The sequence below is a fragment of the Ctenopharyngodon idella genome, chromosome 1, assembly GCF_019924925.1.
Source record: "Ctenopharyngodon idella isolate HZGC_01 chromosome 1, HZGC01, whole genome shotgun sequence".
Taxonomy (NCBI): domain Eukaryota; kingdom Metazoa; phylum Chordata; class Actinopteri; order Cypriniformes; family Xenocyprididae; genus Ctenopharyngodon; species Ctenopharyngodon idella.
In genome coordinates this window covers 31,425,734-31,569,912 of record NC_067220.1, presented here as the reverse complement: position 1 = coordinate 31,569,912, position 144,179 = coordinate 31,425,734, and the positions used below count along the sequence as shown (strand labels likewise).

Here is a 144,179-nt window from a genome sequence, read left to right as displayed (position 1 = left end):
CATTTACAACTCTTAAAAGATATTTATCAAAGATATGAGTCCTTACTTGTCCTCACATTTAAAAATTAATATGAAAAAGGAAAAAGGTCTAAAACATGTTGATTATGGTGAATAAACTTGCTAACCCAAACAAAATGCAGTACTATTCTAAATGCTGATAGCATATTATGTTTTCTCAGAAACCGCATTTCTGTACCACATACATGTATTTTTACATACATGTATGTGGTATTAACAGGAAATATATTTAGGCTATGCTATTGAATGTGATTATTCTCCGCATCAAAAACACTCTGCATATTTCTTTCTGCTGACATTCACACTACAGGTATAAAACTTTCCCACATGGGTGAATAATTTCAGCAGATGCTACACTGTAATCCTCTCTAGAGCAATCCAGATATCTGCCGTGGTTGTTCTGTATTGTATATCAGATCCTTCTGTCACTGTCAACATTTCAGGATTTATTACAGACTAAGCTCTTTTGGGCTTTCATTCAGAAACCAATTTATTTCAACCTTCTATAAACCTGGTAAAACTGGCCAGCTAGTAATGGGTAGAGAACAGAATCATGGGTAAAATTTGAGAATGAAACCTAGATTTACAAGACACTACAGGTAAATAGGGTAAAAATGTTAACTAATAGATATCACCATACTTTCACCACTTTATTAATCACAGTACATAAAGAGAATAGTTTAATATTACAAGTTTTCTGAAAATGTACATATAAATATGCAAATGATACATTATCTAATTAAATATTCAATAATAAATTAATAAATAAGTAATACATTTCCAGAACAGAACTCTGAAAATTAGATAAAGCCAGGTTCAAAATTTTTGTTTTCTGTTGTTGACATTTTAAACAAACAGTTTAAAAATTTTTTGCGTGCTATACTGAAGTGGAGGTTTCTGGATCAGTGTATGAGAAAAAAAAAATGTCTCAGGTTACATATGTTACCATTTGCCTGATAGGGGAACGCAATGGGGACGCTTTGTGTGAGCTAGTGTCTGAAGCACATGTTTACACACGGCAATCTGTGATTGGCTGAAGGTGACAACATAGTGTATTACATCGCTGAAACCATAAATAGACACTATGCCAGCATTTTGCCGGATTGTAATTGTCTGAAGAAGACGTGCAGGCGTGGCTTGGGGCGTGGCAGCGCGACGCAGCATCTTGTTCCCCTCTCAGGGAACTGGGTTACATATATAACCTGAGACGTTCCCTTTCTAATGGAACTCAACATGGCTTGACGCTATGGGAACTTTATTACCAATGTCGCGACGCCACAAGACAACACAGGACAATGTGTATGCACAGACAATTGTTGAGCACAGGCTGAGACCGATCAGCCCTGAAGGACTTGAGACCCTATGGGGTGTTTCTGTTATTCAAATTCCAAGTCCTTTTTCAGGTTAGCCTGGTAGGCCTGCGAGACCACCATGTAGTGCAGGGATGCACCAGCCTGACCTTCTTCCATATAAGCCTTACCTACAAGGGTGGATGTTACCCTACAAGGCTTGGTGGGTAAGGCTGGTTTCCTCCACAACAATGCACTCGAGGGGGAAAGATAACCCGCAAGTGTCTCTTCCACCCTCGGCACCACCCCGTACCTGTATACCGTGCATACCGACCACTATAAAGTATGTGGAGGCGGCCTGAGTATGTACATGAGCTGAGTACAGATTCCTCCAAGAACTCGACACCTTGGTGTGGAGGTCAGGGAAGAACGGGAGATGGCGGCGGAGAGGTTGCTCTCAGCCAGGTGTTAAATATTGATTGTCGAGTTCAGATAGAGTGACATTTTTCAACTCTTCAGGCAACTCTAAACTCAACTTGGCAACAGCACGAGTAACCTCGAGCAGTTCCTCAAACGTGACATTTGAATGAGAGGACTGCTCTGCTGACGCACCTTCCTGTCTGTCTGCATCCAACTCCTCAGAATCAGATGCAGACAGCATGAGTTCCTCATTCTTGTCTGAAAAAATTGTGGGGCGGTTTTGAGTTACACTTGAAAGGGAAATCATTTTAAGAAAACAGCCTTTAAAGATCAAGTATTATAAATTAAATCTATAGACACAAACTGATAAACTATAATAGATTAAGATTAACACATGTACATTTTGGATGTTTTCTTTTGCCTAATCTAAAAGAAAATATGTTATGGATGCAAAATACACCAAAGCCCAAAATCTTTAAATTGACCAAAAAAACTGCCTGAAAAAACAATGGTTTCCTGTAGTGTCTTCTTCCTTAAAGATAACATCAAAGTTTTGTGTCCATGTCTGTTAACTTTAAGATTCTCTACATGCTAGTGTACCTTTAAGCCAGGGGTGTCCAATCCTTCTCCTGGAGGGCCACTGTCCTGCAAAGCTTAGCCCCAACCCCAATTAAACACACCTGAACCAGCTAATCAAGATTTTTAGGCATACAGGAAACTTTCAGGCAGGTGTGTTTTGGTAAATTGGAGCTAAACTCTGCAGAACAGTGGCCCTCCAGGACCAAGTTTGGACACCCCTGCTTTAAGCAGATAAACATTTAAAACATACAGTCTTTCTCTACCAGAAAAATTGATCAAAATTGACTCACATAGAACTACAAGTGTTACGGACTGCTCAGAGACATTGGTTTAAGGTCCAAATGCAGCTTTATTTAGACATTCCTGAAAAGTAATCTATTTAACAAGCAAAGGGTCACACACACAGGCAAGCAATCCAAATAAGCAACAGGGCAGAAAAAACAAGGAAATCCAGAATACGGGCAGTTAATCAAAAAACCAAGACACAGGAACAGTGTTGCCAACTGCTTTCAATTAAAATGAGCTAAAACTGGTAGCTAAATGTCATTAGATGACATCATAATGGCAAATTCATTGATCTATATAAATATAAATATAGATCAGTGAGCAAAATAAGAATCTAGATAAGGTTTGTCCAAAAATTTGTTAGATTTGCCCCTAAACTTTTGAAAAAAGTCTCAAAAGGGGCAGGTAAGTCACAAAATCTGGTGACAAAATCGCTAAATTGGCAACACTGCACAGGAAACCAGGATAACTCTCAGGAATGCAGTGTAACAACATACAAGACTTTGCAAAGAGTGAGAGAAAACACAGGGCTTATATACACCTTATATACACAGACATTAACAAGCTAATGACACACAGGTGGAAGTAATCATATGATAATAAGTCCAGGCAAAGGTTTATAGGAAATGTAGTTCATGATGGAATGGCAAAGGACTAGGGGGGAGTGCCTTCTGGTGGCTATCAGAGGCACCAGAAGGCATTTCTGGTGCCTATTTCATAATCATCGATTATTATACTGGTTAATCAATATGCTTTGTTCGATTATTCCACTAGCAATTAGTTAAAATACTGAGTTATATTTTAACTAATAATTAAAACAAGGAAATCACTTCAGCTTTTAAAAGTGTATTTTTAATGAATTTGTTAAAAATACTGTTAAAATGACGTACTGTGTTTTTATTAAGTCTGGGAATTGTAATAACTTTTGAATAAGAGTAAAAATATGAATATGTAATACTGTGCAAAAATTTCTGAAAAAAGCTCTTTTTTAAAAAAAAAAAAAAAATCTTTTTACTAACTATCGAGTTTATGGTCACTGAATGGCTTTCCTGAGGTAAATGTAACATTTTGTGACATATTTGTTTGCAAGCTGTTTTATTGCGGTCTTTCTGCGGTTGAAACTCTGATTAAGTGATTACATTACAGCTGGATTCATTTCAGTAAATTGTATTGTATCTTTCAACATACTTTTTAATATTAATTCATGTTTATTTCGTGCTGTAATAGCAGAAAAGAGGAAGAGATAATAGGTTCACGTGCCGCTTGACCTGAGGCGCTACAGCGATCTGTCACTCCACATTAAAGAGCGCCAAAACCACATGTATTGTTTGAATCCCGTAGTAAAACTGACAGAATTTAAAAGTTAAGACTTTGTTTTATATCAAAAGTAACCTGATCTGTCTTATCTGTCGGCGCGCTGTCTGTGTCCTCTATGCTCTGCTATGTATCTTTCACCGCATGGGAAAATGGACGTGTGGCGAACAGTGAGTTTGAATGAGAGTTGGTGGCCCTGCATGACAGCATTTTTTGTAGTTATGCTAAATGTTATGTTTTATGCTATGGTAAACTCCCACACTTTACGGGTTCGACTTCGTTTGCACTATGCACTCCGAAGCACCGTGTCTTCTTCTATTGGATTCAATCCAGGAGGGCTGCATTACAGTATTGCGCTACAGCGCCCCACTGGTCAAACCACGTTATTGCAGGCCCTTCAAATAGATCGTATGAGATCAAAAGACTATTCGACAACAAAAATATTTGTCAACAGTTTTTTATTGTCGACGTTGTCGATAATGCCGACTAATCATTTCAGCCCTATTAAGAATTGTCATGTAGCCAGCACTAGTCAGTAGACTAAGGAAGATTAGTGGATGCAGATACATAATAAGTACTCTGTGTTGACAAACAATAAAAGTAGACGTTGCATAGGGCTAAATACATAACATTTTAAAATGAACGCTATGTAAACATACTAGTTTTATATCATTTAAACTGCAACGGCAGCGGGAAAGAATGCAGGTGCAATAATTTGCATTATTTAAATGTTATGTTTTTTTTTGTTTTGTTTTTTTTAGGCCTAGCCTAGCTACTTAAAATCTACACCATTGAGATGATGATATGGAGATGCCAGCATTACAGTTTACCCTTTTACTGCAGATTTGGGTCACAAACAACTGACAGTTGTGACCTAAAGATAAGTTTAATTTACAATAATCAAGCCTAAAATTCATCATTTGTAACTTACTTTTCACATGCACTCAAGGTCTGAAAATCTCCCGGTTCTTGGCTCATTTTGAGTCAGGCTTGTAAATTCAGGCTTGTAACTAGAGACTCGCTCCAAACAGATCATTGAATCAGTGAGTTGTAGAGAACAGCGGCAATTGTATTAGTACAAATCACAAATGAATCATTTGGTGCGATTTGCAAACCCGGTTTAACAGGTTCATTGGAAAAAAAATAAAATAAATAAATAAATAAATTAAAAAATCAGTTCGTTCACGAATCACTATTGCGTCTCGGAGCATGTGACGATTTCTTTAGTCCAAAATAACAAGTAATGATATGTTTTTAAGAAATGTAATGGAGTAAAAAAAGTATGATATTATGGTTTGGCACGTAGTGAAGTAAAAATAAAAGTTTCTCAAAATAAAAACACTCCAGTAAAGTATAGGTACTGGAAAAATGTACTTAAGTAGATTAACAAAGTAAAAATACGTCATTATCTAAGACTTTGTCATTTTGTGGCATTGTAACCACCATGCCCATACTGTCCAAACTACACCAAGTAAAGCCCATGCCACCAACCTCACCTTCAGTTTACTACATCCGAGTGAATCAGTCTGAAGCCGGCATGTTCAGTCAGACTGTTCCAAAATGTGATGGAGACCTGAGAGAACCTGAAAGGATATAGAGCTTCCCAAGAGGAACAACAGACCTTTTAGCCCACGGCTGTAAGCAGCCGCACGCGCTTGTACACGCTATCAAATACACAGCTCACCCCGTTTCAACCGATACTATGCTGAGAAAAGATACAGAGTCAGACAAATGGAAAGACCAAAAAGCTAAACTACCATATGGAGTCACTGTTTGTCAAATTCTGCTTCATAACACTGAATAAATGCAGCTTTCACCTACCCCTCTATCTTTATAATAGGGAGCTTGGTGGAAAATGCTAAATTAATAAGGTTGCCAGGTGTGTCTGGAAGATTTAGTGCAAAATATGTTAAGCCATTTCAAGGACTGTCAGCTAGATCTCCATTGCATGCCTATCCTGTGAAATCACATTAAAAACCTTTTCGCTGATATTATGGCATGAAAGATCTCTGAACTTTCAATTACTGCCCTTTGTGCTCCTGTCACCTCTGTGATTTCACAACCCACTCCCTTTTTCTCCTGCAGCCCAGCTGATCTGGATGCAGGTGGGGTTGAGATTGATTGAGCTACTGGTGGGAGCCATAATGAGTTGGGTGGCAGATGCTGGTGATCAGTCGGGGCAGTAAATTGCCCTGACAGATTTGGATGGCTGCAATGACCTTAGGTAACTGGCTGCTGAGAGATGGTCCATTTTGATGCTGTTGTCCCCTAGTGGCAAAGAACCAACACTTACTGGTCTTCTGCGAGTATTTGTTTAAATCCCTTTTAGCCTCCATCCCAGCATGACAGAACTCTAAGAGCACAGCAATTCATTTTTTTCAAGCTTCATCTCAGTTTAGCCATCTGCACGGCTTTGTTATCATTAGTAGATTTATCCATAGCAAACAACTGCCTGCAATCTCTCACCTATCTGCTTTCCTCTCTAACTGCTTCTTTTTGAAGCCTCAGAGGGCACAGTTGGTTGCTAATCTTGTTTCAGAGGGCTGACAAAAGCTATTGTTTCTTGCACAGACGCCTGCATGAGCCAAGATGTTTCCCTTTTTCACACAGCACTGAAAGGAGCAATCTGTTCAGGAAGAAATGCCACAGCAATATGTCAGAACGCTAAAGAGATTGGTACAAAAAAAAAAAAAAAAAGAAAGAAAGAAAGAAAAAAAATCAAATATCACTAAATAGCTTATAGTGAGAACCTCCAAATTCACAGAAGATGAAATAATTTAAAAGCATGAACACAAGCTGGGTCTGTTCGATTTCAATCACACATGATGATCACAAAGGCGTCGATTTACTAAAAGTAAGGGTATGGCAAGTGCAGATGACATCATCCAGTCTAACAATATCACATGACCTAATTAATTCAATTAAGTGTAGAATGACAGAGAAGAGAGACAAAACTGCAGTTTAACATTAACCAACAAAATAAATAATCACATAGTGTTTCAAAACCATAAAGTAAGCAAACACCCCTGTAAGATTATGCATACGTCACAATTATTGGCAAACACAGTTTATTTACCCCTTCAACGCTTATTTTTATGTGACTGTCTAAGGAATAGTCCACATAAAAAATATGAAAATTCAGTAATTATTTACTCACCTTGATGTCCTTCTAAAACTGTATTACCTTATTTTTTGAAATACAAAAGGAGAAATAATAAATGGTGACCTTCTTCAAGCTTTAAAAAATGATGCAAATATGCAATAAAATAATAATGTAAGACTCCTCCTGCAGTGACTCTCCAAGCCACTAGGGAGTGCTGTCTGCTCCCTCGTGCAATGACTCTCCCAGCCATTGGTGGGTACCCCCTGCCCTTTACTGTGAGGACTCTCCGAGCCACTAGGTGGCACCACCTGCTGTGAACTCTCTAGTTAAGACTACTCATCAAGTTAATTTGTTCCACCTGTATTTTGTCCTATTTAAATTTGGTAGTTTCATTAAGCTGTGTTCAGTCTTGGGGTCAACCCAGTACGGATTACCTGAGTTCTAGAAAAGTTAAGTGATGTTTCTCTGTTGCCATTTGGCCTAATTTATGTTTTGTTTTGTAAAGCTATCACTGCTCTTTTGTTTGTATTTGAAAACAGACTTAAAGTAAGGACTGCCTGAGTTATCTGAGCCTCCTAGTTTGCCTTTCCTTCTGCACATATTTCCTTCTGTTTTTTTTTTTTTTTTTTTTGGAAAAAAAAAAAAAAAAAACTTCTCCAGTAGACCAGAGGTAGAGAAGAAGCTTTCCCTGACTGGGAGACCCAGGTTCGAGACCCACCTCAGTCCATCCAGTAGAGGAACAGACTTCTCCCTCCAACGTGGAACGCATTCTATCTGAGCTCTCTAGCCAAGCTGTGGCCATTCACAAGCATGAACAGATTCTAACTGAGATTCTCCAGCGTTTAAGACATCAGTCCATATCTCAAGCCTCTCCAGACCCACCAACCCAGTCCATATCTCAAGTTGCTCCAGTCCTACCAGCACAGTCTCAAGGTATCCAGCTGGTCTCCTGCTTGAGCCTAGGCTTCCAGCCCCTGAGAGGTATGATGGGAACCCAGAAAGGTGTCGAGGATTTATTACACAGTGTACTCTTGCTTTCCAATTGCAACCTAACAGTTTCCCTACAGAGAGCAGCAGAGTGGCATATGACATCCCTTCTTGTAGGAAAAGCGCTGGACTGGGACAGCTCTCTGGGAGCAGCAGTCTCCGCTCACGTCCAGCAGTGACCTCTTCATAGCAGAGATGGTCTTCCACCACCATGTTAGTGGAGCAGAGGTTGATCATCGACTGCTTCAACTCACACAAGGAACACGCAGTGTTGCAGAGTTTGCTATTGAGTTCCGCACCCTGGCTGCAGAAAGTGAGTGGGATCAGCGAGCCTTGAAAGCTGCAATCCATCGTGCCCTATCATATGAGTAAAAGGATAAGCTGGCCTACAGAGACCCGGCCCCTGATTTGGAGTTTCTGATCGATGTTGCCATCAGACTGGACAACCACATTCGAGATCGTCAAGGTGAACGTCGTCGTGAGACTCGACTGCCTGAGATCCACACCTCCACTGGTTCTATGGAAGCTTCCTCACTGATTGGGTGTTCTGAGGAGCCAATGCAACTGGGGAGAACCCAGTTATCACAGGCCGAGAGGGAGAGACGCATGAGAGATAAGCGCTGCCTGTGGATTCATCCGCCCTTCAACTTCACTGGCAGGAGCTGGGTTTTTCTTCGTGGGGAACAAGGATGGCAGTCTCCGACCATGTATTGACTACCTTGGTCTAAATCGTAACACTGTGAAAAGTCGCTACTCGCTGCCATTGATGACTACAGCCTTTGAACTCCAACAAGGTGCAACTATATTCACCAAACTGGATCTTCAGAATGCCTACCACCTGGTTAGGATCCATGCCGGGGATGAGTGGAAGACGGCATTCAACACCCCGACTGGCCATAATGAATATCAGGTAATGCCCTTTGGGCTAGTCAATGCCCCAGCTGTCTTCCAGGCATTCATTAATGATGTTCTATGAGAGATGCTTAACCAGTTTGTGTTTATCTTGATGACATCTTAATCTTCTCCTGTTGTTACCAAGATCATGTCCAGCATGTCCGGCAGGTTTTGTCTCAACTGTTAAGGAACAACCTCTTTGTGAAGCTGAAGAAAAGTGAGTTTCATGTATCAACTGTCTCCTTCCTTGGGTTCATTGTCTCCAATGGCAGCATTCAGATGGATCCTGGCAAGACCCATGCAGTTCTGAACTGGCCTCAGCCTGGCTCTGTCAAACAGGTACAGCGTTTTCTTGGTTTTGCAAATTTTTATAGGATATTTATAAAAGATTTCAGCTCCATTGCAGAACCCCTTACAACCCTTACCAAAAAGACCTCAAGGCCATTCCAATGGACAGAGAGAGCTAATCAAGCATTTGAGCTGCTCAAGCGCCGATTCACCTCTGCAACCATCCTGTCCCTCACCGATCCCGATTTGACTTTTGTAGAAGTGGATGTGTCAGATGTTGGAGTGGGAGCTGTTTTGTCTCAAAGGGCCAAAAGGGACAATAAGCTTCATCTTTGTGCCTTTTTTCACGTTGACTCACCCAAGCCAAAAAGAACTATGATATTGGTAACCGGGAGTTGCTGGCGGTGAAGCTGGCACTCCAGGAATGGAGACACTGGCTAGAAGGGGCCAAACACCCATTTGTCATTTGGACAGACCACAAGAACCTCACATACATCCAGGAGGCTAAAAGGCTGAATCCACGCCAGGCCCGATGGGCTCTCTTTTTTTTTTTAACCGCTTTGAGTTCATTCTCTCTTATCGACCAGGCTCTAAGAACTCCAAGCCTGATGCCCTTTCGAGACAGTTTGACACTCCAGAGGTGGACGACAGACCTGAGCCTATCATTCCCAGCTCCAAGGTGGTGGCAGGGGTTCAGTGGGGAATAGAAATGGCAGTAAAGAAGGCTCAACGACAATAGCCCGACCCAGGTAATGGCCCCCCAGGTCATCTTTTTGTTCCTAATGTTGTACGATCTGATGTGTTGCAGTGGGGACATGCATCTCTTCTTTCAGGTCACCCTGGAGTTACAAGAACTTTGAAGTATATCCAGACACGGTCCTGGTGGCCCAGTATGCAGGCGGATGTCTGAGAATTTGTGTCTGACTGTTTTGTATGCGCCCAAAATAAAGAACCTAAAGCCCACCCTCAAGGTCTACTTTATCCTTTACCCATCCCGAGACGTCCATCGAAGGGTCCAATAGCTAGTGGAGTGGGAGGGTTATGGCCCAGAGGAGCGGTCCTGGGTGCCAGCTGGGGAAATCTTAGATCCAGATCTTATCAGAGAGTTCCACCGTCTGGACTCCAATCGTAGCCAAAGGAACGTCAGGAGCCGTTCCTTTGAGAGGGGCTCCTGTAAGACTCCTCCTGCAGTGACTCTCAAAGCCACTATGGAGCACTGTCTGCTCCCTTGAGCAATGACTCTCCGAGCCACTAGGTGGCACCACCTGCTGTGAACTCTCTAGTTAAGACTGCTCATCAAGTTAATTTGTTCCACCTGTATTTTGTCCTATTTCAGTTTGGTAGTTTCATTGAGCTGTGTTCAGTCTTGGGGTCAACCCAGTACGGATTACCTGAGTTCTAGAAATGTTAAGTGATGTTTCTCTGTTGCCATTTGGCCTAATTTATGCTTTATTTTGTAAAGCTATCACTGCTCTTTTGTTTGTATTTGAAAACTGACTTCAAGTAAAGACTGCCTGCTGTTGAGTTATCTGAGCCTCCTAGTTTGCCTTTCCTTCTGCACATGGTAGACCAGAGGTAGAGAAGTAGCTTTCCCTGACTGGGAGACCCGGGTTCGAGACCCACCTCAGACACTTTATGTCAGTCCATTGTGACAAATCCAATGCAACTCCTACCATATATTCCAAGTGTAGGGTATACGGTAGGGTTTGTCGAGAAACAAAATGAAAATGTAATTATTAAGTGAAAATCTTAACCGCGGCCACTGAGTAATTTTGAGAAATAAAAATTTATATAAAATAAAAATTTAATATAAAAATTAATAATTAAACACGAGTGCTAAACATCTCAGTAAAGTATGTGTATACTTTCTTCTCAGAGGTCAGTATCTCTGTTGTGCTATATTATATATATATATATATATATATATATATATATATATATATATATATATATATATATATATATATTATATATATATACACACAAACAGGTGCTGGTCATATAATTAGAATATCATCAAAAAGTTGATTTATTTCACTAATTCCATTCAAAAAAGTGAAACTTGTATATTATATTCATTCATTACACACAGACTGATATATTTCAAATGTTTATTTCTTTTAATTTTGATGATTATAACTGACAACTAAGGAAAATCCCAAATTCAGTATCTCAGAAAATTACAATATTGTGAAAAGGTTCAATATTGAAGACATCTGGTGCCACACTCTAATCAGCTAATTAACTCAAAACACCTGCAAAGGCCTTTGAATGGTCTCTCAGTCTAGTTCTGTAGGCTACACAATCATGGGGAAGACTGCTGACTTGACAGTTGTCCAAAAGACGACCATTGACACCTTGCACAAGGACGGCAAGACACAAAAGGTCATGGCAAAAGAGGCTGGCTGTTCACAGAGCTCTGTGTCCAAGCACATTAATAGAGAGGCGAAGGGAAGGAAAAGATGTGGTAGAAAAAAAAGTGTACAAGTAATAGGGATAACCGCACCCTGGAGAGGATTGTGAAACAAAACCCATTCAAAAATGTGGGGGAGATTCACAAAGAGTGGACTGCAGCTGGAGTCAGTGCTTCAAGAACCACTACGCACAGACGTATGCAAGACATGGGTTTCAGCTGTCGCATTCCTTGTGTCAAGCCACTCTTGAACAACAGACAGCGTCAGAAGCGTCTCGCCTGGGCTAAAAACAAAAAGGACTGGACTGCTGCTGAGTGGTCCAAAGTTATGTTCTCTGATGAAAGTAAATTTTGCATTTCCTTTGGAAATCAGGGTCCCAGAGTCTGGAGGAAGAGAGGAGAGGCACACAATCCACGTTGCTTGAGGTCCAGTGTAAAGTTTCCACAGTCAGTGATGGTTTGGGGTGCCAATGCAGAAGAGCTGAAGGCCACTATCAAAGCATCCTGGGCTCTTATAACACCTGAGCAGTGCCACAGACTGATCGACTCCATACCACGCCGCATTGCTGCAGTAATTCAGGCAAAAGGAGCCCCAACTAAGTATTGAGTGCTGTACATGCTCATACTTTTCATGTTCATAGTTTTTAGTTGGCCAAGATTTCTAAAAATCATTATTTATTTATTTTTTTTTTTTTTTGTTAATTAAATTAATTACAGCTAATTTAATAATTTAAAGCTAAAAAATGTAAAATCTTTTTTTTTTTTTGGTATGAATTCTTTGGCATTTACCAGGCAACCAAGGTATGGCAGCTACCATACGTAATTGATGACCAGTGTTTGAGTCTTGATTCAGATTTGGCCATTTTTATGCAGCCAGGCTTCCCTAATAAGCAAAGTCACAAGCACGTGTTTGAGTCTGTGTGCACAGATGTTTGCATGCTCATATGCATGTGCATTTCTGTCATTACATGAGAGGATTTCTGATTTAATATTTAACACACACATGTGAAAACACACAAATGTGATTAGCCAAAGAGGCAGCCAGTGTTTGACTTTACCTGATTTCACCATGGTTGAGAGATTCAGAAACAGCCTTTGTGCAACCTCCTGTTCTGTCTCAAACTACTGTATAAACCAATGAGTCTTTGCAGAAACCTTGCTATTATATTAAATAAAACCAATGAAATAAATGCAAATAGAGAAACAGAGAAATCCAATAACATTAAATGATTAGAGTGCGAGAGTGTTAAAGTAAAGCTGCTTAAGTTTTTATTTTCGTTGCATAAGCAAAAGCAAAAAAGGTTTTCAGTCTGCTGCAACTTGACAAAGTACACTTGTCTTTCACATGCAATTGCCAATGGCAGTCACAAGTGCATTAAATACTTAATAATGAAACATTCTTTAACTTCTTCCTGTCATAAAAGATGGCAATGACTGAAGATGAACATCAAAAAGTCATGCAAAATTTGGAATCCAGTTGCTTAAAATATACAGTAAATTATGTCTATGGTATAATACCTGCTCAAATAATCATGCCAAACTGTGATTAAACAAACAAACAAACAAATGTCTCAAATAATATTTCTGCAACTTTAATTTAGAAGCCACAAAGAGAGTAAAACTTTTTTTCCCCTCCATGCCTTTTATCAGACAACACTCCACAGTCGGTTGAACACTAGGATAGTTCAAAATCAAAATGGAACTTACACCAAAAACCATCCCCTCACCCACCGCTATTTCATATGCCTCAGAGTCAGGTAATTGAAAGAAAAGTAGCCTGAGAAAATTAGATTTATCTCTGAGGAGAAGGGGAGGCAGAGGTGGAAGAGGGAGAATGGGGGATGTACAAAGGTGTGTTGTAGTCTCACATAGCCAGACCTTCAGACTGGCTGCAGAAGGTCTGGACTCCATAGCAGCTTTCATTGGCCAAGGACCGACCATAAGCCATCTGACTGACATGTAATGCAACCAGTCACATTTCGTTACAGCATCATGTTTAAGCATGTGAAAGTGTAAAGTCAATGTCCCTACAATAACAGACTAGCATGTAAAACTCTTGGACGAGTCTTCATATACTTTTGAAAATCCAGTGTTTAGTTGATCATGATAAGCACTCAATTTCACAGTTGAAAACACAACAGCTTTCTTCTTCCATGGTGTCACGACGGCAGACCATTAAATAACGTGACACATACATCTCCTGGAAAACCTGTACAATTCGACCAATCAGATGACGACTTTGAAACTCCTGAAGTGTTTCCAATTTTGTGTGCCATATGCATCAGACTTTCAGCCAGCGGTCCCTGGGTGTGACGCCTGAGGCTAAGACTAGGGCTGCATCTGAAATCGCACCCTTCCCTACTATATAGTAGGTGAAAAACAGTATGTGACAAAAGAAGTATATCCGAACTCACAGTACTCACAAAGAGTAGGAAAAAAGTACCTGGATGACCTAATACTTCCGGCGAGATTCTGAAGTGTGCATACGGACACTTTACTATCCCATGAGGCCATCGGAGAAGATTTGTGAATGGCACTGAAGTGACGTAACTGACCCTAGTAGGTCACATGATAATGACAGCATGGCGGATATAGTATGTCATTCATACAACACACATTCATACTATATAGAACATACTTTTTAGCAGTCATGAAGTAATTACCGGTGGTGGATAAAGTACTCGAAAGCCATACTTGAGTAAAAGTATTGATATCTTACCAGAAAATGACTTTGGTATAAGTTAAAGGTGCAGTAAGTGGTATTTGAACTACACTGTTGGACATTGTTGATATCTGAAATTAACCCAAACAAACACACCCCTCCCTTCATTGCTCCGCCTCCAAAACTCACACTCCAATCCTAACCACCCTGCTCTGAATCGGTCTCGAACCGCTGCTGGCAGGCGAGGCGAGTGCACTACCAATGAAGCTAAACACCTCATTCTCTAGCGGCCGTCAGTGCGCAATGGTTTACCTGCACAACTCTCACTATCTGGCCACTGCAATGCGAGTGGATGTCTGTTTATCACAGCTTACGTGCAACAAAATGCTTCACGAAAAATAAAGCGCAGTTGATGAACGAACGACAAGGAAGCACAAAAAAAGAATATACAGTACACACGAGTAAATACAAAGTAAACAGCACAGCGGCTCCAGACAATCAAAACCCAGTGTACTCACATGAGAAGCGGGATCAAAGCAGTTTTCAGGCCTTCCCTCCTGGCTCTCTCCAGCGCTGGAAAGCTTTTCTAATATAAACCGGGTCCTAAAGCGCTTGCCCAGCCATAAACCTTCATTGCAGTGATATTCTTTTGAGCTGTTTTGTATTGTGTCCCATTTCTCGTTCTGCAGTGTCTTTTTTCTTTTCCTTATTTTTAAATCTCCCTCCTCGAAAGTCATACGCCCCCTGATGCTGATTGGTTATACGTTTGTTGTTGGCCTCGGCCCGACTAACTTCCAAACAGTGAATTTGAAATATCAAATAGCCCCCCTTTAAAGGAGTGGTTCGGTGGTTTTTTCTAGGCTTGATTGTGTTTTTGGGGCATAGTTTAACATGTTTTAATGCTTTGTTTTTTTTTGAAAACGCTGTATTTTTCATATATTTTACCTTTATTTCACTGTCATATGAACGGCTCGTTTGACTGCCTGCTTCTATGATACCACTCCCTCCGAAATACGCAATGGGCTCAGATTGGTTAGCTGGCCCAGTGTATGTTGATTCGCTGAACCGTCCGGAAACGCCACGCCCCTTACCATTCGTTGTTACGCGCTTAGGTGGAAATGTAAATAATGGCGTCTATATTGCTGTATCAAATTGAGCCAGAATCAGACCCAGATGAAGAGGGTCAGGCAGAACCTCTGCAATTGTGGCTTTTAAAGGACGTTTATGAATGGTATTTCATTTTGTATTTGTGTCAAAGTGTTTAGATATGCTGTCACTGCTGTTTGTTAGCTTTCAATATACAGTTTTATCCTGATTAAAGCTTGTCTGTAGCCAAATACATGACTGAGTAGTAGCATTTTTGTAAAGGTAGCGTTTAATTTATAGCATTAACAACTACTGTTTGTCTATGAACATAGAAGTTTGTTGGCGTTTGTTGGAGAAGTATGGATTTGAATTTCCAGCCTTGAACTCGTGTAGATTCTGGAAGCTGTCTTCAGTGCCGCATCCAGTGTAGAAAATATCACAGATTATAACGTGTTCTATTATCTTTTGACGCGTCTCATCGCTCGCGTCCGGTGTACATAACTCTTCCGCTTCCATTATGCTGCGCGACATGGCCTCGCCCACTTTGTTGCGTGTTCCCGGGGGCGTGTTTTGCAGGGTTTATGATGTCACCAACCCGGGAAGAAGCTCGTTGTAGTCCAAACCGGTCGTTTTTGTAGGCATTGAACTGCCATAACTTTAAAAGACAATATCTCCGTTTGCATTAAACTTTCAGCGCTGTAACTTTGCAGACACTGTTTATGCTCAAGCAGCAACATTACACACTAACTAAAGTTAAAAAAAAAGTGAAATCGCATTGAACCACCCCTTTAAAGTCACTGTTTAGAATATTACTTGAGTAAAAGTTTTAAAGTATGTGATATTTTTTGTACTTAAGTATGAAAAGTATTATATATATATATATATATATATATATATATATATATATTAAACATACTTAAGTATTGAAAGTAAAAGTAGCCTACAAGTAAATGTAAAATACAAAAGGAGCAAAAAAAAAATATATATATATATTAAAAAATTTTCTATACACAGTTTGAGCAGCAAGATTGTGTTCAGTTTTAACTTTCTTACATTTTGTTTTCTTTGAATTAAAAAAATGGCAAAATGTTTATTGTAAGTTTTAAATATAAACAATACTAATATTAATTAGGCTATACATTGATCACTCAGGTTAATTCATAGTGCATTATAACTAATGTAAGAGACAACTTTAAAATGTAAATGTTAAAATTAACAATGAACAATACTTTTATTAACCTTATTTAATGTTACAAGACTCTGATTGTAAAGTGTTACCATTTCATATAAATCCAAACAGACATGCCAAAATTGCCACACAAAGGCATATCATAGGTCTACTATATATGTATACTTTCACACATTATTTGGCTCTATTTTAGAAAACTTGATGAATATCTAATCAAAATATGTGTTACAGTGCCGCTAAAAAAATTAAAAAAAGAAATGAAATCGAATACATTTCTGATTTGTTAGGTTTCTGTCGCTGCATGATGAGGATACAGTTTAAATGCAACTTCGCTGGATAACGAATGCATAAACACGAACAAATGGATATAAACTAATGCAAATGAATGGTAACAATCGTGACATTAAACAGTTGGTGTTTTTGTCACATTGTTATAACCGCTTGAGGTACTACCAATGTTAGCATCCTCTCAGCCTCGACGGCAAACATACTACTGTTTTCCACTAATGCACGAACCCCGGCCCGATCGCTGCTGGCAGGCGAGCAGCAACAATAACACTTTTCTAACGGTCGTCAGTGCGTAGTGTTTTACCTACACAGCTCTCACTAGCTGGCCACAGTTACACACGTGGGACTCCAACAGGTCCTACAGAACTCTTCTCCTCAAGCTACACAGTAATGAACTCCACTTACTGCTCGAAGTGGGGTAGTTATTTCAGATACTAAGTGCAATTGCCTAGACATTGGAGAGTCTGTGGGAATACAGCTGGTCAGTCACGGCATGTCACTGTCAACAACGGAATGGACTAAACGAGGGAAGATGCTCGAAGACAGAGGCCACCTTTATATTTACATAATTTGTGTGACAACAGGACCAGATGATTTAGCAAAAGTTACTGTATACACAATGTTTCAAAATGCTAATATTAACATCACAATACCTCTACAATGAGCCATTGATATGGCAGTTGATCACCAGTTTATCATAACAAAGAGAGGACAAGGTATGATTTTCTGTCCTTTTTATCATGCTATTTTCACTCTAGCTGCAATTCTGCAGATCAGAATGGATGTGTTTAATTTTTATAAGTGGTTTATTTTCATTTAAAGCTACGGTCAGCGTGCTGTCTGTTTGGATACATTACACATAAAATGCCTCTACTACCTGATAGATATCACTGAAATGGGTGTCCTGAGATATCACACATCTCTCTGTGACAGCCTTAGGCTCTGTAAAGAGAGAGAGAGAAAAAGTGTCTTTATCAGAAATGCTCTAAGCCTGTCGATTATTGTGCATTTTTGGGTTTGTGCAGGTTTTTGGTAAAAAGGACATATAATTAAGCTATGGGGCACTTTTGTATATGTTGCAAGTGATCTTGCGAACTTATGCAGTGTGGATCTGTATTTAGAAACTGGCTCCTTTTTTATCATGTAGTGCAGTAAATACTATTTTATTCAAATAGCAGCTTCATGCTGCCTAGGAATACATAGCATGTTAATAGCATTTCAGATTATGCATATTTCATCACCAGAGTATAATCTAGTAAAGGCTGTTAGAATGAGTATGCTAAAACCTTTTACACAAAAAGTATGCTTGAAATGGGTCTACAGTGTGTTTATGCTAACAAATTTAACTCACATTTTAACCCACACGGTCCCAGATTTGTGGGAGAAACAAAAAAAAATCTCTTAAACCACCTTTTCACAGCTTATAACAAACAAGAGACATCAGAGCGAAAGTCATTAATTTCCAATGGAGAGTTGTATCGAGTTCCAACCCTCTGTGGATCTCATTTGAGCTTCAGTTAATACCATAACATTGTGATGTTCATTACGGCAAGTCCACTTAGTCTTTTGTCAGTCATTGTATCTCTGAAATAAGTCTCCAGGCAATGTAAACAGCTGAACAAGTGTTTCCAATTTGCCATGGAAAAGCTTGTGTGAAATTACGTGACCACACAATGACTTTTAGGTGGTTAAGTGGTTTACCATGACTGGCTGTTCTTTTAAAAGGGTACTTTTTTGTTGTGTGTATATAAATCAGTGTGATTGTAATACTTTATGTGAAATTTTAAAATAAACGGGGGGAGGACAACATTTGTCAGTGTCTAGGTAAGGTACAGAATGCTATATTGTATGTTTTGCATGTTTTTTTAAAGTGTTTGTAATCATATAGTGATGATTTCTGTATCAAGTCACTGTGAGTAGAATGTGATCACATTGTTTACATTTACACTTACACAAGCTTGATTAGAATCTCCCCATTCTGATTACATCTGCAATCAGATTTGCTAGTTGTCTTCTCCCGAAGGATATACAAATAAACTGAACTCACAGCGTCTCCCAACTTAATTGGTTGTACTCCTGGCGTTCAGAAGAATTTGTTGCAGCTGATGAAATCCCTTTGCTGGATAAGTGATGTGGCAATGTGCCTTGAATGCATGAGATATTGGGAACGGTAGCGAAAAGCCGGACTGGAGTTTGGAGCAGGAGTCTTAGTAGAGTTAGTTGTTATTTTGAATATTTGAAATTTTATCAATCAATCAATCAGTTGTGTTTATATCCTACATTGCATTTTGACATATTTTCTTATTTACATAATCCCTTATCATTTCCTGCAAATCCAATAACCAAAAATCTTTACTACTGTTTTTTTTTACTCTCACATTACCTTCTCAGATAATGTTTTCCTTTCCTGTTTATTTCTCTAAATTACCCAGCTTTCCAAAGTTATAAGTTTCTCTGTTTCCCAAAGAAGAAGAACTAAAAGACTGAACAAATACTAATACAGCGAGGCATTCTGATTTTCATCTAGTATTTTTTTAAGTAGTTTATTTTTTTTCTCCTAAAAATCTGTAGGGGCATCTGTTTATTTATTCCCCTTTTTGACTTTTTAATTTCTAGCTCTTTTTGTATCATCTCATTTGGCAAAAAATACATTTTGAACTCCTGTTTTTGGATGAAATAGCCAGGGGTGATCCATGTTTAATTCATTTCTTCATTATTTTTGACACCTTTCCTAATTTGACTTAATTTGTGCAGTCTTTAAAAGCCAAACATTAGCAAACTGGGCAGATGTGTACTTTAGACTAAGCCATTTCTTATTCATGGGAGGAGCTTTTGGAACAGCATGAATAATGGATACAGAAGCCTTTAAATGATACTTTAAATGAGAATGATAGGCTACTTCAAAGTGCTACCTCACGCACTTTAAGTTTTTGTAGACACTGAGAACATTGAGATGTTGTCAATGTATTCTAAATAATTCCTCAATAACTGCATATTTAATCATTTTTTACTATCCTACAACAGATTACATCTAATGTCTAACCAAAAGTTTATAATAGCGACTTTCAAAGACACAGCCCTTTCCGAGAGAGAGAGAAAAAAAAAAAAAAAATACTGGTAAATTACAGTTTAGAGACCCCGTGTACAGGACCTTTTGAGAAATACGATTAAAAGATATAAAGATAAGATAAAGAAAATGGTGCAGATTTTAAAGGGTTTTCCAATTAGTGGCATCAAATAGTTTATAGTATTTTGGTGCTGATCTATGAATGCAATCTTAACAGTAAAATGATGGAAAACTGTTACTTGTTTTGTGTGAACAGCATATATATTTACCAGAAAAATACAACCTGGTCTCACAGGAAAATGTAACTACTTTACTTACGAGGTGACGATTTTGTATGAATTAGTAAGATTAAAAAAAAAAAAAAAATATATATATATATATATATATATATATAATATATTAGTTACAAATTGCCATCAGATTTTGTTGATTGTGGGAAAAAAAAGTTATAGGCCAAATGCTACTTTTAATCAATCCATACAGATGATAAAGAACACGCACAAAAGAAAAAAGGCAGACATTTTCATTAAAGCACTCTAAATCCTATCATTAAAGTTTTATATAGTGAAATAGAAGTTGTTGTTTTTTTGTTTTGTTTTTTTCAGGGCAATAGCAGAAGTGTATGAGTGTGTGGATTGTTCATGTGTCTTCTAATCTGGACATCACATGTGTGCAGCAGTGCATGCAAGTTTGCATGAGAACAGCCTACATGAGCAATACTACACATCCTTTCATATGGAAAAAAAAAAAAAAAAATCAGATCATATTAGCCATAGTAGGAGGTGAGATTAGTGCTGCTGGACAAATGCACGATTAAATTGAAAACCACTCACCAAAGAATTGCCTCTAATCTAATATCATTGCCATATCCCATTGTTGAACTGTGTGTATGGCAGAGTGTTGGCCCTTATATATATATATATATATATATATATATATATAGTTCATACTCAAAGCTTTGATATTGAAACGTGGAGATACTTATATCATTATGCTCAGTATATTAGGGGTTAAGTGCTGATCTGCTGATAAGTCAGCACTTTTATGCTTCTATATATCCATCAGGGATCTTCATTAGTGTGAATTATAAATGTGGTTAATTGATATCAGGCCATAACAGGCATGAGGAGCTGGTAATTAATTTATCTCTGCAGCATGATGGAGTGTAAGAAAGGAACAATTATGTTTGTAGGTTTGTGGCTGCTCTGTGGAATTCCAGCTATCCTTTTTTTTAATAACATTACATAATAGTACTCACAGTCCCATGCTGTATCTAACTATACTCACATGTACGCATCAACAAATTAAACAGAAACAGAAATAACCTATGTGACATCATAATGTGTGTAATCAAGTGTTTTGCTAACTCTGCACTCCAAGGAATCCAACTCTATTCTAACTGAAAACAAACAGCAGGGTTTTAAAACAATAGACTTTATTTGTATCATAGAATTAAAAAGATACAGTTCTTAGTCACTTAAAAAAAAAGCACTTGGTAAACGTGAATTTGCACATACTGTGTAAATTCCACTGAACATATGGTTTGTTAGACTTTGCACCATTTTATTCCTCCCCTTTGAGAAACAGATGTTGCTTGAATGACGTTTCTCTTATTCCTTGTTGTTTGTGCATCATTAGACATGCTTACAAGTTCCACATATTCATCCTGGTGATCATGCAAAATACAACTTTTAATAACTGTGGCTGTGTCAGGGTGTTAGAAAAGCTATGCCGTCCAGGGAAATATTTACATGAATAGAGAATAAAGGGATTAACATCCAGTGGGAGACAGCTGCTCTCTGGGTTGCATCATTAATTTGCCATCATTTTGGTGCAACATCTCCACCACTAGAACTACCTCATATTTTAGCAAGCATCAACGATATGAGTCAGTGCCTTGCCTGGACATATGTTATTCAAGAATTCTGTGACCATCGTAAACCTCAATGGAGCTCGGGCAGCTGAGTGAAGCGTAAAGACTTTCTCAACTGGAAGGAAATGTTCTATGTGCCGTTAGGCCCCATAATGCACACAGGAAAGCACAAAATCACAAAAGTTTAATAATTCTCAAGAAAGTGAAAAAAATATTGGTAGTGAAAGCACACAAATTAAAATTTTCTCCCAGTTTTAGCATCAGTTTATGGCATTTAATAAGGTCACATTTCAAAGCAAAGCTTTGAAGCTTGTAGTGTGTAGTTCAGTGTGCTTACCTTCCCACCCATATTCCTCTTGACCAAACAAATGTAAGATTAACAGCTTTCGACATGAACTTGTCACCATTTAACAGCAAAAGAAGGCAGTAATACTTTGAGATTGAGTCAGAACGCAGCTCTCTTCAATCCTGATTACTAAGGCTTTGTTAATGTCTAAATGTGCCATAGCAGAGTGCATTTCTAATTATCTGCTCAGAACTATTAGTGCAGTCGTGGCTAAAGTCCCTTTTGATGGATCTGCCAGACAGATTGGAACATTTCATTGCTGGTGTGACCCATTTGGCAAGTGATGTGCAGCCCATTGGCTGAAAATAACTAAACCATTAGCTCTGAGAAGATACTTAATTTAGCATTCACTCATAAGGTTTAATATGGCACCAAATATAAGGAGTGTGGTGCGCCTGGGTCGTGGTCTGTTCTCACGTGAGCAAGTTAGATATAGAAGGTAGATGTGAGCAATGCAGGTGCACAGAGATGGCGTCCCACATTCATTGTAATTTTTTTTTTTTTTTACATTCTGGTTAGAACGATGCAGATTAACCACATTTTTTATTGAAATGGGTGCACTAGTAATGAATCATTTGGCTTAGACATTAAACTAAAGTAACTTATAGTACACTTATTAAGGGGGACAGTCTCCTTGAGGAACATGGGTTTAAAGGTATAATTCACCCAAAAATGAAAATTATCCCATGATTTACTTAGCCTTAAGCCATCCTAGGTGTATATGACTCTATATCTCCAATTGTGTTAGTCTGAAAGAAGATCAATTCAGACTAACACAATCAGAGATATATTTAAAAATATCCTGGCTCTTCCAAGCTTTATAATGATAGTGAACAGGGGGCGTGTTTTGAAGCCCATAATAAAAGCATCCATCCATCATAAAAAATAATCCATACGGCTCCAGGGTGTTAATAAAGGCCTTCTGAAGCGAAGCGATGGGTTTTTTAAGAAAAATTTTTACATTTAAAACTTTATAAAGTAAAATAACTAGCTTCTGGCAGACTGTCGTACGCATTGATTTGCGGCAGAAGAGTGAACTCTGACCCGACACATGGCACTATGACAATCGCGGAAGCTCAGAGGATGAAGCAAAACAAAATGTCGTTAAACATCATGAATTAGTTTAAAATTTGAAGTCTTGAGAAATTTTAAAAAGAAATGTCAGGGGATTTCGATAAGAGAAGAGGAGCTTGAGTTTGTTGCACAGCCCTATTTGTTTGAAGGCGTCTAAGCTTATGCTACTCCTACTCATTTGGCACAGTATGCGTACAGTCATCTGGCGGAAGCTAGTTATTTTACTTTATAAAGTTTTACATATGGATATATTTCTTACAAACCCCATTGCTTCGCTTCAGAAGGCCTTTATTAACCCCCTGGAGTAATATGAATTTTATTTATGATGGATGGATGCATTGTTTTGGGGGGCTTCAAAACACTCCCCCTGTTCACTACTATTATCAAGCTTGGAAGAGCCAGGATATTTTTAAATCTTCAAATCTTAAATCATTATATCTCTGATTGTGTTCATCTGAAAGAAGATAGTCATATACATCTAGGATGTCTTGATGGTAAGTAAATCATGGGATAATTTTCATTTTTGGGTGAACTATCCCTTTAAGCATCTTGCACAAGAGCACAAGAGTGACAGCTCATGAATTGCTCCTTGCATTTTGAGCTTGCAGATAATTAAAGTAGATCCCCCACTAAAATATTTATAAAAAAAATATTTCAAAACTAAGTTCAATCCTAATGTGATTTAATCTAAATCATTTTTTACTCATAGATACTTTTATAATGAGAAGTTATTAGATCTTTTTTCTGGCAACAGCCTTCCTTTGAGACTAAACTGTCCACCCAAGTCTCTATGTCTTCCAAACAAGGCCCTTTAATATGCAGCGTGCCGGGTCGAGATTTATAACAACTCGCCACACACCAGTAATTGAGCAATTTGTCTTTTTCCCAGCCAATAGAGTGCAATAATCTCTCCATATAGAACTGATTCAGTAAATGCCACGCGTCTCTTTGGCTGCCGAGTAAATGCATTTGCATTATAATGTGATGAGCACCTACAGAGCGGGTGTTGAAATATGCCACACTACTCATTGCTTGTGGTACGGTTCATTGCCAGAGTAACAAAGTGAGCCTGTTGATTGCGAATATCTTTTTATCCACGCATTTACTTTATGTTTTCTGAGACAAACTAGTTAAGTGAAGCATAATGAGGTTTGATCCTTATAGTATTGATTAGGCAGACTCTTTTATGCATAAAACAGAAGGTTTCGGTGAAGGGGAGGATAGAGGCAAAGCTGGCGATGAAACTATACTCTGCGAATGCAGCATACCATGAAATGCCATCAGAATTAAAATCATTATTGGTTACTTTCTGATATGAAATAAGCACAGATTATCTCAGAATGCCTATGCATTGATTCAAGGCATTGCCACAGACTCAGTCTCAGGTTTAGATTACTGGCTTCCTTGTTCTGAAATCTGACATATATCCACTTAGAATGAAGCTGTCCACAAGATGAGCTGAGTTAAAGGTGTCATGCTTGTCTAAGAAAATGTGCTTCTTTAAAATACAACCAGGATAACACATCCTGACAGACAGAAAATACTAGAGGCAGAATATACTACTATGTAATAAATAAGATAAACAATTTCATTCAGAAGGGCAAACACAACATAAACTCTAACTGTAGCAGAGCATACTTTTGTACACAGTATGCATAAACTAAATTTCATAAACCAAATTTGCAAATAACTTTTTTGTGTGTGTCTTGGGTGAGCGTTCAAACACTACAGGCTACTTTCAGGCCGACAGTGATTGCTCTACAAAACAGTTCTAACTCTAACAGTTCTTTTAAGTGACAGAAGTGTTCATTCAACAAGGGCAGGGGAAATTATCTGAGGGCTAAACACGGTGGCCTTTATAATTGACAGAGTACACATTAGGCTTTTATCAGTACTCTTTCCATCCATCTGCCCTTCACCCACCCACACACAGTGCCTGCCTGCTCACACTTCAGCTGTAAACAAGCAATGGCCTCACCTGCCAGTAATAAATTATGTGTTCAAAATCTATAACTAAAAAGTACTAACACGTAGTAACAGTTCTATTTAGAACCGTATCGTCTTGAAGAACCCTTTATATGCTAAAATGGTTCTTTGTCTTAGAGTTTAGGGTTCTTTTTTCCCACTTTTTGTTTTTCAAATCTGTAACTGTCAAAGCCACATCATTACTGATTTGCTGGAGCTCAGCAGCCATCCAATTACAGATACAGATAAAGATTACAGATAAATTATTTCTTTCTTAAAATGTCTATAAATTTTAACTTTCAACTTGTTACTGGTTTCCTACCAGTCATGTATTTTTCCTACCAGAACATGTAAGTGTGAGCAGCTCTATTCAGTTAATGATACTTATCTTCTCTTCTTGCACTAAGTAACAGAGATATTGAATTTATGATTCATATTGTTAGATTTTTAAATTATTACTTAATTGCGTAAACATACGCAGTCACAAAAAAAAAAAACAAACATTAAAGCTATCCCATGACTTTATATCACTTTTTCACTCACATCCATTTTTGCTATTTTTAGCCTTCATAAACATAATTGTTTTCACATAAACAAAATAGAAGAGACACACTGTAACTGTAAATATACAGATATTAATAAAAATAAACTATTAATAAAAATGTTATTTATAACATCATTAAGGTCCTATATAGCACTTTCAAAGCATGATTCTTTATGGAACCTAATAAAAAGGGTTCTATTTAGCACCCAAAATGTGTTCTGCTATTATTACAAGCAGAAGAACTCTAATTTGGTACCATTTAGAGCCATTCTTCTTAAGAGTGTAGTATGCAGTTGTATCCACAGTATCCAGTAGTATCCATAAAAATGAGTACACCCCTAAGTGAAAATGTCCAAATTGGGCCCAAAGTGTCAATATTTTGTGTGGCCACCATTATTTTCCAGCACTGCCTTAACCCTCTTGGGCATGGAGTTCCCAGGTTGCCACTGGAGTCCTCTTCCACTCCTCCATGACGACATCACGGAGCTGGTGGATGTTAGAGACCTTGCACTCCTCCAATAGGATTTAGGTCTGGAGACATGCTTGGCCAGTCCATCACCTTTACCCTCAGCTTCTTTAGCAAGGCAGTGGTCATCTTGGAGGTGTGTTTGGGGTCGTTATCATGTTGGAATACTGCCCTGCAGCCCAGTCTCTGAAGGGAGGGAATCATGCTCTGCTTCAGTATGTCACAGTACATGTTGGCATTCATGGTTCCCTCAATGAACTGTAGCTCCCCAGTGCCGGCAGCACTCATGCAGCCCCAGACCATGACACTCCCACCACCATGCTTGTCTGTAGGCAAGACGCATTTGTCTTTGTACTCCTCACCTGGTTGCCGCCACACACGCTTGACACCATCTGAACCAAATAAGTTTATCTTGGTCTCATCAGACCACAGGACATGGTTCCAGTAATCCATGTCCTTAGTCTGCTTGTCTTCAGCAAACTGTTTGCGGGCTTTCTTGTGCATCATCTTTAGAAAAGGCTTCCTTCTGGGACGACAGTCATGCAGACCAATTTGATGCAGTGTGCGGCGTATGGTCTGAGCACTGACAGGCTGACCCCCCACCCCTTCAACCTCTGCAGCAATGCTGGCAGCACTCATACGTCTATTTCCCAAACACAACCTCTGGATATGACGCTGAGCACGTGCACTTAACTTCTTTGGTCGACCATGGCGAGGCCTGTTCTGAGTGGAACCTGTCCTGTTAAACCACTGTATGGTCTTGGCCACCGTGCTGCAGCTCAGTTTCAGGGTCTTGACAATTCTTTTTTTCAGATCCTCAGAGAGTTCTTTGCCATGAGGAGCCATGCTGAACTTCCAGTGACCAGTATGAGAGAGAGAGCATAACACCAAATTTAACACACCTGCTCCCCATTCACACCTGAGACCTTGTAACACTAACGAGTCACATGACACCGGGGAGAGAAAATAGGCTAATTGGGCCCAGTTTGGACATTTTCACTTAGGGGTGTACTCACTTTTGTGGCCAGCGGTTTAGACATCAATTGCTGTGTGTTGAGTTATTTTGAGGGGACAGCAAATTTACACTGTTATACAAGCTGTACACTCACTACTTTACATTGTAGCAAAGTGCCATTTCTTCAGTGTTGTCACATGAAAAGATATAATAAAATATTTACAAAAAAGTGAGGGGTGTGCTCACTTTTGTGAGATACTGTATGTAGGCAAGTTAAGTTTAAGAATGTCTGCATACCCAAATCTGGAGAGTTTCTGCGGCATCAGGAAAACAGCTTATTTATTTGGTATTCAATAAAGGGTTTGAAAACAAGCACTGGTTTAGTCACATAAACAATAAGGGTAACACTTTTTATTATAAAGCTTTTGGCGGATAACATCTGTCATTTATAATAAATCAAGAGACACTTATATGCAAGAATGGACATAATTTCTAGATTCAAGTCTTTGTTGTCTTTTAAAGCACAAAAGTAACTTTTAAAGAAGAGGATGAATGAATGAAAAGTGAAAAGGCAGACGCAAGCTCCCTAATGCCAAACTTTGGCAGCAGAGAGCGTTTGAGCTTATCGCCCAATTCCAGAGCAATGGCATAAAGCTGTGAACAGGGTCAGCATGGCACAATAAACAGGAGTGGGCGCACACATGCACACACATGCTGCGCAGATGCACCCGGTCTCAGCTGTGCCATACTCGCTGCCTACGGCAGCCCATGCCAGACACTGTCACTCACTGTAACACAACGATGATTTCATGGGGAAATAAAAAAAAAGGTTTATAAGCTCAGTGCATTAGGCCTATATACCTAAATACAACATAGGGCCCCCCTGCCAGATTGGACCGGGTACGTTCCAGCACCGAGGGAATCAGCATGTGCTCTAACATGTGCCATCATGTATGACTCACGAGTTACATTGCACTTAGTTTCGTCATTGCTTACTGATACAGTCAGCCTGCAAGGAGTGTATTATTACCCACAAAGATTAAATATAACTCCATGTCATGATATACTGAATATTAGCCATAATCAAACCTGAAATGGGTTATCATTTATTAGAAACAGATCATTACTCTACGTAGTTGGAGCTACAATATCATTATTTGGCTTTTTTCAATTTTAAATGTAATTATGAAGACAGCTATCAAGCATTACAAAATAGGTGCCTTTTCCATTTTGAAATGTGTGGTTTTTTTTTTTTTTTTAAATGAGTAAAATGTTACAACAGCCTTTTAAACAATAACATGGCTGATGGCATATACTTCATTTAGCCATAGCCTTGTGCTTAAGGTCATGACACTGTAAGGTGTTTATTAGAAAGAATTAATGCTGATATTTCTATAAATATCTAATTTTCATCCATCATCTGTTCACTGTTACAGTAATAATAATAATAATAATAATAATAATAAAAACAGTCCATCCTGAAAGGGTAATGTATTTTTTTTTTTTCCTAGATTTTTTTAAAGCGGAGTTATGGTAAAAACGCTGACATATCTCCTAGAGACATAACTTCCAGTCTTTTTAATAAACTATGTGCACGAAATGTGCATATTTGCTAATACAGCAAGTTGGAATCACATGGATGGAGATTGGCCAAAAGGGAATCCTCATGGAAAAGGGCAGGCAGGAAGGAAGGAGTGAGTGAATAAATAAATAAATAAATAAATAAATAAATAAATAAATAAACAAACTCATTGAGTATATACACATCCATATACAATAACTATTAAATAGAATATAATAACATATTTTGTAAAATGCTATAAATATAAACATATATCACTAATAATAATACTACAAAGACAATAATGTTATAATCTGGCATCCTGTTTTATTCAGTGGTGGGCTATTAATCACGTGAGCAGCTTTCATAGTCAAACGGTTGGCATGAGTAATGGGAAGTATTCAGATTCAGTTCTCTCTAATTGTAAGTAAGCGTTGCACATGCATGTGTACAGTGAGAGTGGAGAAGCGCACTGTCAGTCAAGCGCGCTGTGTGGGGCGGTCTCTGCTCAGAGATGTCTGAATATGTCAAGAATCACTTCAGCTGCCGCAACCTTTTAAACAGCACTCCATCTCCTCCAGTGACGCTACGAGGGAAGAGTTTCATATATGCTGTTTAGCTTCATAAGATTATGAGGGATTCCTTTGCGATTGCCGTGCGCAACGAGCCTACAGTGCATTGGAGTGAAGGAAGAACAGCTGGAGCGCTGTCCAGCGTCCTGAAGTCAAGAAGCCAGAAGTGCTGAAGAGAGCACAGGCATTCACAGAGGACTGTATGTCTATGCCGATCAAGTCTTGAGATGACTCGGAAAAGGCTGCGTTCTGTGGCTGTCTGGGGATTCATTGTGTGGGAAATAGGAATTCTGTTGAGGTAAGAGCAAATATTTTCCTTGCTGGAGAATAGAGTAAACACAGGTTTTTCTTTCTTTTCCTTTTTTTTTTTCTTCCCAACAGTTTTGTCTCGGGATTCAGCATCACATGAATACTCCATGTTTAGCCGATAGTCACGTGCTGTGGAGGATGAAAGTATCAAAACGCATAAAATGTGCACTTTCACCCTTTACAGAGCTACAGTGCGGAGGCATCCTCGTAGTATAAACACGATTTTGGAGTCATTTGATCACTATATTCTTTTGCTTTATGTGAATCTTTTACTTCAAGATAATTTACCAGTAGCCTACAATAAGCTATACTGCTATGAATATATCTCATCACCACCGCATTCATGATGGCTATTGAAGGCACTGACAAAGTTTTAAGCAGCTTGTTCTCAGTGTAACAGGTGATATCTTGTAATTTTCACAGATAGAGTAACTTAGAGCTCAGGGATCCTAATGAAAAGTGTTGTTCTTCTTAAAAAAAATAACTTTTAATTATTTCTATCATTCTGAATGATGCTATTTAGCATGTTGATGATGCTTTTGTGCAAGGATAGTAGAAATTTGAAAATATTAAAGGAAATAGAAAACAAAATAGAAAATGAGGCCCAGTAAAGAAAAGGAAATAGGTATTTGTTCCATAATTCTCTCTTGCGTCATGTAGAAATAATTAGTTTGAAAGGAGTAAATTGATATTTCAAAGCGATTTAACAAGTTCTGGTAATTTATTTTTGTACTCCTGATACTACATCCCAGGAACTTTACCTTCTTATGAGTTCCAAATGATATTCATTCAAGCCCGTCATACATCTCTTAGTTTGGGTGATTATTTTTACTCTGCCATACTCCTTTTTTTTTTCAGCACTGTTTCTCTCTGGTCTTGCAAGTAGCTGCAAAATATTAAATTGCCTTTCTGGGTCCCTTTGAACAGTACTGAATCTTCACAATTCTTTTGGCTGATGATGCTATGAATTTTTAATGTTTCATTTGTCTACGATCCTTGGGCTCACGCAAGCGTAAAGTCTTGCATTATTGATACGTTGGCACTTGCAGTGTCTATGTCACCTTTGTATTGGCTGCCATTCTGTTTACCCTGAGGGAGAGTTTTTACTTAAAGCCATCTCAGAGGAAGTTGTTTTCAAAGAAAAGCTGGATGTGCCCCATTCCAAACTCAGAATTAATTACAGTGTACAAGAACTATTCATTCTTGCTACCATGTCTCACTTTAGAATGTGTTATGCACAAATGTTCAGAATAACTTTTTGCAAGAGCTACTCAACAATGAGATTGATGTTCAGAGGTGTCAAAGGCTCTATGGATAGTGAATAGCTTGAAAGAAGGTGGAAGAGGATCATCTCTTTTTGATATCATTCAACAATGGCTCAGAATCACTCCACAACATGTACATTCTCAGTAAGGAGCTGAGAAGTAGTGGTCTCATTGTGCTTACATCTTAGCCAAGATCTTTGTGCAAAGATTGAATCTGCAGGCTCTGCAGACTGTGTAAAGCCTCTCTTCAACTCTTTCAGATTTTCACAGATGATAGAATCTTGTTCAGTCTTATTAATGTGTTAATAGTGATGTCCTGGCATAGCACACTTGTCATTTTCTTTGATGATTCTTTTCTTTGATCTACTTGAATGAAAAAAAAAAAAAAAATCACTGTTATATGCAATGAATTATATACAGATTTTGTTGTACCATAAATCCTCTCAGCACACAATAACTCATTACGATCTTCTTCAAAATTCAGATAATTTAATGGGGGATATTTTGATACATTATCAGTCAACACCAGCTGTGTGACAGTGACAGTTTCCTATTAAACAATACAGCTGAAAAGCATCAAAATTAGCCAGATTAAGAAAACTCCAGTCCATAATTAATTTTATTCTTTACATTGGTCTACCGTCCTTACGCATTACTTTCACTATGTCCTGAAATTTAATCTGACCTTTTTTGGGTTAAAAGGTATGGCATAGTATAAATGAAACTGAATATATAATTTATAGGAATCAGGAATGCATCCTATTACTGTTTTAAAATATACTTTGCATATTTTTGTAGTTATATTGCTGAGTTGTTGTCACAGTCACCAGCACCGGCACTACGTTTCCCAGCATCCCTCCTGTTCATCACCTGCACATGATCATCAATCACCCGCACCTGAAGACCATCACCATCATTACCACTCATCAGCACTCCCTTCTTAAGCAGTCACCATCCTCACCACATTGTCCGGTCTCGTACATTTCATGTGTTGTGTGTATACCTGTTCCTGTATTATCTCCTGTTGGATTACTAAGTAAAGACTTGTTTGAAAATTATCTTCTTTGTTGTGTGTTCCTGCGCAAGCAGCACGTTACAGAAGACCAGACCTCCCAAATGGATAAATGGGAAAAATTCATCAACGTGGCTCAGGAGAGCCACAATTTCCTGACGTTTTCGTCTGTGTTTTTTCACCTTGCCGTCACCAGCCTGCTGGATGATGAAACCCTGAAGACCTTGTTCTGGATTGGGGCAAACTTCCACGGCCCCAGCAACCTCTCAGACACCACCGGCTTGAACTGGAGGGAAACCTTGTTGAAGTGTCTGGAGAGCAAATGGCCCCGATCCAGAATCCTGCCAAGCCCAGTGCCCAGTCAGAGAAACCCACCGCAGATGGAGTGTACGACTCCGCCGCAATGTCAGAGCCCGCGTGAGGAGGAGTGACCGAGCATGACATCACTTTGGAGCCTGAGGGGTATCCATCTGAGGAGAGGTCCGAGTCGGCAGTCCCATCCTACGCTGAGGGAGTAGGTGTTGGAGTCTATGGGTTGGTCAGAAGCCCCGCCCACCCGCCCGTCACTGAGAGTGAGCCTCAGAACACCAACATCGACTCAACCCTTCATCTGCCTACCCATTCTATACTGGACTCACTGGTCCCACCAAGCCTCCCTCTCCCACCTCCTCTCCTAAATGTTTTGGTCAGCTCGTCGTCCCAGTCTTCTCCCCAGACCCCAGCCACGTCTGCTGTCCTGCCCGAGCTGTCCCCCATCAGTCCCGCTGCACCACCGTTGTCTCCTCTCAGTGACGTGGTTACATCGCGGGGCTACTGTGAGCCACCTCCATCTGGGCGTGAGGATCCCGTGGCTCCGCCTCCAGCTTCTGTCCATGTCACTCCACCTCGACCCGTCACCTGACTCCTCCACCTGCGCTCCTCCCTCCCTCAACATCTGCTGGGACCTTTGAGCTTTCGGCTTCGTGGAGCTTCCTCGAACCGCCGGCTTCACCCAGGTCGGACGTCACGTCACCTGCGCCACGGACTTGCGGGCCGTCTGTTGCTCTCCGGCCCTTCACCCCTACAGCTCCGGCTGGCTCCGCCCTCCCTCAGGCGCTGCCTCCGTCCTCCCTCAGGCGCTGCCTCCGTCCTCCCTCAGGCTCTGCCTCCGTCCTCCCTCAGGCTCTGCCTCCGTCCTCCCTCAGGCTCTGCCTCCGTCCTCCCTCAGGCTCTGCCTCCGTCCTCCCTCAGGCTCTGCCTCCGTCCTCCCTCAGGCTCTGCCTCCGTCCTCCCTCAGGCTCCGCCTCCGTCCTCTGTCTCTCCAGCTAAACCTCGGCCCTCCGGATCCCTGCATCCATCTCGGGGGGTCGTCGCTGCGGCTCCAGAACCTCCAGAACCCCCTCCGGCCCTCCCCTTTGGATGTTTCATTACGGCGTGAGGACGCGCCTTGCCGGAGGGGGATGTACTGTCACAGTCACCAGCACCAGCACTACGTTTCCCAGCTTCCCTCCTGTTCATCACCTGCACACGATCATCAATCACCCACACCTGAAGACCATCACCATCATTACCACTCATTAGCACTCCCTTCTTAAGCAGTCACCATCCTCACCACAGTGTCCGGTCTCGTATGTTCCATGTGTTGTGTTGCGTGTATACCTGTTCCTATATTATCTCCCGTTGGATTATAAAGGCTTGTTTGAAAATTATCTTCTTCATTGTGTGTTCCTGCGCAAGCAGCACGTTACAGTTGTCAGTTATATATATTAAACAACCTAATATTTTGACAACCAAATGTCTTCTATGTGTTAGAAAACATGTATGTATATAACAAACACAAAATTTGTAATTTATATACATTTTCAGATTATATTTTAGCGCATGAGAAACGCCAGAATACAGATGAACTATATATAGGCATAAACCAGAGATGATATTGACAAAACAACAACGGAGAGAATTGGCTATGCATTTACATGTGGACTACATATTTTGATTTTCATGACCACTTCCCACAAATTTCTAAAAAAAAAAAAAAAAAAAAGAGAAGAAAATCACATTCAAACTCCCAAAGCCACATAGCATATACTCACCAGATTGCCAGAGATGACAACACACATACATCAACAACTACAATCAACAAACGGCCCCCAGCATGCACGCGCTCAGGCATTCACACACTGTGAACGGGTACAGACAGATATTACAGCTGTCAGTCTATTATACTTAGAGAGGATAGTGGAATATGGCACAGTACATCACTCAGCACAGGTTTATATGCCTCTGCTTCATACTAGCTAGTCATTATGTGCCTCTGGGCTGACATGGATTTGAATGTGTTGTTTTCTTCAAGAACATAAATGATCAAAATTGCCTGTTTAGTGCCCCAGAGTCTTTCTATTGTACCTTGTTTTGTTGGACGTTGAATATTGTCACAGTTTCTAACTTGTTGGTGGCTTTACGGATGACTAATCTGATTTCTCAATAGCTTTAGGAACCCACATAAGGGTCATGGGGGTTGGCTGTCACATGGAGAAGTTGTCACAAGAGCTATATTTCAGGTTTTGAGTAAAAGTTTAATTATCCAAATGCTTTTTATGCACATGTTGGTTTCAAACACATCTATTTAATACTGAATATTAACCTAAAATCTCATTTTTGATATAGTTGTTGGGTAAACAAGTGGATACAATAAAAATTACATTGGCATACATTTAGGCAAAGGTCAACTGTTTAATAAAGGAACATTACAAGAGTTATTTTAGTGTTTGTCAGATCAAATCAAATCTGCTTTTATTGGCCAAGTATGCAAACCATACAAGGAATTTTTCAACAGTATAAGGTGTCCCACATGTACAGTATATGCACTGTATTATAATACTTGCAGATACCTAATGCTTTACAAAACAACAACAACAAAGATTATTAAATCATCATATTGCACTTAATTATGGTATTACAAAAGAGAAAAAACAGGGGTAACATGATTTGCAGCATTTTAATTTTTACTTCACATTTCTGAAAAGCCTATGTGAGGCTTTTAAATAGCAACTACTCATTGTGACAACTTACCCCATGCAGTGTGACAACTGACATTGGGTCATGTTGTCACAAAAGGTCAGCATGTGATTTTTTCCCCCTAAGCAAACACTGTGAAAATGTTTGGTAGCTTTTTTCTGCAGGCTAGACTTTTTAAGGTATGTGCCTTTAAAAAAAAAATAAATAAAAAAAAAAAAACTTTCAAAAATAAACTCTTGGTCACACTTTATTTCAATAGTTCGCTTTAGACATTCTATTAACTACAAGTAACTTTGCAATTGCATGTTAAATAGCAGTCATTAGAGTATTAGTAGACTGCCTGCTTAATATCTGCTAACACTTTATTTTGATGCTCCCCCAACAGACATTCTACTGACTATAAGTAACTTTTCCAACTACATGTCAACTTATTCTACTAACCCTAACCCAACAGTCTACTAATACTCTTATGAGAGTTAGTTGACATGTAGTTGCAAATTAATGAGAGTTAGTTGTAAAGTTATAGCTACAAAATTATGTATATTTAGTAGAATGTCTAAAATGGACTATCGAAAAAAAAAAAAAGTGCAAACTTTATCTGAGAAGAATTTAAGGTGTGAAAAGTGAAAACTGCCCCAATCTCCCCTACTTGATTGCGAATATTAACTTTGATTTGAATTTGGTATAGAGAGAACACTTAATCAGTCAGAACTTGATATAGAAACACAGGACAGAAGTAATTAGCATTTAGACTGACAATTTGCAGTAATCTGCACTGACAATTCACAAAGACTGACTGTTGGAAGGATTGAAATGTGTGTTATATTAAAACTGACATTTCCATTACAGGTTCATTGTTTGAAGACTTGGATTTAATTATGTACAGCTATGTAAGAGAGAAAAAAAGATGTTTCCTGTGGTATGTCTTTGTGTCTATGATCAGTATTCATAATTACTAATTAGAGTGGGGAAATACTGCATGCGTAATGAATTAGAGAAAGACAGAGTTTGTCACTTTGTCAACGCTGTCTGTTTATTTAGGGACTTTTTTTTTTTGTGGCAGCAGTTCTGCCAGTGCCAATTCAAATAACTTGACTAGACAAGGACAGACTAATATCAGCACTGGACCAAAGACAGCGTAGGTCACCGTGCATCATTGTGTCATCTGCTCCAAGAGAAAGACATGTCTCACACTTCACCCACCAAAAATTTACAGACGTATACTATTCTTTTTAAAGTGTTATATGCCTAGAAATACAGATTTCAAATACCTATAATATTCTGTCACTAACAATGCAGGGAATCAGATGCATCCATAAAAACTGATACTACATTATATGATCTTTATTGCATGTGTCTGATTTTCTCTCAATGATAGGCAGTTAGAGGTGTTAAAAAGGAGTGACGTAAAACTACATAAATAATAACACTTTACAATAAAGTCCCATCAGTCAACATTAGTTAATGCACTAATTAACATTACCTAACAATGAGAAATACATTTGTTACATTAATAAAGAATGTTCATTGTTAGTTCATGTTAGCTCAGGTACATTAAATAAAATGAACAGATACAACTTTTAATTTTAATAAAACATAAAAAAAAAAAAAATCACTTTCTGTGACATGACACATTAATAAGAGAGTCTCTTGATAACTGAAGATAATACAAACACACACACACACACACACACACACACACACACACACACACGCACAATGCAAAGCCAGATGTTTGTTCATATTTGCACTGCTCTCGCTTTCATTGTCATCTGCTGAAACGCTCATTGGAGCGGAATGTTCCAATAGATGAGAGCGGCTCACCCCCAAGCGGGAAGAGCACCTCATCATTTCTGTTTTCTGCCCGTGTACCTTTCACCGTGTGCATTAGGACCAACCGGCTCAATTCTTTAACAAACCATTTGGCTTCCAAAAGCACTAATGCTCTCTTTTTCTCTGCCTTCAAGGGGTATTTTAGTCTTTTCTTTGAGCCTGTTTCACTCCTCTGCCTCCTGTGCCAGTTTACGTATTGTAAAAGGCAGATTAGGTAGCTCCTGTTGCATTATTGATAAGATTTTGTCACAAAGCATTGATTGCGCTTTGAGTTATTCTGCCAGCCCTGTTTCTCTTGAATACTTTCGTCAGAGTTTTTGAAAGCTGTAGAAAGACTCAGAACAGAGGGAGGCCTCTGTAAGCAGCTTAAAATGTTTAAGTTTTCATAAAGCTTTTATGTATGAGGAAAATGTCAAGGAGTAAGATCTAAGTAAATGCCAGGTTAAAACCAAAAGAACAAATTTTGACATAAAAAATGATTAAAAATATATATTGAATGCTTATTCAAATAAAACATCTGACACTTCATTCTCTGAAAGGCAAGAGGGAACACTAAGTCAAACACGAGAGTACTCAACAAACTGTAATGTTTATATGATATAAGCATTTGAAAAAGAATTTAAATTTGCATGATGTTTCATCATAGTTTGGTGCCCTAAAAAAATCTTCATAACGTGAAAGTTTCACACCAAATACACTATAGTGTTCAAAAGTTTGGGGTTAGTAAGTTTTTATTTTTATTTTATTTTTTTATGTCTCATGCTCACCATGGCTTTTCTTTATTTGATCAAAAATACACTGTAAACCCTAACGCTCAAAATACTTAATTGGTTTGAGTAGGACAAACTTAAATTGAACAAATTAGTTCAGTTAAATTAACTGTTATGAGTATTTAGAGGTTTTTTTTTCTTCTTAGTTGACAGCACTGACATATTTCAAGTAAACTGAACTGTTTCATTGTTTTTAGTTGTATTATCTAATTTCTTTTAATTTAGACTAACTTAAGTTTAACTGAAACTGGGCTGGGATTTCTATTTCCCAGCATGCTTTGCCCATGGCACTCGAAAGGGAGAGTAAATGCTAAAATTAAGTGTTATATAATGTTATTTTGCGCAAGATTAATGGTAAGGGAGATTTAGTAGTGATTGTTTTGTTATGCTAATTTAGAAGTGTTTTTTGGAGCATTACCATCATGGTGACAAGTGGCGCATGCTGCTTGGTTTGAGAGCAAGTAAGTTACATGTTTTAAGTAGCTGTACTCATTCAGTAAGTGCTATACCATGCTATTGTTAACATGTTAACAAACTAACAAGTTGGCATTTTCTGAATTTTCTTATTAGGGTTTACAGTGAAGTAAATAACTCATTTGATTTGCAAGAACTCAAAATAAAAAGTTAATTAACTAAATATTTTAAGTTAATTGCTATCAAAATGTATAAGTTAGCTAACTATACTTTGAATTAGGAGCAATTAACATGCATGAGTACTACAAACTCAAAACTTGATAGTTCTGCTTACTTAAAATTGGGAATCATAACTCAAAAAAATTGATGTAACTGATTACCTCAAATTTTTTGAGTTAGCCCAACTTATTCGGGTTTACATTGTACAGTAAAAACAGTGATATTGGGAAATATTTAAACTGCAATAAATTAAATTGTTTTTCATTTTAATGTGTTTTAAAATGTAATTTAATCCTGTGATAGCAACACTGAATTTTCAGCAGTCATTACTCCAGTCTTCAGTGTCACATGATCCTTCAGAAATCATTCTAATAGGATGATTTTTTGCTCTAGAAGCATTTCTTATTATCACAGTTGTGCTGCTATTATAATATTATGTATGAATTTAATGCATCCTTGCTGAGTAAAATTAATTTCTTTAAATTATACCCCAAAGTTTTGAACAGTAATATACAGTATGTTTTTTGTACAAAAAGCTCTTAAAATCCCTATGTGATTCCTCATAAACGTCACAACAAACACCATTAATATTATCTCTCAGCAGTTATGCCACTTAGCAAGTGATGAAGTATTGGTGTGGTGGTGACGTACAGCAAAAAAGAGCTCCAAGGATGGGAGCTGTTACCTGAGTTATGTATGCTGGTCACAGTTTGCATACAGTATAGTGACGAAAATAAGCTATAACTGTGACATTTAAGTTGCCAGCTGATGCGTGAAGCGCAAACCTCTGTCACACATCAGTGTCACTACTGTCACATACTGTGGAGTGTAAGTTCCTGTTTTTCTCAGCTCATGCTTAGTAAAGCTGCATCTACTCCATCAATAAAAATACCTCTCGGCTGGGCTTGCGGGAGAGCTCTTCCCTGTCCACTTAACTTGTTTCCTGTTTCCACTTGACTTGACAATAAACACTAACAGACTAACCAGGGTGAAGTGTACATCTTGTAAGATGGTACAAAAACTAGAAGTACGGAACTGTGTTAATTTGATAAGAGCTATTCTTGGCTTGGGAATATGCTGTAGGTTTGAAGACCACTGTGAAATTTCAGGGACATGCTTTTTTAAATCTTGTGTTGCAGTGATGCAACAACTAAAGCCAAATTCACAAATAGTGAATTGTGCATGTATCTACACCAGCCTGAGCAGATTACAGCTTGAGCCACTGTCGCTGTCCCGACAAATAGAAAATCAAAACAGCCTTTATTTAAATCCACAAACTAAAAACTCAGAAAGTCGCTGGGGAGAAACATAACACAACCACTTAATTTAGACGAGAACTGACAAAAAAAAAAAAAAAAAAAAAAAAAAACTGAACAAAACAATGAGTACAAATACACAAGCTGTGTTCGAAATCACCCCCTTATTTACTATTCCCTATATTAGTCCACTAATATAGTTGACTTGGAGGAGTGAATGAAAATGAGTGAGTGAATTCGGACAGGGCTGCCACTTTTACATTTGTGCTTGCTGTTTAATAATCATTTGAAACTTAGCAAACTGACGGCTCCAGTAGTGATGAAAAAATGTATCTTGAGCTCTGTCATGAAAACTAGCATGTATACACCTTAATTAAACAATTTAATAATCAAGTAAACATAAATTTATACCTGTATGACATTATGCTAAAGCCACAATAGGAAGTGGATGGATGGAAGATTCAGCTGCGGGCACAATCTTCTGGTCAGATGCGGGAATTAATTCGCCTCGCGGCACGACTCTCACAGTGCATTATGGGTATTCTCTAGCCGTTGAGTGTACATCGGTTGTACACTGGTTATTGCGGTGCATTGTGGGATTGAATGAGTGCACTTGGTAACGTCCACTATGGTTTCGGGTGCCACTACAAATGGCTGTCCCCTCAAATAGAGCCCAATTTAAGGGTATAGGGGGCGATTTCAGGACAGCCAAAGACTGTCAAATGAGATGATTAATTGACAGGTGAACAGAATCATGATTCAAGCACACTGGGAAACTAGGTCACAGAAAAAAAGAACAAAAACAATAAAACTAAGCCAAAACAAAACATATGTGACACATTCCCCTTCAAAACACAAACAGAGATATTTTTCAATAAAATCTATGAGATTTGTATTCCTCAATTGAAAGTCTATTCACTCAAAATGCTAGATTAATATATATTTTTTTATGATCTCTTTATAAATATACTTTTCAGTGGAGGGAGAGAAATCTATATTTCACTGCTTTTGTGATCAAACATTTTTCAGGGGAACAAAATAGAACTCCAATGTATGGAGATGACATACAATATATATTATATATATATATATATATATATACAGTGGGTACAGAAAGTATTCAGACCCCCTTAAATTTTTCACTCTTTGTTATATTGCAGCCATTTGCTAAAATCATTTAAGTTCATTTTTTTCCCTCATTAATGTACACACAGCACCCCATATTGACAGAAAAACACAGAATTGTTGACATTTTTGCAGATTTATTAAAAAAGAAAAACTGAAATATCACATGGTCCTAAGTATTCAGACCCTTTGCTGTGACACTCATATATTTAACTCAGGTGCTGTCCATTTCTTCTGATCATCCTTGAGATGGTTCTACACCTTCATTTGAGTCCAGCTGTGTTTGATTATACTGATTGGACTTGATTAGGAAAGCCACACACCTGTCTATATAAGACCTTACAGCTCACAGTGCATGTCAGAGCAAATGAGAATCATGAGGTCAAAGGAACTGCCTGAAGAGCTCAGAGACAGAATTGTGGCAAGGCACAGATCTGGCCAAGGTTACAAAAAAAATTCTGCTGCACTTAAGGTTCCTAAGAGCACAGTGGCCTCCATAATCCTTAAATGGAAAGCGTTTGGGACGACCAGAACCCTTCCTAGAGCTGGCCGTCCGGGCAAACTTAGCTATCGGGGGAGAAGAGCCTTGGTGAGAGAGGTAAAGAAGAACCCAAAGATCACTGTGGCTGAGCTCCAGAGATGCAGTCGGGAGATGGGAGAAAATTGTAGAAAGTCAACCATCACTGCAGCCCTCCACCAGTCGGGGCTTTATGGCAGAGTGGCCCGACGGAAGCCTCTCCTCAGTGCAAGACACAAGATTCTCTGGTCTGATGAGACCAAGATAGAACTTTTTGGCCTTAATTCTAAGCGGTATGTGTGGAGAAAACCAGGCACTGCTCATCACCCGTCCAATACAGTCCCAACAGTGAAGCATGGTGGTGGCAGCATTTTGCTGTGGGGGTGTTTTTCAGCTGCAGGGACAGGACGACTGGTTGCAATCGAGGGAAAGATGAATGCGGCCAAGTACAGGGATATCCTGGACGAAAACCTTCTCCAGAGTGCTCAGGACCTCAGACTGGGCCGAAGGTTTACCTTCCAACAAGACAATGACCCTAAGCACACAGCTAAAATAATGAAGGAGTGGCTTCACAACAACTCCGTTCTTGAATGGCCCAGCCAGAGCCCTGACTTAAACCCAATTGAGCATCTCTGGAGAGACCTAAAAATGGCTGTCCACCAATGTTTACCATCCAACCTGACAGAACTGGAGAGGATCTGCAAGGAGGAATGGCAGAGGATCCCCAAATCCAGGTGTGAAAAACTTGTTGCATCTTTCCCAAAAAGACTCATGACTGTATTAGATCAAAAGGGTGCTTCTACTAAATACTAAGCAAAGGGTCTGAATACTTAGGACCATGTGATATTTCAGTTTTTCTTTTTTAATAAATCTGCAAAAATGTCAACAATTCTGTGTTTTTCTGTCAATATGGGGTGCTGTGTGTACATTAATGAGGAGAAAAAAAAATGAACTTAAATGATTTTAGCAAATGGCGGCAATATAACAAAGAGTGAAAAATTTAAGGGGGTCTGAATACTTTCCGTACCCACTGTATATATGTGTATATATATATATATATATATATATCATTACCACCACAAATTAATCATTCGTTCAGTTTAATAAATACATTTTTTGCGAACGAACGCAAAAGCATTCAAATAAGTTTTTTCCTATAATCTAATTATTTTTTCATTATCATGCCCCTTTAAGAGGTCTGTACATATTTTTTTTAAAAAAGCTTGCTGCTTACAAAAATTTCTTTTTGCCCAATAGCACTACTTTTTCTTCTAGTGGACATAGAGGCTTTATAAGTTTTGCTGAAATTATATCTCTGCATTGTGTGTGTGTGTCTGTCTGTGTATGTGCACAAAAAAGATGTAACATTAGAAGATGGAGATGAAAGGTGCAGATCTTAGCAGAGCTCAAGGTCTGTGGTTGCATTGATCCGAGTATTGATGCAGTGTATCCTCAGTCCAGCTTTGAGCTACAGACAATCGGTCTATTGTTAGTGATGGAAACAGAATGTTAAGTACTGTATGTGTGTGTGTTCAATGTAATATAAGTTCATGTAGGCTATGAGACCATGCAGACAAAAGAGCTCAGTTCCAGAACGGAGTTTACTTCCTTCAACACAATCTCATGGCAATTTGTAACTATTTTACGTTTTGGCAAATTGGTGGCTAATTCGTATAAATTTGTACAATCTCATTAATGTTTTCATATGATCTGCTTATGCCCCAGTAATGGTTATATTTGGGATGGACTTTCATTCATTCTTTTTTTTCTGAAAAAACATGCATTTTCATACGATTCACATTGTATTAATTCATACAAAATCGTCACCTCATAAAATTCCCATGTTTTCCCATGAGATCGGCTTGGAATCCTCCTTCAGTGGAGAAGAACTGTGCTGCAATACATAAATAAGCATAATATATGGTCAATTTTTGTAAAATAGTTTCAAATTAGTTTTCGCACTGAATCAAAATTCTGAGATTTTTTTGGTAGCTGCCTTCATGTCAGGAGCACACATACAGTATGATGACTACAGAGGCAGCAGGTATACCTGAACTCCTCTTTCTCTTTGTTCTCAGCGCATCTTATAAATCTCATTAGCAGTCTTTCAAGATCTCCAGTCCGTGGTCTGCATTCCACAACACTAGAAGAACACTGTTGGAAGTGCAGCTAAGGGCAAAGATCTGGAGGTTGGGTCACAGAGAAACTACATAGATTTTGTCAGTATAGTGACTGTTAGCTGCAGTGTTTATCAGACACACCTCAAACATCTGGCAAAGGACAGTTCAGTGTTCTACAGAATGAGAGATTCATGCAGTTGGCGTATTAGCTGAGTGAAATAAGGTCCTTACATGAAATATGGAGAATGAGACAGAGAATCCCAGGGGACTCTGGTCATTTCAGTTAGTGGTGTAAAACTAAAGTACATCGAGAAGTGGTGAGCACATGCAATTACTCAGAAACAGTGTTTAAATTTTAATAGAAGCTGTGTATGGACTTCTCTTTACTCAACGACAAAGTCTCCTGTTATTATTCAAAATAGGCACAAGTGCTAAAGATTGAGTGCATGTAGAAAATCACCATGTGGAACACAAATTATTTCTGTACATTAGCACTTGTCACATAATGATAAGCTATACAAATGGTTTGGACAGAGACAATAACCTGGAGGTAAAGAAATCAGATTTACAAGCACAGTAAACCTTCATTGTCAAAATAAACTCTTCTCATTGGCATGAGTTGTGGTGCATCTTACAATTGTCCTGTATGTGTTAGGTAAAGAAGAGAAAAAGCGTAATCAGACATGTAACATATTTTGGTTCTGACTGATAGCATAATACAGTACTGTAGATATCGCCTGCCGAGGAGCTCCCAGAGGACAAACACGGAAGGGAGTTTTCACACCTGTTTAGCACTAAAACCAGGTTTTTTCGCATTTCAATAAACCCAGACTCCACAGGGTGGCTCTAGGAAAAATAGGACAGTCTTCTAAATTTGGCAGCTGCTTTGAAACTGTAGCGTGCCAAGCTACAAGCTACTCATCATAATTTAAAGCAGCAAACTGTGTTGAAGCTATTTGAGGAGACAATTTCTTTTAAGTATATAACTATATGATAATTTAAAATGTAATTAAAAATTTGATTACAACCTCTGTTTTATGACACAAATTCAAAACAATGAGGGTTTTTGAATGAGCAAACAATAGTAATTACTTTGATAAAGAATGAATGAATGAATGAATGAACAAATTAATGAATGAATGCATACATAAATAGTCTTATTTATATGATTGAGCTGATGAACAGCAGAATTTTTGGAGTTTGAGGAGAACCCAGGTGCAGTTTATTAAAATAATCCAAAGTCCCGTCCGAATGTGCCATCTCAGTAATCATTACGGACAATGTCAGTAAAGATTACGGCGACTTTTACCTTCTGTAAAAAGGTCCGGAAAAATTACCTCAGGTAATACTAATCCCGTTCGAATAGACCCGCTGTAAATATGTACGGTAGAATTCCGTCATTTCCTGTTTAAAATTAGTTTTCCGCGTGTTTTTCAAGCATGGAAGCCCTTGAAGAAACATTCAGTTGTGTTATAGGTGGTGGGACAAGTCTGTGGCAAACCTCAAGTATTTTCCACATACCATTCAGAGCAAAAAGAAGATCGAAAGCACTTGTCAGAGGCACAAAACTAATTTTAGCTTTAGCTAAGTGCCTATTACCATCAGAATCCAATCAGAATTTAATTGATAAATCGTTTGACTGGACCTAACTGTTATATATAGTTTATATATTTAGATTATATGTGTTTGCGCACATGGTATCAGGAAGCAACGTATACCCACATGACGATGGGGAGGTGACGGCGGTGTTACCCCTCCCACTTCTGCTAGTTTTACTGAAATGTCTTATCCCGTGCGAATTGGCCATTAATATTACAGACGTCCTGTGGTAAAATTACATTACTCCACTTCCCCATGTAAAACTAATCCCGTCCGAATAGGGCTCAACACTGACAGTTATAGCAAACTGACCTTTTTCCTACCTGCTTAGACTGGAGAGCACGTTCTGCCTGGCTGGAATTACATTTAGTGTTTCTGATAGACACCATCCAGAGAATCATCTGGTGTCTATCTGATCTCTGATTAAATTGATAATCTCTGCCCTCACATGCTTCTCTGCACTTACTCCAGGGGAGTGTCTTGGAAGCACCTTCATGTTACATTCATTGTAGTTGGAAAGCCAACGTGGGGGAGGATGAAATAATGCTTTCTGTGTATTGCTAGAAGAAAGGCTTTTTCTTTTCTTTTTTTTCTTTTTACTATCAAACTACATATAAAGACCACGAATAAAATGAAATTCAAAATCAGAATCATTAAGGTTTATTGTCCATGTGTGCACAAACACACACGGAAATGTGGTTTCCAAGAGCTCCGTGTTCATACATACACAGATTTATTATGCATTATACTGTTCATAGGTTTGGGTCAGTAATATTTTTTTTATTACTATTAAATAAATTAATACTTTTATTCTGCAAGGATGCATTCAAGTAATTAAAAGTGACAGTAAAGACATTTATAATGTCAAAAGATTTTTATTTCAAATAAATGAAAGAATCCTAATATAAATGTATCATGAAAATATTAAGCAAAACAACTGTTTACAACATTGATAATAATAGGAGATGTTTCTTGAGCATCGAATCAGCATATTAGAATTTCTGAAGGATCATGTGACACTGAAAACTGGAGTAATGGCTGCTAAAAAAAAATCCAGGGCCTATATTAATATAGAAAACAGCTGTTATAATATAATATAAACAGCTGTGTAATAATTTTTCAAATATGACTATTTTTGATCAAATAAATTGTGCCTTGGTAAGCATGGCCTTCTTTCAAAACATAAACAAAACAAAACAAAACAAAAAAACTTACCAACCACAAACTTTTGAAAAGTAGTGTATAATTCAAGATAATAGAAATAAAAATCTAGTATTACAATAGACAACACAATAGTTTGAGTGTACAGCTTCATTGACCTGGGTCTGAAATAAGTACAGAAATTAGTAAGATAGCTAAACAAACTAGAAGTATTCTTAATTTTAGAAATAAAGGCTTCATATATTCATTTGAACTTCCATCTGCTCCAATTACTGCTGGAAACCCTCAGGCGACCATGTCTTCATCATTGTTTGAATCCATGTGCTCTGGATTTCTGCTTCATTTTTATTTACCCATTTATTTACTCAGTTTATTTGTTTGTTTATTTGTATCTACAGATCTACTGAATTTAAGAGATTTTGTAAGGCTTTATAATGTTGAAAAGTAGCAAGGCTGCATTTCTATTTCAGGTTTTTATCTGGCTTACAGTTAGATGAATGCAGTCTATACGGGAGACAACAAATTACTCATTTCATATGCAGAACCTGCACTGTAAAATAATCTGGTTTCATATGAATATAGATGAGAATAAAGACCACTGTGATTGTGCATGAAAATTATTGTTACAATTGACAGTTATGTTGACATGAAGCATGGTGGTTTCTTGTTTGTGTTTGCTAGAATTTTAATTTTGTTAAGCGACTATAATGACACAATGATTGTTCAGATGTGCCACCGCCTTCAAGCAATGGAAGCCATTTCACCCAAACTGCTGTTATCTTTACTACCAATTTTGTGGTTGACCACACATAGACACACATGAGCACACCCTGTTCATTATTTTGGTAAGGGTGTGCATGCTTAGTATCAGAGAGCAATGGGGGAGGAGAGGGTCTCTGACCGCTTCCAGTCTTGATCCAATTTAGCAGAAAAGTCAACCAATCAGTTGACAAAGCACAAGGTGCTTGTATCTCTAGAGAAATTCTCTAAGGAAATCAGTTACCAATGGTAGACTAGGTGTTTCTAGTTTTCAAAAAAAAAAAAAAAAAAAAAAAGAGAATGTTAGATGAGTTGCTTATTTCGCACCATTTCTCATTTGTATATTCCTTTGGATTAAAGAATCTTCTACATAATTAAATGTAAGTGCAACTTTTAATTTCACTCAAGAAAAAAAGGAATCAGATGAAACAGGATGGACAAAGCCTTTTCAGTCAATCACAATGACAGTATTCCTAGAAGGACCCACCAGAAAATCAATACAAAACATCCACAACAACACAATTCATTTATGAATGGTGATGCATGACACAAAAGCTAATGAATACTTGGGGATTATCCTCACATCCTGACTCACTGACAACAGTGAGTATCCAAACATGCTCTGAGAATGTGCTTCCATTGTTGTTGCTGTTTTTTCTTCTTCCCATGACCATGAAATAGAATACAATGCAATACATTTCTTCTAATAATTTGTATGAAAGCGTAAAAATCACATCCCTGGAATCAGTCAGTCGTAACACTCTCTGAGTGAGGTATTATTTTGGCTGGCTGATGTCAATGGATTTTTAATTTAGATAAATAGCAGCTGTCACAGTAATACTCATACAGACTGAAATTGTGTGGGACAGGGTGGCAACACATTCCTGTACACATTAACTCATTACTCACTGACTATAAAAAACTAACTAGCACCTTAATAAGGAAAGACACATTAGGTAGTCCAGCACACTTCAGGCTGATGGCCAGTCTATGCCCGTCAGCTAAACAACACAAGTTCAATCAGTATCTCACAAAGTATGCAACACAACAGTGACAGTGGGCAACATTCAGAGGAGGTGAACCACTAGAAAACAAAGGAGCCAAATTGTGTCCAGCCTCCTCGCATTAGCAAAGCAAGACAACACAGTGAACACCATGCTGACAGGACAGGTCACACCGATCCAGCAGTTTAGCTGTGGATTCACGTTAAGGGAAGCAGACGAGGGGTGGGGGAGCGGGTTGTTTGTCCCACAGCAATGACATCCCAATGAGAGTGAAGCCTACAGGGGGTGACAACAAAACTGCAGCCATACTCTCCTCATACTAACTGGACGCATTTCACAGACTTGTTAGGCGTAATGAGATGGAAGATATGCTCTATATGGTTGCATATAGTTATTGTGAAACAAGTTGATAAAAGCAGCTGATTATTTGAAATGAAAAATCACCAGATGTATAAGGCAATCCTACAAAATATTATTCATTCATTCCCTATTTAAAGACATATTAATGCTTAACAAAGAAGTCCTTCTTTCAAAATTTTAATTCAATTATACACATATGCATGACTGTTCAAAAGTTTGGGGTCAATAAGACTTTTTTTATTTACAGAAATTTATACTTTTATTTGCAATGACTGATTTAATTGAGCAAAAGTGACAGTAATGTTACGAAAGATTTCTATTTCAAATAAATGTTGTTCTTTTGAACTTTCTATTCATTAAAGAATTCTGAAAAAGTACATCACAGTTTCCACAAAACTATCAAGCAGCACAACTATTTTCAACATTGATAATAACAAGAAATGCACCAAATTAACATATTAGAATGATTTCTGAAGGATCATGTGACACTGGAAACTAAGGAGTAACAGCTGCTGAAAATTCAGCTTTGTCATTACAGGAATTTCAGAATAGGGCTATATTAAAATAGAAAACAGTTATTTTAAATTGTAATAATATTTCACAATATATTTTTGATGAAATAAATGCTGCCTTGGAAAGCATAAGAGAAAAAATCTTACCAACTTTTAAAAAGTAGTATACATATAGTACAGTACATAATTAAACACATGCCATATAAATATAAGTCTATAATTAATAATATATACCTATATAATATTAATCATTGTATTTTGGTTATTCATATTAAGTACAGTAAAGTATAGATGCTGATGCTGGTGTGTGGTGCCAGTCAAAAAGCAGAGCGCAACCAATAATAATAAATGTGTGCAGCACATGAAAGCAATTTTATAATTCTGCTGTAATCTGTGTAAGTGAACAAAACAAAACCATTAAATATATTATCAATAAGCAACTGACATTTTTCAGATACAATCTATGTGGATGAATGTCGCGTGTGAATTTGAGCATAGGGTGTCTGCTGGCATTTATTCTTGCCTGGGACTGAATGTGAAGTGAACCATGTGTGAATTGTAAGTGCTTTTGATTCAGTCAGAGCTGTCACAGTGGAAAGGTGAAGCTATAACTCTTCTTTTATAATGACTGAACTGTGAGCTGGTGTTTTCAGTTAATTATCTTAGCCATCCTGTTTCTTTCTATCATTGATATGCTCCGTCAATCTGTCTCTTTCATTCTTTCTATCTCTTCAAATATCTCTTGTCTTCCCCTTCATCTCCCAATCCTTCATGTGGCCATGTGAAGACTTTGAAGTACTGCCCTGTCCTTCTCTCGACTTATCTGTCATTCTGACCCTTTCTTTTATCATTTTTATCTTTTTTTAACCAGTTAAAGTTTTTCAAAGGTCATTTTCTGATGCTATGATATTAGCCATTGGGCTCATCCTTGATGAGAGTTTGAACCAAAGCAATGTTGTCAGCAATAAATACAACATTCTCACACACAGTCAAGTCTATTTTGTGAAAAATATATGAACTTACGATAAAAACAGTAGCTGTCATATTCAAAAATTCACTGTAAAAAATACAGTGACAGTTTCAGGTACTACGGCATATTTGTGCCTGTATATTTACAACTTATAACCATATATTTAATTAAAAATTTATATTTTTAATAATATACATATTGTTTATAACAAAACTGAGAAGAAACTAAGCAATTTAAATAAAATATAATTATATGTGATCATGCAAGGACTTCTGAGAATGTCCTTTTACAACCCGAATTCCGGAAAAGTTGGGACGTTTTTTAAATTTGAATAAAATGAAAACTAGAAGACTTTCAAATCACACGAGCCAATATGTTTAAACTGAGAAATTTTACAATTTTATGCACAAAATGAGCTCATTTAAAATTTGATGCCTGCTACAGGTCTCAAAAAAGTTGGCACGGGGGCAACAAATGGCTGAAAAAGCAATAAATTTTGAAAAGATTTAGCTGGGAGAACATCTAGCAACTAATTAAGTTAATTGATATCAGGTCTGTAACATGATTAGCTATAAAAGGGATGTAAGGCAGAGTCTCTCAGAAGTAAAGATGGGCAGAGGCTCTCCAATCTGTGAAAGAGTGCGTAAAAAGATTGTGGAATACTTTAAAAACAATGTTCCTCAATGTCAAATTGCAAAGGCTTTGCAAATCTCATCATCTACAGTGCATAACATCATCAAAAGATTCAGAGAAACTGGAGAAATCTCTGTGCGTAAGGGACAAGGCCGAAGACCTTTATTGGATGCCCGTGGTCTTCGGGCCCTCAGACAACACTGCATCACTCATCGGCATGATTGTGTCAATGACATTACTAAATGGGCCCAGGAATACTTCCAGAAACCACTGTCGGCAAAAACAATCCGCCGTGCCATCTGCAGATGCCAACTAAAGCTCTATCATACAAAAAGGATGCCATATGTGAACATGGTCCAGAAGCGCCATTGTGTCCTGTGGGCCAAGGCTCATTTAAAATTGACTGTTTCAAAATGGAAGAGTGTTCTATAGTCAGATGAGTCCAAATTGGACATTCTTGTTGGAAATCACGGACGTCGTGTCCTCCAGGCTAAAGAGGAGGGAGATCTTCCAGCGTGTTATCAGCGTTCAGTTCAAAAGCCAGCATCTCTGATGGTATGGGGGTGCATAAGTGCATACGGTATGGGCAGCTTACATGTTTTGGAAGGCACTATGAATGCTAAAAGGTATATAAAGGTTTTAGAGCAACATTAAATGAAAAATACGTCAAAGACAACCACGAACTCTTCAGCAGCTGGAAACCTATATCAGGTAAGAATGGGACCAAATTTCAACACCAAAACTCCAGAAACTCATAACCTCATTACCCAGACGTCTTTACACTGTTTTGAAAAGAAGAGGAGATGCTACACCATTGTAAACATGCCTCCGTCCCAACTATTTTGAGACCTGTAACAGGCATCAAATTTGAAATGAGCTCATTTTGTGCAAAAAATTGTAACATTTCTTAGTTTAAACATTTGTTATATCATCTATGTTCTATTGTGAATAAAATATTGGCTCATGTGATTTGAAAGTCTTTTAGTTTTCATTTTATTCAAATTTAAAAACGTCCCAACTTTTCCGGAATTTGGGTTGTACTGTTTTCACTGTAAATTATATGATTTTCATAGTTTTTACTTGGAAAAACAATGCGTTTAACAGTAATAATATATAAAATGTAATGTTAAACCATATACATTTTTTCACTGTATATGGTTAGGTAAATTACAATTACCAATTATCATATAGTGTAGCATTTTTACAGTATTTTTTTTCTGTAAAATATTACAAACATTGCAGTACAGTATATACAGTATAATTACTTTGTATAATAATTACATTAAACTTTAACTTGTTTTATCACTTTAGACTTAAACAAGTACAACAGAAGCCAGAATAGAGGCAGGTTATGTCTCTGTGTAAGAGAGAGTAGGCCCTAACTTTAACCAAATGTAATTTCTGTCACAGAATCAGTGCACTGAGATAGAATGCAATCTACAGATGTCGGTATTCTCTCTTCTGTATTCTCTAACATTCACGCCATCTACTCAATCCCCTTCGATCGGCTCCAACATGAGCATCCTCTGTGACTGCTTCGCTCTGTTGACCACCATTGATGCTTCATTGGCCTGTGGTTTCCATGGTAACTGTCTCAAGGCCTCTTTTGGTATTGGTGGGAGGGAATGGGAGAGTGTCAAGGACAATATATCCGGGATTGTAGGAAACCAGTAAGACATTTGGACCCAGAGGTGACTCCTCCTAGGGGGTGCAAGAGCAAATCCATGGCTTATGGCTTTCTCTGGTAGGGATGTTTCTGCCTAGACCAGGGTTTCAACGAAGAGAGGGAGAGAAAGAGAGAGAGAGAGAGAGAGAGAGAGAGAGAGAGAGAGAGATGTTGCTGGAAGCTTGGCTCTTTCTGCTGAGAAGGAGCTTGGTAATTGGAGGTTTGCACTTTACTTACTGCTCCTGGGAGCAAAGGTGGGATGTGCACTGTTGACTTCACAATTCTGCATAGTCAGGAAAGTCCACCAACAAGACACAATGCTCATAGCCAGAGGCTTTTACACAGATGCAGAAGTTTCTGTCAGCTTCACAAGCAACATCAGTGCTGGTTAAGTATGTGACAAACCAAGACAATATAAAAAAAAAAGCCAGCAAAATCACTTAAACACCACAAAAACACAGCCTATGGCCTACTAGCACATATGGTCTGCGTGTGAGGAAGTACCTTTCCATACCTGCAGGTAGCAGTAGTTCAAAAACAGAACTAGGACTGTGGCTATACAAACCCTAAACAAAGCAGCACTTACTTACTATTTTGAATATGAATCATGCTGATCAGTTTTGACTTTCTTCATTCCAGACAGCCATGCCATTAGAAAAATATTTGCTTGTTAGAATGCGCAGATAAAACGAAGTTGTAAAATTAGAGTCTTCTGTGTTTACCCTCTTGACTTTGTCATTTGCTTGCTTTCATCACTTTTTATCACAGTTTTTCTACTCATACAGTGGTTCGCTAAGATAAAAAGCCAATCAGGGTGATCTCTCTCACTGATGGCTCTGATGCCAACATTGGATATGATGACAACATTCCACATGCTAATTTGGTCTTGTTTTTTTTGTTTGTTTTTTTAAATATGTAAACATTCACACTTAAATTGTATGCCTAATACGATTAATGTTTCAGTAGTTCAGTAGTACTTTGTAAAGAAACATTACACGCCTATAGACTGAACACGTAATACACATGCACATTGACTTCTGTCACATTGGTTTGGGTCTTGTTTATGTTCATGTCTTTTATTCTGAAATTCTAAACATGAAACACGTGATTGTTGTCATGCGGTGAATCCGGCCAATCGGGGAACAGGTGTGTCTGGAGAAGCTGCACTGACTGACTCAGCCGACTGCTCACGAATCGCTCTTGTGGTACTTTGATGCCATACGTCACAGTCACATGGCGTCAGCGCTGTCTCGAGTCAGACAATATTTCTAACCAGCATGCACTGCTTTAAGTCAGCCGCCAATCGGTCTGTCCTCATGTCTTGTGCTTCCCAGTGTATGTGTCATGTTCTGGGGAGCGTTTCCTGAAAGCATTGTTAGTCAACTATGATCGTAACTCTATTGGTAATGACGGAACTTGTGACTATAGTTCGCTTTGGGAAATGCACCCCTGATTGGTTGTTCAGGTCATGTGTTTCAATTAATTTCAATTCAATTCAATTCAATTCAATTCAATTCAGTTCAATTCCACTTTATTGATCTAAGTTCTTCCAAAAATTGTCTCACATCCCACAGCGTTTATTGTCTCGCATTAATTCACATCAATACCAAGCGGCAACCTTCCGGTCTCTTTCTTGAATCCAACACGGAAGTGACTTAAACTGCAATTCATCGACTGGCCGCTAGAGACAGGCTCCAAAAGGGAGTCAATCCCAAAGACACCCCCAAGTTAAAATGGCCAAATTTACAGCAGAAAAAAAATATGTTTACAGCCTGGTACAAAAAGTGGTTTTGGTCTATATAGCTAATTTTGCCCTTTATGACAACTGTAAGGGGGGTGATTTTTTTTATAACTCATCCGTTTAAATTATATTAAGCCTCAAATTTCTTAAGGGCGTGGCCACTTGAGTGGCAGGTGGATTGCCGCTGCTGTCACTACTAGCCGTTTGTCTGCTGTCTGGGAGTGACGTGCGGTGACACGCTGCCAAGATGGCAACGGCCGGCTCCGTCCACTTTGGGCTTCAAAAATGCTCTTCAGAGAGCTATGGGTGACGGCATGGACACTACGTCCATTGTTTTATACAGTCTATGATCAATACACATCCACATCAAATAATAACACCATACTACAATAGTAACTACAATAGACACATCAATTGACTAAAATTGGTTCATGATCTTGAGGCCTACTTAGACCTCCAATTCTGTTTTATTAATTTTACTGACTGATGAACAAAAGATTGCCGTAATCTGTTCGTTTCTCAGTTCTGTTTTGTCATTGGTTCATTGTTTGATTATGCGCAGGTGTTCCTTGTTAGTCATTGCTCTCTCTGAATAAATAGTCTCATGTTTCTATTGTGTCTTGTCTAGCTTTGTTTCCTGTACTGCTGTTGGTGAGTTCTGTTCATGTTTAGCTCAAGATCCAGTTCAAGTCGTCATTGTTTACTTTGTATTTTGTTCATGTTGGGATCTAAATAAACTGCACATTGTTTCAGTTCAGCTCACCTTCAGTGGATTTGTGACAACATCACTGTTTTCACAATTTCATGTTTTTGTAGTTTACTTGGAGATAATAATGGTATCATTTTCAAAAACGTGCACGATGAAATTCATGTTCAAACGTTTGCGTTTTCAGGCCCACAAAACGCTGTTGTTGTGTATATGAATGGCCAAAAGTTTTCCATTTTTAGTTAAAAACGGTTACTTGTAAACACCCCCCTCTGAAACATTGCACTGGAATTCATGTTTGGCTTCTATAGAACAACTGGGGGGAAGGACTTGTCCCCCCAGTGTATATGGTGGTCACGACCCTAAACGACATGGTTTTAGACCTAAATGGAGTGAAAACAGACAACTGTGTGACAAAATCCAGTATATTAGTCCCAGATATGGAAAGATATCAAAGGTGGTCCTTCTGCTTGATTGCAGACTGTGATTTACTCTCTGCAGTTGGCTTTGGAATAAAGGTAAAGAGTAAAATCATCATCCTCTATGCTGCTCCAGCCAAATATAGAGAAACACTAAAGCCCCCTTAAGTCACTTCTGCTTTGCTCTAAACTGATCTAGTTTTGCTTAGTCTCAGAGCTTTGAAACAAAAACAACAGAACTCAAAGCCATAGAAAAATGAGAAAAAGGAAACTGGTGGAAAAAACTGGCAACAGAACGCTCCGAGGAATGTCAGTGTCAACAGTGGTGAGCAAAGCTGATCCGTGCTGAGCAAAGCAGCCTCAGAGTTGTGAATGTGTGTGTTTGTCTCACAAGATGATTTTGCGGTGCGGAGCAGCGAGTGTCAGTAATGCTGTAATTTTGCATCACATGCTTTTAATCCTAATCTTACTGCCTGACCTTTGGCCTATGTTCATCAGAAACACGAGGCGCTTCAGTAGCCAGAAAGACGCATATCTGTAGATACAATCTTGTCACATTGCTTAAAACACGACTTGGTCGAAGTGTCACAGATTACACTACATGAAGCCATGGTTCATGCTCAGTTCATTGCACTTGCATTATGTTAACCCCCACACACTGGATGTTACTTGTGTTTTATTTATTTTCGGTAACACTTTACAATAAGGTTTATTAGTTAAACATCAGTTAATGTATTAACTAACATGAACTAACCATAAGCAATACATTTGTTACTGTATTTACTAATCTTTGTTAACGTTAGTTAATGAAAATACAGTTGTTCATTGTTTGTTCATGTTAGTTCACAGTGCATTAACTAATGTTAACAAGATTTTAATAATGTATTAGTAATTAATAATGTATAACATGAACAAAGATTAATAAATGCTGTAGAAGTGCAGTTCAGTATTAGTTCATGTTAACTAATGTAGTTAACTAATGAACCTTATTGTAAAGTGTTACCTTATTTTCTATGTATTAGTTTATATGTCATTCATATTAATATTTTTAATATTAATTTGAATTAATTAAAAAAAAAAAATTTCTTATATATTTTTTAAAATATTTCTTATATTTTTTTTCACTCAAAATTTGAATGTTTATTTTAACACATTGCATGCTTACAAATGATTGATTTTTTTATTAATATTCATATCAGATGCTATTTCTGTTTTTTCATACTGCTGTATTCTACATTACAACTTCATTACAATTATACAGTCACAGATTATTGTTGATTTTCCTCATTAAATTCTGGACTTCTTCATATTTTGCAAAAACTGGCCTGTTGTGCACTACATTTCAGATCGCCAGTGTCCTCATTTCCATATGATAATTGATAATGATTGTGTCAAAGGGGTTTGCATGACTAATAAATTATCCTGGATAATTATCCCAGCAGAACTGACTGGGTATGCATAAACTGGACAGGAAAGAGTTCAGGGAGTGGGAGAAATATGAACATATATATAAACATATTACATTGAACAATAGGTCATTGTCATGTACTGTACTTTCAGTACATAAATTCAATAATATTCAAGTTAATTATTAAAAGGGGCATATTCTGCTTAACTCACAACCTTAGATGTAGTACAACAGTGTGGTGAGTCTTTAATTTAATTAAAGAATTAAATTCTTTAATTTTTAAAGAAAAATTAAAGTATTTAATTCAATTGTGATTTAATAATGTATGCATTATGCTTATGCAATAAACTGCAATCAAAAACAAGAAAGTTTTTAAAAGCAAAATGTTTAAAAGCATGGATGGATATTCGTCCACAGCTTCCTCCCAGGTGAGTATATCTCTCTCCTGATTAATTTAGGAAAAAAAAGATCAATGAAATGTCAAGTCCACAAATTCTTGAAAATATACAGTGTGTTTTCATTAAGCCAAACAGATCAATAGCGTGTCCTTCCCACAGCCTCTTCAAAATAAGATTCACTGGCAAGCATTTGTAGATTTCTTTAGTCCTAACCATTGCCTATCACTGCTTGCTGTATGTGAATTTCTCTTTGAGGAACAGAGGGGTGCAACTGCAAAAAAGCCAGCATACACACATAAAATCCAGTCACAATGAATAGTGCCTCTCAACACTGGGGTAATAATCAAGACATAAATTATCCCTTATCTGCAGCTGTCAATAGAACTTCCTTTTACTCCTTATCAGTATCAAGAGAAAGAATGCCTGACAAAATTATTGTCTTTCAGTCATTACTAAAAGGAAATATGGCAGCACAAATTTCCATTGTGTATCACAATACAGAGTTCTGTCTAGGGAGCTCAGCAGCATTACTTGTACACCAACTGTTAATGTTACATATTAGCCATGTATGATCATATGCAATAAGTCTTAGAGAAGTATATGACATGTATTTCAAAATGAAATGATGCTGAATGCTATTGTTATTGTTATGCAACATATTACTCTTATACTTTCTCTTTTTTTCTCCTGGGTATTATAATGGTGGCATTAATGCAGTGCAATAACAAATCTTATCCATGGTCATCTATGCATTGCTATATCCATTGTTCAGGATGGTCAATTTGTTATATATGTACCAATTTGAATGCACAGACATTTATCTGCATTTTTAGCCTTCATATCTTGAAGTGAATAAAAGATGCTTATTACACAGCCTTGTCTCATGCCCCAAATTGAAAACCTGAATATTTGATGTCAGATGACATTAGTATAGCCCCTTGTATTTGTAGCCTTGGTGACTGTCGTGGCTGATCTGCTAAAATCTCTCCCCCTTTTATCTCTCTCTCTCTCTCTCTCTCTCTCTCTCTCTCTCTCTCTCTCTCTCTTTCTCTCTTTATTTCTAAGTTTGGTAGCATCAAAAGAACAAGAAAGCCCTCGAGGAAGAGCAGCATCCATGTCACCCTCAGTCTTCCTTGACAACCTCATGGGAAGAAACTCAGGTTATGATGCCAGAATTAGGCCCAACTTTAAAGGTAGTACAAATAACCATTTCCCCCTACCTTTTACTCTGTTTCTCCTCGAAAGGGATACATTGTGTTATCTTTAACTGTTATTTGACACCATTTATTGTTTTTAATATGATATCTTTAAAACAATTAGTTATAATGATCATTGGTGCCTACGAGATTTATCTTTTATGTGGTACAAAACTGAAGCAGATGTGACTCTATATTCCGTTTCATGCTATGAAATGATTATGTAATAATACTGCGCAGCTCCTGGTTCCTGTTGCCTCTAGACATTTCTGCTGTGACCCTGAATACATTCTTCCATTATGCTGTTACAGAATAGCCCTGAACCCAAACCATCTCAAACCATAAATCAGCCCGAGCTTTCTTAAATTATTAAACTGGCAAAGGACTTCCCCTCAGAAGCTCATTTACAGAAGCCACTAATTCATAAATGTCATGTAAAGGGAGTTTGTAAAGCTCTGAAAAAAATGAGAGGAACTTGAATTAAATCAAATAAGTCAATAAATGTATGCACTGAGTTCATTGTGCACATCAATATTTTAAGTAAGAAAAAGAAAAGAGTGAAGCAGACATATCACCCAAATTTCCTTTCATTACTGAAGCCCTAAGAGGCCATGCATTATTATTATTATGTCGTTTTGTCTTCTTACACATCTTAATTTTGTTCTCAACATTAGACAGCATTTTCTTGATATCTCAATTTAAAAGTTTGGTCACACTTTATATTAGGTGTCTTTAACTACTGTGTACTACGGCTGGGACAATACATCGATTCTCGATTCACGAGATACATACTTTCCGATGTATCTCGATCCTCTCTCGAATCGATTCTGAGCTTATTTTTTAACAGCAGATGGCACTACGTGCTTTAGAAACACCCATTCTCTGCTTGCTTCCAGTTCCTTTACGCACACCACTTAAACCTAAAATAATCATTCATGAAGTTCGAAAAGGTTGAAGCGAATTACAAAGGTGTTCGCAGTGGGGTGTTTACTTAAATCTTGCATCATAAAAGCATTCTGAGCTGAGGTGCAAGTATATTTAACCACTTACATGACTCAGCCGAACGCACAAGCGCTCTCCAGCACTCTTCTTTGTGAGCATTTGAGTGTGCGATTAAAACTAGACTATAGAGCGCCATCTGCTGTTAAAACTAAGCCCAGAATTGATTCGAGAGAGAAAATATCAGAATCGATCCAGAATCACTATCACGAATCGAGAATCGATGTATTGTCCCAGTCCTAGTACTTACATAATTTTTTTTTAGTTACAATGTACTTATTGTGTTCATATTGTATTGCAAAACATTTGCTACTACGGAAGTGGGATATGGGTAAGTGGGTTTGGTGGTATTGTTTGGTTTAAGGGTGGGTTAAGGGGTAAGAGAAGGGTCAACAGTGTAATTATACATGTAATTACAGAAATTAATTACAGCTGTAATTGCATGCAGGTATTTGTTAAATATAAGTACAAGTAAAAACATGATTGTACACAATAAGTGCATTGTATTAAATGATTAATTTAATTGTCAGTACATAGTAGTTAAAAACACTTAATATAAAGTGGGACCAAATGCTAACATAGCTAACATTGTACTCGCATATGTATAAACACTTTGATTAACTAATGACACTATTAAGAGTCTTACAGAAAAGAGTCTTATAGAGACTGTGGTGTATCATGACTGATTTCGCTCTTATTTTTTTACAGGTCCGCCTGTGAATGTATCATGCAACATATTCATTAACAGTTTTGGCTCCATTGCAGAGACAACTATGGTATGTATTCACAATCTGGCGATGATGCGTGAATTTTCATGTACAAATGCCCCATGGTGGTGTTTACACATTATAAATCATAGCAATTATATTAGCACTGTGATGATTGTTTCTACAGGGTGTAATTAATTAATATGCAGTTCAGAAACAGTATATCACACACTAAAAAGTGTGTTTTGTATGGAGGATTTTTTTCCGCTTGTGTGCATGTCGTATTACATTTAAATCCAGATTATGAGAAAGACTGTAGGACACTGTTAGGAAGTGTCCACCGGCTGAATGTCAGAGGGGACGCAAACTTGCTTCCATCACCAGGCTCCTAGGAAGTAATTTTGTGAGATAAATTTAGGAGGGATTTAGACCCTTTGTCTTTCATCTCAGCCCTTGAATCCTTCTCTTAAAGTGGCTATATGTAGAACTCAGAAAGCCTTGTTATTAGCGACACCAGTGGCCTTTAAGTGAACTGTAGGCAGCAACGTATTGCTTTTGCTCGCACTTGTGCACACGTAACGTACAAGAGACTGAACGTGATTTAAGGTCACGATATACTCAGTTCTTGTTCGTTCTTTGCTTAAAAGCAAAAAGAGTTGGAAATACCTTTGCAGCGATATACTATTAACAAACATCCTGATGCCGCCTACGCTGCTGAGAGCAACATTTAGATGAATATGTAAATATGTGCTCCGTGTTTTCCTCTCAATGACAAAATAAACACAACAAAATTGACAGCAGTGAGAAAGCAGCAGTTAAAAAAGCATCTGATCATAGAGATATGGATATGTTTGCACCAGCTCTGCCACTCACCAGCATCATGTCAACAGATAAAGTAAAGATGAAGTACAGGCATTAGACAACCTAGGAAGTCAGGGAAGGTCTTGTTTTTTAAGTTTCATTACAAACTGTTGGCAATAAAAAAGCAATCAATACATGTAAATTCAGTAACACTTTATTATGACAGTCCCCTTCAGAAATTATGATGACTATAAGTAACGTTGCACCTACATGTCAACTAACTTTCATTAGAGTATTAGCAGACTGTCTTCTTAATATCTGCTAACAATTTATTTGGTAACACTTTATAATAAGAATACAGTAATAAAGTACTTACAAATCATTAACAAACTATTAGTTTATAGTTAATTCATAGTTAATATACTGTAGTTTCTACATTGTTAATATATTAATGGGCTATATACAAATAATGAGTTATTCATTCATTGTCTCTGTAATTAACACAATTATTATTGTTTAATTAGCTCATAGTTAAAGAATTGATAATTGGTTATAAGGAGTAAATAGATTAGATTAGGTCACGGAAAATGTCATTTATAAAGTGCTTGGCATATGTTGTTTACGGGAACTCTCTATAGGTGTAGTGGTTTTTATACTGTACAAACTGTATACTCTATCCCCTACCACTAACTCTACACCTACATATACACCGATCAGGAATAACATTATGACCACTGACAGGTGAAGTGAATAACATTGATTATTTCTTCATCATGGCACCTGTTAGTGGGTTGGATATATCAGGCAGAAAGTGAACATTTTGTCCTCAAAGTTGATGTGTTAGAAGCAGGGAAAATGGGCAAGCGTAAGGATTTGAGCGAGTTTGACAAGGGCCAAATTGTGATGGCTAGATGACTGGGTCAGAGTATCTCTAAAACTGCAGCTCTTGTGGGGTGTTCCTGGTCTGCAGTGGTCAGTATCTATCAAAAGTGGTCCAAGGAAAGAACAGTGGTGAACCAGCGACAGGGTCATGGGCGGCCAAGGCTCATTGATGCACGAGGGGAGCGAAGGCTGGCCCGTGTGGTCTGATCCAACAGACGAGCTACTGTAGCTCAAATTGCTCAAGAAGTTAATGCTGGTTCTGATAGAAAGGCGTCAGAATACACAGTGCATCGCAGTTTGTTGCGTATGGGGCTGCATAGCTGCAGACCAGTCAGGGTGCCCATGCTGACCCCTGTCCACCACCGAAAGCGCCAACAGTGGGCGCGTGAGCATCAGAACTGGACCACGGAGCAATAGAAGAAGGTGGCCTGGTCTGATGAATCACGTTTTCTTTTACATCACGTGGATGGCCGGGTGCGTGTGCGTTGCTTACCTGGGTAACACATGGCACCAGGATGCACTATGGGAAGAAGGCAAGCCGGCGGAGGCAGTGTGATGCTTTGGGCAATGTTCTGCTGGGAAACCTTGGGTCCTGCCATCCATGCGGATGTTACTTTGACACGTACCAACTACCTAAGCATTGTTGCAGACCACGTACACCCTTTCATAGAAACAGTGTTCTCTGGTGGCTGTGGCCTCTTTCAGCAGAATAATGCGCCCTGCCACAAAGCAAAAATGGTTCAGGAATGGTTTGAGGAGCACAACAACTAGTTTTTTAGGAGGTCCCACCTCATAACTTACAGGACTTAAAGAATCTGCTGCTAACATCTTGGTGCCAGAGACCACAACACACCTTCATGGGTCTAGTGGAGTCCATGCCTTGACAGGTCAGGGCTGTTTTGGCAGCAAAAGCGGGACCAACACATTATTAGGAAGGTGGTCATAATGTTATGCCTGATCGATGTACAATGTATAGCAGTGTTTGTTTGTCCGGTTCATTTCACTGCAGATTCTTTGGTAAACTACAGTCAATATTTAAAGAAGGTTTTGCAAACAGACTTTTATGGAAATATATGGATGCAGAAATAGTGCAGCAACATGTAAGTAACTAATGCCTAATCTGTGATCAGTGATTTTTTTATATGTAAGGAGTCATGTACAGTCAAACATTTGCTTATTGCTGTTTATGCATCAGTAAAGCAAGTCAGTGACTAAACGGTCAACTTCACAATGTTCATCTTAGTAGCATGAAAATCCACTGTTATTTAAATTATGATTAAATTATATGCTCCCTTTATAAATCATTGGCGCTGTCAATCGCGCAAGCACTGCATTCTACACTATTGTCAGAACTTCTATTATAATCAATGACACTGTCTACACTGCTCAATGAATCTCTTATTTACATTGTGTTTGCACTGTGTTAGTTATGGTGAAAGCATTTGTGAATGCAACAGTGTTGCAGTTGCAAGATCATTGCACTTGTGCACTCACCAGGCATGACTGTGATTAGCTACAATGCTCTCAGAAGCTATAATGTGAAAAACACAGTAAAAGTTTTCAAAAGTGTTCTGCATGTAATACTTATTTCATATGCAAAGATGTTACCCAACCACAGCAGTGTGTGTGTACACTGGAATCCTAACAGAAACCTGAAAGAGTCTTCAAATCTAAGGAAGAAAATTAGGTAGAAAATTGATTTTTTTTTTTTTTAATGTCTAAATTATGACCTTTTTTGATGTAAAAATTATAAGTGCATCTCAGGAAGTATTATAAAATATTTTTATATTAAAAAAAATGCAATTTATGAGCCTTTTAAAAACCCTTTAAAATATATTTTTCAAGGTAAAAGTGATATTTTTTCAAATATCACTAACTAACCTTACCTTTGGCAGACAAAATTTTTTCTTATATTACTAAGCAAGACATTTTGTCATTTATATTACAGATATAAATAGACAGACAGACATGTTCATAGTAAATACATTGTATGTATAAAAATTGCATTTTTATATATTTTGAAGTTAACAAAGAGGACAAATAGTAACCCTAATAATACATATTGTCAGTCGGGGTTGTTTAGAGGCTAAAAGGGATTTTTTTTTTTTTTTTTTTTGCATAGAGCAGGTTTAACACCAGTGGTTCACAAGTAGAGCTGGAGACAGCAGTTTGGGTTAAGAACAACCCCTGGGGTGAATCACATCAGGATACAGCAGGGAGAACAATTCAAACAAGAGTTCATGCAGAAGAAAGCATCCAAGCCTTTAGATGTACTAGGGTCTGGATTGCTTGTATACAGGTAGCCATATCTTTAATCCTCCTGGGAATCAGCAAGTGAGTGGCAGAAAGCAGTTATTGTTCTTACTTGTGCAGTTCATCCCTGTAGGGATCTTGTTTGTCCATTATATGCCACCACGGTTGAACAGAAACAGGCTCCAGGTGTGCTCAGCAACAGAACTCTGTGTATGTTGCACATTTTTTTTTTTTTTTTTTTTTTTTCGATGTTTGGTCACATCATATTCTGCAGACAGCCATACACATTTGGGATTTCACAACATTACAACACGGATCTACACACAGGAACAAGGAGATGTGCTTTTAACTTATCTACACAAGTGTCCCAACATTCCTCTCTGTGAATGTTCAAATGCTCATCACACACACATACTGAGAGTGCCTTGTCGCCTTCATCCCTCTGCTTGCTCTGAATAAGTTATGCGCTGTGAGATGGCACACTCACTCTGAAATAATTATGTCTGAAGAGACTGTGCTTTTGCCAGAGCCTTTCCCTCACTCAGAGTGGACTTCTCTTCAGAAATATTCTTTCCTTCAAGGAGGATACAAGTCTCTTGACATTTACTCAAGTCAACAAACTGTTCTTTGTGATCCAGGTCACAGCTGGGCTTTGAAAAAAGTAAGAAGCTTCAATGGCATGACACTTTTTTTTTTTTTTGGTCCAGATTCATTAATTCAAAAATACATTTAAAATGCAACTAATACAGACATTGTCTTGAACACACCTCTTCTGTGATGGATTGGTTTCTATGTTAAAAATGTGTGTATGCCAAATTATAGTCCATGCAATGATTTTTCACCAACATGAAGGAATAAATTTTGTTGTCATGTGACGAGAAAACTATAAAATAGGAAGTGATACGACAGAAATATAGACTCTCATGGCTGTATGTCAAGGTCAATAAGATTAGTTCCGATTTTTAAATGTCAAAAGGAATAACACCAAGAAAACTTCATGCTTTAAAAAAACTTTATTTACTTATTATGGAAGTAAATAATAATTTAATAAAAAAAAAATATATATATATATAGAGCCTTTTACTTTATTGAAAAAATGTCTAAACTTTTGAAAATATTAATCAGGACACTATTATTCAAGAATATATTTTAATTTTAAATTGATGTTTATACTTGATTAACAGTTTCAGATCATTTGCAGAGACAACTATGTACGTATTCACAGTTCGGCAATCGTTTTCAAGCGGGCCTTCAGGCATTCAGGCAATTTCGGATTGATTTTTTTTGGTGCGGATCCAAGTATGATTGCCATGTTCATTTATGCCTAAATTAACTGAACTAAGGGAGAAAACATGCCAGTTTCTGAAACAAATGCTCCAAATGATCCAGGTATAAAACATCCATTTATAAAGATTTTTCTTTTTTCAACAAGTTAGCGGTCAAATCAGTTAACTACACTCACGTTAACATCAGGTTATCTTAAAAATACATTGTTAAAGTCTATCAAGAAAATATATTTAAAATAATAAACATCTGGATATGTTCTCAACTTTCTGATACACAGCACACATCTTGAGGAGAGTTTCAGTAAACAACATCCTTAAGATTCGTCCTTGTCTAGGCTTTACTAGGCAAGGGTGAAGATAAGGGTGAAATGCCATGGAAAGGAATTCTCTGTAGATATGATTCCCCATATGTTATATATGGATTAACCCTTCCTAGATTCCCTGCCCATACCATCTGGCCCTTAGAGATCGCCTTCCCTCAGCATTAGTGCCAAGGGATAATCCTAACATCCAGGAACAAAGGACACTGCATTAACAGAACATTATTCCGGACAATCCTCAGTTCCCAGACAGCTGATAGTCATAATGACAAGTGACACTTCATATGCCACTTAAATTGTTATCTAAAAGGAAAGAAAAACAAAGGACTGAAACATATAAACATCTAAGGGATGCTCAGATGATCTACTGCTTTAGTCCACAATTTCTTTATTGTCCGATTATGAGGTTATGAAGGTCTAACCTCAAGTAGTTGCTGTTTCAAAACAACATCTTAAGGGGTTGTTGTTGAACATATCTCCATACAGATAGATTACGCTTAGGTCTTTCACATCTGCCAGTCCATGTGATGATCTGAGCAGCCCAGCTCTGTACACCAACTGATAAGAATGATAATCTCAAGATTATCGGCAGCTTCATAAAGTGGAGTCACGATGGTGAAACAAAATTCCATCTCCACATCGAGGAGTGGTTTTGCATGTCTGGACTGGTGTGAAACTTGATTTTTGCTTGTAAGTGCCACATTTTTTTTTTTCATTTTGGCATATGCTGACAACATGCAGGCTTAGAATTGCCAAAAAGTTATGCTGACAACATGCAGGTTGAGTGTTTCAATAATCACCACCAAAGCAGTGAATGTATTGACGGGGTTATCTGACTGTTACAGAAGCCGTAGACATATGGAGATGTGATTAATCGCTGGCTTGTTGGCACAGGCGTAGATTCCCCCTCAATGCCATTGAGTCCCGCTTGAGTAGGCAATCATAGAGCAGATGTGTGGAGATTGCCATGGAGCCACTGAAGGCCTGCAGCGGGTTGAGCAATCTCAGATGTGTTGCACGGGTTCAGTCGAGCTCCTCCACACCAAACGCAAAGAAATGTGCAGAGGACAGAATTAGCCGCTAAGTTGATGACAAAGCGGGCAAGAGATTGACAAAGAAGTGGTGTGACATCTATAATGAGAGTAAGCCATGCTTCATTAGCTGAGATGTTGGTCAATTCGGTGATCTGTAATCTGTGAGCGTCAGCTATGTTTCTGTCAACAAACCACCGCAGTTAGATGTTTTGGGAAGTGGAGCAGAACACTGATGCTTTCCTGTTTTTGGTAATCGCCATGCTCCATCCTCAGCCTTGAGACGTTTGCATGACTGCTGATAAGTGGCGGATCTGACACAGTTAAGGTTTGCCTAGTCACTAACTGTGTTGCACCTATTTCCCATGTGGAATTACATGAGCAATAATTCCTTTCCATATCCCACCATTCATGCACTCAGACACACACACCTTCTAATGAAGTTCTTCGAGTGTTTTAGAAAGACACAGATAAGATATGAAAACTACACGGTTCTCCATCCGCCTTGCTGCCTAACAAATTATATCACCCACGCGCTGTCACCTTCCATTCATTATTAGTGGCTGCTCGTCTTTTCGCTTTCAGGCAAATTCAGTCTGACTAGACATAGTATATTCTTAAAATTCTGAACAAAATAACTATTGTTGTCAAAAAGCAGAAGTTCCAATCTCTCCTTGGATGCATTTTTAACATTTACTTCAGCTTTTATTAGTTTCAAATTATCATAACTTTGTCTCCAAGCTTATTGTTGAGGTTCATTAATGTTTTGTCTTCATTACTCATGCAATTCTGCCAGGCTTCTAGGCAAATATCATGAAAATTATGGCATATATAAAACTGTATAATATTTTCTCCTCAGAACTTTAATTTAATATGGACTAGCATGTCTGTGGTATGTCAAATTGACAAAGAGAAAAAATATCCTGTTTCTCAGACATGCACATATATAGTTTTAATATATCCTAGCATCCTTTAAAAAAAGCATTTTGCTTCCTTGTCTGTCACGTTTCACAACATACACAGCAGGCCAGAACAGATCTTGGCTGCGTTTCTCAAAAGCATAGTTAGCCAAGTTCCATTGAATTCTATTGGTGACGACAGAACTTGTGATGATGGTTGACTTTGGGAAACGCACTTCAGATTGATGATTGAGTTTCTACATGCCCAATGGTTAGACTGAAGAATTAACCTTTTGGAGGTATAACCTTTGCTAAATTGCTAAGATATTCTATCCTATATAACAGTTGCCAGTATAACAGTTGGCTAAACTCGATGGCTTGTCACAACCTCATACTGATGATATTACACACCTTATCAAAGTGCAAATAAATCATCATTAATTATTTATCTAAGGTGGTGTTTTTCAAACTTTTAGCCCATATTTAATGTAGTCTTGGTGGTATTTGCTTTCCCCTTGAAGGATTTTACTCAACTGTGAAAACTACAAATGTAAATAGCAGTGCATTGAACGTGTAAATCACAGACAGCATTTAACTGTACCATAAATTAAAGTAATGATGCTCATTTCCATTTCTAATTCCAGCGGCTGTGCATGCTTGTACATGAATATGCCCATTATGTCTGATTTAAAACTGGCATAGGGGCCCGTTTTACCTCTCCTGTGCCATTTGCCTTGACTGATGTTAAGCACTTTCTCTTAGGATTACAGAGTGAATATATTCCTCCGGCAGCAGTGGAACGACCCTCGGTTAGCTTACAGCGAGTACCCAGATGACTCCCTGGACCTGGATCCCTCTATGTTAGACTCCATTTGGAAGCCTGATCTGTTCTTTGCCAACGAGAAGGGAGCGCACTTCCACGAGGTCACCACTGACAACAAGCTTTTGAGAATATTCAAAAATGGAAATGTCCTCTATTCAATCAGGTGAGACTCTTCAGCACCAGTCAGAATAACCATTGGTCATGGAAAGCATATCTACAGTAGCTGAGAGTTTCAGTACTTGACATCATCTATTTCAATAAATAAACAAAATGTCACAAAATTATATTGTTTCACTGAAATGTAATTGAACACTGCATCCATTTCAAATTCAAATTTCAAATTCACACACTTTTATGAATACTATGAAAATCAGTGTTGGGGAAAGTTACTTTTAAAAGTAATGCATTACAATATTGCGTTACTCCCTAAAAAAGTAACTATTTGTGCTACTTAGTTACTTTTTATGAAAAGAAATGCGTTACATTACTTTTGCATTACTTTTTCTCACCTGGGCTGGGCTTGCTTGTTTGTTTTTTAAGAACAACAAAAAAAAAAAGTTCTATTTTTGGCAAATGTTAAGGCTCTTTCACACCAAAAGTTAAATGAATAAGCCTCAGGCTAAAGGAAATGCATATTTACGCCTGTACAGTAGAGGGCGCAGCTCAAACAAACCTTTCAAATGTGCTGCCATTCTGGATTAAAGAAGAATACTGAATGTTTTCATGCAAGTGAGATGAGTAAATGCATGTTCACATTTACAATAACCATCATGTTTACACAGCACACACAACACCTCTGCACTTTATTTCTCTTAACATGGGGACAGGAGAGCTATCAGTCAGTAAATGTGAAAAAGTAACTTGAGTTACTTATTTGAAAAAGTAACTTAGATATTTTGTTGTAAATTGAAAAAGTAATGCATTACTTTACTAGTTACTTGAAAAAGTAATCTGATTACGTAACTCAAGTTGTAATGCGTTACCCCCAACACTGATGAAAATAACTAGCTTCGGAAAATGTCAATCCACAATCCTGTATCTCAGCTGACATAGACTTGAGTCATTTAATATCATTTCCCTTTGAACCCTAAAATGTAACTAACCCCTCAACAAATGGTAGGATAAACAATGTCATTCAACATCAGTCACTGCAGTGAAGCTATAGGAAGACAACATCATTGTGGCAGCATGAGGGTTGATGGGAAGTGCTGGAGTTAAAAGTGAGGGGTAAATTATGTCAGGCTTTTGAGAAGATATGACGGAAAGCTGCGCAGATGTGAGACGACAGAGGATTCACTCTGACTGAAATTCACGTGGTGCCCTGAGGGAGAAAGAGTGTAATTAAAACATGGCCAATCTGCGGCTGTCAGACTCGTCTCTCCTCTGCTTTAGTAGCCCCGTTCAGAAATCCCATCACTCAAGCAGCTTCAGATGCTCAAAGCCCTCCTCTTTAATTCCCTTCTTTGTCTGAGCCATGGATTTTCACATTACACATTCAGAAAGTGTACATGGAATTGCATTTACATTTATAATTTTCTTACCATGTTTTCTACTGTTTATTAGAAACAAAAGGTGTGTATACGATTAATAAAATCGATACTTTTTTCCATTCGATTTTTAGATTGACACTGACGCTGTCTTGTCCAATGGATCTGAAGAATTTCCCCATGGATGTTCAGACGTGCATAATGCAGCTGGAGAGTTGTGAGTAATCTCATATGACCTCCTCTCATCAAGAGCTTGTTACGTAACTCCCCCCACCCCTCATTCAGATTTGCGTGGAAAGCAGACAGTGTTTCTCATGTAATAATGTAACTTCACCCGGTAGCCAGGATGAGGTCAATAGCAGATTTGATGTGAAGCATGTCTGGCATTAGCATTCACCTGGCAGTGCTAAATTATGTCATTATAGGTGGGTAGGACCCTGAAGACATCCGGCCTGTTGCCTTAAAATCATCATGTAGAAGTTATATACCATCCTAGACAGTAACTTAAGGACTCACTCATTCACTCTCTCTACAGTCTGAGTGCCATGTGCCTGGTTAAAGATTAGTGAAGCTAGTGGTCAAAGTGTTTGGTAAATCATTCCAAGAGCTTTCTGTCGACTTGAAAACATGCCACATCTCCCTCGATCTCTCCCATGATGATTGCTCTGAATTGGGGTTGAGGCTTTTAAAGAAAGGCCCCGTGTCATGGGGAATCTGTCTTTACAACTACATATTTTAGAGTGGCCATGTTCATGTCGCTAAGAGAGTTGATCATTGAGAGGCTCTTGATGATAGGCAACCATGTTACCATGACAGTTTCTGACACAAAGATAGTAGAAACAGACTGATCATTCTATAGAATAGAATAGAATAGATAATCAGCAGATAAACCTTCCCTCCAGTAAAGTGGTACCACCAAGAGAAGAAAAACTGACACCAGAGCTATATCAAGAAACATCACACCATACATTTTCCGGTGCAGTTGCAGCCCTGAGGATATTGTGCTGGTGAACTGAACTGATATGATTTGTCTTCATGTTCAAGCCTTGCACCTTTTAATTATGCACTGTAATTAGCATGCTTTATGCCTGTATGGCTATAGTTCAAAGATATATTTCTAAGTCAGCAAATTTGTATTAATAATCACATCAGTGCCACCATGTACCTTCTGATTGTTTGATTTTCTACGTAAAAATAAATAAAGACAAACAAGAAACTTTTTCTATTTTGTTTAAGAAATGGAATAACAAGAATTAAGCCAGAGCTTAAGGTTGTTTGTTTGTTTTAATGGATGAAAAGGAGTTTACAGCTTTAATATTTGATATTTGAGTGGCTCTGAAATGGCCCTTTCGTCTGATTCATCCTTCCCGTTTTCTGTACTACAACCAAAGCCACTTAAAGGCAAGCCTTTTGCCAAAAAAAAAAAAAAAAAAAAAAAAAAAAAAGGTGATACACAGGAAAGGAGACAAGAGAATGGGTCAATGGAGGAGAGTCTTCACTACACTGAAAAAACTGCTTTTGTTGGGAAACAGCTTATCATTTAATGAAACAACAGCCCATCGGCTAATCATCAACATGTTTTGCATTTGTTTTGGATTGATATACACTGCTCAAAAAAATGAAAGGAACACTTTTTAATCAGAGAATAGCATCAAGTCAGTTAAAGTCCTGGGATTTCGATCTGGTCAATTAAGTAGCAGAGGGGGTTGTTAATCAGTTTCAACTGCTTTGGTGTAAATGAAATTAACAACAGGTGCACTAGATGGGCAACAATGAGACGACCCCCAAAACAGGAATGGTTTTACAGGTGGAGGCCACTGACATTTTTTTTTTCCCTACTCATTTTTTCTGACTGTTTTTTACTAGTTTTGCATTTGGCTAGTGTCAGTGTCACTATTGGTAGCATGAGGTGATACCTGGACCCTACAGAGGTTGCACAGGCAGTCCAACTCCTCCAGGATGGCACATCAATACGTGCCATTGCCAGAAGGTTTGCTGTGTCTCCCAGCACAGTCTTAAGAGCATGGAGGAGATTTCAGGAAACAGGCAGTTACTCTAGGAGAGCTGGACAGGGCCGTAGAAGGTCCTTAACCCATCAGCAGGACCGGTATCTGCTCCTTTGTGCAAGGAGGAACAGAATGAGCACTGCCAGAGCCCTACAAAATGACCTCCAGCAGGCCACTGGTGTGAATGTCTCTGACCAAACAATCAGAAACAGACTTCCCGCACCGTGGAGCTCGATTGGCATTTGCCATTGAACACCAGAATTGCAGGTCTGCCACTGGCTCCCTGTGCTTTTCACAGATGAGAGCAGGTTCACCCTGAGCATATGACAGACGTGGAAGGGTCTGGAGAAGCCAAGGAGAATGTTATGTAACATCGTTCAGCATGACCGGTTTGGTGGTGGGTCAGTGATGGTCTGGGGAGGCATATCCATGGAGGGACGCACAGACCTCTACAGGCTAGACAATGGCACCCTGACTGCCATTAGGTATCGGGATGAAATCCTTGGACCCGTTGTCAGACTCTACGCCGGTGCAGTGGGTCCTGGGTTCCTCCTGGTGCACGACAATGAGCGCCTCATGTAGCGAGAGTATACAGGCAGTTCCTGGAAGATGAAGGAATTGATACCATTGAATGGCCCCCACGCTTGCCTGAACTAAATCCAATAGAACACCTCTGAGACATTATATTTCGGTCCATCTGACGCCACCAGGTTGCACCTCAAACTGTCCAGGAGCTCAGTGACGCCCTGGTCCAGATCTGGGAGGAAATACCCCAGGACACCATCCGTCCTCTCATTAGGCGCATGCCCCAACATTGTCAGGCATGCATACAAGCACATGGGGGCCATACAAACTACTGAGTACCATTTTGAGTTGCTGCAATGAAATTTCAGCAAAATGGACTAGCCTGCTGCATTATTTTTCACTTTGATTTTTGGGGTGTCTTTGAATTCAGTCCTCTGTAGGTTGATAATTTTCATTTCCATCAAACAATGTGGCATCCTTTCGTTCCTAACACATTACCCTGTCCATATCAGTATAGATATCCAGCATGATATTTTTCCCCATTGAGATCTGATGTGTTTTCAAAGTGTTCCTTTCATTTTTTTGAGTAGTGTATTTTTAGAATTTAGACTGCAAAGCTGTTAATTAAGAGAAGTCATAGACAATTTTGCAACAGGTTGGATTCAGTTTACGGCAATTCTCATTCAATTTGCGTACTTAAGCACTATTCTATGCTGATTTGTAGTATAAATAGTTTGAATAGTGCATGCGTAGTGAGGCAGGTGGCAACAGAATTATATATTATATTATACACTTTTGAATTATGACCTGAAGAAGGATCATACATTATTAAAGCCTTCACTGTCACTATTCCAGAACATAAGTCCTGCATCGATTCTGTTATCCACATATTCTATATAGTGCCAAATTCATTTAAACCATCACTTTTGGACACTGTAAGGCTAAGCTGCACTTTATCTCTGTGTTTGGAGGCACAGTTTGTGAATAAGAGGTTGCTCTTTGTAGTCCTTTAGCGAAACGCTGCTTCACTAGTGCAGTTCAGCAAGTTATTTTGCTTCAAAACAGCGAAATTCACCCAAAGGCAACAAATTTTGGGGCACTAATAATTATGTACCAACAATAATCATGGAACTTAATTATCAAATGTAAGAATATTTATTTTTTGTATTTTAGAAGTTGCATTTAAACTCTACGTGCCACAAAAATCTGAAGAAGCAAGTGCTAAAAGTTATCTCTTGGTCTTTCTCCTAGTTGGCTACACAATGAATGACCTGATCTTTGAGTGGCAAGAGAAGGGACCTGTGCAGGTGGCCGACGGACTGACCCTCCCACAGTTCATCCTCAAGGAAGAGTCTGATTTAAGATACTGCACCAAACACTACAACACAGGTAATTTTAAAAAACATGACATACGTCAAAATTTAAACAACCTGATAGAAACTGTTTAGCAACATATTGTATATTATATTCATGACACATGCATGACTTTTTACTTTACTAGATTTACAGTCTAGTCTAAACATAAATTAAATTTTGATGGTTTCATGCTTTCAGAAGCCATTAATTCACAGCAAATAACACATTGTGTAGTGTTGTCCATGGTTTTCAAGGATGAGAGGATGTCACGCAACCTGTCCATGTTGGCATCTGGCTAATTTGGATAGCTTCAACCATGTGACAGATGACTTTCCTTCAAAATGAAATACTGCAGAGGTCAATTGGACATATTGTATTTTATGTTAACAACTATGTGAATATCCTCTAATTTTCCTATACTAAGCATGATTATACAGTATAGTAGCATTTCATTATTTGCATTTATGATTGTTCTTTTCTACTGCCCTCAACACTATCAACCTGACATGTGGCTCATTTTTGGGTAACATCCCAATAGTTGAAAATTATTGATTTGGAGGAGGAGAGAGGAGAGAGGAGGAGAGAGAAAATAAATCCAGGAGAATATGCTTGCAGTCTTGCTTCAATGAGATGCAAGGTTAAGGAGCAGCTTTTATTAGCTTATAATAGCTTGTTATCGCATTTCTCAGTGCCTCAATTATGCATCCATTGTGCCTGGCTTTATCACATAACACGTAAACATCAAGGGTGGGAGAGCATCCACACTGTCAGTGAGCAGACTTACAGTTTGCTAATTTTATGTATCAGTTAACAAAGTTATACAAATGCCCAGTATTTTAGATAACACATTCATCTTAGTGGCCTTGAAGCAAACCCAAATCTGAAATTTAGGAAAAGTAATCTTCAAAACAAGTACAATAACAGCAAAACTGGTTAAATCACTATTCCATAAGACTTGTAAGAATTACTAAGAAAAGATTTTTAAAAAATCAGGATGAGTTTGCCACTGTAACCGTCATGCCTTTAGTCAAGACCAGTGTCAGTTCATTGCAGAACTGTATGTATCTATTGTACCCATCATCCTGTCAAAAAGGTCCTTGGGCCCTATTTTAACGATCTAAGGGCATGGTCTGATGTGCATGGCGCAGGTGCACTTAGGGCATGTCCGAATCCTCTTTTGTTAGCTTAACGACGGAAAAAACGGTTGGTCCAAATAGTCCAAAAGGGTTGTACCTAGTCTCTTAATGAGTCATGGGTGTTTTGGGCATAATGTGCAATAAACCAATCAGAGTCTCATCTCCCAATCCCTTTAAAAACCAGTTGCGCTTGCACTATGGGGAATTCGCTATTTACATGGCGGGATTTTGCAAGCAGAAAGACTAAACGTTTCAGGAATCCATTTATTTTTAATATTTAAAAATGTTTGTGTTCTGCTGTGCATCCCTGTGTGTTTAACAAGCAGAGTATACACGCGTTGTGCACCCGCCTATAGGCGCATATTACTAACGCGCCCTTTAAATAACAAAAAAAAACAAAAAACATTGACTTTAGACCAGGTTTTTGTTGGTCAATGGCACAGTCATTTTCAGTTGCCTCAAAATAGCAATGCGCCAACAATGCACCTGAACACACCTCGTTTTCAGACCAGCGCATCCATGTACGAACAGATGGACATGAGTACATTGCTATTTAAACAACGTGGCGCTGGATGTGAAAATGATAATTGCGTTGGGCTGAAACTAGCAAAAAACGCTTGCGTCGCGCCTGGTGTCGTATTGCGCCTGGTGTATGATAGGGCCCTTTAAGAGACCAAGCTCTCGCTTGTCAGATGTAATTGAATTAGTCAGTACTCTTACTTTTCATTCTGCCTGTAATTTAAACATAATATTACAGTTGTGTCAGTACATAAGACATACCACACAGTCCCAAGTGAAGAGGTGTGTGCTGGCCTTTTGTCTTCCTGTGTGTTTTGCCTCAGAGGGACTTTCTGACAGGATGAATGACAGATGCTGGTGGGTCAAGGTCAGGTTGCCTCAAACAATTGTATGTGAGGACAAAATGAGAGAGAGATCACCCCTTAAAAGACTTCAGAGGCAAGAGAAATGGAAAACCGCAGGGGAAAAAGAAAAAAAAAAAAAAAGAATGGGAGGGTACTGTAAGAACACTGAGATTCAAAAGTCTCTTTTTTTGACAGGAAATCTCTTGGCAGTTGTGTTTGGGGCACTGTATGCTTCTATAACCTTATGCCCCAGAGAAACAAGCATGCAACCATCTTTAGAATCTTTGTCTTTGAACTTCCGTTTTTTTGTGGTTGCTCTGTATATTTCTATGGCATCAGTGATGAAGAGTAATTAGCTGGTGAAGTGGATTTACTTATTGTTAACATACGTTATCATAAGCATTGTAATATTTGTAGTGGATTTCATAACAAATGTCAGTAGACTGGGAAGATTTTAAAACGAGAGGTTCATTCATAAATCCGTAAGATCTTACCTTCCTGCTGTGGAAATACAAAGTGGAAGACAGAACACAACGAGCGCAGTGCTGAAAGGGCGGGGCTACATGAAGTCTATAGAGAGCTACATGTCAGTCACATTATTCCCTGGACTCCTTTCAAATTTCTAACTCAGTAATTGAATCAATATTGACACACAAAAGCATATTGATATTGATTGAGTTGAGAGTTGAGTATCCAAATAAAAGGTCCAAGACAATTGCAAAGCGCCCAGCTAATATCTGTAGCTTTAAAGGAATTATAGATTTATTTCATTTATGAATAACTTACTTCCTGTAAGTATTCAGCAGAGCATATAAGTGCTACAGGATATATCTTGTATATTCCAAACTGCAAAAGTGTGTTTAGAAAAAGTAGAGGGAAAAAATGCAGAAACCAGAGATCAATAGACCCCAAACTGGTCAGATATAAATTAATCTAAGTATAAAAAAACAAATAAAGAGAAACCATTTGCCTCATATAGGAGGATTGAGGATCACCCTGCAGGCAATATTGTTAAAAAATTAACATTAACGTCAAAGTCATTTTTATTTAAAAAAATGTACCATGTCATTCATGTTGTTTCATTTTTACTTACATCATGAGCATAAAGTCCAAAAGCTATTACCAAGGTCTAATTGGATTTTTACTTTGTTTTGTTATATTTCATAATGCTTGAACCCATTTACCCTTATGTTTTTTTTTTTTTGTACTCTTTTTATTCTCTTTTCTCTCTCTCTCTCTCTCTCTCTCTCTCTCTGGCAGTCATCGTACAATGCTTTGTTTATCTTTCTTAATACACCTCCAATGAAGTCTGCAAATAAGAACTGTAGCAACCTTTAAAAAGGCTTCGGGAAAAGAAGCCATGGTAAACTCAGCTGTTGGTTTAATTTAATGCTGCTGTATCTAGGCCAGCAGGGTGCTGAAATGTTGTCAAAATGTCCAATCAGAGCAGACTAAATAACTAATGTAACCAGAGCTGACAATATAGTGACTTTCTCTCACAGTGCAGTGATTTAGCCTCTGGCTACAATAGTGGCTAACAATATTTTGCCCATCAGAACAAGGATCCCCTGAAACATATTGTATAAAATACTTTATCATACTTTCCAAATGCTTAAAGTCCTTGTTACTGTACATAACTTTGTAAAAATAGTTGCACTAATACTACATCTTATGCACTAAAATGCAGTTCACTACAGTGTAATAATACAGTTCAGTGTAGTGCATTTGCGTTTTGGGTAGAGTATAAGTAGAGTTTAGTAGGATGTTGGCTCAGTTTGGCTTGTACATTGAAATTGAACAGATTACTGTTTGGATGTATTTTTAGAGGGATTCATTCAAACCAACCTGTATACAATATGTTGTTCTCTTAGCATATCTGCGGCAGGCGTCTCCGATTGATTGAACACCACTTAGTGTCCAAATGCCTCTGTTGCATTTATGTAGTAAGGAATCAATAATTCAATACTTGATTTATGGCGTATTTCAAGTCACTGACAGATTTCTCAATCTGTCACATTATTAAAATATACTACACTTTGTATATGTTGGTATTATTTGTGGCAAAATAAGACTGGGGTCTGTGAGATAAGCAAGTTAAATAATAATCAATGCCCCTTTTATGTGAGTAGACATTTCTTTGCAAGCAAGCTTTCCCTATGGAGTTATTGCATAAATGTAATGCAGACTTGAAATTTACCCAAAGGCCTTTTCCAATCTTATTACTCATACACCCAGCCCCAGTTGACCTTGAGGTTGACCTATACCAAAGGTACAGAGCCACAATAGATGCTAAAAATCACATTAGCCTTTAAACACCACAATGACATTTTACTTTCACCATCGGTTCATTAACACTTGTTTAAATGTGATCTCCCCTCTCCAGTGTGACAGGATGGACACAGGGCCTTCTGCATGATTGCTCACACATTTCCTCCTCTGCCACACAAGACTTCCTGCTCTGTCATGTAGTTCGTCCCACTCATACATTTGCTCAGAGCTGCGTGTTCCATCAGTTGAGTCATGAGGGATGTGAAATAACCACATGGCACAGCTTTAGTGATGTCACAGTGGGTTTTCATCCCTGAGCTAATGCAGAACAAGCCCGTCAGTGAAAGGATGGAGGATCCTTTGGGTTTCCTAAGTATGTAAATTAAGCAGTGTACTAAAAAAATGAATCTCTTCCTGGAATGTTTCTGCAGGTACTATAGTCCTGAACTTTAACGTTCTATTCATTGAATAATCCTTTAAAAAATATGAATTATGATTTCCACAAAAATATTAAGTTTTCAGCATTGGTAATTAATAATAATAAATGTTTCCTGAGCATCAAACCAGCATCATGTGACACTGAAGACTGGCGTAATGGGTGCAGAAAATTCAGCTTTGCAATCACAGGAATTGTAATGATGGGTCAACAGAATGGGGATCCATTTGCAGCTTTTATTAAGAATAGTATACACACAGGTAAGGGCAGAGGCAGAGACGTAAACGGGGACAGGCAATGGTCGAGGCAGGCGGCAGACAAACGGTATCAGGAAGCAGGCAGAGATCAGGGCAGGCGGCAAACAAACACAGTCCAGTAAGCAGGCAAGGATCAAGGCAGGCAGCAGAGAATCACAAGAGGTAAACAGTCCAAACGGCAACAGTATAACAATCCACAGAAAACGCTTAGAAATGATCACCGGGGCAAATCAAGACTTCGCGGTGTGTGTGTGTGTGTGTGCGTGCTGCTTAAATAGTGTGAGTGTGATGTGGTGCAGGTGTGTGTGCAATCAGTCCCAGGAATGAGGGCCTATGGGAAATGTAGTCTGAATGAAGGTTATCAATATTCCGGTGAAGGCTCCCTCCGGTGGTGCGGGAGAGGAAGTGCGGGAGCCTCACTTGTGACAGAGCCCCCCCCCTGCGAGCGGCTCCAGACGCGAGGAGGCGGACGACGCCGGGGTCTACCACGTGGTCGAGGGGCCGGTCTCTCCGGATGCGTCCTGTGAAACTCTTCTGTGAGTGAGGGGTCCAGGATATCATCCACATCGACCCAGGATCGCTCCTCCGGGCCGTACCCCTCCCAGTCGACTAGGTACTGAAGTCTCCCACCCCGGCGCCTGGAATCGAGTAGTTCTCGAACTTGGTAAGCCTCCTCGCCTTCGATCAGCATGGGTGGGGGGTTGCGGGTCTCGACTCCCTCCGACTCCCCCCTCGGACCACCAGAGGGTTTCAGCAACGACACATGGAAAGTGGGAGAAACACGGTAGTTAGCGGGTAGGTCTAATCGGAATGACACGGGGTGTAATTTGTTTAATAATTTGAAAAGGCCCTACAAACCTGGGACTGAGCTTTCTGCATGGAAGTCGGAGGCGAAGATCTCGTGTGGACAGCCAGACCCATTGGCCCACGGTGTACTCTGGACTGGGACGCCGGTGACGATTGGCCTGTACCTCCTGCCTTCTCACAGCGCGCTGCAGATGGTGATGGGCGAGGTCCCAGGTCTCCTCACTGCGTTGCAGCCACTCTGTCACGGATGGTAGGTTGGTCGGTTCACCGGACCAAGGGAACAGTGGTGGCTGGTAGCCAAGTACACATTTGAAGGGAGTCACGCCGGTGGCGGTTTTCTGGAGAGAGTTTTGTGCGTATTCCGCCCACATCAGGTAACGACTCCAGTCATTTTGATTTTGTTGGCAGTAAGTGCGTAGGAATCTGGTGAGCTCTTGGTTCATGCGCTCTGTTTGGCCATTGGATTCGGGGTGGTATCCTGATGTGAGACTGACATTGACATTCAGGTGTTTAAAGAAAGCTGCCCATACCCGGGATGTGAACTGTGGCCCTCTGTCCGATACAATGTCCTCAGGCAGGCCGTAGAAACGGAATACATAGTTGCAGAGGGTCTCTGCTGTTTCAAAAGCAGATGGTAGTTTGGGTAGTGGAATAAGTCGACAGGCTTTGGAGAATCGGTCCACAACCGTAAGAATGGTGGTGTGGCCACGGGACACAGGGAGGTCGGTGACGAAGTCAATTGCTATGTGGGACCAGGGGCGTTGAGGAATGGGCAGTGGCTGTAACAAACCGGAGGGTACCTGACGGGATGGTTTTGAGGTTTGACAGGCTGTGCAGTTTTTTACGAACTGAGTGGTCTCTGCTAGCATAGTGTCCCACCAGAACCGGTTCTGTAACAGCTAGAGTGTGGCAGTAATACCCGGGTGACCAGAACTGGGAAGAGCATGCACTTGATACAGTAATTTGCTGCGGAGGGCTTCTGGTACAAACGTGCGACCTGGTGGGCATTCCGGGGGTGGTACAGTCTGTGCGTTGAGTTCGGTGATTTCTGTCATGATGTCCCATTGTACGGGAGCGACCAGAAGTTTGTCGGGGATGATGTTTTCCTCGATCTTTGTTCTCTCTACCTCCTCCACTTGGCGGGACAGCGCGTCGGCTTTGAGGTTCCTTGAGCCTGGTCGATATGTGACGGTGAACTGAAATCTGGTGAAGAACATGGCCCACCTGGCTTGTCTGGGGTTTAAGCGTTTGGCTGAACGGAGATATTCAAGGTTCTTGTGGTCAGTGAGTATGGTGAATGGGTGTTGTGCTCCCTCCAGCCAGTGCCGCCACTCCTCCAGTGCTGCATTCATAGCTAGTAGCTCCCGGTTGCCTACATCGTAGTTTCGTTCTGCTGCTGATAACTTCCTCGAGTAGAATGCACATGGAAACATTTTGGCTGGGTTTCCTTGACGTTGTGAGAGTACGGCCCCGATGCCTGTGCTGGATGCGTCAACCTCTACGATGAAGGGGAGCTCTGGATCTGGGTGACGGAGAATGGGAGCAGTGGTGAAACGTTCCTTTAATTCCTGGAAAGCCTGTATAGCCTCAGTGGACCAGGTGAGACGTGTGGATTGTCGTTTGGTCATGGAGGTTAGAGGTGCTGCATTGCCACTGAAGTTCCTTATAAACCGCCTGTAGAAATTAGCGAACCCCAGGAATCGTTGCAGTTCTTTCAGCGTTCGCGGTCGTGGCCATTCTAGAACTGCTCTCACCTTGCCGTCGTCCATAGCCACTCCCTCGTGACTGATGACATACCCCAAGAAAGACGTGGATGTGCGGTGAAACTCACATTTCTCGGCCTTGGCATAGAGTTGGTGTTGAATGAGGCGTTGTAGAACAGCCCGGACGTGTTGGATGTGTTCCTCAAACGTGCTGGAATAGATGAGGATGTCATCTATGTAAACTACGACCCAGCGGTTGAGCATGTCCCGAAAGACATCGTTGATGAAGGACTGGAACACGGAGGGACTGTTGGCCAGCCCGAACGGCATCACAAGGGTCTCGTAGTGGCCAGTGGCGGTGGAAAAGGCAGTTTTCCATTCGTCCCCCTCTCTGATGCGTATTAGATTATAGGCACAGCGAAGATCCAGCTTGGTAAAGTATTTAGCCTGCCGTAACTGCTCTAGAGCTGCTGGAACCAGGGGCAAAGGGTAACGAAATTTGACGGTGATATCATTAAGTCCGCGGTAGTCAATGCAGGGTCTGAGACTACCGTCCTTCTTGACAAAGAAGAAGCCTGATGCCGCTGGTGACGTTGAGGGCCGAATGAATCCTTTGGCTAGCTCCTCTTCAATGAATTTTTTCATAGCAGCAGATTCAGGTTGGGATAAAGGGAATATTCTGCCCTTGGGGGGCGTGGTACCTGGTAGTAAGTCAATGGCGCAGTCACTGGGTCGATGTGGGGGTAACTCTGTGGCTTTGCTCTTGCTGAAAGCGATTGCCAGGTCAGCATACTCGACGGGGATGTGGGACTCGTCGGAATTAGCTTTGTGGACAGATACAGCTTGAACTGGTAATGGGGTGACTTGTTTCAAACAAAGTTCATGACAGGATGGATCCCATTGAATAATCCGTCCCTCCTTCCAGGAAATGTGTGGGTTGTGGGTCCTGAGCCACGGGAGACCAAGGATGACTGGGTTGTTGGGTGAGTGGATGACGTAAAATCTGATGGGTTCATGGTGTAATACTCCTACTTGCAGAACAACTTCAGCAGTGATATGGGCGACTTTCCCCTCTCCGATGGGCCGACCATCTAGCGCCTCCACGGTCAATTGAGACTCACAAGCAGTTAGAGTGATGTTGTGTTCCTGAATGAAAGTGTTTGACATGAAATTGCCTGCCGCCCCAGAGTCTATGAGCGCCTGAATGGATATGCGCTGGTGGTTAACAGTCACATGTACTGGTATCTTGAAACTGTTAGCTGAATAGCTGGTGGATTGCAGGGGACTCACCGCTTTCGGGTTAGAGGGACTTGGCCGGATGGGACAATTGATTTTGATGTGACCAGCTTGGCCGCAGTACAGACACAGGTGGAGTTGTCTTCTTTCTCTTTCTTCTGGGTGTAGCGGAGCATAGCCGAGCTGCATGGGTTCTGGAGTGGGGTTGGTTAAGGTTTGGGAAGTGGGCCGTCGAGAGCGAAGTAAGTTGTCAATTTGGATGGCCAGTTCTATGAATTCGCTAAGCGTTCTTCCCTCGTCGCGGCAGGCTAGTTCGGCTTGAAGTTCTAGAGACAGACCTTTGCGAAACAGCAACTTTAACGTATCATCGACCCAGTTTGTTTGAGCTGCTAGAGTTCGGAACGTGAGAGCATACTCAGCAGCGGTGGTTTTGCCCTGGCACAGCAACAGCAGTTGATCTCCAGCGCTTTTACCTCCCGCGGGATGTTCGAAAACCTCTTTGAACTGTCGAAGAAATGCAGAGAATGTGGGAAACACGGAGCCGTCCTCTCTCCACACTGCCGTGGCCCAATCCAGAGCTTTACCAGACAGCAGCGAGCAAACGAAGGATATCCGACTGGAATCGGTGGGATACAGAGCAGGCTGTTGGTTAACAAAGAGTGAGCATTGAAGCAGAAATCCCTTACATTTAGCTGGATTGCCATCAAACTTCTCCGGGAAGGCGAGTCGCGGGTTCACCGCAGGAGCGGGAGTGAAGGCCTGGTTGTCGGGAGCCGCGGGCGGCGAGGCGGCGGCCTCGGGGGGCCTGAACCGAAGGCTCTGTAGAGTCTTTACCAGCTCCTCGGTAAGGGAAGTTAGCCGGTTCAACTGATGTTGATGAACCGCGAGCTGGTTGGCCTGGGCGGATAGCTCAGTGGTGAGCTGCATGATAGCTGCTGGATCGCTAGTTGGTGAAGTCTTCTGTAATGATGGGTCAACAGAATGGGGATCCATTTGCAGCTTTTATTAAGATGTTGATATGGTCGAGGCAGGCGGCAGACAAAAGGTATCAGGAAGCAGGCAGAGATCAGGGCAGGCGGCAAACAAACACAGTCCAGTAAGCAGGCAAGGATCAAGGCAGGCAGCAGAGAATCACAAGAGGTAAACAGTCCAAACGGCAACAGTATAACAATCCACAGAAAACGCTTAGAAATGATCACCGGGGCAAATCAAGACTTCGCGGTGTGTGTGTGTGTGTGTGCGTGCTGCTTAAATAGTGTGAGTGTGATGTGGTGCAGGTGTGTGTGCAATCAGTCCCAGGAATGAGGGCCTATGGGAAATGTAGTCTGAATGAAGGTTATCAATATTCCGGTGAAGGCTCCCTCCGGTGGTGCGGGGGAGGAAGTGCAGGAGCCTCACTTGTGACAGGAATAAAATACATTTTAAAATATATTAAAATAAAAAAAAAACTTATTTTAAATTGAAATAATATTTCACAATATTGCTGTTTTTTACTGTATTATTGATCAAATAATGCAACCTTGGTGAGCATATTTTTTCTTTCAGAAACAGAGAATAAAATCTTACTGACTCCAAACATTTATAAATTAAATTTGACTAAATAAATAAATAAATTCCAACAATTTATTAGCTCAAACTGTTAAAGGGTTAGTTCACCCAAAAAATGAAAATTCTGTCATTAATTACTCACCCTGTAAGACATTCCGTCATGAATAGAACAAAAATGAAGATCTTCTTAATGAAATCTGAGAGCTTTCTGTCCGTCCACTGACAGCTTATGCAACTACCACTTTCAAGCCCCAGAAAGATAGCAAAGACATCATTAAAGTACTCCATGTGACTCCGGTGGTTTAACCTCCATTTTATGAAGAGACGTGAGAGACGTGTGTGTGTATATATATATATATATATATATATATATATATACACGTCTCTCACGTCTCTTCATATATATAATTTACCACTTTATTTACAAAATATTAATCTCCAACGTGCGTTCACGCAACAACATCTACTCTTGCATCAACACTCTCCTAGACTGTCAAGAAAGCTCTCAGATTTCATTAAAAAGATCTTCATTTGTGTTCTGAAGATGAACGCAAGTCTTACAGGTTTGTAAAGACATGAGGGTGAGTAATTAATGACAGAATTTTCATTTTTGGGTAAACTAACCCTTTATGTTTGCCACTAACAAAGCCAAGACCATGGGTTCGATTCCCACAGAACATATAAACTAATAAATTCCTTGAGCAAGTCGCTTTCGATAAATGCTTCTGCCAAATGGAAATGTAAATGTAGCTGGAAATTATTATACTCATTGACAGTCACAATGTGGGTTTATGCACACGTTGATGGAAAATTATGGCATATGACTACGTTTCCAACACTATTAGAAATCATTCACCTTGATGGCTGAACATTACCTTGGGGATATATTTAAATCAACAAGCAAAATATTCATGATGTTATTACATCTGTACATGATATTCAAATGTTTTTGTATAAGACAAGAAAACACATCTATGATCAATGAACATAATCTCTCTCACACTAGGGGGAAAAAAAGATTACCACTCGGAAAGCAAAGCTTGTTATTATGACTACTGCTTATAATACTCATTATTGATTAACAACTGTTAATGCTAACAATGAGGACACCAATAGCATTATCCTTCCTCTCAGCTCTAGCTGTTTTTTCTTTGTATGATAGGCATTATGTTTGAGAAACCGGGGGGTAAATGGATTAGAGCCCATTGATGTTCATAATGTAGTAGGCCCTAATAGCATATTTTTCCCACTTATCAACTTTAAAATATTACTCATCCCGGTCCCTGAAATGATAAATTGTGAAAAGAAAAAAAAAGTGAGAAATTACACTTCTGTGGTTGTCCAATCTGTTTTTACCCCAATCTGTTGTAATATACCAGGATGGTTTATTCTGTTGGGTTGTTTCCTCAGCCTGCAGCACATCCCACTTCCGTCCTGGAACGTTAGGTGCTGTCAGGCTCCATAACACAGACTGTCTCCTGGTTTTTGTTCTTTTCCCTTCCCTCTTCCTCCTGTTGTTGTTTCTCTCACCTCTATCCCTCTCAGGGGCTTTATTCTCAGGTCACCTCAACTTCAGTGTTGACAGCTCCAACCACCCAAACTCCCGAGGAGACTAGAAGTGTGTGTTTGTGTGAGAGTGAGAAGGTTACATTCCAGAGGGAGCATTTCTATGTCATATACACTCTTTAGAAGCAACTACTTGTTTAGGCACATTTTAAATACATAGTTCTGTCGTGAAACTCTAGATGGCGCAGGCTGATGTGGTTCACTCTGCCTTAACGCAAGCTGATGATAATTACAGCGTTAACTACTTGGCACAAGCTGATTGGTCCATGTCACATCTGCAGCCAATGAGCTTGTTGCTCACACATTTAAATGGCTGGTTACATTCACTATAGCAGTTTGCAGCGTGTTTCAGAGTTCCTCTAAAACCCTCCACCTTCCCCCAGCTACACCTGTACAGATCTGCTATGGGTTATTGATATGTGCTATTTGTGCCGCAGCAGCGTATCGGCGTATGTATCAACAGTAGCAAGTTCCTGTATTTGCTCTGCAGTAGCAGCAATAGTCAGCAGCAGCGTAGCAGATCTATTCCACTAATACCAAAAACATCACATCCTTTACCATGCTAACAATCTTCCGAGAGTTGCCATGATAGAAATGAATATACGTACTACATGTACATAGTTTTATGCAAGCATTCATTATGTGACTCTTTAAATTTAGGTTTACAGATTTTTTATTCATTTATGGACTTTTTTGAAGTGTATTTTTTTTTTCCCTGAAGTGCACTCCAGTTAGAGAGTAGGACGATGTGGAATATTACCAAGCAAAAATCTCTTAGGGAGTTTGGAACAAAAGAGACAGAAAAAGTGAAAGCCGTCTCCCTGCTTTTCAGGAAAGACAAGCCTTGCAGAAATTTGTTTTGAGAGAGGAAAAGGCTCAGTAGCAGAGAACAAAAAAACAGACTGCAGCTGAAAGCTCTCAGACGTTTTAAGTAGGTGCTCTCTACCTTTCATGCGGATTATGTGCATAAATATAACTGTGTAATGGCTGTCTACAATAGTTCACCAACCACATATGGAACAAATATCTGCTTTTAAATTTAGATGTACACTTTCAGTTTGTGATCATGGTTTTACAATATGTCGTAAAACTTACATCCTCATTTACACATTCTTTTTCCAGACTATATTCATTCAAAGTTTTGAGGTCAATATGATTTTTTTAAATGTTTATTCAGCAAGGATGCAATAAATTAATCAAAAGTGACAGTAAAGACTTTCACTTTGTTATAAAAATTATATTTCAAATAAATGCTTTTTATTTGATTTTCTATTCATCAAGGAATCCTGGAAAAATGTATTGCTGTTTCAAAAAAATATATTAAGAAACTGTTTACAACTGTAACAATAAAAAGAAATGTTTCTTGAGCTTCAAATCAGCATATTATAATGATTTTTAAAGGATCATCATGTGATAATTTTCAGCATCATATATATATATATATATATATATATATATATGTCGCCATTTTACGCCGGCATGTTTCTACAGTAGCCCTAAAAGGACAAACTGCTCTACAGAGCACGTTTCATCACTATGTTGTTCTTCTTCTTTGTCGTTGGTGTTTTTAGAGGCAGCTTGCATCGTCACTATGTTGAATATGCACAAAGAAGAAGTAGTAGTAGTCGTTGTCTGGTTTATTAGAAGCAGAGACCGTTCTTTGTTAGACCTCATTGCTTGACTGGCTACTCTTTGCTGTCTCGGGCGACAACATCTTTGTCCTGCGTCGGCCACCGTAGCTTCTCAATGTGCTTCAAAAGGGAGGGGTGAGCGGTGGACTGAGCAATTTGCAACCTCACCGCTAGATGCAGCTAAAATTTACACACTGCACCTTTAAATGACTGTAAATAGACACCGATAATATGTAACATAAATATGATTTGGAATAGATAGATAAATCTTATCACCTATCAACTATATAAGCCTAAACTTAAACTTCACAACTTGCAATTTTTTTTTTTATTGTGTAAATGCATTTATATACTTTATATTCTTCAATTTCTTAATCTTCGGCAGAAGAGAGAACTGAATCGTGCTGACTCTCTCGCAAGAAGTGAATTGCAATTTCTGTTCACTATTGATGTCACACTTTCATGTGCACACACTCCATGAACTCAGGATCAAAGCCTGAGTTAACAGAGAATGTTGATGATCAGCGTCATGGTACCAACAAAACCTGATTGGATTGGTTTGGTTTTGTCAACTCAAAACTAATCCCGTAACCCTGAGTTTGTTTGACTACCATCATGGTACCTGCCCCAAGTCTTAGTAGCTTAAATCCTCATTTATGGTTTACATATACCCTCTGTCAACTTTTCTTCCTGCTAGGCAAGTTCACATGCATTGAGGTACGTTTTCACCTGGAAAGACAGATGGGCTACTACCTGATCCAAATGTACATTCCCAGCCTGCTCATCGTCATCCTCTCCTGGGTCTCCTTCTGGATCAATATGGATGCCGCTCCTGCCCGTGTCGCCCTGGGAATCACCACGGTGCTCACGATGACAACTCAGAGCTCTGGATCCAGGACATCCTTACCTAAGGTCAGAGTGCATAAAACATCAAAGTAAGAGCTTTGCTGCATCTTTGTTACAAATAACATCACTGGTTAGTATTAGGGTATAAGATCTTCCAGCACTTCTAAGCATCTCTTTTCATGCCATTCATTCTCAGTTATCATTTATTAATGCAGCCCACAGTGGAATGTGTAAAGTGCATCCATGTGTGAAAGCGGGCGTGCAGTATGTATTGCATATTAAAAACTCATAAATGCTACATTGAGTTATGTAATACAATTAAACATTCTGGAAAATAGGCTTTTTCACCTGGCAGAGAGAAAATTATCTCTGATTCATAGCAGTGATGAGGACAGTAGTCAAACGGGTACCTGTTTTGTTCAATAATTAAACGACTGGGCTGTTATGTAGGCTGGAATGAAAAAGTCAAAGGCTAATTAAGGTATCTGAGAACAAATGTGTTTGTGTGTTTCTGCCGTGCAGGTGTCCTATGTGAAAGCTATTGACATCTGGATGGCTGTCTGCTTGCTGTTTGTCTTTTCTGCCCTGTTGGAGTATGCTGCAGTCAACTTTGTTTCACGGCAACACAAGGAACTCTTACGATTCCGACGGAGAAGGAAGAAGTCTGGCAAGGTACGGACTGAGCTGAACTGTAACAGGCAATCTGTCGCGAAATTATGCAAAACACATCTGATTAATGTGAACCCACATTTATGATAAGATGTAAATTGCGTCCCCGTGTTTTCAAGGTGTGCGACAATACAGAGTTCGCACCTTTCATGTTGAGGTGGACACACACAAGTGGAAACTCAATTGTAAATGAGTTTTATCTATTATCTATAAAAAAAACAATGAGAAGTTTTGAAACAAGTATTTATGAGTGCTAAAGATGGCACACTGTGTGCGTTTCGGAAAAACAGCAGGACTGTGAGTCTGATATTGCTTGCATAAAAAAGGAAGGTAATATTGAGCAACTTACATTTTAGACATAATATTGTGATTTACTTTATTTGATATTGCTCTGTCAATGAAAATAGTTCCAATCAAAACCACAGTAGAACCACTGAAACACTAATGCTCTTATTGTCGTTTAGTTTTTAAATTGTTCCATGTTTTTGAACAAATTGATTGGATGAATGATTCAATGACTCACTCATATAGACAGTCACTTGTGAGTGGTTTTGAATGAGTCAGTTGAATGAATGATTAAATAGCTCAATCATTAAATTAATTTTTCAGGATTCATTTATAAAGACAGCCACTTGTCGCCACCTACTGGTACTATGTAACCTTCAGAAAGAGTCACTGACAAATCTCCACCAATGCACAGACCGACATCTTGTCTGAAATGCGGCAACAAAGATACAATTATACAAACAGTTAAAAGTTCCCATGCTGTTGATCATTTATTTCTGCACTCTTGGAACACTGCTCGACCAATCAAATTTGAGAATCAAAACTAATTGTTTTATGAATAAATTGATTAATATAACTAACCGGTTCTACAGAAACAATAGGGCCAGCTTTTATATTTATTTTTGCTCAAAGAAAAGAAAAATATTTCCACAAGAAGCAACACTCTTGGACTGCTAGTTCAATTAAATTAATGGACCTTGTATATATGCTCTTGTATAATTTTCTGGAACATATATTTGGGGTTTAAAGATAAAAAAAAATCTTTGAAATATCAGGAACAAACACATCCTTTGTCAAGTTAGATTAATGGTAATACAAGCTCACTTATGTCAATTCACCTATAAGCAGATTAGTAACATATACTTAGATTTAAAAAAACAAAAAACAAAAAAAACAAGGGAAATCAAATAAAGAAAATGAAATATTCTAGCATTTTTGAGCCACACAAATTTCACTGGTCAGTATAACTTCTGAAAACAGAACCCAATAGAGTCCCATTCACAGCACTAAAGCAAAAAGTGAATTTGAAAATCCTAAGGGAAGGATTTTGCCCTGTATAAGGAGAAACTGTCACTGCAATTGAACTCGACAGTAACTGAAGCAGATGATTTGGAGACTGACAGAGTTTCTGTGGCTTTTCGACTCTGCTCAGAGAAATACTAAATACACAGCCATACACAGTTGAACTGATTGAATGTGCATGTTCTGGTGGGCATGTTGAGTTGATCTGATGCTACAGTAGGAACTATCAAGTTAAGTTTGAACAACATATTAACAACAATCTATCATTAATAATGTTATTTATTATACAACACAGTAAAAAAGGGTAGTTTTTTGCATCTCCTAGTTAAAATAAGCATCCGGAATCACGTTTACACTGGTATCACAGAAACACCAACATTGTTAATCCTACACATATACAACACTGCCTCCTTGAGGACACAAGTAGTCAGTGCATTCTTATGGCTTATCTTGCAACTTTATAACCAAACATATTTCAAACAAAGGCTGAAGCCTGCTGAACAGTACAAAGGTCAGATTGCCATTTAGGTCTGTTTATACATTGCCTTATTGGAGTGGATTAATATTGCATGTGGGCAGGGATGTTATTTTCCCTGGTATTATGGAGCTGGAAGATTATTGAGATCATGATATGAAGCTTAGCTAGTGGAATATTCTAGCAATTTTCATAAAGAGAAAAAAATGGATGCAGAGTACATTAAGTTCAAAGGGCATTATAAAATGCATGGGCAAGCAGTTCAGGCACAGCCACAATATTGGATGTTGCAATTCTCAGATGGAACCACTTGATTTCAGAATAATACACATTTTTCATTCAATTTCATTTATTTAACTGTACATGCCTGTAATACAGTTATTTTTGAATTCCACTTACTGGTTAATATTTGTATTTATTTTTGTTTTAATTTTCAATTATGGACCTCGCATGAAATCCTGCATGTTGTGAGCCATTATATTTTATTAGTTTGCATGCTTTGTGTTTCTTTCTCTTTTTCGATCCCCCTGCTGTGCTAAAAGACTTGCGATCAAACATTTGATGAGGAGCTTACCGAGTCATTGCGTCATATCAATGGCCTACGCAGTGCCGAGCCTGTTTACGGATCAATGGGGCAACTCGACGAATCCGATGACAGGGTAAAGACAGAGCACAAAGCACTTCATCCCTGTCCCTTTGATTGACTGATGAGATGATACAGTCACTCCCCTTCTTATTCATGTTTCCATGTTCATTCAGTGTCCAGCCCTCATGAAACAGCATGTTACATTATTTTACCATTTAGTACTAGTGATCATAATGTCAGTTAAATAACCACTTTTATAATGATTATGGATTCATTTGATTGCATTTTTTTAACCTTATTCTAGGTTCAGTTTGTTACATTGGCTAAATTTAGGTATCATGAACTAACTTTGGATATTAGTTTTACAGCATTTAAGTATGTTAATGTGGATTAATACAGTATACTTATAGTATTTATTAGTATAGATTTAACATAAAGGTAACACTTTAGTATGGGGAACAATTCTCACTTTTAAGTTGCTTATAAACTTGCATATTGGATGTTTATTAGTATTTATAAAGGACATGCCTTATTTTGCATGACCATATTCTTCATCCCTAAATCCTACCCCATACCTAAACTTAAACCCTATAATAACTACCTTACTAACTATTAATAAGCAGTAAATTAAGAGTTTATTGAGGCAAAAGTCATAGTTAGTGAATATGTGTTCCCCACACCAAAGTGTTACCAACATAAATCTATTTTAAACTTACATAAATTAACAATAAACAATAGTAGGCCTATATTTATAAATTAACCATTAAATAAAATAAAAACCATTTTATAAAAAAGTCTATTTTCATGACATAATAAATTGTATTCTTAAGAAACAAATAATTATAATTTTGACAGTAAAGACATTTATAATGTTACAAATGATTTCTATCTCAAATGAATGCTGTTTTTTAACTGTATATTCATCTAAGAATCCTGAAAAAATGTATCACATGCTCCAAAAAAAAAAAAAAATATTAAGCATAACAACTGTTTTTAACACTGATAATAATATATAAATGTTGAGCACCAAATCAGCATATTAGAATTATTTCTGAAGGATCATGTGCCACTGAAGACTGAAAATGCAACTTTACCATCACATTTGAATTTTAATAAATATTAAAATATTCTAAAATAAAAAAGTTATTTAAAATTGTACTATTTCACAATATTTCTATTTTTGATTAAATTAAAGCAGTTGTGGTGAGCACAAGAGACTATATATATATATATATATAAACGAACAATAGTTTATATTTTATCACTTTATTAAACCATTGGGGCAGAATGTTAGTACCACTGAATGCAAGTAGCATCAAATAAATAGACAAATTTAAAAGTTAAATGCCCAGTATGTCCCAAAATTCTCTAAGCACTCAATTAATCTCAGTTGATAAATTATTTTCTTCCAGTGAATGCAACATATTTCCTTATGTTTTATTAGTGGGAAAAATAAGTACAAAATAATGTTTGTGTTTTACGGGTTTGATTTTATATTCTAATTAATTTTCCTCTACCAAAGTCTTCTTTATTTGTCTGAAAATCCTTGTTGACAATGCAGGGCACTATTTTGGCAGAAACTTCCCAAAAGCCATTTAAAATATTACACACATCTCATAAAACTAAAACAGAGTGCTAACTCTAATTTACTGTTCATTTTTTTTTTTTTTTTTTTTATCAAAATTACCTATGAGGGAAGCAACAGGTTTTGTGAATGTAGGAGTACTAGAGTCTTGATTGCTTCTCTCTCTTCTATCCTTTCCTATTGCTAAGGAGGAGGATGTACGGGAGAGCCGGTTGAGCTTCACGCCCAACGCAGGGAAAGACGGAGCCGTGCCCAAAGCCGCTAACAATGCGGCCACAACACCCTCTGAGCCAGCCCTTGCTGCCAGCAAGAGTCATGAGGAGATGAGAAAACTCTTCATCGACCGAGCCAAGAAGATCGACACTGTGTCCCGTGCCGGATTCCCACTGGCCTTCCTGTTTTTCAATATTTTCTATTGGGTTCTGTACAAAATCCTACGCCACGAGGATGTGCACAAGCCATAGATGGAACGTGGCGTGTTGTACCTTGGGAAATACTGTAGTAACACAGCAAAGCTGCATCAATGAACTCTGATGTTATTACTCCCGTTCCTGCCATGATCTATGCTAAACTCTGAAAATGACTATGAAAAACTGTGATGTCAAGGACCAGTGGTTACTTTCAATAGTTTGTTTGTGTTGTGCACCCATACAAGGACACTGCGCTCACTATGCAATGGATAGGCATCTGTAGGGCCTCTGACACACCTGTCCTTTAACAAATAATAAAAGTGGTCAGAACTTCCACACACCTGTTTAACACAGGAGCACAGTCCGACACCGATTACAGACAGATTGCATTGATTAAAGACAGATGTGTGTGTGTCTTGCACTGGTTTTGTCTTACAGTTTTACTGCCAATGTTCTGTGTTGTATTTTTGATATACAGCTATTGAAAAATGGCAAGTATGTATCAGAGTACAAGAGCAGAACTGTACAGCATATTATACAAATTTCCAAACACAATACAATCTTGCTTATTTTATAAGGAAGTGTTGAATAGTTTTATTAGCATTTGGTCAGCGTATTGTACCCTCAATCATTTTGTCCCGACCTGATTGTTGACCAGCTCTAGAAACCAGCATCCAGGCCAAAAACATTCTGAACTAAATCTCAAGAATGACCCTGAACCACCAGCAGAGAAGACTGTTCTGTTTACAGCTATGGACACCTTAACACTAACTGCTTCAAGAAAGCACATTTTCAAAACTTTAATGGTTAGTGTACTGTCAGTAACCACAGCCAAATTGAAACCATTCTACAAGTCCAACTGAAGTTTTTCTCAAACAAAAGCATTATTGTTCAAAAACCATTGCAAGTCACTTCAAGCTAATGATGCCACTGCAAAATAATGTGACTGGAAGTGTCAGACATGTGTTGCAAATTTATGAATGGAGAAAAGAGGTGGGCTGGTTAGGACAATGACAGAGTCTCAGCCAGTTTGTTTTCTGAGAGTTGTCTTATCAAATAGTAATGAAAAAATGTAAATGACTCAATGAGGTATTTGAAAATGTCTCTTAAAGGTTAGTTCACCCAAAAATGAAAATTCTGTCATTAATTACTCATGTCGTTCCACACCCATAAGACCTTTGTTCATCTTCGGGAACACAAATTAAGATATTTTTGATGAAATCCGAGAGGTATATGACTCATCCATAGACAGTGTTGCGGAAAATTACTTTTAAAAGTAATGCATTACAATATTGCGTTACTCCATAAAAGTAACTAATTGCATTACTTAGTTACTTTTTATGAAAAGTAATGTGTTACATTACTTTTGCGTTACTTTTTCTCACCTGGGCTGGGCTGTTTGTTTTTTAATAACAACAAAAAAATGTCTATTTTTGGCGAATGTTAAGGCCCTTTCACACCAAAAGTGAAATGAATAAGCCTCAGGCTTAAGGAAATGTATATTTACGCCTGTACAGTAGAGGGCGCGGCTCAAACAAACAAGCCTTTCAGCTGTGCTGCCATTTTGGATTAAAGAAGAATAGGATACAGGAGAAGGAAGTTCAACACTCTTATTTCTAAATCTAATCTATTAGTATGCTTATTAGTATGGTTGAAATAGATCATTGAAAGTCAGCAGCAAATACATTGTTTAAAAAAGTGAGATTAAATACATAAAGAATATAGTTAATATAGTTAATTATTACAGGTTTGCATAAAATTCAAGATTGCCTTTCACTGTTTTTATTAATTTTGAGGAATACTGAATGTTTTCGTGCAAGTGAGATGAGTAAATGCTAGTTCACATTTAGTCTAGACCTACAATAACCATCATGTTTACACAGCACACACAACACCTCTGCACTTTATTTCTCTCAACATGGGGACAGGAGAGCTGTCAGTCAGTAAATGTGAAAAAGTATCTTGCGTTACTTATTTGAAAAAGTAACTTAGATATTTTGTTGTAAATTGAAAAAGTAATGCGTTACTTTACTAGTAACTTGAAAAAGTAATCTGATTACATAACTCAAGTTACTTGTAATGGATTACCCCCAACACTGTCCATAGACAGCAATTTAACTACCACTTTCAAGGTCCAGAAAGGTACATCCAGAAAGACATCGTTAAAAAAGTCAGCTTGACTGCAGTGTTTCAACCTTAATTTTATGAAGCAATAAGAATACTTTTTGTGCACAAAAACAAAACAAACATAACGACTTTGTTCAACAATATCTTCTCTTCTGTCATTCTCGTACACTGTTTACGTTCAGCACTTCCAGGTACAAGGTCAGAACGTCGGCTCAGTATTGGCCGGCTTCTGCGTCAGAATCACACACGTGTCCTGTTGCTCACGTGTACAGCGTCAGCCAATACTGAGCCGCCGTTCTGACGTAGAACCTGGAAGCGCTGAATGTAAACAGCCTACGAGAATTAAGGTTGAACCACTGCAGTCACGTCGACTTTTTTAACAATGTCTTTAGTACCTTTCTGGACCTTGTAAGTGGTGGTTAAATTGCTGTCTATGGAGGAATCATATACCTCTCGGATTTCATCAAAAATATTTGTGTTCCGAAGATGAAGGAAGGGTTTGGAACAACTTGAGGGTGAGTAATAAATTACAGAATTTTCATTTTTTGGGTGAACTAACCCTTTAATTAATAAAATAATTTGAGTGGTTTTAAACTAATCTAACCACATGAATGGTGATTATATGGCAATGAATTTTGAATAGGAGCTATTCAATTCTACTAAAAGAGAGAACCATATTTAATTCTGCCTCTAAGAATATTTTAATTATTCATAGGGTACTGCAAATGTATTTAAAAACAATGAAACAATGTTTAATAGTATTATCAATATTTATTTTGTTGCACTGAAATTCTGAATTATCTGTTATGTGTTCTATAAATACTGTTCAAAACAGTTAAAATACTGGGACCAGACTTTATAAAACCTTTTGTTTTATTTTGTTTTGTTTTGTCGTGATGATGATGATGGAACCCTTGTCTGGGAGAAATGTATTTCCTTTTCTTTGAAAATAAAAGTAATCTGCTGGAAAACTGTGCCATACAAATGATCAAAGCATATCTAGTCTCACACATTCCTAAGAGTAAATAGAGCAGTGAAGTTGTGTTTTGAACACCATCTGACATCAGCATTAAATGGCACACACATTCATCATGAAATGGATAAAGGAAGTGCATAGACATTTACAGTATAATGCAAGAGATGTTGTAATTTATTTTGTACAAATTAATGTATTAAATGTTATGCATGAACTCAAGTCTGGTGTACTGCATTTTTTAAATGTGAATCTGACCTGTCAGTCAAATTGTTCTCGCTGCTATCAAAAGAGAGTTGGTTACAGGTGAGAGGCATATAGGCCCATGTTCTTCCGTGTACATCTGTAAATAGGCTACTTATGGTCACGTGTTACAGACATTACATATAAATATAGCTATAAGTTAACAGTTATAAAGCTAAAAACAGTTCTAACACTGTAATGTAAAGTGTAAAGTTCTTTTTTTAGGTTTACTGAAGCGCCCTCTGAGAAAAACTAAAAAAATAAAGATGTTTGTAAAAGCATCCTTTGTCTATTGTTCATTTAAGTGCGTTCATTTTCTCGCTGTACGTGTGTGTACTTGTACTGTATTCGACTGCTGCCAAGGGCTTTAAAGAACTAAAGCGCGGAGCCCTCACAAAATTGTTAGTAATCATCTTTTGGGTGTAAATGATAGTTTGTAAAACGACACCTGGCCGTCTGTGTTTACTGTAGTAGTACTCATCAACACGCCCCCTTCTGACTGTACGCCTACATAAAGCAGTGCGCATTGCGCCCGGCGGTGAGCAGCATGAGTCTCCACGGGAAAGTGGCTCTGGTCACCGGCGGCGCGCAAGGCATCGGAAGAGCCGTGGTGGAAGATCTCCTGGGGAATGGGGCGAAGGTTTCGCTTTGTCAAATTTTTTACTTTTTAAAATGGACATTTTTAACGCGGATTTATCCAATGAACTGTTGGGAAAACTTGTGCAAAACTATTTTAGTTGTCTGTTTTTGTGGCGATTTTTTCCCCATTTCATCATGCATCATTTTGTGGCTTTAATTATTTTACTTGTTTTAGCGTTACGTTATTAATTTACTTACTTTATGACAATTCAGGTTGCACTGGTAGACCTGAACCAGTCTGTGGGAGAGGAATGTAAAAGTGATCTAGATGGCCAGTTTGGAGAGGATAACTGTATTTTTATCCAGTGTGACGTGACGGACGGGGGGAAACTTAAAGGTAAAATCGTACTTTTTACTTATGCTTTTACTTAAAGGACATTTATCATCTCTGCGGTTGAAGTTGTTTTCTTAAACGAAACAATTATCCACTTCTCATTTGCGCACCTGTATGTGCAGCGCATCTTATTCCTGAACAGAGTCTCATTGTTTGGGAAGTTAATTAGGTCATACTAGACATCCATAGTGCCTAAAGGCTTCACTGAGGAATGTTATAGGTTTTTTGACGTTTTAACACGATCAAATGTTTTGACTTTTGCTATTATTTCTCCAAGAGTTTATGGGTCAGTGGTGAGGAGATTGTTCATTCCTGTTAGACTTGTTTCCACACTTACTATAGAGTTTAATTAAATGTTTCTTTGTGGAATGCTGCAGCTGCAAGTCAGGTGAGGGCACATGCTGGCTGACACTGGCTGTATTTTAAAACCTAGTGAGCTGCCTACTTGGACTGCTCATTTGGCTTTGATAGCCACTTTGTACTGCTGTCAGAAGTGGACCTATTGCAAAGTTGCTATTGATTTTTTATAAATAAATGAAAACACTGCTGTGTTTTCTTGCTTCAGATGCCTTTCAAAACACAGTAGAGAAGTTTGGACGGCTGGATATTGTCATCAATAATGCTGGAATCAACAACGAGAAGAACTGGGAAAAAACCATTGAAGTAAATTTGGTGAGTTAAAAATCATTCTTAAAATCCAACTTTAAAAAAGAAAAAAAAAACTTGGATAGGTTATGCCAAACTGTTGCATTTCCACTCAACCTCATTTAATTGAACACATCTCATGATTTACACAGATAAAGTGTGTATCACGTTTTATGCCTTTAGGGCACGACATTCAACCACATTCAGGAAAGGATATAAAAATACTCCACCCCCTGTTTCTAGTCCAAAAGTTTTCACAATAGCAGTCTACGTGAAGTGAAATAATCTACAGATCTTTAAAATGATTCATGCTCTGCAGAGTGATTTCATAATGCATATGATGCAGTAAAATTATGTAATTATTAATTCATAATAGCAGGCCAATTTCAACATAATCTCACGAAAACATCTGTTCACTCTGTGCTAGTCAGTGTTGATAAGTTCACTTTGGAAATGTAATAGGTTACAGATTACAAGTTACTCTATTTAAAATGTAACAAGTAGTGTAACTTTATTAAAGTAACAGATTACATTTGATTACTTTTTAAATACTTTTTAAATTACAACTGTTAATCATTTTCAAACATTTAAACCAGGCAGGGTTAACTTTACAGTAGTCCACAACACTGATTACTGTCAAACTTTCAAAATTCTTCATCCTTTGAATTAAGTTTATAATAATTTAATTTTAAAGCACAGCTACCACAAAATCAGACTTTAGCAAGGCAAGGCAAGTCAGCTATTTATATAGCACATTTCATACACAATGGTAATTCAAAGTGCTTTATGTAAAAAGGAAACAAATACATAAGAATAAAAATGGAATGCATAAGAAATAAAAATAACAATAAAAGCAGAGAATACCCCTGTCTGGATGGAAGAGTCATGGAGTTTCAGTCAGAATATTTGTCAGGTAGCTGTGCATTTAAACAGTACCCTTGCAGACAAATCTTCCTGGAACCACAAGGAATAACTCAACTTTGATGTCTGTCAGAGCAGATCTAAACGGATACATTCATCAGAGCGGATCTAAACGGCTCTTCCTCGTGCCGGAGGGATAGCATCTCTTTTTACTTTGAGATTGTTCTGAGGTTAAATAAATCATAAGAAATATTTGATAGCATTTTAATAGTTGGCATATTTTGCACTGAACTGTTATATTTACATCCTTTTCTGATTTCTGATGAAATTATTTTTAAATTTCCACCACTTGAACACATTTTTTAACTTTCAGACAGGTAGCCTAAAGCTTTCAGCGACAATGTGGATTGATGAAGGCCTAACGTGGTTCGCTGCAACTTCAAACAAAGACCCAATCAAAACATCAGAATAGCATTGCTTTACTAAAAGGCCTTTAAATAGCAGGATGCATCATGCACATCAAAAACAGGCAAAGCAACAAATTAATATTATTCAACTAGTGCTGTCATTTAATGTCAAAATTAATGTAGAAACAACATAAAGACAGTATATTTTAAATATTTGATCTAACAGGTAGGATATATATCCTACAGAAATTGAATAAAGTTATCAAGCACTTCACAATCTTCACTGCATAAATTATAATTTAAATATAGATTAATCCTTATTAAAGCTGCAAAAGTTCAGTCAAGAGCAGTGAGTGATTTTCTCTTTGTCTTTTGTTGTTTGATTAACATTAAAGGTGGGATAAGCGATATTTCAAAAACACTGCTGAAACAAACCCACCCTTCTCTTCATTGCTCCGCCTCCAAAACGCACCCTCCAATCCTAACCACCCTGCTCCGAGTCAGTCTCGAACCCCGGCCCGATCGCTGCTGGCAGGCAAGGCGAGTGCACTAAGAATGACGCTAAACACTGCATTCTCTAACGTTTGTCAGTGTGCAGTGGTTTAACTGCAAAACTCTCACTATTAGGCCACTGTTACACACACAGTGCGAGAGTGGATGTCTGTTTATCACAGCTGACGCGCAACAAAATAATACTTCACAAAAAAAATAATAAAGTGCAGATGATGAACGAACGACAAAGAATGAACAAAAAATGAACACAGTACACAAGAGTAAATACAAACAAGTGTTCGTTGTTAGTCGCCAACAGCACAGCAACTCCAGACAATCAATGACACTCAAACCCAGTGTTACTCACATGTGAAGCGGAATCAAAGCAGCCTCCACATCTGTTTTCAGACCTTCCTGCTTAGCTCTCTCCAGCGCTGGCAAGCTTTTCTAATATTACCGCGGGTCCTAAAGCGCTTGCCCAGTCATAAACCTTCAATCCAGTGATATTCTTTTGAGCTCTTTTGTATTGTGTCTCATCTCTCTTTCTGCAGTCTTTCTTCAAATCTCCTTCTTGCTTATTCTGCCTCCTCGACCGTCATGTCGATTGCCTACAAGTTTGTTGTTGGTGTCGGTCTGACTAACTTCCAAACGGTGTTTTTAAAATATGGCAAAATACCCCACCTTTAATGACAGACATCATAGCAGCGGGTTTATTAGGCTTCTGTCCCCAGTTACATTTATTTTGTAATTAAATTACATAACGCCATTATATGTAACTAGTTACTCCCCAACACTGGTGCTAGTGGTTTTATACAACTGTTTTCTCCCTCAGACATCCGTCATAAAGGGGACATATTTAGCACTAGAACACATGAGTAAAGAGTACGGAAAGGAAGGAGGGGTTATCATCAACGTCTCATCTATGGCAGGTAAGCTACTGATAACTTTATCATGTGCCTTACATATGTGCTTGTTTTGAAAAAGTCTGTCTAAATGTTCAGAATAGTCTGTACAGAGTGTTGTGCTTAAGAAGGTTACATAACAGTGTTTTTATGGTCATTAGCAAACTATAGTACGAGTCAAATGTTTGCTCACAGTAAAGCAAATATTTGTTTTGTCTTGCCTAGTTGCCAAGGCTCTGTACCTACTTTTGAAAAAAATTACACAAGCGCAATTACACCTAAATAATAAATTACATAACATACATTGTGCATTTACTGACGATTACAGATAAATGACTTGCTTGATGATTGAGATGCAAAAGAGTCAGAACCTTTAGCATAACAGGTTATTATTTGGGCACACCTTTTTTTCCAAGAACGTAGTTTTAAATGAAAACATAAAGCAAAAAATAATAGCAGTATGCCACAATGTAGACACTTTAACCTACAACAGTATCTGCTGTAAAAAAACTTTCTGGACTTTTTGGTAGTTTTACACAAAAATAAATTCATATCGCTTTAGAGAAATATGATTGAAATGATATAGGCCTACACTCACATGAAATGAAAAACCAGTTTTATTCTACAGGAAGCAGGTCACCTTGCTGACTACACAAATGAAATGCAGCCAGCCACATACCAGCACAAACCATAACAATGCATGGAAGTTTGTTGAGATTGAACCCAAGAATCATCTTTTTGTTGATATACATTTTTAAAATAAAATAAAATAACAAAGGACAAACTAATTTTTAATGTGATGCGGCAGCATTTGATAAACACACTTAATACATCTACCCGAGTAGGTGTCAGCATTAAAGGAACTCTCCACTTTTTTTCAAAATAGGCTCATTTTCCAACTCCCCTAGAGTTAAACAGTTGAGTTTTACCGTTTTCGAATCCATTCAGCCGATCTCCGGGTCTGGCGGTACCACTTTTAGCATAGCTTAGCATAGTTCGTTGAATCTGATTAGACCATTAGCATCTCGCTCAAAAATGACCAAAGAGTTTCGATATTTTTCCTATTTAAACCTTGACTCTTCTGTAGTTACATCGTGTACTAAGACCGACGGAAAATGAAAAGTTGCGATTTTCTAGGCCGATATGGCTAGGAACTATACTCTCATTCCGGCGTAATAATCAAGGAACTTCGCTGCCGTACCATGGGTGCAGCAGGTGCAATGATAAAAAGTAGAGTGTTCCTTTAAAGTGCCCCATTATGCTTTTTCGGATATTACCTTTAACATAGTTTGTTATATAGCTGTTTATGAATGTAAAAAGTTTGCAAAGTTTCAAAGACAACAAATGCATGATAAATGGAGTTATCGTCTCCCAAAAGAAACTGTCTTCCTAACTGTCTGAAACAAGTCATCAGTAAATCCAGTCTTACTTCCTGCACGAACCTATGTTGATTTGTTACAAATTTGTATAATGCTAGCCTATGGTTTTCATTGGCTTCCCACGAATAATGTCTACTTTAAATCGTCCTCAAACACTGCAATTATTTAAGGCCTGGAAGAGTTTGGTTCATGTTGTCGAATTTTGTTCATGTTGTCCAAGGAAAGGACTTGAGCTTGAACTATCTTTGTGTATACAAGTGCTGAGGAAGCCTTCATACAGCTGAGGAGCTGTAATTCAGATATGGTCATGGGCATTTCGTTATTGACAAGTGTTGTAAGAGGTAGACAAATCACAACAGACTGGGCCATCTGACCAATCAGAGCAGAGTAGGCTCTTGGAAAGGAGGGTTTTAAAGGGGTTTTATTGAACCATTTCAGACACTGTGAGAAAAAAAGGTGATGCAGCAATGTATATTATGAACAAATTAAAGTGTTTTTTTGTTTTGTTTTGTTTTTTACCTTGCATGTGAACCTATTGTAGGAGACCCCAAAACAAAATGTAAAATCACAGGATAGGGCTATTTTAAGTCCAAGACCACTGCATCAATGAAGGGCCAGTGTAAAATATACAAAAACTTTTTGGGAACAGCCATTTCAACAGTCAGGAAATTGCAAAGTGTGAGACATTTTGCAAAATGTAAAATCTGTCTCACACTAATCATTTACATTAAATTACTGGGACATTCCTTGCTTTAATATTGTATAACCCTGTGCTCTATCTCTGACTATTCACACAAGCAAATCCAAGTTCCCACTAAAAAATATCACCAGCTTTTTTATTTAAGCACCCCAGAAGATGGCAAAAAAAGAAGAAGAAGAAGAAAAAAATCATAAATCAACAGCATAACTATTATGACAACAAAGGGAAGGCTATCCATCTGTCATCAGATACCTGTGTTGTGGTGCCATTGAGTTGTTTGGACATAGATAAACTGATTCTGGGCAGTATTTTGAAGATATGAATATGATTTTGTATATGTGTGTGTACATGGTGGATGATGAATGCTGCATGGCTGACTGTGAACTTGTTATAACCCCCAACATGCTCCAGACAGGTTTTTAGACTTTGGATTTGAAACAGCCTTTTCATTTCACTGAGAGATGAAATAAAGGATGGTTTATTTCCCTCACTGCATCTCAGGTTTCTTTAACTAATGTAACACAGGTGATTATCCTTTTTTTTTTTTTTTTTTTTTTTTTTTTTTTTTTGTGGGAGTGGAACAACTCTCACTTCATGACTATGTTAATGGAATTTATTTTCTGGTAACTGGAGATTTATATTGTTATGGATTTTGTTGAGGCAACTCATTTTCTCTTATTGCCCTCTCTTCCTAAGCTGGAAGCTTGATATTATTGCTGTTTAACCACACATTAAATTGTATTACTTTTTAAGGGTTAGTTCACCCAAGAATGAAAATTCTGTCATTTATTACTCACCTCATGTCGTTCCACACCCGTAAGACCTTTGTTCATCTTCGGAACACAAAGATCTCCGTAGAGATCCAACGCAACTACCACTTTCGAGGTCCAGAAGGGTAGGATTGACATCATTAAAGTAATCCATGTGATTCCAGTGGTTTAACCTCAAAATGTGGAATGACACGAGGGTGAGTAATAAATGACAGAATTTTCATTTTTGGGTGAACTAACCCTTTAAGACTAAGTTAAAATATAGGCCTGTTTCATCATGACACTATTGAATCAGTATTAATGTTGAAAGTATGTCTAATAATTATTCACCAGAAACTTAGAAACATGTTCTCATTATTGATGTGAGAACTAGGAAAAGATCTAGGTTGCCCTGAGTTGTGTCAGATCCAGTTTCACATCCACAAGTAGCAAATGCAATAAATTAAACAGACCTGATATAGCTAAAAATAGAACATTATAAATATAATATGAATTATATAATTATGATTTGTCCTCAAACCATACCACAGAACAGACACATGGAGCGGTCTACAAAAGTAATTTTAGTATTTTATATTACAGCTAAGCTGTGTGAGTGGTGAATTGCCATACTATAAAGCATGTATGCATCTGGTTTTAGAGCATAAAGTGAGAGAGCTGAAATAAGTAACTTAACCATGCTGAATGGAAACATGTCTTTGTAGGATGACTTCATTGTTTGATTTACTTTTTGTTATGATCTTACACCTTAATTAACATGTTTACAGACAAGAAATCTTGATGACTGTCTCTGAGATGTTAATAAAGCCAGAATGGGAAACAGAGCCTTCTTTTGTGCAAAATAGGTTATTCTCTGGATGTGCATTAATGCTGTGTTTAGATTTGTTCATCCCGAACACACAAGAATTGTTTAATTGTATATACTGTCTCAGCTATTTGCCCCTGGCGTCCTTGGCTGCTTTGGTTTGATGTGGCTTGTAAATGTTGTTTATTATAACAGAGCCTCAACAGGAAACATTGTTCTATTTGACTTCTCCATTAACTTTCCACATAAAATAAAGTATGTTAATTGTTATATGTAGTTATTAATACTCATATAATAATATTCATCATACAGGGGAAAATGCAGGTGACTTTTCCACAGAAAGTTGTATTTTTATGTTGGTCCATAAACAACCAAACTGCCCTATAAAGTTTAAAGCATTAGTTTAGGAAATTGTCCTCAGCTCTTTATGTTTCCAAAGAGCCGCTTTAGTTTACACAGACTCAAAAGCCATTAGGATTTTCATGCTTGAATTAAAGGTGAAATCCTCAGCCTTGGAAGATCCAAACATTTTCCATGACGAAGGTGTTGGAAATCATTCACAGGCTTCCTTTTACTACAGCCTCAATAAGATGAAAACCTTGTGCTTTCATATAACAGACTGTAGTATCGCAGCTCTGGTTACAAAACATTTCATTCAGTCACCTGGAATGATAATGTTGTCAAACAGCACTTTTGAATATAATGACAGTTCATAGTGACCGTCTCTGTTCCAAATATGTTGAAAATAAACCACCATGAAAATAGTTCATGACTTTTGTGCTGTTTTCCAAATCTCCTGCACATGTATGAGGAACATACTGAAATTTTAGTCGTTGTTCCATGACAATCTTCCCCTCCAATGAGCTGTAACTTGAGAACTGTTGAGTCAATTAGTTGAACTCAAATTTTTGGGCCGAAAAGAACCAATCCAGAGAAATAATATATTCTCTGATCTGGTTCTCAAGTTCAGTTCACTGACTCAATGATTTGGTCACAGTTAACTGTTCACTGGATGGGAAGATTTCTTCTGAAGTGACTTAAATTTTGGCCTGTTTCTCACACAAATCTACTGTATGGGTGCAAAAGACTTGCAGTATAATGCTCAAGTCATATAGGCTACTTTTATGGTCCATTTTTGGAGCTTAAGGCCCCGTTTACACTAGTGCGTAATGTGGTTTAATGTGGCGTGACAGATCACGGCTGCACGGAGCGCATGAGAACATCCTCTCCTCCGCTGTAATACCAGTTACAGCGCGAAATAAACATGAATAAACATCTGAAGGTATGTTAAAAGATACAGTACAACTTACTGAAATCCGTATCATGTCTCGTGTTATCGCTCAATCAGTGTTTCAACCTCGGAAAGAGGTCAATAAAACAGCTTGTAAACAATGTCACGTAACGTCACATTTACCTCAGAAAAACCATATTCAGTGACCATAAACTCATTAGTCAGCTAGAAAAATGAACTCTATAGAGCGGTATTCTGATAAATATATGCACCGTTACATATTCATTACAATTTTTAATGTTCTTTAATATTTAATGCATGTTTCAATAAATCAGTTATGACAGCCACGATTTAAATGTTTATATTTCAGAAAAAACGAATTGGAATAGATTTCTATGATTATCTAATTCTAAACTTGGTTCTCAAGTTCAGTTCACTGACTCAATGATTTGGTCACAGTTAACTGTTCACTGGATGGGAAGATTTCTTCTGAAGTGACTTAAATTTTGGCCTGTTTCTCACACAAATCTACTGTATGGGTGCAAAAGACTTGCAGTATAATGCTCAAGTCATATAGGCTACTTTTATGGTCCATTTTTGGAGCTTAAGGCCCCGTTTACACTAGTGCGTAATGTGGTTTAATGTGGCGTGACAGATCACGGCTGCACGGAGCGCATGAGAACATCCTCTCCTCTGCTGTAATACCAGTTACAGCGCGAAATAAACATGAATAAACATCTGAAGGTATGTTAAAAGATACAGTACAACTTACTGAAATCCGTATCATGTCTCGTGTTATCGCTCAATCAGTGTTTCAACCTCGGAAAGAGGTCAATAAAACAGCTTGTAAACAATGTCACGTAACGTCACATTTACCTCAGAAAAACCATATTCAGTGACCATAAACTCATTAGTCAGCTAGAAAAATGAACTCTATAGAGCGGTATTCTGATAAATATATGCACCGTTACATATTCATTACAATTTTTAATGTTCTTTAATATTTAATGCATGTTTCAATAAATCAGTTATGACAGCCACGATTTAAATGTTTATATTTCAGAAAAAACGAATTGGAATAGATTTCTATGATTATCTAATTCTAAACTTGGTTCTCAAGTTCAGTTCACTGACTCAATGATTTGGTCACAGTTAACTGTTCACTGGATGGGAAGATTTCTTCTGAAGTGACTTAAATTTTGGCCTGTTTCTCACACAAATCTACTGTATGGGTGCAAAAGACTTGCAGTATAATGCTCAAGTCATATAGGCTACTTTTATGGTCCATTTTTGGAGCTTAAGGCCCCGTTTACACTAGTGCGTAATGTGGTTTAATGTGGCGTGACAGATCACGGCTGCACGGAGCGCATGAGAACATCCTCTCCTCTGCTGTAATACCAGTTACAGCGCGAAATAAACATGAATAAACATCTGAAGGTATGTTAAAAGATACAGTACAACTTACTGAAATCCGTATCATGTCTCGTGTTATCGCTCAATCAGTGTTTCAACCTCGGAAAGAGGTCAATAAAACAGCTTGTAAACAATGTCACGTAACGTCACATTTACCTCAGAAAAACCATATTCAGTGACCATAAACTCATTAGTCAGCTAGAAAAATGAACTCTAGAGAGCGGTATTCTGATAAATATATGCACCGTTACATATTCATTACCATTTTTAATGTTCTTTAATATTTAATGCATGTTTCAATAAATTAGTTATGACAGCCACGATTTAAATGTTTATATTTCAGAAAAAACGAATTGGAATAGATTTCTATGATTATCTAATTCTAAACTTGGTTCTCAAGTTCAGTTCACTGACTCAATGATTTGGTCACAGTTAACTGTTCACTGGATGGGAAGATTTCTTCTGAAGTGACTTAAATTTTGGCCTGTTTCTCACACAAATCTACTGTATGGGTGCAAAAGACTTGCAGTATAATGCTCAAGTCATATAGGCTACTTTTATGGTCCATTTTTGGAGCTTAAGGCCCCGTTTACACTAGTGCGTAATGTGGTTTAATGTGGCGTGACAAATCACGGCTGCACGGAGCGCATGAGAACATCCTCTCCTCTGCTGTAATACCAGTTACAGCGCGAAATAAACATGAATAAACATCTGAAGGTATGTTAAAAGATACAGTACAACTTACTGAAATCCGTATCATGTCTCGTGTTATCGCTCAATCAGTGTTTCAACCTCGGAAAGAGGTCAATAAAACAGCTTGTAAACAATGTCACGTAACGTCACATTTACCTCAGAAAAACCATATTCAGTGACCATAAACTCATTAGTCAGCTAGAAAAATGAACTCTAGAGAGCGGTATTCTGATAAATATATGCACCGTTACATATTCATTACAATTTTTAATGTTCTTTAATATTTAATGCATGTTTCAATAAATCAGTTATGACAGCCACGATTTAAATGTTTATATTTCAGAAAAAACGAATTGGAATAGATTTCTATGATTATCTAATTCTAAACTTTATTTATTATAAAAAAAAACATCATTGAGTGTAATTTAAGTGTTTGCATATAAATAAGTTAATTTTAACCTTCAATATTATAGTAATGTACTAACTGACTCCCGTATAGTTTACAGCTTTAGTTGAGAGATTTTTTTCCTCTAGAAAATTTGCCATTCTGTATCTGCTATACTACGTCCAAAATAATCGATATCGAATCGAATCACAAGCAAGTGAACAGAATTTGAATCGAATTGTGAAAATTGTGTCAATACCCAGCACTAATGTAAACATATAACATGGAGACTGAACTGCAATCTTTGCTGTCTTTGTTGCCATTTTTAGCAGCCATTGTGCAGTTAAACTCTGCATTTTTTAATACTGCAGTTGCTTACATTTGCAAGAGGCAACTGTTTACACTTGTACGCGCATGCCCAGTGTGCATGAACGGTCATGTGACGTGCGTTTTCGGTTGTGTAGTGTAGACAGTGATCGTTTCTGAAATGCTGTGGAAATGCCAGTGTAGATGAGGATCGTATTCATTTTAAAACACCGTTTTAAAACGAAAACGCACTCGTGTAAATGGGGCCTAAAAGACATGGTCTTATGGAAAAGAACCTTAAAAAAATGTCCTTTTGTGTTCCAATGGGGGGGAAAGTAAGGTTTTTTTTTTTTTTGGAATTAATGTTTGTTTTGTTTCTTTCCAGCATTTCTCCATTCTCCTTACCAGCCGGTGTACACAGCAACAAAGCATGGGGTGATTGGATTTTCCCGAGCTATAGCAGTGAGTACATCAATCCTGTATCACCAGTTTACTCTAAGTAAAGTTTACCGTAGCCATATGTTAATCCTTTCCTCAACATATGAAACATTCCAGCACCTGACAGCCAAACCAGCTGACCCAGCAGGGTTTTAAAAGCCCAGCTTTTACCCCAAGAGAGAGTAGTTGTGTTTGCTCACAGATAGGATCTCTTCCTTATGTGTGACGACACATTCTTTGCGCTGTGTGTGTAATTTAGGCTGACCGTGTTTGGACACGTTTTGTTGTCGGCAGGACGCATCAGAACAGGGCAATTATGGAGTGAGGATCAACACACTATGCCCAGCCTTTGTGGACACCCAACTACTTCAGAGTGTGGAGCATGAGGAAACAATGGGCAAGTTTGTCAAGTACAAAGATGAATTCAAGCAAAGGATCGACAAGTATGGTGTTCTTAAGTAAGCCAAGTTCAGTTGAACTACCTGTTTCTTCTGTATGCCATTGTTTTAGTAGTTTTGCTTTGTTTGTTGTATCCAGTCCCTTGAATAAACTGTTTGCTTGGGCAGACAGCAACAGTGTTCTAATGGCACAAATCTGTTTCTTCTCCAGACCTTTACAACTCCAAATAGTAAATAAATAGTGGGTCAAATGCTTTTAAATCTTTAAACCTGCCTTTACTGGAAAATCTAGACATTCCATTTTGCACCACCCATTGATTAAATCTGGATTAGACCGCATGTTGTGCTTGCAGGACTTTTGACATATAAATTTTAACCAAAACAAACTCCTCCACACTAATCATTTACAGTATTACATAACTGATACTTTTTTAATGCCTCTGCAATTTGCCTCACTTGCACTATTCTTGGTGTTGGTGGTGTATCTGAGGATGTTTTATTTTCCCCCCAGAAATGTTATGTCTTCCTCAAACTCTCTGTAGACACATTGTTATTTGAAGTGACAGTATGTTGACAAGAACATAGACAAAAAAAAAAAAAAAAAAAATTCTGAGGCCAATGGACTGACTTTACAATGCGATAAAATGAATCGCCTTGTTAAATCAGTGTTTGCATGATAAAATTCCACTTTGCTGAATTTTTTGACAAAATAATTAAAATGATGTTGTGTCTGTGTATATCTACAGACCATCTCTGATTGCAGAAGGAATGCTGCGAATCATAACAGATGAAAGCCTAAACGGAGCCGTGATGAAGATCACCTGTTCTAAAGGCATTCACTTCCACACCTATGAGCCTCTTTCAGCTTGAGAGTGATGAACATCGAGCCAGTTCTGTTTGTCCTTTTTTCTCTCCTCTTCATTCCTCCACCAGAACATTTATTTTATTGAAGCCCAGTGCAAACACCTGGTTGAATGTCACAAACCTTGCGGTATAGTCCAGTTAAGAAATAAATAAGAAAGGGGTAACACTTTAGTATAGGGAACACATTCACTATTAACTACAACTTTTCCCTCAATAAACTCCTAATTTACTGCTTATTAATAGTTAGTGAGGTAGTTGTTAAGTTTAGGTATTGGGTAGGATTAAGAATGTAGAATAAGGTCATGCAGAATAAGGCATTAATATGTGCTTAATAAGTACTAATAAAACGGCCAATATTCTAGTAATATGCATGCTAATAAGCAACTAGTTAAAAGACCCTAAAATAAAGTGTTACCAAGAACAGTATAGATTTTGTTTCCTGTTTATCATTTATCAGTTTTGAAAAGGATTTCATACTGGTGTGCAGGCCTCTTTCTGATCCTGTTTCCTTTTTTGTAATGCCCTTGAACATTAAGTTGTACATAACTGCTTTAACTGTGAGTAATTGCTTTTGAGAAAAAAAAGGGAAAAAAAAAACAAAACAAAAAAAACATATTTATTAATAATACAGTTACTGTTTTTGTGGCTATCATACCTCAATCACACTCAACCAACCATTCCTTATAATTATTATTATTTTTGTATAATGTTTTACAGTGTGACAAAGAGAATATCCAAGGCTTAATGTATAAATCAAACAATAAACTTCTGAATATATAAAGGAATAATTTCTTTATACTTTCTTCCCCTTTATCTGTTTCTTGCAGCTAAAATGCATAGTCTCTGCATAGTCTCTCTCTCTCTCTCTCTTATATATATATATATATATATATATATATATATATATATTTTTTTTTTTTTTATTTTTTCCTGCCTACATTATAAGATGCACATTTCTGGAATGCAAATCCAGAAACAAGTGTCACCTGGCAGCTGTGTTTACATCCATGAAGTCGTTATGTCCAGGAATCTGCACATTTGCCTGTGCTACTGCATTACCAGAAATAGATCAGCCCTGCACTTTTAAATTTGGTAACAATTTATTTCAATGATCCCCTTTAGACATTAACTATAAGTAGTTTTGCAAACACATGTCAACTACCAGTTATTAGAGTATTGGTAGACTATCTAGTTAAAGGGTTAGTTCACCCAAAAATGAAAATTACCCCATGATTTACTCATCCTCAAGCCATCATAGGTATATATGACTTTCTTCTTTCAAATACAATCTGAGTTATATTAAATAATGTCCTGGCCCCTCCAAGCTTTATAATGGCAGATCACATGGCTCCATGGGGTTGATAAAGGCCTTCTGAAGCAATGTGATGCATTTGTGTAGAAAGCTATCCATATTCAATATCCATAATATCCATATGTCAGAAGCTAATTATTTTTTTTAAAGTTTTTAGTTTTAAATATGGATATTTTTTTCTTACACAAACACATCGCTTTGCTACAGAAGGCATTTATTAACCCCACAGAGCCATGTGGATATCTTATATGATGAATGGTTGCACTTTCTTGGGCTTCAAAATCTCATCCTTCACTGCCATTATAAAGCTTAGAGGAGCCAGAACATTATTTAATATAGCTCCGATTGTATTTGTCTGAAAGAAGAAAGTCATATACACCTAGGATGGCTTGAGGGAGAGTAAATCTTTCCATAAATGCAGCCAAATCAAAAACATATCAATTCAAATGGTGCAGTAACGGTACATATTGTGACATAGAATGCATCACATTATCTTGATCACTCAAAACATGACTTATCTGTTTTAAAAACTTCACGTGTTTAGCTGTATCAGGGCATCAGTAAAGTCTAGCTCTATGAATAATGCAATGTCCTAGTTAGGTTAAACTTGACAATAACAGTTCTCAGTGTCCAACTATGTCACAGATGAAGAGAAACTTTTTGCGTATCACAGTAACTTTACAAATTTCCTTTGATAAAACATCACAGAGATTCCCAAGAATGTGACCCTGCCTTGATATGACAGCAGATAAAGATGTGAAAGTCTATGAGGGCTGGGAGGGAGATGTTTGAACGATGACTATTTGATAATCAGAGCTAGTCAAGAATCTCAGGAATTCTTGAAGGAAGTGTATGTTTTCTATATTCTACAAACAGTTCCTCATTGAATTCTTGTAGTAACCACAACTGAAACACAAATGTGTTTCATTCAATCAGTTAAAAGTCAGTATGCAATAGTTTCGGTAACGCAATACATGGACAAAAAAATGCACAACACTTATGTATACCTCTTGTTAATCTTTTGGTTAATGCTTATTCCAACATTAAAACATTAAAATTTGTATGTACATAGTTTGTTCATAATACCTAATGCAGTAACTAACGTTAACATACAGAAACTTTGGTAACACTTTGTTTTAGGGTATTTTAACTAGTTGCTTATTAGCATGCAGTTTACTAGAATATTGGCTGTTTATTAGTACTTATTAAGCACATATTAATGCCTTATTCTGCATGACCTTATTCTACATTCTTAATCCTACCCAATACCTAAACTTAACAACTAATTTGCTGACTATTAATAAGCAGTAAATTAGGAGTTTATTCAGGGAAAAGTCGTAGTTAATAGTTTATATGTGTTCCCTATTCTAAAGTGTTACCGAAACTTTTTGTATAGCTTACTTATTATACACATAGGCTGTTTGGACTTTTCCATTAGGTCTTCACAACAAACAATCAGAGCAAACACTCTGACGCACGTTTATCAGTAATTTGAGTGAGAGGAGACCAGATGAACCTGGCCACTGAGATCGCAGCGAAGGCCCTGAGGAGGCTTGGGTGGGGTTGTATACATGTTAAATGGAGGAGAAAACTTAATCTCTACTAGTAGTACCTCAGCTGGAAGATATGCAGCTTGGTTAGCTCAATGTAGGCAGGAAATTGTGACATGAGATGAACAGTGTGTTGAATGATGTGCCTCACTGTGTCACAAATTTTTTCATGAAGGGGAAATACCTGTATATGATCCTTGGAATTGATTTTCAACAGCAGATTTTGTATTTATCAGGGATTTTTGTTTTCTAAACATAAAAACACAAACTTAAACTATAAATTAAATTAAATAAGTTCTGGGCACTTAGGGCTTTTTTTAATGCTCTGCTTGAATACATTTTAAAGGGATAGTTCATTCAAAAATGAAAATTATCCCATGATTTACTCACCCTCAATCCATCAGGTGTATATGGCTATCTTCTTTCAGACGAACACAATCAGAGATATTTTTAAAAATATCCTTAGTCCTCCAAGGTTTATAATGCTTGTGAATGGCTGGTCAAATTTTAAAGACAAAAAAAATGCATCCATCCATTAAAAAAAAAAAAAAAAAAAAAAAAAAAAAAAAATGAATCCATATGACTCCAGGGGGTTAATAAAGGCCTTCTGAAGCAAATCGATGCATTTGTGTAAAACAAATATCCTTATTTAAAACTTTATAAATTCAAATAACTAGCTTCCGGCGGATGACCGAACACACTGCGCACGTCGATTTGGGCGGAAGAGCAACCTCTGACCCCATGCAATGACGAATGTGGAGGAGCAGTGGAGAGAGCAAAACAAAACACCGGTCATGAATTAGAAGTGTAAAACGAGAAATTTTTAAGAGAAAAATCGGAGAATTTTGATATAAGAGAAGAGGAGCTTGAGTTTGTTGTACAGACGTATTTGTTTGAACCGCGAGAGGTGTCTAAACCTACAATACTCCTACATCCTGCGTTATACATCGCGTCAGGGGTTACTCCTTTGGCGCAAGTTGACGCAGTTGTCTGCCGGAAGCTCGTTATTTTACTTTAAATTTTAAATAAGGATATTTGTTTTACACAAACACATCACTTCACTTCAGAAGGCTTTCACTAACCCCCTGGAGTCATATGGATTCTTTTTTTTTTTATGGATGGATGCATTTTTTTGTCTTTAAAATTTGACCAGCCATTCACAACCATTATAAACCTTGGAGGACTAAGGATATTTGTAAATATATCTCCGATTGTGTTCATCTGAAAGAAGATAGTCATATACACCTATGATGGCTTGAGGGTGAGTAAATCATGGGATAATTTTCATTTTTGGGTGAACTATCCCTTTAAAGAGCACTGGTGTCAAAAGTATTCACATTCATTACTTAGGTAGAAGTATAGATACTAGAGTTTAAAAAAACTTCTGTAGAAGTTGAAGTATCAACTCAAGCTTTTTACTCAAGTAAAAGTGTGCAAGTACTGGTTTCAACACTTAAAGTATAAAAGTAAAAGTAATGTAAGGAAAAAAATGCCATTAAGGACAAGAGCTTAGGCCGCGCCACAGGGGCCTATTGTGCACTACCCCACCTCCTCAAAAAACATTTTTCTAAAAGCCATAATGACTATAATGTTATATTAAAATGTTAATGTTGAAAAATTTGGGATGCACTAGGCTACCTGTTTCTACCAACCTCCTCGCTGGTGCTTGGTTGGGACATTTCGCTCGAGTTCTCCTCTTGAGTCTCTGCCACGGACATCTTCGTACTTGGCTACAAACGTCTGCTATGTCCAGTGTTGGGGGTAACGAGTTACAAAGTTAGTATAGCCTACTTATCACAACATTGTCAATCGCATTGTCAATCGCAAACACTAATTTATTCAAACGTCTCACTAACGAACTACCTACTGTAGCTTAATTAATGTGTCGGTGAGGATGAAGAGAAAGCACCCGTTTGATAAATGTAGTGGAGAAATAATAACTTTTAAGAAATAATCTTTTTTGAGTAAAGACCCCAACTCTGGCTATGTCCTCCTTGACGTGATTTGTGTCATGTGCAGGTGCGATGGATCGCGTACAAACCAACAGGATGTCGGAATGGTATATGCAGGGATGGGCAGTATTTATGATACATGTATTTCAAATACAAAATGGTATTTTGTAATTTATATTTGATAGGGTTGATGAAAAAGTTTTTGTATTTTGTATCAAAATACTTTAGAGTTTTGTATTTTTGTAGTTTTAAAATACTGTAAAATACTTTGTAAGTCTACATGATGACATCATAAAAATGCGGCCTCTGATTGGTGCCTACTCAGTAGTTTGCCCAGACTTGTTGAGTTCACAACAGATGTTAAGTTTTGGTGTTCATTTTAGTAGCTTAGGCTAAATAGTTTACCATTTTACATAATGTTCTTGAAAACTATTATAACGAGCAGCAGCCCCCTATATTTATGATTAACATTCAATTTATTCATTAGTTAGAAACTAGTTGCTATGAATACAGGTGCCATCAGTTGTCTTATGTATGACTTGTTTGTCATTGAGTCAGTGTTGCTGATGCAAAGTAGGCCGTTCGTTACCAAACACCAAGTAACTAAATTAGGATACAATTATGAGTCATTCACAAACTGTTAAACATTAAACTTTAAAACTAACCTTCATCTGGGAGATTACAGGGATATGTGAATATTTGATCTGTAAAAGCCACAATATTTAAATTTTCACCGCTAGAGGTTGCTTATTTAGTCGCTTATTCTTGATTTTGTGGAATCAAGTCTCGAGAGCAGCGGAACTTTCATTATGCCACAGTCGCTGCTTCTGCTTTTTTTGGTCTAGCGTATGTTGGGTAATGCAACACTGTTTATTATATTAGATACATTTGTGTGTTGAAAGTTGTTATAATGCTACTCTATGCGTTCGCTTGGCAGCTGCTATGAAAAACTTGTTGCACACTGCAGTAAGCTAGATCGATATTAGTCATGGTAAAACATGGTACTCGCAGTAAATCAAGAAAACGAGATTTAAACAAGAAGCTATATAACATGATTAGTTTTCAGTCGATGAATGAATCCAAACAGTTCCTCGTCTGTCTAATAAAACATATAATATGTTTTATTAGGCAGATGAGGAATATAATGCATCTTTGGTTTTTCCATGGTTTCTACAAAATAAACCGGAAACTGAGGGTATGATGTCATTGATAGGCAACACACGGACACAGCCTGTGTCCTGGTTAAAATTACTTATTTCTCTGGATTTAAACATTCTTGGAATCATTTGGGATAATGTAAGTACACAGGTCAACAAAATATATAACACTGTTCTAGTGGTTTTTGGATATTTTAATCCAAAAATCCTACTGTACATATTGTGCCTTTAACTGGTTGCACATGTCAGATTTATTGCATGACTCGGGCAGAGAAAAGCTGTTGCTATCAAACACTGTTTACTTAATCAACTAAGTCAGTGTAAAGGTGAAGGTGTAGAACAAATAGGCCTATTGATGGAAGGTTTGCGAAGAAATGTAATGCTTCCTTGTAAAAGTATTTTTTAGTATTTTTAAAATACAAAAATACAGTCGTTTATTTTGATACATGGTGTGGCTGCTGTATTTTGTAGTTTATTTTGATACACTTAAAATCAAAGCATTTGGTATTTTATTTTAAAATACATTTTGATGTATTTTTGCCCAACCCTGCCCTCGGTCATTTCCTGACACTGATGCAAGTAACTCATGTTCTCTTTGTGCAAACAGATTCATTACATAGCAGCATAAATGTTTCGCTTGAGTGTTCTGGAACTCCTGCATGAGTAATAGTTCTGAGAAAGGGGAAAGAGGTTGAGTGCTTCCTTGTGTCTCCAACATTTTGTGTGATCTCTACACAGGTTTAGCTTTAGGTCACCAAAGCAACACTAAGAAGAAGACCAGAAATTTTATGCTTTTAGTCAAATCTTACTTGTCTTGGACTACAGTGATAATTTATGTCGTGCAACCTTCAAGTTGCTAAAAGTTATTAATTTTTTGCTCATAGTGACTGCTGCTCTGAATTTGTATTTAGGAGAGAGTAATAATGAGAATAATAATGTTTTTCAGTAATATATATATAGTTATAAACTATTACGAGTAGTTTGGTCATTTATTTTATAAAGTGTATTGATTTTACACATTATTATTAATAACATGTTTAAAATACAGTGTAATTAAACAACGATTGAGAGATTTTGTGGCTCAGTCTGTTACTTCGGTTAACAGGTGGAATCACTGACACAACTCCTGTAATCCAGGATTATGCAGGTCATTTTACACAGTGTCTTTATCTTTGATAGCTTGTTGATAGTTTATTGGCGCCCCCCTCAGGACAAATTAGATGGCTGTTAGGCCAAAAACCAAAACTTCCAAACCACATCAATCTTAATAACTATTATTAATTTTGTATTTAATAATTTATAAGTGATATATAACTGTTCATGAAGGCTGGGAATGAAATGCACCTTATATTCAGGTGTGCATAATTATTAGGCAGGTTTTCTTTTACAGGCAAAATGAGCCAAAAAAAGAGATTTAACTCAGACTGAAAAATCAAAAATTATTAAATACTCATGAGAAGGATGCAATACTAATGAAATACTAGAAATTGCAGGTAAGGCATGACCATTGGACAGGGAAATGATTATTGGGTCAGCAGGGTCAGACAAAAACAGGTGGAGAAGAAAAGACACATGTTAACTGCAAAAGAATTAAGAATTAAGGTGAAGAATTAAGTGTGAAACCAACAGGAACCCTTTAGTCTCCAGCGCCACCATTTTACAGAACTCCAGAAGTGCAAGGTGTCAGGATCTCAGAGACTTAAGTTAGGTAAAGAATCCTAAAAAATGACCCCCACTTAATAGGAATCACAAGTTGTAAAGTACAAGACTGTTTTTTTATAGGCTTTATAGACAGACAGATTGAGAGTGACTCTTGAAGGACCAGCACCACATCCTCTTGTACACACTGTTTGAACAATTTATCTTCCAGAATCTGGCAGTAAGTTTTGGAAGATCATTTTTAGTCCATCTCAGACTGTTCACGATAGGAGATGGACCAAAAAAAAAAAAATATATATATATATATATATATACACACACACACACACACACACACAAACACACACACACATGCCATTGACATTTCCCTGTACATTCTTTAGTTGCATTAAGGTGTCTAACAACAAAATTCAAAAGGTGAAGAGATACTTTAGTTCATGCATTTCTCTATCAAAACAGAAAGAAACTCTACTGAAAAACCATACTAGACAAGCAAAAGAAATTGCTTGTCAAGTCAAAAACAAATGTTCTGTGGAAAAATAAAACAGTTTAAATCAAATCTTGTCAAAACTGTGTCTAATTCAAATACTCTGTGAGGCCGCCGTTGTCCCACAGTCTGTGGACATCTGGACAGTACCGCATTCTATGAACATCTGTGAACGTTTGTTTACATTAGCACTTCAGATCCAACTAAGGATTCAAATTCCAGTGTTTTTACACAATATTATTAAATTACATAATAATAATTCACTTCTGCTATTCAAATATTCTCTTTGTGCCATTAAAGCAAAAAAAGCTAAAACTGAAGCTTAAACGTTATTGTGGAAGTTGCAAATTGTACTGTGGATTATCATCTTGTTAGAGATTACTGTACATGCATCTCTTTCGGAGTTTCATATTGTGCAGATGTCTAGACCCACTATTTCGCTGTTTTTTTGTCCTAGATGCTTTGTGTGTAATTCATCTGCAGTCCTGGAGGGGGTTAAGTATTTACAACTACAAGCAACTGTCGCCCAGGACAGATCACAGAATGGGCCAAGGGAGCTATAGTATACCCCAAGCTAAGGGGCCCATGGCGGCCTGACACCAAGGAATATGCCAGTTAAAAAGTAAAATTGAAATAGACCAATGAACAGCACTTAAATGTGTGCCAGCACTAAAAGTGCCTTCTGAACATTTTATTGCAGCAAGCAGTTCTCATAGCTATTTCTCATATATGCAATGTTATTTCCTATCATTTAGAGTAAATCGTGAAATTGTAGTGACCTCCAGCCTCTGACTGTCACTGATACAGTATAGATATAAGATATAAGATATAGATATAAGAGTCACTATGCTCCACCTCTTTTATTATTATTATTATTTATTTTATTTTTTTCTAAGAATCTCGCTTTTGGGTCATGTTGACATTGGTCTGAGGTAAAACATAAATAGAATGGAGTATTTGCAACAAAGCAAGGCTAAAAGCTGTGATAAGAGACATCCCTTCAGGCTAAATGGCACACAAGAAGTCTGTTCGGCCTGCATAGTCTAGGATGTCTCAATCCCTTGTGTCACCTGTCTAGTTAACTGAGGTTTCTAGCTCGATCCTCACTGGGAGCAAAGCCTGCCACAGTATGAAGCAATCTGTAGGACAGGAAAGGATCAAGAAAAGAATAGTGCAATAACACAGCCAATTAAATGCTACTTTTTGAATCATTCAAGAGTGTTATGGTACTCCTATTAAGGAAAAAACTAAATTTCAGCAGCAAGCATGAATCATTAACAAAGATTAATTCAATTCAATTTCAATTCACATTTATTTGTATAGCGCTTTTCACAATACATATCGTTTCAAAGCAGCTTTACAGAGAATGCATGTCATCATTACAATTTAGAGAATGCAGTTAGCTGATAATGTAATAATTTAGGCAATTAATTTACAATCACTGTTAGCAATTTAATTGAAGGTAGAAGCAAAGAGCTCCTGGAAAAATGAATTACATATTAACAGTAATTAGGATATATAGAATATTTCTATATATTAATAAATGCTGTAGAAGTGCAGTTCATTATTAGTTCATGTTAACAAACGTAGTTAACTTATGTTACCTCATGAACCTTACTGTAAAGTGTCACCAATATTATATATTATATTATATTATATTATATTATATATTTCATCTGTATTTAGCTAGATTTATTTTTTCCTGATTTGTATTTCAGTGTATGCATATGATTACATGTTTTATTTACTTTCTTCAGAGAAAAAAAAAAATATCACTTTGAACTTGAATCACTTTCCAGTAGACATAATTAAATTAATACTGACTATTAAATCCAAATTATTATTCAAAATTTTCTCAAAAACAAGTAAATATACCATCTGTAGCAAGAAAAAAAAAATATAATATCAGTTACAGGCCATTGTAATTCCTTTTTCCCTTTAATTAAATTAAAACACAAAAAAGTCACAAAGTAGCTGAACAAACAAATGATTTCTAAGAAGCAAAAATCTAGATGACCCAAAAGAGTCCTCTCTTGTCAGAGGGAAGAGGAAATGCGCAAACATGCCATTATTGTTGGCAGAGAGGCAGACAAATCTAAGATAAGCAAGTGGTGTTTAGTTCATATATTCTTTACAGACTATGGTGGGAAAATCGAACACAATATTCTATTTTCTGCCAGTTCCAGTAGTGCATACAGGAGATATCTTCAATGTAAACACAGTAGGGACAGTCTCTTGGGATTGTGTCTAGGCACTGTAAACTCTGCTGCTTTTGCACACATTGCCAAATACTGCATGAGCAGCCTGACATTTGAACAGAGCGTATGAAACCTTTATACTGATGAAGAACTTTATACTGATAGTGATGAAGGCAAAAACTTCTAAATAACTTCTAAAAGATGTTTTGCACAGATACAGAATAAGATATATACAGCATAGAGAGAGACTTGTGGACAGTATCACTGTGTACATTCCCAATGGTGTTGCTAAGGACTTGAGAGTCAATCAGCTCGCAGGTTTACCGAGCGCCCCTATGTTTATTTTACATCAGGAGAGCCAAGTGGCCCAAATACTTGCCTATGTGCTCGTTTCTAATGATAAGATGTTATTGTAAGGCTTCCCATGAGCATGTGAAAACTGTTTTGACTGGCAGGCAATGAGGTCTTGGCGGCTGGCCAAGGATAATAACTCGGCTCCTATTGGCAAAGAAAATAAGCATTGAGAGTGGTGTAAATTTGTAATCAAGGGACTTGGAGGAAATTCTTTTCGGAACAAAACAATGAAATAAAATGAACGCTAATTTAAGAGGTTAGCAAAAGAGACACCCAGAGAACAAATATTTAGCCCATGAGGCAACATAAACATGTAATGCACTTAGCTTTATATTATTAATATTTTAAATGTTATTCATTACATATCTGTGAATATTGTACTTTACAGTCTCACTATACCCAGCTAACAAAATATGTTTTAAGAATGTTTTGCTAATGTTCCCATTAAGTTTTGCTCTCTTAACATTCAAAACATCCATGTTTTAAAATGTTTTTTTCTTGGTTATGTGAACGTTATAGAAAACATTAAGAGAATGTTCCATTTCATAATTTTGCAAACAATATGGGAACATTATTTTTGAATGTTCTCCAAACATTATGAAACAAGGAGTAATGTTTTAAAAAAAAAAAAAAAAAAAAAAAAAAAAAAAACCTTGACAAATGTCCAACTAAAACATTTCAGAAAAATCTTCCATGATTAATGTCTAAATAACATTTTTTTTTTTTTTTTTTTTTTGTGCTAACATTTTGAGAATGTTATTAAAACCCAAATAACTGAGCAAATGTTGAATTAACGTTACTGGAAGAACATTTTGTTCACAACTTTGAGAAAACACAATCAGAATGTTAACTAACATTCTGAGAAAGTTTTCTGTTAGCTGGGTAGCTTTTTAACTTATTAAAAATTCATTTCAGCTTCATTTGGCTGAAAGTCAAGTAAACTCATCTGTGATACTAATTATATCTCTTTCTCATTTCGCTTTCTTCATCTCATTTACTTATGCCCTCCAACCTTTAAAAACGCTCTCATTAACTTGAGTGATTAGCTCAATTAGCCTTGTGCTGCTCAAGAGGTGCAGATGCCGGCATGTCCGCGACAAACCAATCAGGAAGGTAAAGAGTTCATAGACATGCATGAGGTCCTGCTAATTAGGAGTGAAAATGAACCGAATGTGGAGGGATATGGAATGGCGAGGCTGGTGGAATGGAATAAGGGGAGCTTGCATAAACATACACGCTTTAAGAAAGAGGAGGAATGCAAAAAGTGTTCCCTCTCACCCACTTCACCAAGTTGTTTCTCTCATCTCCCCCACCCCACTTTCAGGACGATGATTAATGAGAGCAGGGGATTACAGCAGCACTGGAGAGCAACAGAGCCGTGCGCTCAATGGCCAATCAACAGAACCTAATGACACATTCATTATGAATGGATCCCTGTTCTCATCTTTCATTCACCGTTTCCTTTTTTAAAATAAAGACCTGAGCAGGATTATTATTTCAATCATTAGACCTGGTAAGTCTGCTTCTTATTCATCTAGGAACTATCAATGCAACACATTACATCATTGTCCAGCTCCAAACTATCCAGTTACAGTCAAAAAGCAAAGCAAACTTCCCAGTTTATAAGACTATTTGTCTTGAATGTTGTGGGACACTCCACATTCAATCTTCATGTCAAAATGGCTGAACAAATTTTGTTTTATTTTGTTTGATTAATTGCTTTGCCTTTAGATTGGATATTGGTTTTGGAGTTGATTTTATGCCACTATCACTTTATGCTTTAAAGCTAAGACCAAACAAAATGACTGCGGAAGCTGAACGAAGCCTCAACAGAAATTTAACGAGCCTAATAAAATAAGAAATTCAGTAATTCTAGTCCCACATAGCAAAACCATTGATTAAATTACATAAGTTCTGGTTGATATTGCATCTTTTTTAGCCAAGAACCATCTTCTTAAACAGGATGAGACCACCTGACCAACATGTACTGTAACTGTACACTACAGTTCAAAAGTGTGTTTGAGAGAAGTCTCTTATGCTCGCCAAGACTGCATTTATTGATGAAAAATTGATAATGATAAAATTTGATAAAAAAATATTGTTACAAATTAAAATAAATATATTCTATTTTAATATATAAAAATGTAATTTATTCCTGTGACAGCAAAGCAGAATTTCCAGAAGCCATTACTTATTAAGTCTTATGTCTCCAGTCAGTCACATTATCCTTAAAACTGCAGTCCGTAAGTTTTGCCATCTCTGTTCAAAACCTGCAATTGCAGTTATTTGAGGAATTATCATCTTTACGTGGGCTGTGCATCGACACGGCTCCTTACGCGGATGAATCTAATGTTTTGAGGAGAATGTGTGGCTGTCAGTCACTGCACTGGTGTGGATACTGTACTTCAGAATCACAGATTGTCTTGGAAGTATGACCAAAATAAGAATTTTCACCAGAGAATGTCATCTGAACAAGTAAGTAACATGTCTGCCACTTTTGCTCTGACCAACTGAGAAAAAAAAAGCATTGCAATAAATCGCGCTGCCAATGGTGATTAAATCTAACAATCGCTTAGCTCATTTCACATCAAACTGTGCAAATTATTATTATTGTTATACTTTGTTCTCAAATTGTTAATGTTAACAACATCAGCATTGCATGACTGTCTATTTAGTGTGTATTAGCATTACCTGTAGATTTCAATTTCTGTACAGTCTAATCTCTAATTGTCCATTTGTCATGCCATACAATCTGCCATCAAAATGATACGTTTAATTATTGCAGCTGCTGTGAGAAAAGGCTATAAATGATCCGCCACCTGCAGCATCCTCACATGATATAGCCTACTAGCTGGGACTCCTTCTTTATGTAAAAAGACGTGATACAATGACGCAAAGGTGAACGGCGGCATGCTCGAATTTCCCATGGAAACCTACCAGTACTACTCGAATTAGAAAACATTATTACAAGCTTACCATTGTGAATTGGGCTAAGGTAAGGAGATAGGGAGGACACTGGCTGGTTATGTACTTGCTCAAAAATCGATTTTGGATCATTTTTAGCCAAAAAAAAGTTATAAACAGCAGCTTTAAATAATCATTCTAATTTGATGCTCAAGAAATATTTCTTATTATTATCATCATCAATGTTGGAAACAGTTGTGCTGCTTAATATTTTTGTATTTTGTAAAGTTAACTTGCTACTAAGGCTATGTTCACACTGTCAGTTAAAATCCGATTATTTGTGTATCCGATTGGAATCTGATCTAAATTACTGACTGTCCACACTGTGTATCGCAACTGTTCGGATCTGATTTGTGTCCCATGTCCTCTTTCATTTTTTTTTTTTTATGGCAATAACAACATGGAGGAGTTTCCAATACAGATGTTGTCTTATTTACAACATGGCAATGTGTAGCCACCATGCTGGATAACTTTGTCTTCTGAGGCAGTGGCAGAAACGTAGCAGGCTATGCGTTGCTTAATTCAGTTGTGTCATCTTTGTCAGTCTTAAAATTCAACATGTCTTCATTATATTGTCATTTTTTGCTCGACCGGCACTTTTCAACAACACAAAATTCTTCCTGCAGCAACTTTCAGCATGTTTCCTATAACGTCCGACATGTTTACATTTTATGCGGCATGAGAAAGTGACATAAACCACGCAAAATCCTATTAGACCGGTCAGACTAAAACGGATTTCCAGAAATGTGATTTGAATAGGATTTCAAACCAGATATGATTGCAGCTCAAAATTTCATATGATTTTTTTGCCGTTCACTCTTGTTATGATCGGATTCCAATTGGACGTGCACAAAAATCATCTCAAAGAATCCACTTTTAATTATTCCCAAAGCACTCGCTCCATAAACCCAGTTTCTAGTTGGACTGATAAAACAAACAAACAAAAAAAATAAAAACATGTACTCGCTGTGGCTACTAAGAAACTTGCATGCAGTCAAGGAGATAGCACAGCAAAGGTTTAAAGAAAAGTCTTTCCCAATCACATCTGGCCCCTGCCAGAGGCCTGTTGATTCCACGGGGGGTTTCTGGGGCCCAGGATATGATGTTATGTAGCAGAGTTGGTATATGGGTCAATGACATATAAGCTTGTTCACACTAATGAAAAAAAAAAACTTTTAAAAATGTAGCTGCCTGCCAAGTTCTTAGAAGTGTTTGGATTTGAAAAGTTTTCAAAGGTTGTTCAAATGTTAGGCCAATAAAAAGTAAAGCAGTTTTGTTAAAATGCAGACAGCAGCAGAACCCTGTATTGTGGAGACATTGTGCATCCCCTTCTGTTTAGTGAGCTCAAACTGACCAGATGTACACACATCAGTTCCCAAAGAATCTGTATGAGCATCTCTTCCAACTGCTGTTCAATACACACACACACACACACACACACCAAACATACATTAAAGTCACAGGGATGCTCTGTTGACCAACCACACATAACGCACAAGCACACACTCTCCTTCAACATAATTGCAGTGGTCATCTGACCTTTCTTTTCCGCTCCATGACTGCCTTGTGTCCGATTGATCTCAACAGAGCAATTCTCATTGTGTCTGCAGTATATAGGGCACTGAAGGGAACGTCTAGAAGAACGACCAGAGGTCAGTGACCCACTCAGTGTTGTCAACTGCAAAGAGAAAATCCACTGATGAAAAACAGTTTTACATCATTGCCTTGTACAGAAAAGAAATATGAGAAGGGTAAAGCTGTCCTGTGAGACCAACAAGTCAGACCTCTGATGTATTTTAGTGGGACATTGCTAGGTCAAAGCCAGATCTTTCTTTCTTTTTTTTTCTTTCTTTTTTTTTACGCAAACTGAAATCTGATGAATGTGATAACTTGTGCAATGACGCCCAACACCAAGAGACCGTACAAAGGTCAACTGAACTCATGCTCAAATTACTACCAAACATTAATATGGAAACTGTTCTTAAAAATACATTCCAAGCTTGTCCTATTACAGTTTAGGATTTTTCTGCCTGGAACAGTACAAGAGATAAACTCTCAAGTATTTCTGTGCTACTAACATCACCAAACAGAAAATAACCATTTAGCAAATTCTACAAACACTCCCTCATCTGTCATTGGTCGAACACACACAGAGAGTCATGTCCCAAACACATTGGTTTAGCCTATGCTGTAAACTAGTCAGGATCTCAAACAAACAAAGCACTATTATAATAATGTTTATACGCATTATAGAAAAATGACACATCTGCCTAAACACAGTACTACCTAAATGTTGGCTAAGTACTCAAGTAGGTAGGTGGGGGGGTTAAAGGAATGTGAATGATTGTAGTTCAATCATCATACATTCAGACTTTATTCCCCTTTTTCGGAGCATGTGCTAAAGAAAGAATCGTACAATAACAAATACATGCTAATATTAATGCACAGAGGCATCACCCAGTCATTACACACATCTACTTTATCTGATATTCAACTGAATGCACAACTGTTGTGTGGCAATGGAATGATGTTGCTTTCACAGAGTGCAATACAAAAAACTGACCACAGAGGGCGCCATTGACTAATTCACCATTAGGTTTTACTTGGGTAGCAGTGACATCTAGAGGACAAGACACTTTATTTGTATGTCAATACAACTGCAGAATAAATTGGAAGGCATATTAAAGTGAAATATTGTTCACCCAATAATAATAATAATAATAATAATAATAATATTTTACTCACCCTACTTATTCCAGAGTTTTCAGTGGACCACTTCACACAGCTCTTTTCCATACAGTTCATAGTGACCACGTAACTAATGAACTGAAATTTTGTTCATGAGACACACAAGAACCAATGACGACTGATGATGTCATTGACATCCAACCTGAAGTGATGTAAAGTTGCCATATGTGATTTGAAAGCTATAGGGTTGGGCAAGATTTTCAATAAATTACAATTTTGCTCTGGTGATCACATTCTTTACAGTCTTTGCCTGAAAAAAATATAGCACACAAGTCACATGGTCTGTAATCCTTTTTTTTCCTTTTTGGAGTTTGACCACCCCTGATCACTATATGGGTTTATTGTATTGAAAGAGCAGAGCAAACATACTTAATTTTTTATTATTTATTTTATTAAACTTGAGATGAGATCAAATTCGTATTGTCGGCTCTATATTTTGCAGAATGTTAGATGTATCCTTCATCCTGAAATGTGAAAGGAACAAAAAATGTATTGATATGCAGTCTTTATCTAAGTGACATTTTTTTCTTTTTCAAAACACAACCCTTCAAGCGAAATATTAAACTATTTTTTAAAGTTATATCAAAATAACAACACTTACATGTAAACTATTCTGTCCAGCCTTTCTTTAAAATTCTAAGAAGTTGAAAGAAAAATATATAGTAGTTATTAAACAAATGTCTCTTGAAAAGTTTGGTGAATGAATGAATGAATGAATGAATGGTCACCTGGGTTGCTGTGGGAGAAGAACTGGCTAGAATATGCCCATTATCACTGATGTCAGATGATGGTTGAATCACAGCAGAAAAGCCACTTGCAGATACTTTAACAGATACAAATGGAAAATCAAACAATTTCAGACTTTATGAATATTTTAGTTTTTTTTAATTGTTAAAATTATTACATTAAAATGTAGTGAAGTACCTGTGTTCTCTTTAGATTCAACCTTGCCTGAGCTGAAGACCCCATCTTGTGAAGTTAGACCCTATAGATTAGAGAAAACTTTTTGTAAGCACCATAAAAACACCTATTTATATGCATTACTTCAAAAGAGACGCAATGCCAACTTGCCATTTTAAAACAAATCACAAAACAAAATAACACCACCATGAACCATTAGGATATTAAATTGCTCCAACATTCTGTTTTCCTGAACAAATCAGTTGCTGTATCAGTTGCTAGTTGTATCGGCATCTGACCTCTAATGTGGTTTGTAGTCTTCATAAAACAACGTATTTTCCATATGAATTTTCCTACTTCGAAACTGACACATGTGAGAGCTTTGCTAGTGTGTATATCTGTGCTGACTGTCACTGCTTTTCATCACATAACGCAAGCTCGATCATCAAAGTGAGTTTTGGGAGAAAGCAGCATTATGCCACAATTGCAATATAATTTGAAATTTACAGTTCCAAACTGCCAAACAGATGTTAAACTCCCCTACCTGTGCTGAGGTCAGTGCTAGCCTGGTCTCCAGCAGCAGCACGCGACTCTCCAAGTTCTCCCACTGGTTGCTCTCGATGATAATCTTGCCAGCCAAGCTTTTCTCCAGTGCATGTATCCTGTGTTCCATGAAGGCCAATCGCTGCTCCAGCCTGCCAACACTCTCCAGAAGACTTACCTCCACGCCCCTCAGCCGGCTCTCTAACACACACTCCTAAAGAGAAAGCATGTGCATTAGAGTGGATTAAACAAGTTCAGAATTTTGCAGAGAATTGTGTGTACTAGGAATTGGCATTTTGAGTATTTGTGTAGATGAGTTCTACAACACAGAAAAAATGACCAAAAGAAAATAATACTGAAATTAATAATAATAATAAATAAGTTAATACTTTTATTCAGCAAGGATGCATTAAACTGATCAAAAGTGACAGTAAAGACATTTAAAATGATACAAAAAAAAAAAAAAAAATGCTGGAAAAATGTATCATGGTTTCCACAAAAAAAAAAAAAAAAAATTAAAAAATTAAGCAGCACACTGGTTGTTTTCAACATTGATAAGAAATGTTCTTGAGCACCTATACCTATAGCATATTATAATGATCTCTGAAGGATCATGTGACACTGAATACTGGTGTAATGGCTGCTGAAAATTCAGCTTTGCCATCACAGGAATAAATTACAATTTTCAATATATTATGAAAGAAAACTATTTTGTACTAATATTGTACTAATATTTCACAATATTACTTTCAATATTAGGTTTTACTGTAATTTTGATCAAAAAAAAAAAAAAATGCAGCCTTGGTGAGCATAAGAAACTTATTTCAAACACGTTAAAAAAATCTTACCGACCACAAACTTTTGAACTGTAGTTTCAAAACTGTAGTTCAAAACTAGTTTAAATGAACAATATGCAAAAAAACATCAACATTTTCAAAATATTCTTTTTAATAATAATAAAAAAGTCTTTTTATTAACAAAAGGGTCTGCTGTGGAGAAAATAACACTGCTACTGCTTATGATAAGCGACCAAGTTTCTAGTAGCACTTTACATTTTCTTTCGCCACTAAAGCTGTCTACTTGGTGTATAATGTGCGCTTGACTATTTGATTCATCATGCACCTCCCTGTGTGTACATGTGTTGCAGGATGCGCATTCTCACAGTGGAATCTGTAGGTTGAGGCGAATCCTCTATATGCTCACTGTCTAACTCCCTCTTTTCTGTTTCCTCTTCCTGCCGTGGTTGCTCATCTGATGAGCGTCTGATCTGAGTTGGTGCTGAGCTGCTGCCAAGATGCCTTTCTACCAGTGGCTGCTTCTGAGGTACCTAAGAGGGACAGAAGCAGATATAATAATAGTAATAATAATCGTAATCATAATAATAATTTCATAAATTGTTATTATTATTATTAAATAAATTATGTTTATTTTATAAAACATGAGGTTTACATGAACACTTACTGTCAGGGATGTTAACACCAGTGAGTTACTCTCAGCAGAAGGGATCTCATTTTTAATGCAGCTCTTCAACTGAGGTCTTCTCTTCGGCTTACTGACATGCTGTAAGACAATTTGCTGTTTATTCAATTTAAAAAATAATAATTAAAAAACAAATAAATACAATATGGCCAATAACCAATGTCTGATAATAAAATTCTATATATTTTTTCTAAATAGAATCACTTTAAATGCTACAAGTGAATTTAGGCATCACAAAATTATGCCAAATATGTATGAAAAATAAATTATCATTTTTAGATTTGCTCAAGATTACATTTAACAGTGTTATTTAATATTAGTGTTTTTAATAAAGATTAACTTTTAAGTGACAGATGACAGCAAATGTAAAAACTTCAGTGTAGAAATAGGGGAAATGAGAATGCAAAATTAATTATCAAATTTATAGGGTTAGTTCACCCAAAAATGAAAATTCTGTCATCATTTACTCTCCCTTATGTCATTCCAAACCTGTAAAACTTGAGCGGTTTACTCCAAATTTTCTGAAGAGACACGATTGCTTTATATGATGAACATAATTAATTTAGGCTTTAATTCACATTTAAACATTCATCAACACACACATCAGTTATGGTAAACGGAAGCTCAAGCATGTTTGTGTAACGTGCAAGATCCAATGAGGTTCATTCTCGTGTGTTACGCAGCATGTTTGAGCTTCCGCACGAACCAATGAGGTTTGTTCTCATGTGTCAAGCAAGTATGGTTGATCTTCCATTTATGATTACTGATCAATGTTTATATGTGAATAAAAGCCTAAATTAAATCTGTTCATCATAAAGCGATCAAAACTAAACCTCTCAATTCATATGGATTTTTTACGATCTCTTTATGAACTTTTTTTTGAAGCATCAAAGTGGTAGCTGCGTGGACTGTCAATGGAGAGATAGAAATCAATCAGATTTCATTAAAAATATCTTCATTTGTGTTCCAAAGATGAACAAAAGTCTTACGGGTTTGGAACGACATGAGGGTGAGTAAATGATGACAGAGTTTTCATTTTTTGGGTGAACAAACCCTTTAAATAAAACATTCTCTAATATTGGCTGATAACTGAAATGGTACCATATCGCTACATTAGAAAAACTGTATGTGGGTACATCTTTGAGATACCTTGCTTTCTTTAGTGAGTTCTTTGTGCTTGTTGAGAACAAGGCCAATGATATCACAGAGAATGGTGACTTTCCTCTCAGCAAAGCCAAACTGAAGAAACTGCTGTTTGGTCAACAATGGCTTATAGCTGAAAACATCCCGTAAGACCTACATTTTAAGAGATTTTCCCATGAAAATGCAGATACAACAAAAAATGGTGCTAAAATAAATATTACAACTTGAGGGGTTTAACATATTAAAGGAATTAGAAGGAAATTATCCCCTAAGTGGATTAAAATCACAAACAAAAATTTGATTTGTAGAAATTCTGGAACAGGAGGAATTCCAGAGGAGCCACCAAGACTAATCACAGGAGGACTAAGCCAGATGTAAACAATGAGCTGTAGCACAAAGGGAAAAATGACGACTGGAAAAAATATGATAGAACTGCTAAACACTAGTTTCCTGTTACAACAACCCTAATTTTTAGCAAATGCCATCGAGGCCCTCAAGGTAATATACTGGGACCACTAATTCCCTCCAGAATATTTCACGTGAGCTGCAGATGATCCTGGGATGAAGGCCAGAACTTTTAGTACTGCACAAAAGGTCAATGAACAGGAGGAAGTGCCAAAAGAGAGAGCAGCTCTTCAGTCCAACGGATAAACGTACAGAATCAGCTTCGAGTTAATCTGAGATCAGACGACTTGGACCAACATGAAGGCCAGCGCCCTTTTTTGTTCTCTCACTGCAGGAGAGAAACGTGAGCAGAGAATTGTAATTACTCAAGACTTGGTAGAGAAGAGCTGCCAGTTGAACATCTGAATGCTGGAGAATGGAGCTACAGATGCTCCGAATCACAGAGCTCTGGAGAGACCTGCGTTTCTGATTTGGGGGATAAAACTCTCTGAGATCAGGGACAGTGCCAATAAATATGGCTATTAGGCAACATGAAGCCTGGCTTTGTAAATTTCATTACATGTAAAATTGCTTTTCCAAAAAAAAAAAAAAACCCACCTCATTAAAGGCGGAGTGAAAAACAATATCATTGACTCGGTCATAGCTCTAAAGTCTATAATTTTTGACCTCAAAAAATGAACTTTCTGTCCTCATAACTGAAACAAAGCAACTGAAACCACTTTGATCCATTTAAAACAACAAACTCCTCAAAACCAGTTGCTCTTGAAAGAAACTGCAAACAGTTTGTAAAAGTCAAATTAAAGAGGGCTGTAATGTCACAAACATGCATGCTAATAAAGACCTGTGGTTGATTTCAAATGAAAATTATCCAATAGCTAAGCCTATCCCTAAACCATGTTAGCTGTATAAATTACATAGCCTTTTAACTAAACTGTAGCTGGGTTTCCATCCAAACGTGAAGCGAATCTTTTCAAAGTTCACAAAAAAAGACAGCCGATTAGTCATGTGGGTTTAATGTTCGCCAAGTCAGAATTTATTCGGCAAATGCGTTTCCATCTCCCGTTATTTCGCATTAACTCTTTTTCGCACAAGTCAAAAACCACCTCAAGTGAGCGTAAAAACTTTTTTTGTAAATTAACAGATTTTTTTTTTTTTTTTTTTGGCATTTCCATCACTCATTTCTGATGCAATACTTCAAAATGAGCATAAAAACAGGGTGATGGAAACAAAGCATGTGACTTAAATATTTAAAACAAGGGTTTAAAGGGATAATTCACCCAAAAATGAAACCATCATGTTGTTTCAAACCTATATGCATTTCTTTTTTTCTGCTGAATGAAAAATAAGATATTTTAAAGAATGTTGGTAACCAGTTTTGGTGACCACTGACTTTCATTGAAAGGACAAAAAGAAACATTTCACAAAATATCTTTCTTTTATGTTCCACAGAAAAAGAAGAGTTAACAATGACAGAAACTTCATTTGTGAATTATCCCTTTAAAATATATTCAACCTATTCAATAACAAGCTACATAGTACAAATAACATATGTTCATGCAATTCACCTTGTAAACATTCTCAATAAATCGTAAGTCATTCATTCCCGTCAGTTCCACCCCATAATCGACCAGGTGCTCTGTGAGTGATGGGGAAAAGGATGTGAAGGCATAGCTCACAATGGGAAGACATGCTGATGGATCTCCCACAGCCAATCTGTAAGAGTAAAACACAACATCAAATTAAAAAGCACTTGTACTGACAAACAATTCATTTAAATGTGTCACAAAATCAACACCATATAAAGGTTTTAAATCAAAAAGTTGTATAACATGTCTGCAAGCCATTTTGAGTATCGTGCTGGAGACAAATTAAGTCATCTTTCTGGATCGTGTCCAGCATATACAAGCCAAATGGATCTGTCTTTCTGAGAAGAATGTTGTGTTTGATGCATCTCACATCAAAACCTCCTCACTGAGCATCTGATGTGCAGCTTGAGATCCTGGTAGAGGAACGGAGCTGGTTTTTGTAAAGCCTGTTTACAAAATAACTCAGCATTGGAGAGGCTCGGGACAAGTCTTCAGCTTTCCAAACTTCAAAACAAAATATGGGACATGAAACACTGGAACACAGACCCCCATTTTGGATGTTTATATGAGTCAAGATGTTTAAAGCCTAGGCCAAAAAAGTGGGGGTAGAATTGGGGGACGTTAATGTCTAATGAATTACATCCTGCATATATCATCTCTGCTGACTGCATATGAAAAATGAATCATAAGAGCTATGCATTCATAAAGGCGGGGAAGTGAATGAGATTTGTATCGAATGTCAATGTGGTCACATTTTACAATAGAAGGTCCCTTTATTTACTTAATTATTGACTTAGGTTCAAGGAAAAATATAGGGACTAAAAACCTACTTTAAGCATCAAAGGTGTTCAATCAGCGTTTTTGAACAAATCTCTTTCAATGACAAATACACTTTTTAACAGTCACTTGTCGCCGCTTTGTGGCGTAATGATGTAATCGAAACAATTGTTATTTGAAAGTGGCAAGTTAATTTCAAAAGGTGATTTGCTCTATTTTGATCGCTACCGTAGACATCAGTGTTTATATCTGAACTATAAACTTATATCCTGTGATAATATGAATATTTCTAACACAGAAATAATGAAACTGTTTGGTTTGCTTCATACCTATATACATGATAACTGCTCTCTCTGGGTCAGCGACAGCGCAAACTCATTTTTGAATGTTCCGGTGTTATTTTGTCAAAGGTTTAATACACAGGCGAATCGTTGTCATTTAGCAATTGTTTGAATTTAGTTTGAATTCAGATCGTGATCATTTAATTAATTGTGCAGCTCTAACCTAACTTGTAACACTTTTTTTTTTTTTATTATTATTTCCACAATGAAGACCACAGCCTGCCTCTTTGACAGCTGATCAACTACTTCACAACCACTCGAGTAAAGACGTAAAAGGCCTGGACTCATTGACCCAATAATCGCTCATAACAGTGTTAACTTTAATTTCACGCTAATCATCATAGGACTATCAGGCCTTCCCTTTACCCCATCCACATTCATGATATGCACAAGTATTCATGTAGCTCAAACAGCAAAGCATGGTGCTAGCAACACCAAAGTCATGGGTTTGATTCCCAGGGAATGCATGAACTGATAAAATGTATTCCTTTAATATAACGCAATTTGCATTGGATAAAAGTGTCTACCAAATGCATTAATGTAAATGTAACAAACAAAAAGTGCACTAATATCTAAGAAGGTAGCATGTACAAAATCAAAAAAAAAAAAAAAAAAAACATCTTAAAGTTGACAAGAAAATGAATTTGCGAGTTTTTCCTTCCTTTTTTGACATATATCCAAGTGAAGCAGCTTCTCAAACAAGTAAAAAATGTAGGGCAGAACTTCATTTTGTCCATCGGGAATTGATTGGATCATTGTGGTTTTCTATTGCTGTGATCTCATGTGAGTGACGGGTTGTCCTGCCCTCACGCCAGTAACAGGGATCCAAGCAGGCAAGCAGGAAAAAAGGTGAGAACATTGCGTGGGATGGGGGCATGCTCCGCACAGAATTTTTTGTAAAAAAAAAAAAAACACACTTTCTCATTGGATCTATGCAAATCCCATATGTGACCTATTTTGATCCCAAAAAGGTGATTAGTCACTGAAAGGTGAGGAGTTTGCATCTATGCAGTAAACATGTCATCAGAGAAGAGATGTCATTACAAGAGGAAGGGGAAGTTATTTTGATTAAAGATTACGAGGGAACATTAATTTAAAAAAATGAGAATGGACATTTATATAATTCTCATAGTGCACTTTGAACTTAAACAGGCCTGATCAGCGTTATGTAAATGAATAAGGTAAAAATATCTTACACAGAATGGTCATCTGAACACCTGAATTTCCATGTGCAGAAATATTTGGTTAAACCAGTCTTAGAAGCATTTCTAAATTTTTATAAACCTGAGACCACTAAGTTGAACTTATGAACATCTGGGCAGCCAGCAACTGTCCCGGTGTTAGACAGCTTCCTCTTGTGTCGACAGTTACTCCTGCTGGATGTGGCTAGTCCTACGTGGTGGTATACCGACAATACCCTGGATAGCATAGATCTCGATACACAACAAAGACTTGCTGTCCTGGTCACAGATGAGCCAACGAGACGCACACCAACAAGTCGTGCTCTTTCTCTGATATGTCTCCCATTATGTTGTGTGGATTGCAATATTTTATGTACAGCTGTGTTATTGGCCAGTGTTTCAGTTTCTTTGTCCATATAGTTCCCATAGAAAGTCATCATACCCCGTGAAAATCTTTATCTTTTGTCACATTACACCCAGGAAAATAAAATGAAGTCTAACTTTTTTGAGCTGTATGTACACATTATAACCCTCATCATCAAAGTGAAAATTTCAAAATTTTCAAAAATGTTAAAACATTCTGGAGGATAAAAACTAGAATAACAGTGTTGGAAAAATCACCTTTTGGTGATTTGGCTTTTTATTCTTTTGATGGTATGTTTAGGATCATCGTCATGTTGGAAGGTGAATGACCTGCCCATCATCTTCAGCTGTCTAGCAGAGGGACGCAGGTTTTCAGGGGTATGGTGTGTCTTGGGTGGTGTGCTGTGTTTGCTTTTCGCCAAACATAGTGCTTGGAGTTCAGTCCAAAAAAAGTCAATTTTGGTCTCACAGCACGTTTTGCCAGATGGCATCAGAGTCTTCCAGGTGTGATTTTGCATAGCGCAAACGAGACTGAGTGTGGCACTTTTTCAGGAAAGGCTTCTTTCTTTCAGTGCTATGTTTGGCGAAAAGCAAAACAAGTTAATTAATTAGTTAGACTTAATTTACTTTATTTTCCAGGGTGTAATGTGACAAAAGGTAAAGATTTTCACAGGGTATAATGACTTTATATAGGCACTGTGTGTGTGTAATATATATATATATAATATTTTGCTTTAAAATTCTTCATATTTCATACCTTTGATAGTCCACATCTCTGGGATACTTTAGAGAACGGAGAGAGACTTCCAGCTTTCTTAAACATCCTTTCAGATCACCAGTGGCCATCTCTGTAATTTTAGAGGATTTCATCAGGAGTTAAAGTTTTATTACTGTTTAAATACATACCGATGTCAATTTGCCATTCATAGACCATACAATGTAAAATGATCGTGGCATGTTATTTCAACATGTAACGTTAGCCTACATCTTTTGCATTAGTTGATAATATTTTGTACTTATTTGCGTTTGTAATACAGTAACAACTGTCTTACCGCTGGTTGGATTTTATTGTTAAACAATTATTGCTAATTCCTCCCTTTTGTTTTTGCCGCTGAAACATTCGGGTTTGTTGTGATTGGTTTCTATGCACCGGGAGTCGACGGTTCAATCCATTGTTTCACTTCTACACATTCATGTCTTAGTTTGCTTCTTTTAGAAGCACACATTTACAAATTTTGGTGATGCAGTTTCATTTAATTACTCGTGAATTTACGCCATTCCTTCACGTATGTATTAATGCATTTACTTTATTAACTTAATCATTCATTCATATATATTTATGTATGCATTAAACCATACGAATTTGACGAACATGACAGAAACCTTTTCAATCGAAAGTGCAACTGTATGTACCTGTGCTTAATTTACTCTGAGCGATTTGCGTCACTTCCACCAATAACAAGAAACGTCAGTCTGGCCAGAGTGTTCGAGGAGGCGGAGAAACAGACAGGGGGAGCGAGAGGACTGATGAATGATAGTGTCATAGGAGTGTCTCACCTCGATCAGCAGCGTTGGAGCTGTCAAGATGGCTGTACTGGGCTCTTGTTAAAAGATAATTTCATCCGTGAGACACTGGCAGATCAGCAACTCACTTCGTCGCGGCGGCGGTAGAAGTATTTCACATACACAGAGGTGGGTGGTGCTGCTTTGAGCGATTGACGCTGCGAAAATAAAAACAGAAGCGTTCGATGCGTCACATTGCGCAACAGCCAATCAGACTTCGAGTTTATATGTCAAATTGGTATTTAAACCAATTGTTTTAGAGCGAGGCGGGACTTTGTGCTTCAGCCAAACATGATGGAGGTCCCATAGCTTAACAAAATATAAACTAGAAAACCTCGATTTGTATGTCAGTCATTACGCTAAATAAGATATAATTATATAATTTATAAAGTCTCAGAACTCGTGCTAATATTTTTTTATACTTCTATAATGTGTCAGATGAGTTCTCCTTTGTTAGGGCAGAAATCTGAAAGGCTACTGATATGCAAATAAAGCCAGAAAAAATAGGCCAGGGTTAAACTACGTTTTAAATACTTATCAATAGACCTAATATGTATTTTTCAGATACTGTAAATAGTGCTTTTGTGATATTCTTATATAGCTGTTCTTTCCAGCTTGTCATTGTATTGGCTCAGTTTACTGTAAACAGTTTGTTGTCAGGAGTAACACAGTTAGAACATGCATGGAGCTGCCAGACCTGTTTACTTTCACTTTTAATAGAAATACAAGAGTTAGATGAGCTAATCAACCATGAAAATTATGTTCATGATATAACTTTAATAAGCACAAGTAGTTTGTAATGATTTAAGAGCTGCCTCTGCCCTTAGGCAAAGCAGAGGGAAAATGCTTGTAAGAGTTCATTGACCTTGTTCAGATTTCCGTTCCATGTTTTAAGCAGGTCTAAGAATTCCCAAGCTCCTCCTACAGAATGCCAAAGAGTCATGTTAGAGACTCTGCGACAAGGAGAGCGACCAGAGAGCATTCTAGAGGCCATTAAAGACATGAATAACAAGGCTTCTCATAGATTGAGATATGTTTTAGAGAGCGAGGCCCTTGGAGGGAGTCAGACAGGGCCACATAAAAAGGCTTAATGCATATCTCCGAGAGAGGATTAGTGCTACTGCAGTGGAGATAAAGCTGCCATCAAGGGTTTTTATTTCCCAGCTGATTACTGCACTCTGCACACTAGCACTAAAAACAGTTTCCTTAGGGCTGTTTTGCTCCGTCGGATCTGTAGGGTTCAGGGACATAACAGAAATGATCTAAATCAAAAATAAAGTGCTGAGAGCTTGAGGACTCTGGATTACTCTGGTTTAGTTTGTAGGAACAGAAGGCAGAGAGATAAAAGGCTTGATACACAAGCTTTCCTTTAGTAATAAATAAATAAATACAATAAGAGATTATATGGTTTACAAAAGCTCTCAGTGAAACAGGAAATAAAAGCAGCTTGTGCATATCAAATGTCTCAGAGTGCTGAGATTACATCAGCTTCTCCTGCCTAATGTATATGAAATCAAAAACAGAAACTGATCTAACACCAGAACTCTCAGTAATCGAAATCTGTTGCATGTGTAGCATACTTCAGTTTTTTAAAAGTCACAAAAAGTTAATGGAGGTCTACAGCTCAGCAGTAATGCAGGAACTCAGTGACATAATTTGACTCGATTTCAAACTGGAAATTAAATGTTCTTCAACTGTAAATTTCACTACTGATCAAAAGTTTGAAGTAATTAGGATTTTTTTTTTTTTTTTTTAAAGAAGTCTCTTATGCTTACCAGGGGTGAATTTGTTTGATGTAAAATAAAGTAAAAACAGCAATATTGAAAAATGAAAAAACTTATTTCTGTGATGGCAAAGCTGAATTTTCAGCATCATTACTTCAGTCTTCAGTGTCACATGATCCTTAAGTAATAATTCTAATATGCAGATTTGGTGCTCAATTATTAATAATGTTACTTCTTATAATTATTATCATTGTTGAAAACTGTTAATATGGAAACAGTGATACATTGTCAAAAAGTGATACAAGTTCAAAAAGTCGATTTATTTGAAATAGAAATCTTTTGTAACACTATAAATGTTTTTATTGTCACTTTTAAACAATTTAATGTCCTTGCTGAATAAAAGTATTAACATCTTTTTTTTTTAATCTTAGTGTATCATTGTTTCCACAAAAATGTTAAACAGCACAACTGTTTTCATCATTGATAATAATAATGAGTGTTTCTTAAAGGATTAGTTCACTTCAGAATCAAAATTTCCTGATAATTTACTCACCCCTATGTCATACAAGATGTTTGTTTCTTTCTTTCATCAGTCGAAAAGAGATTATGGTTTTTGAGGGAAAACATTCCAGGATTTTTCTCCATATGGCTACCAGTGGGTTGAAGGTCCAAATTGCAGTTTAAATGCAGCTTCAAAGGGTACTACACAATCCCAGCTGAGGAATACAGGTCTTATCTGCCTATATCACGCGTGACCTTTCTAACGTGATTACGTCATGCGTGGTGTATCGCAGAGCTAGTGCAAAATGAGCATTTGTGGTTAAGTATACTATATATATATATATATTTTTTTTTTTTTAAGAAAATTGCTTGTTGTTTCGCTAGACAAGACCATTATTCCTCGACTGGGATTGCCGTAAAGCATTTTGAAGCTGCATTGAAACGGCAATTTGGACCTTCAACCCGTTGGTAGCAGTTGAAGTCCACTATATTATATGGAGAAAAATCCTGGAATGTTTTCCTCAAAAACCATAATTTCTTTTCGACTGAAGAAAGAAACACATATATCCATCTTGGATGATGGATATTATATTATATATTTTTATATATTCAGATCTGCAGATGGGTCAGGGTCTGTGGAGGGTGGTGAGGAACCAGCAGCTGCAGCAGCAGTACAGTGAACAGTGCTTTCTCCAGCGGGACAGAGAGCGGGGCCGGAGGGTGGGGCCCCCACTGGCTGATCCACTGCAGCAGCGCCGCACGCCACAGTGCCAGGTCCCCGGCACCGATATCAGCCACCTGCTGCGCGTCCGCAGGGGCAAAGAGGAGCAGGGCTTCATCGATCTTGAGATGCTGCCGCCCGAACTCAGCATCACCATCCTCTCCTACCTGAATGCTACCGACCTGTGCCTGGCCTCCTGTGTGTGGCAGGACTTGGGCAATGATGAGTACCTGTGGCAGGGGTTAGTGATGTGTTTAGCTCCCATATAAAATATTGTCTTAGTATTTTCTCAATAATAATTCAGGGAGAATTATATAAGGGAGTTAGGAAACATAATGTTTCTTTCAGTGAAAACTAAACTGTATCATTATTTTATATTCCAACTATTCTGAAATAAATAAAATAAGTATATTTCCTATTTTTCCACTAATGAAGAAAGTGTTTTATAATTTAGCATTCCTCCTATTCAACTGCTTGTTTTTCTTTGTCTGCCCTCTAGCCTGTGCAAGTCCACTTGGGGTCACTGTTCCATATACAATCGAAGGCTTCCATCTGGATTTTCCTATAGAAAGCTCTACATGGAATTAGATGAAGGAAGCCTAACCTTCAACGCCAACCCGCAAGAGGTATAAAAAATGCAAGCTTTTGTTCTGTCTCACCACAATAATGTCTCTGTAATTAGAGGCCAAGCCATTTAATGTTTAAATGGGCAAAGAGCAGAGAAATGATCATAGCCACAGTGTACTTTGGAAATGCAATTCTGACCAACTTTAGCTATGATTAATATGACGGTTTCCTCCTCCACCCTGTAAATTCCCACATAACCCAGAAATGCTCATACTGCAGACTAAATATATTATTTTTACAAGCTCACCTAGAATGAATAATGGTGCATGACATAGGCTTTTAGACCACAACCTGGATTAAAATGAAATGAATGGCTTTTCTCTCATGCAAGCTGCTCTTAAAACATCATTTCTGTTCAGAGATGCATTTGAATGTCTTGACTCCCCTCGCTCGTGTCTTAGGTTAGATTAGCAAAGCTTTAGCTGTCCACTTAAAGGACATGCGATAGCCTTGCTCCGGACTAAACCGCGGTGTCTGGCAAAAAAGCTCGCCCCCTCCTTCTCTTTTTCCCCTAATCCCCACACCCTGTTTTATGTGGGTTCTTTCATTCAGGGTATCAGTTACTTCATGTCCAGAGGTATTCTTGTGGACCACCCGAAGGAAATTGCCAAGTTTATATTCTATACCAGAATGCTGAACTGGAAGATGCTGCGGATTTATCTTGATGAACGGTTTGTTTCTTCATTTTTTTCATTTTCTTTTATTATTTTGTAAGACATGTAGTTTCATAGCTTATACCAAGCTACATACATATATCAATACCATGAACTATGGTCATATTTGAAGGAAAACAAATATTGGCACTGTCAATTTATATATATATATATTTGAATGTCTTGACTCCCCTCGCTCGTGTCTTAAGTTAGATTAGCAAAGCTTTACCTGTCCACTTATTTATATCCCCATGTATATAATATTCTGCTACTGATGATAACTAAAAATGTTTACCGTGTTTGCAGGCGAGATGTTCTGGATGAGCTGGTCACACTTCATAATTTTAGTAACCAGTTCCTTCCTAATGCACTGAGGGACTTCTTCAGACACATTCATGCCCCGGAGGAGAGGGGCGAGTACCTGGAGACCCTCATCACTAAGTTTTCTCATCGTTTCTGTGCCTGCAACCCCACTTTGGTCCAGGATGTGGGCTTAAGTCCTGGTAAGTGAACTACCATCATTACAGATACCAGAATGGCACTTCTACTACGATGTGATCTAGTGTGTAATTGTGACATCAAGATCACGTTTGTTTGCTTTGCTGGGTGTCAGGCATGTACAGCAGTCACAAGTGACGTTCACAGATTTTTGCCAAAGGCAACAATTAAAGTTCAAGTACTGGTTCTAATATTGGTACATGCAAATCACAAATTGCAGGATTAGTATTGTCGTGTATTGATTTGAGTCAACCATCTTTTATTAGCTGCAGATCTGCATGATCTTGTCTTTGTATAGAGCAACATGTTAGAAATCCTTGTACTAACACTGCCGTTTGCTTCTAAAGCCGAGCTAAGCCCACTGGCTTAAAGTGTTAGCAAAAGAGGACCCTGTGTTGAGTCCAACCAATCAGAGTTACCTCCTGCAATAACATGTGACTTGTAGTGCATGTGTGCTACTGTACAAGCAGGAAGATTTATAATAAATTACTGACAGAGCTCACTCTTCAAGCCGAGGTGTGCACTTCTCACATTGTTTCCATTTTAACATACATGCATATATATTGGCAGTCAAATTTTTGGAACAATTCATTAATAATTCATTATTTTGAATAATGAATTAATAATTAACAATGCATTTATTTGAAGAAAAATGCAGTAAAACCGCAATATTGTGAAATATTTTTACAATTTAAAATAGCTGTTTTTCATTTTAATATATTTTAAAATGTAATTTTTTTGTGATGGCAAAGCTGAATTTTAAGCATCATTACTCCAGTCTTCAGTGTCACATGATCTTCATGAACATGAAATCATTCTAATATGCTCATGTGTTGCTAAAAAATAAATAAAATAAAATAAATATCATTATTATTCATGTTGAAAACAGTTTAATATTTTGTGGAAAGAGTGATACACTACCATTTAAAAGTTTGGGGTAATTAAGATCTATATAAATTATATATAAATTAATACTTTTATATAAACAAGGATACATTCAGTTTAATCAAGTGTCAGTAAAGACATTTATAATGTTACAAAGGATTTCTATTTCAAATAATGTTGTTCTTTTGAAATTTCTATTCATCAAAGAATCCTTAAAAAAAAGTATCACAGTTTCCACAAAAATATTAATAAAATATAAAGCAGCAAAAACTGTTTTCAGCATTGATAATAATACGAACCATTATTAATAATTCAACACCAATAATAATTTATAATAATTGAGTACCAAATCAGCATATTAAAATGATTTCTGAAAGATCATGTGACACAGAAGACTGGAGTAATGAAGCTGAAAATTCAGCTTTGCCATCACAGGAGTAAATTATATTTTTAAACATATTCAAACATTTAAAATGTAATAATATTTCACAATATTACTGTTTTTACTGTATTTCTGATCAAATAAATTGTTTCTGCATAATGCAAACATTTTTATTTGAGGTAGGGTTACAACGTTACAACGAAAAAATGACAAACGCACCTCTCTCTTTCTCGCTCTCTCTCCTGGTTTTTGCAGATGCGGTGTACGTGCTGTGCTACTCTCTCATCCTTCTCTCCATCGATCTGACCAGCCCTCACGTAAAGAACAAGATGTCCAAGAGGGAGTTTATCCGAAACACACGGCGGGCGGCTCAGAACATCAGCGAGGACTTTGTAGGCCACCTCTATGACAACATCTATCTGATCGGCCACGTGGCAGGCCTAGGCACTACAGAGACACGTCAGAGAGAGCTGGCGTGTAAAACATTAGCAAATGCACTAGGAAGGATTCTGCTTCAAGCTGGAAGAAAAACACTGTCAGAATTCATTTCAAAAATGAAGTCCTATGAGTTAAGCCTTTGATATGATGTGCTGCATTACAAAGACATGGAGGACAGCCACAATGTGAAGAATCAGCAAAGCAAGTCAGTTGTTAGCAGGCTAGCAATGGTAGCGACAAGGTTAACCTACAAGAAACTGCTTAAACATGAAAAACTATGTAGCTACATGAAGATTAATGAGATAAGCTATGAAGTCAGTTAAAGCTGAATGTAGACTTAACGGGGCTTGCGTCATATTTACAAAGACATCTTTTTTCTTCCTCGTTCTAAATTGGAAACCTCATTATATCAAATGAATGTCAGCTTTTTTGCCATATCTACAAAATCCAGGCAAGTCTAAGACATTCAGTCTATAGTCACTGTGATATCAAAGGATTGACAGACTAAAACAGCAGAACTATTGATAATGAACAAAAGTGTTTTATTTTAATTCTGTGTGTACTTTCTTGTTTTAGGAGGCTTTGTTTGTGCATTGTCACATATGTCTCATCTTCCTTGAGAAGAGTAAAACCCTGCGAGACATTGTATGCACTGAATTTTTATTACGTATGTTTCATAGGTTTGGTCATCTTCTTCTTTTTTTTTTTTTTTTTTTTTTTCTGTTGTTGTACACCACATTCTATTAGACCATTTTCCAATCCAAAATATATAAATTCTATACACGCAAATACTTCATATACAAGCAAATGAAATCCATCATCTGAACATCTGAGTATGTTAATCTAGAGAAGCTTTTCTCAAAAAAAGACAAGATGTTCAATGAATTTTAGTTAAGTATTTGCTCTCAGTTCATAAATGTGGGTTGTTGTGTTTTTTTTTGTTTTTTTTTCTTTTATTCAGATTTTCTATAATTGGGTGCCAATAGAGAGGATTAAATACTAAACAACATATACACAATAATAAGGAACAATATTATTATTCACACGCTCTGCATAGTTTAATTTAATGTTGAACATTTTATTTGCACATAATGTATATAATTATAGAGATTTATAAACATTAAATTTTATTTTGGAGTATTTTAACTAAGAGTTGTGGTTTTTCCCTCAATTAAAAGAGTGAATTCTCCTTTGCACTTTTTTTGGCATATTTACCATGTCACAATGCTACATAATTCTGACCATTGTTATCCAGTGCTGAATTAACTGTTATTTTAATAACAGATTACAGCTAATCTTTCCCTGGTTCTTTTGGTATTTCTTTTCAATTTCTTTTCTTTTTTGGTATTTAATTTTGGTATCAAATGCAATTCTATTTGAACAAATCTGCTTAACTAGTTAAATAGCAGAAAGAATTTGTTTAATAGATTTCAGAATGACAACACTGGACTAACGCACTTATAGATTGTATCAAAAAAATAAACCTTTGAAAATCACTGTTTGCATGGCTGATCCTTAGCATTTAAAAAAGCAATGCATTTGTTTAAATGATTGCAAAAAACAATACCATGTGAATTTTGACAACCTTGATTATGCCTTAATTCCAATAAATTAGTAATTATTTTTTGGTAAATTGGAATTTACATAAATTGTGCGACTACCTTCATTAAAACAAGCTATTCCAAAGTCACGTGAGTTTTCTTTTGTCTGACCAGTAAATGTTTGCTTTCTAATTTCCAGCAAAAAAAGTATTTTTCTTCCTGTAAATTAG

The 144,179-nt window shown here is 37.6% G+C and overlaps 4 protein-coding genes across 9 annotated transcripts; 3 read left to right on the top strand and 1 right to left on the bottom strand.

Annotated features, from left to right (window-relative positions):
* The first annotated feature begins 27,981 nt into the window (after positions 1 to 27,981).
* On the top strand, positions 27,982 to 95,634 carry glra3 (glycine receptor, alpha 3). 2 transcript variants are annotated; one of them, XM_051905080.1, is made up of 10 exons: positions 27,982 to 29,536; positions 57,477 to 57,604; positions 59,315 to 59,382; positions 67,548 to 67,771; positions 69,230 to 69,312; positions 72,878 to 73,015; positions 87,131 to 87,345; positions 87,802 to 87,951; positions 90,274 to 90,390; positions 92,091 to 95,634. In XM_051905080.1, the coding sequence occupies exons 1-10, from the start codon at positions 29,466 to 29,468 to the stop codon at positions 92,364 to 92,366; spliced, it is 1,470 nt and encodes a 489-aa protein (XP_051761040.1). In that variant the 5' UTR covers positions 27,982 to 29,465; the 3' UTR covers positions 92,367 to 95,634. The 2 variants fall into 2 exon arrangements, with proteins under 2 accessions (XP_051761040.1, XP_051761049.1); XM_051905089.1 differs by lacking the exon at positions 90,274 to 90,390 and having other exon boundaries at positions 27,986 to 29,536.
* Positions 95,635 to 96,167: 533 nt separating this feature from the next.
* Positions 96,168 to 110,105, top strand: hpgd (15-hydroxyprostaglandin dehydrogenase). 4 transcript variants are annotated; one of them, XM_051905135.1, is made up of 7 exons: positions 96,168 to 96,295; positions 96,508 to 96,631; positions 97,194 to 97,300; positions 99,866 to 99,962; positions 108,003 to 108,079; positions 108,350 to 108,513; positions 109,200 to 110,105. In XM_051905135.1, exons 1-7 carry the CDS (start codon positions 96,203 to 96,205, stop codon positions 109,321 to 109,323), a joined length of 786 nt encoding a protein of 261 aa, XP_051761095.1. In that variant the 5' UTR covers positions 96,168 to 96,202; the 3' UTR covers positions 109,324 to 110,105. The 4 variants fall into 4 exon arrangements, 3 of the variants coding, with proteins under 3 accessions (XP_051761095.1, XP_051761102.1, XP_051761110.1); XR_007931565.1 differs by having other exon boundaries at positions 96,199 to 96,295; positions 108,315 to 108,513; XM_051905142.1 differs by lacking the exons at positions 108,003 to 108,079; positions 108,350 to 108,513; positions 109,200 to 110,105 and adding an exon at positions 102,146 to 103,609 and having other exon boundaries at positions 96,199 to 96,295.
* Positions 110,106 to 125,773: 15,668 nt separating this feature from the next.
* Positions 125,774 to 135,756, bottom strand: cep44 (centrosomal protein 44). Of its 2 annotated transcripts, none has more exons than XM_051905112.1 (11): positions 135,469 to 135,756; positions 135,174 to 135,264; positions 131,734 to 131,881; positions 129,770 to 129,916; positions 128,603 to 128,701; positions 128,304 to 128,468; positions 127,143 to 127,355; positions 126,623 to 126,683; positions 126,427 to 126,521; positions 126,300 to 126,334; positions 125,774 to 125,840 (listed from the first exon to the last, which is right to left on the bottom strand). In XM_051905112.1, the coding sequence occupies exons 2-11, from the start codon at positions 135,260 to 135,262 to the stop codon at positions 125,789 to 125,791; spliced, it is 1,104 nt and encodes a 367-aa protein (XP_051761072.1). In that variant the 5' UTR covers positions 135,263 to 135,264; positions 135,469 to 135,756; the 3' UTR covers positions 125,774 to 125,788. The 2 variants fall into 2 exon arrangements, with proteins under 2 accessions (XP_051761072.1, XP_051761062.1); XM_051905102.1 differs by lacking the exon at positions 125,774 to 125,840 and adding an exon at positions 126,068 to 126,162 and having other exon boundaries at positions 135,469 to 135,739.
* A 144-nt stretch (positions 135,757 to 135,900) lies between these two features.
* Positions 135,901 to 143,904, top strand: fbxo8 (F-box protein 8). Its single transcript, XM_051905125.1, has 6 exons — positions 135,901 to 136,108; positions 138,818 to 139,166; positions 139,425 to 139,551; positions 140,105 to 140,223; positions 140,512 to 140,708; positions 142,226 to 143,904. The coding sequence occupies exons 2-6, from the start codon at positions 138,826 to 138,828 to the stop codon at positions 142,549 to 142,551; spliced, it is 1,110 nt and encodes a 369-aa protein (XP_051761085.1). The 5' UTR covers positions 135,901 to 136,108; positions 138,818 to 138,825; the 3' UTR covers positions 142,552 to 143,904.
* Positions 143,905 to 144,179: the final 275 nt, after the last annotated feature.

What these genes read in the sequence shown, in the direction of transcription:
- glra3 (XM_051905080.1), top strand. Translation starts at nt 29,466, where the DNA reads ATGACTCGGAAAAGGCTGCGTTCTGTGGCTGTCTGGGGATTCATTGTG. An exon ending in CACCAAACACTACAACACAG is followed by an intron (nt 73,016 to 87,130) that starts GTAATTTTAAAA and finishes TCTTCCTGCTAG; the next exon opens with GCAAGTTCACATGCATTGAG. An exon ending in TCGACGAATCCGATGACAGG is followed by an intron (nt 90,391 to 92,090) that starts GTAAAGACAGAG and finishes CCTATTGCTAAG; the next exon opens with GAGGAGGATGTACGGGAGAG.
- fbxo8 (XM_051905125.1), top strand. Translation starts at nt 138,826, where the DNA reads ATGGGTCAGGGTCTGTGGAGGGTGGTGAGGAACCAGCAGCTGCAGCAG. An exon ending in TCAACGCCAACCCGCAAGAG is followed by an intron (nt 139,552 to 140,104) that starts GTATAAAAAATG and finishes TCTTTCATTCAG; the next exon opens with GGTATCAGTTACTTCATGTC. An exon ending in GGATGTGGGCTTAAGTCCTG is followed by an intron (nt 140,709 to 142,225) that starts GTAAGTGAACTA and finishes TGGTTTTTGCAG; the next exon opens with ATGCGGTGTACGTGCTGTGC.
- cep44 (XM_051905102.1), bottom strand. Translation starts at nt 135,262, where the DNA reads ATGGCCACTGGTGATCTGAAAGGATGTTTAAGAAAGCTGGAAGTCTCT. An exon ending in AACTCACTAAAGAAAGCAAG is followed by an intron (nt 128,702 to 129,769) that starts GTATCTCAAAGA and finishes ATTGTCTTACAG; the next exon opens with CATGTCAGTAAGCCGAAGAG. An exon ending in CTCAACCTACAGATTCCACT is followed by an intron (nt 127,356 to 128,303) that starts GTGAGAATGCGC and finishes CTTTCTCTTTAG; the next exon opens with GAGTGTGTGTTAGAGAGCCG.
- hpgd (XM_051905135.1), top strand. Translation starts at nt 96,203, where the DNA reads ATGAGTCTCCACGGGAAAGTGGCTCTGGTCACCGGCGGCGCGCAAGGC. An exon ending in TCCTGGGGAATGGGGCGAAG is followed by an intron (nt 96,296 to 96,507) that starts GTTTCGCTTTGT and finishes ATGACAATTCAG; the next exon opens with GTTGCACTGGTAGACCTGAA. An exon ending in CAACGTCTCATCTATGGCAG is followed by an intron (nt 99,963 to 108,002) that starts GTAAGCTACTGA and finishes GTTTCTTTCCAG; the next exon opens with CATTTCTCCATTCTCCTTAC.